The sequence below is a fragment of the Spinacia oleracea genome, chromosome 5 (genome assembly GCF_020520425.1).
Source record: "Spinacia oleracea cultivar Varoflay chromosome 5, BTI_SOV_V1, whole genome shotgun sequence".
Taxonomy (NCBI): domain Eukaryota; kingdom Viridiplantae; phylum Streptophyta; class Magnoliopsida; order Caryophyllales; family Amaranthaceae; genus Spinacia; species Spinacia oleracea.
Window position 1 is genome coordinate 96,123,490 of NC_079491.1, and position 144,179 is coordinate 96,267,668.

The window sequence follows — 144,179 nt, forward strand, 5'->3', positions numbered from 1 at the left end:
ATGGGCCTTTATTATGGAACGAGCACGAAAGAAAGCTAATATTACTAACCAATAAACGAATGCACACTAACCAATGTCCTAAGTAGAGTGAAGGATTCAAGTGTGAAGCAAAGAGAACTAAGGGTTTGCACTTATCAATTCCCCTTCAACCGGTCTTACCACGTCAAATCTCTAGATCCCATCCACCCTTAAGAATAGCTTCTCATGACACCGCGAAGGCGCCGGAAGACAAGAATTGCAAGGGGGAAGAGAAGGTTACTCGACATCTTAGCATGACAATCCCATTCCATAAATTTGACCAAATCCTCCCTCCACCGACAATGACTCAACTCAAAAGGGTCAAGAGGACTTTTTAGGGTGTATCGTATATGCTAGGGGTAGGGTGTGGAACAAATTTGGAAATTGGTGCTCAGTCCTAAAGTGAAGCGCGAAATGAACTTTACTCAAGCAAATAGAACCAAAACAAACTCATACCACTTATTTGGGGAACCCCAAGCTTATTGAACAACAAAACTAAACTAAAACTCTTTTTGAACTTTTCTTGATTTGATTTTCTCCTTTTTTTGTGTTTCAATTGAAACTTTTCTCATTGCCTTGTTTTTCTCTATTTTTTTGGCTTTTTCAAAACTTTCCTTTCTCTTTTTGCTTTTGCTTATTTATTCACTATATACAACATATTTCCCAAACTTTGCCATTGTAACCAATATCAATCATTCCTCATCATTTCATAATCATTCAAAACCATCAAGAATAATAACTCAAAGCTTCACTATCACTTCTAAGGGTGAAGATAAAACAAAGGGTAATAGGCTTGTAATGAGCTTATAAGAAATGAAGGTGCAAGGCTCAAATGGCTAGCAAAGTGGCAAGTGCAAACAAAAATATATGAGAAAAATACAAAATAAAGTCCTAAACTAAAAAGAAAAAATAGTCACCGAAAGAAATGCCTCTATCGTCCCCTAAAGTAGTCCGGTCGCGGTCTCGGGAAGGAACAAGTCAAATTCGGGACATAAGAAAGTCAATGCCAAGGATCTATGCCACTCAATATATGTATACATGTGTTTGGGCTAAAATGAACATGAACCTCACAAATGGGAGCAAATACTACCCTCTCCGGTTTCAAGTCACTAGAGAAATCGACACCGTCTTACCACAAACCAAGGGTTCAAGACTCATGCTACCCAAAGTTCTAACCGACTTTCTTAACACCTAAATCCTAGACTCGAACCAAGACATTGAAAACCGTGCACACATCTACCAATTAGGAATAAAAGCATTCTAACCTACAAGTTCCTGTTTTATTATGCCCAAATCAAGAATAATGCCTAAAAGCTAGAAAAAACTTGCCTTGATAAAAAGGAAAGGAAAGCAAAGAAAAAGGAAAGAAAAAGGAAGAAAAAGGAAAGAAAAGAAAAGGAATGAAAATAAGGAAAACAAAAGGAAACAAAAAGAAAACAAAACAAACTAAAATCAAAGAAACTAAGGAAAGAAAGCATTAAAGATATATACAAAGCACACAAAATGCATGATTTCAATGGCATGAACAATCACAAAGTAACCACAAAAATCAAACTCCCCCCAAGCTTGAATTAGGCCGTGTCCCAAGGCCTAAAACAAAACAAGGAGGAGCACAGCTACCGATCCAACCAAATGCCCCACAAGAAATATGCCCGTCCCAAAGCATGCATGTGAGATAGAAGGATATTACCGGAAATATCGTCGGAGCAAGTCCCGTAAAGAACCGGAAAATCAAACAAACTCACCAAAATATCAACGACCAAGGCAATGGTGGAAAATGTGAACCCACACCAATGAAACATACTAAGAAATACAACTCAAAAATAGCCAAGAAAATGTTAGTACACAAGGGCCAAATGGCCAAAACAAACCAAAAACCATCATAAGCTCACCATATATACACAACCACTCAAAGTGGCAAGAAGATCAACAAACACCAACAACAATCATGAACTCCTCAAAGCAAACCCCCACTCCACACTTCTCCCCCCAAGCTAAATACATGCATACCATCACAATAGAAGGTGGGGAAGAAGTGGAGTGAACCCTAAGAGGTGCTTGGGTCTTTTCCTTTACCCTTCGAATCATAAAGCCTCCAATATTCATGCCGATCAAGACGATGAGCACGAGCTTCTTCGTCGGTGAAAGGGGTGAAATTGTAGGTGGGGTCCACATCGGGACCCGAAGCATCGGTATAGGGAGGCCAAGAAAATTCGGGCCTAAGAGGGTAGTTGCCATGGGGAGGCTCTCCTCGGGGACCATCCCAACCTCCAACATATTCCTTGGGCCACCCGGTGAAGTCCGCGGGCTAATCACTAGGCCGATCAATCGGTGGGGGAGTGGGATACATCGGGTCACCACGATAGTCACTCCCACCCATTTTAGAGTAATCATAGGGCGGGTAAGAGGGGGGAGTGACACCGGGTTGGGAAGGGCTCGTCCAATACGGGTAAGTGGGAGTACGATCATCATTCCAACAAAGGACGGGCCCTTGTTGGGGTGGATGATATGGATAGTTGACATAGGGGGCAAAGTCCCCTATGTCAACGTGATAATCGTACACCCGCCTACCGTAGTAGTACGAGTCAAAGTTGGGATAAGAATCCACCACGCGGCTCTCTTGAGGAGCAAGAGAAGCCAAGGTCCGAGCTTGGTCCTCTTGCCCTCGCAAGATGGCCGCAAGGGTGGATTGCAAACTAGATAAATCAAAAGGAGGAGAAGAAGTGGACGTACAACCCTCATGAGGGGAAGGCTCCGTGGCCGGAGTAGGAGGCCGAGGAGGAGGACCACGAGCGGAAGGGTCGATGGTGGTGGTGGAGAAACAGGGATTTCGGGCAATCAAGTATCGGACACGAGGAGTCCAAGAAGTATGGGTTGGGTTGGAAAGAATACACCAATTAACCATCTTCACATTCCAAACAAACGATCCTCGTCGACCGTGTATTGAAGCCATTTGGCATTGTACATCGCCCGAATGTTCAAGAACTCCCCACCGGGAACGGGTTGCAAGGCGTCGAGATCATCGGCATAGGGGTTGTTCAGAAGAGCTCGAACAAGTAGAGTAAGCATGCCCCTAAAGATAATGTCTCCGCAGTTCAAGTGGCAATTCCGAACCTCAATGATCCGGGAAATGAGCAATTGACCAAAATCTAGGATTCCCTTATCCTCCTTTGTCGCCAACCACAAGCCCCCAAGCTCTGTGCCCGACAAGGCACCGGTAGCACCCTTGGAGAAAAGGGCGTAGATGAGGAGGCGACTCATGTAATGGATGGCCGGATGATGGAAAGAGGAAGACTTGACCGACGCGGAGAGGAATTTCCCACTCTCTTCGGTGAGAGATCGCCACCAACTATGTTCATCATATTCGTTCACACATTCGGTTATGGGGTTGGTGATGAGCCCAATTTCCGACTCGATGGAGAAGATCTCGTTTATCTCGTTGTTGGTCAAAGTGTGGCGATTGCCAAAGATTTGAAAGCTCAACTCAAGCACGTCATCCCCATCCTCATCTTGAATAATATTCTTTCTAGCCGAGGATAGGAACTCTAAGGTTACCCTTGTGTATGTTGGCGCATTGAGTTTCACAAACTCTTTCCAACCGAGCCCCTTTATCAACTTGTCAACCTCCGCTTCAACCCCCAAAGCACGAACACTCTCCCTATTGTAGAATTTTGTGGGCTTGATGGCCCTCTTGGACAAAGCTTCGAAGTATTCCCAAGATCGTTGATCTTGGAATTCAATACCATAGGTTTCTAGGTCCGGAGGAGCCAGAGCCTTCCTCTTAGATGAAGAGGTGGTAGGAGCCTTCTTTCAACGCTTTGAGACCATGATGAGCTTAGACAAAAGAAAATCTACACAAAACAAAAGAAAAACCAACCATGGTCCAAAAAGAATGAAAACTAACGTTAGTTCACAATCTTGCTCAATCAAACAACAAAACACTTAAGCAAAATCCTCAAGAAGTTAAAACTAACAACATTACTCCATACATTACTCCACAATCAATAACAACATTACTTCCACAACCAAGAACAATCAAACTAGCCAAAACCCCACTCGTTCATCCACTACTAGAAAAATCGGATACAGGGGCAAGTCATAATTGCCTCTAAAAATGGGGATTTAGCCTCTAATGGGTTTCTGAAGCAAAAAAGTGGATGCCTCTAATAAGTCCGTCGCTAATTATTGGTTGCCTCTAAAGGCCCCCTTTTGAGGCAACATAATTTGTTGCTTCTAAAAAGCCATACATTTAGAGGCGACCATATATCTTTGCCTCAAAATATAATTAGAGGCAACCTCATATTATTGCCTCAAAATATAATTAGAGGCATCCATTTATACTTGCCCCAAAAAATAATTAGAGGCAACCATATATCTTTGCCTCAAAATATAGTTAGAGGCAACCACATATTATTGCCTCGAAATATAATTAGAGGCATCCGTATATTATTGTCCCGGAATATAGTTAGAGGCTAACATATTGTTAGGTTATGATACATATGACAATTCATAAATCATGCGGAAAAACCATAAAACCCAGGAAAACATATTATTTACACATAATCATTTAGCATAGAATAGATGCATACTCTTTGTTGCGTGCCTTCCCTAGCTGCGCCCGAACCGAACAAGAACAAGTCTTTAGGACTCCAAGTGTCGTCCCTCCGTAGATAGTCCACAGTACGTCCGGATCCGCCTTAAGATTGACCAACTAGAATCGCCCTTAAGGTACTAGAATTTTCGGCACTTTTGAGCAAGATGTGTGTTTTAATTTTCTCTCAAAAAAAACTCACTTTTGAATACTTTGAAACTTCTGTTATAAATTGTGAGCCCTAGCCTCATATTTATAGCGGTATGGAAAGGGAATCGTAATCCTATTCAGATACAAATTAATCAAACCTAGAATCCTACAAGAACTCTAATTTAATTAATTTATCAAATAGAATTAGGAATTTAATCATTAACCGAACTCTGCATGTTTTAGGAAACGTGCACGAACACAAACACTTGCACACACACGCACGACAGCCACGATGGGCTTCATGCGTGCGCGCGAGCAGCAGCCCACTCAGCGCCCGCGCGCGCTGTGCGCTGCGCGCGCTGTGCGCGCTGTGCGCTGCGCGTGCTGTGCGCGCTGTGCGCGCTGCGCGCTGCGCGCAGCCTGCTGGGCCTGGCCTTGCTGTTTGTGCGGCGCGCTTGGCTTGCTGGGCGATGGCCTGGCTTCGTGCTGGGCCTCGTCCGGCAGGCCTCGTCCGATGCTTATTCGTACGATGCGCTTCCGATTAAATTTCTGATTCCGGAATTCATTTCCGATACGAACAATATTTAATATTTCCGATTCCGGAATTAATTTCCGTTTCGAACAAATATTTAATATTTCCGTTTCCGGAATTATTTTCCGATTCCGGTAATATTTCCGATTCTGACAATATTTCCGTTTCCGGCAATATTTCCGATTCTGGCAATATTTCCATTTCCGATAATATTTTCCGATACGTACCATGTTTCCGTTTCCGGCAACATCTACGACTTTGGATAATATTTATTTTTCCGATACGATCCATATTTCCGTTTCCGGTAATATCATCGTTTCCGGAGTATTCATTTCTTGCCTGTGACGATCTTAGCTCCCACTGAAACCAAGATCCGTCGGTTCCGAATATTCATAGATAGAGTATCTAATGCCATTAGATACTTGATCCGTTTACGTACTATTTGTGTGACCCTACGGGTTCAGTCAAGAGTAAGCTGTGGATTAATATCATTAATTCCACTTGAACTGAAGCGGCCTCTAGCTAGGCATTCAGCTCACTTGATCTCACTGAATTATTAACTTGTTAATTAATACTGAACCGCATTTATTAGACTTACCATAGAATGCATACTTGGACCAAGGGCATTATTTCCTTCAGTCTCCCACTTGTCCTTAGGGACAAGTGTGCGTTTCCTAATTCCTTTGTCGCTCGATGCTTGCTCTTGAACATAAGGTAAGAGTTGTCATCCTTATTATGTCCAGAGGTGTTCCTCGGTTTCAGAGTTCAACTGATCAAATAAACAGATAATCATAGCCTATGATTCATCCGAGCACGGCCATGCATTTCACAGTTTCTAGCTCTCCGAGTGGCCTTGTACAACTTTTAAGCATCTCATCCCGATTTATGGGAGGACAATCCCAATCTTGCGATCTTGAGATTAGACTTCGTTTGATAGGTGATTACCTGAGCGTTGCCTTTATAGCCTCCTTTTACGGTGCGACGGTTGGTCGACGTCAAAGCAACCAGTTCTCAAACAAGTAATCTCAAATCACTCAGGTATTGAGGATTTAGTGTCTAATAATTTAATGAAATTTACTTATGACAGATTTTCATCTCTTACAGTAAAGTTTCATAGGTCTTGTCCGATACTAGTCTTCCCAAAGTAAGTATCTATGCAAATGATTATGACATTGCCATGTCCACATAGTTCAAGAAACAGAACTACTAGTCATCTTGCATTCTAATCGTCTAACGTTTTCTATGCGTCCAATTTTATAGAAAACTCCGATTAGGGACCATTTTCAACTTTTGACATTCAAGTTCACTTGATAGACATTTCTTAGTCACAGGACTGGTCCTGACAGTCTATCTTGAATATATCGTCAAATTTGAAGGGACTCATCATTTAATAAACCACAAATTAAATGGAAAAATGAATTCCTTTCATTTATTGTGAATGATTAACCAATAATGTTTTACAAAGATTTAAACTCTAAAACTTTAAAACATTAAACAGAGACATCAAAGCCATTCTCCAATATGCTTGATTCCCATAGCTGCAGTGTGCGAGTTGTGCTTCGCTTGCGGCAGAGGTTTAGTTAATGGATCTGATATGTTGTCATCAGTTCCAATTTTGCTTATCTCGACTTCTTTTCTTTCAACGAACTCTCGTAGAAGGTGAAATCTACGAAGTACATGCTTGACTCTCTGGTGGTGTCTAGGCTCTTTTGCCTGTGCAATAGCTCCGTTATTATCACAATACAGGGCTATTGGTCCTTTAATGGAGGGGACTACACCAAGTTCTCCTATGAACTTCCTTAGCCATATAGCTTCCTTTGCTGCTTCATGTGCAGCAATGTACTCCGCTTCAGTTGTAGAATCCGCAATGGTGCTTTTCTTAGCACTTTTCCAGCTTACTGCTCCTCCGTTGAGGCAGAAGACAAACCCAGACTGTGATCTGAAATCATCTTTGTCGGTTTGGAAACTTGCGTCCGTATAGCCTTTAACAATTAATTCATCATCTCCACCATAGACCAGGAAGTCATCTTTGTGCCTTTTCAGGTACTTCAGAATATTCTTGGCAGCAGTCCAATGCGCCTCTCCTGGGTCTGACTGGTATCTGCTCGTAGCACTGAGTGCGTACGCAACATCCGGGCGTGTACATATCATAGCATACATTATTGAACCAATCAATGATGCATATGGAATCCCATTCATTCGTCTACGCTCATCAAGTGTTTTTGGGCACTGAGTCTTGCTTAGAGTCATTCCATGAGACATGGGTAGGTAGCCTCGCTTGGAGTCCGCCATCTTGAACCTATCAAGCACCTTATTGATATAAGTGCTTTGACTAAGTCCAATCATCTTTTTAGATCTATCTCTGTAAATCTTGATGCCCAATATGTACTGTGCTTCTCCTAGATCCTTCATCGAAAAACATTTCCCAAGCCAAATCTTGACAGAGTTCAACATAGGAATGTCATTTCCGATAAGCAATATGTCGTCGACATATAATACTAGGAAAGCAATTTTGCTCCCACTGACCTTCTTGTATACACAAGATTCGTCCGCGTTCTTGATGAAACCAAAGTCACTGACTGCTTCATCAAAACGTATATTCCAGCTCCTGGATGCCTGCTTCAATCCGTAGATTGACTTCTTTAGCTTGCATACCTTTTTAGCATTCTTTGGATCCTCAAAACCTTCAGGCTGTGTCATAAACACAGTTTCTGTTAAAACGCCGTTTAAGAAAGCAGTTTTGACATCCATCTGCCATATTTCGTAATCGTAATATGCAGCGATTGCTAACATTATTCGAATAGACTTTAGCATTGCAACTGGTGAAAAGGTTTCATCGTAATCCACACCGTGGACTTGCCTGTAACCTTTTGCAACCAATCTAGCTTTGAAAACTTCAAGTTTCCCATCCTTGTCCTTTTTCAGTTTGAAAACCCATTTGCTTCCAATGGCTTGGTAGCCATCTGGCAAATCGACCAAATCCCATACTTGGTTTTCAGACATGGAGTCTAATTCAGATTGCATGGCTTCTTGCCATTGCTTGGAGCTAGGGCTCGTCATAGCTTGCTTGTAAGTCGCAGGTTCATCACTTTCAAGTAATAGAACGTCATAGCTCTCGTTCGTCAAAATACCTAAGTACCTTTCCGGTTGAGATCTATATCTTTGCGATCTACGCAGGGTAACATTTCTAGATTGACCATGATTCTCACCAGATTCTTCTAAAGATCTCTGAGTTTCATCCTGAATGTCATCTTGAGCATTCTCTAGAGTTTGTTGTTCGACTCGAATTTCTTCGAGGTCTACTTTTCTCCCACTTGTCATTTTGGAAATGTGATCCTTCTCCAAAAAGACACCATCTCGAGCAACAAACACTTTGTTCTCAGATGTATTGTAGAAGTAATACCCCTTTGTTTCCTTTGGATAGCCCACAAGGATACATTTGTCAGATTTTGGATGAAGTTTGTCTGAAATTAATCGTTTGACGTATACTTCACATCCCCAAATCTTAAGAAAAGACACATTTGGAGGCTTTCCAAACCATAATTCGTATGGAGTCTTTTCGACAGCTTTAGACGGAGCTCTATTTATAGTGAGTGCAGCTGTATTTAGTGCATGTCCCCAAAATTCTAATGGAAGTTCGGCCTGACCCATCATTGACCTGACCATGTCTAGCAAGGTTCTGTTCCTCCGTTCTGACACACCGTTCCATTGTGGTGTTCCAGGAGGAGTCAATTCTGATATAATTCCACATTCTTTCAGATGGTCATCAAATTCATAGCTCAGATATTCACCGCCTCTATCAGACCGCAGTGCCTTGATCTTCTTGCCTAATTGATTCTCTACTTCACTCTGAAATTCCTTGAATTTGTCAAAGGATTCAGACTTATGCTTCATTAGGTAGACATAACCATACCTACTGAAGTCATCAGTGAAAGTGATAAAGTAGCTGAAACCACCTCTAGCATTTGTACTCATTGGTCCACATACATCTGTATGGATTAAACCCAATAGTTCATTTGCTCTTTCTCCAACTTTAGAGAAAGGTTGCTTTGTCATTTTGCCAAGTAAACATGATTCGCATTTACCATAATCCTCTAAGTCAAATGGTTCTAGAATTCCTTCCCTTTGAAGTCTTTCTAAGCATTTCAAGTTTATATGGCCTAATCGACAATGCCACAGATAGGTGAGATCTGAATCATCCTTTTTGGCCTTTTTGGTATTTATGTTATATACTTGTTTGTCGTGATCTAATAAATAAAGTCCATTGACTAATCTAGCAGATCCATAAAACATCTCTTTAAAATAAAACGAACAACTATTGTCTTTTATTATAAAGGAAAATCCCTTAGCATCTAAGCAAGAAACTGAAATGATGTTTTTAGTAAGACTTGGAACATGGAAACATTCTTCCAGTTCCAAAACTAGCCCGGAGGGCAACGACAAATAGTAAGTTCCTACAGCTAATGCAGCAATCCGTGCTCCATTTCCCACTCGTAGGTCGACTTCACCCTTGCTTAACTTTCTACTTCTTCTTAGTCCCTGTGGATTGGAACATAAGTGTGAGCCACAACCTGTATCTAATACCCAAGAAGTTGAATTAGCAAGTATACAGTCTATAACGAAAATACCTGAAGATGGAACGACTGTTCCGTTCTTCTGATCTTCCTTTAGCTTCAAGCAATCTCTCTTCCAATGCCCCTTCTTCTTGCAGTAGAAGCATTCGGATTCAGAAGTGGGTTGACTGACCTTCCTCTTTGCAGATTTGGCGCCAGTTTGCTTAGTTGGGCTGGCCTTGTTGCCACCTTTCTTAGCATTCCTCTTCTTTCCAGATTTCTTGAACTTGCCCCCACGCACCATAAGCACATCCTGCTTATCACTTTTGAGCGTCTTTTCAGCGGTCTTCAGCATACCGTGAAGCTCAGTGAGCGTTTTGTCCAGACTATTCATACTGTAGTTCAGTTTGAACTGATCATACCCGCTATGAAGAGAATGGAGGATGGTGTCTATAGCCATTTCCTGAGAAAATTGCTGATCCAGCCGACTCATATTCTCAATGAGTCCAATCATTTTGAGAACATGTGGACTTACAGGCTCGCCTTTCTTAAGCTTGGTCTCAAGAATTTGCCTATGAGTCTCGAATCTTTCGACTCGAGCCAGATCTTGGAACATGTTCTTCAACTCACTGATGATTGTGAAAGCATCTGAGTTGATGAACGTTTTCTGCAGATCCGCACTCATGGTGGCGAGCATTAGACATTTCACATCCTTGTTGGCATCAATCCAACGATTGAGGGCTGCCTGAGTGACCCCGTCGCCTGCAGCTTCGGGCATCGCCTCATCTAGGACATACTCCTTTTCTTCCTGCATAAGAACTATTTGCAAGTTCCTTTGCCAGTCAAGGAAGTTTTTCCCGTTCAACTTCTCCTTTTCGAGAATTGATCGAATGTTGAATGAATTGTTGTTTGCCATATTAAAAACTACAATTGAAAAGAATAAACAAATAAATAACCATTCACAGTTTCTCTTAATAAACTTAAATTCTAGCATACATGCATAATTCAATGTTTATTAAGCATTTTATTCAAATTATGTGTTCCGGCAGGTGTGAATAAAATGATTCCAAGATCCTAAAATCATTGAAGAACTAAGCACAGTTTGTCGACTTAATCCTAGAACATCTTAGGTAAGCAAAAGCCTTTTGCTAATAGTCTAGAAACTATTCTTGGTTGATAGGTACGTCTAAGAACTTATTAGGTAAACCTATCGAATTTGCCACGACATAAAAGGACTCCTTACTTATATCGTTGAGTTTCACCAAAACTAACATGTACTCACAATTATTTGTGTACCTTGCCCCTTTAGGACCAATAAGTAACACCTCGCTGAGCGAAAACTATTACTAGATTGATGTAAAGGATATCCAAGCAAGTGTATATTTTGGCATGGCACCTTTTAACTCAATTTTTAAGTTTGGAACTTAAGGCTCTTACTATGTTGGTTAGATTTTAAGTGAACTAAAATCCTTAATCATGCAACATAATCAAGCTTTTGATCTCATGCATTTTAAGACATATTTAAAACAATAAATAACTTAAAACATGCATAAGATATTTGTGATCTAGTATGGCCCGACTTCATCTTGAAGCTTTAACTTCAAAGTCCGTCTTGAAAATCTCCGTGGGAGGCACCATTTTCTTCAAATAGGATAAGCTATAACTAATTACAACTATTTGATGGTTCGCAGACCATATTTGAATTGAAAAATAACTTTGGTACTTTAGACCAATTACATTCAAATTAATGGTACGCAGACCATATTTTCTATCCTATTTGGGCCATACTAGTCACTTCATAACCTGCAAAACAGTACATATACAATATATACCATTCACCCATTCATTATCATGAATGGCCCACATAGCTGGTCAGTAAAACACATTATGCATCACGTAAACATTTGCAGCAATTAATCAAGGGCACCAATAATCTACCAATTATTCAGTCCTTATTAATTCTAATCAAGTTGTTTTAACCTTAAGGATTTGTAGACCTAATCAAGAGTTTATGACTAAAAAGCGCTCCCACTTAAACCAATAAATTCATATGCTTTACCAATTTTAAACATAAAAATGTATTTCTAGTCTAACCGGAAACATACAAATTTAATTAAAATTTAAAGCTCATATCAATTTATAATTGAATCCAAAAATTTAATTTAATTTCAGTCGTATTTAAATTAATTCATGATTTTAATTTTAGTAAAATAATTAGAATAAATAACATTTATTATAATTATAATATTCAAAATTAAAATCCAAGAAAATAATTCAAATTATTAATTTTAAAATTAATTAAAATTACGTGAACTGAAATTTTCAAATTAAACATTCAAAACGATCTAATCGTAACGCAAACACCCTACGCGTTGCACGCCCATGGGCCGTACGCACACAGCCATTGCTGGCCATGTGCGCGCAGCCCATGCGCTCGTCGCATAGCTGCTGCTTCCCTATCGCAAGCCTCCGCACGCATTGGTGCTCGCTGCGCGCGCTAGCGCTTATCGCATGCGAGCTATCGCTCGCAGTGCGCGCGCGCGACATCGCTCGCTGGGCGCGCGAGCCATCGCTCGCTGCGCGCGCGACATCGCTCGCTGGGCGCGCGAGCCATCGCTCGCTGGGCGCGCGACATCGCTCGCTGTGCGCGCGAACCATCGCTCGCTGGGGCGCGACATCGCTCGCTGGGCGGGCGACATCGCGCGCTGTGCGCGCGAGTAATGCTGGGCGCAGCGCTCGTGGCACGCGAGCTTGCGCTCGCTGCGCGCGAGGCTGCGCGCTCTTGTGCGAGGCAGTGCGCGTTGTGGCGCAGCTCGCTTGCTGCCCACACGCGACTGCCTTGGCTCGCCCTTCGCCCATGCCCATTCGTTCATTGCTCGTGGCACACGACACAAGGCAGGGCTGCTGCCTTGTGCTCGTGCACTACGCCCTTGCTCATTGCATTCGTGCCGCACGGGCGACGAGCTCCCTTGCTCGTCGTCGCATGCCCGCATTATACAACACCCCTTAAGGGTAACACGAAGCGTCCATTGCTTCGTGCGTGCAAGTTATATGAACGAATCGCATAAAAATTTAAAATTTATATTTAAAATTAATGACAAATTAATAAATAATATTAATTTCATAATTTTAGGGCGAAAAATCGAAAATTTATTATCCAATTGATTTCCGATTGGTATGGATTCAAGTCTAGGTCATAAAAATTTAAAATTTATCGTAAATTTACAATTTTTATGGTGGTTTTTAATCATAGGTTTCTAATTAAATTACAATTAATTATGAAAATCAAATTAATTCTAAATTATTCTAATTTTCAACAAATTAATCATAATTACAAATTAGATTGCATAATTAACAAGACTAGGCATTCAAACTTGTTAAACATATGCAGTAGGTCAATCAAAAATTCAAGATTTATCAACAAGAATCGCAAATATTTAATTTAACATCTTAAATTTACGAAATTTTGCATTCGAAAAACTAAAACCTTCGAAAAGTCATAGTTAGGCTTCGAATTTGAGAATTCTGGGTTCGGCAGAAAAAACCTATTTTTGTCAAAATTTTTAGAATGCCTTTTACATGCGGAATTGACACAAAAATCACTCAATTCGGATGAGTAACGAAGAAACTGCCGAAAAACTGCGTACGTATAATTAAATAAACGCAATTTGCAATTAATTAACAATTACGAAAATTAATCACCCCTTTTAATTCTTGCAAATTTGTAATATTTAACCATGTTCATGCAATTTAGATTATGAAAATAATAAGGGGCTCGTGATACCACTGTTAGGTTATGATACATATGACAATTCATAAATCATGCGGAAAAACCATAAAACCCAGGAAAACATATTATTTACACATAATCATTTAGCATAGAATAGATGCATACTCTTTGTTGCGTGCCTTCCCTAGCTGCGCCCGAACCGAACAAGAACAAGTCTTTAGGACTCCAAGTGTCGTCCCTCCGTAGATAGTCCACAGTACGTCCGGATCCGCCTTAAGATTGACCAACTAGAATCGCCCTTAAGGTACTAGAATTTTCGGCACTTTTGAGCAAGATGTGTGTTTTAATTTTCTCTCAAAAAAAACTCACTTTTGAATACTTTGAAACTTCTGTTATAAATTGTGAGCCCTAGCCTCATATTTATAGCGGTATGGAAAGGGAATCGTAATCCTATTCAGATACAAATTAATCAAACCTAGAATCCTACAAGAACTCTAATTTAATTAATTTATCAAATAGAATTAGGAATTTAATCATTAACCGAACTCTGCATGTTTTAGGAAACGTGCACGAACACAAACACTTGCACACACACGCACGACAGCCACGATGGGCTTCATGCGTGCGCGCGAGCAGCAACCCACTCAGCGCCCGCGCGCGCTGTGCGCTGCGCGCGCTGTGCGCGCTGTGCGCTGCGCGCGCTGTGCGCGCTGTGCGCGCTGCGCGCTGCGCGCAGCCTGCTGGGCCTGGCCTTGCTGTTTGTGCGGCGCGCTTGGCTTGCTGGGCGATGGCCTGGCTTCGTGCTGGGCCTCGTCCGGCAGGCCTCGTCTGATGCTTATTCGTACGATGCGCTTCCGATTAAATTTCTGATTCCGGAATTCATTTCCGATACGAACAATATTTAATATTTCCGATTCCGGAATTAATTTCCGTTTCGAACAAATATTTAATATTTCCGTTTCCGGAATTATTTTCCGATTCCGGTAATATTTCCGATTCTGACAATATTTCCGTTTCCGGCAATATTTCCGATTCTGGCAATATTTCCATTTCCGATAATATTTTCCGATACGTACCATGTTTCCGTTTCCGGCAACATCTACGACTTTGGATAATATTTATTTTTCCGATACGATCCATATTTCCGTTTCCGGTAATATCATCGTTTCCGGAGTATTCATTTCTTGCCTGTGACGATCTTAGCTCCCACTGAAACCAAGATCCGTCGGTTCCGAATATTCATAGATAGAGTATCTAATGCCATTAGATACTTGATCCGTTTACGTACTATTTGTGTGACCCTACGGGTTCAGTCAAGAGTAAGCTGTGGATTAATATCATTAATTCCACTTGAACTGAAGCGGCCTCTAGCTAGGCATTCAGCTCACTTGATCTCACTGAATTATTAACTTGTTAATTAATACTGAACCGCATTTATTAGACTTACCATAGAATGCATACTTGGACCAAGGGCATTATTTCCTTCACATATATCCTTGCATCAAAATATGTTTAGAGGCAATAGCAAAAGTTGATTCTAAAGACGGTATACATTTAGGGGCAGACATATGGTTTTGCCTCGAAATATAATTAGAGGCAGTATAAACGATTGTTTCTAAAACGACGTATATTTAGGGGCAATCATTTAATTATGCCTCTATATATAATTAGAGGCAATATCTTATTTTTAAAGTAATGATATTTAGATGCATTCTGATATTGTCATAAAAGGGATTTAGTGGCAGGGAAAATAAAACTATTGTATTGATAAAATAGCAAAAGTAACCACCAAATTTCATAAGAATCGAATATTTATCAACTCCAATAATATTATTAACAATAAGAGAACCAATTGTTGTCCAATCTCAAACAAAAAAACATCTTAGAGCTTGCAACAACGAGCAAGCCCAAAACAAACAAAAACCACAAAAATAACATGTCTTAGAAGATGTCTGATTGGTATATTCGGATATTTCTATCACTCCTGACGATTTAAATATTCCCTAGGTTGGTGCATAAAAAAAGTCACTGAAAAGTCAAACCAAGTCTAACAAAACGGAAAAACAGCAGCAAGACAGCAGCATACAGCAGCTACAGCAGCACCATACAGCAGTTACAGCAGCTTACAGCAGCTACAGCAGCAGCATACATCAGTTACAGCAGCAGTTTACAGCAACAGCAGCAGTTTACAGCAACAGCAGCAGCAGTTTACAGCAACAGCAGCAGCAGTTTACAGCAACAGCAGCAGCAACAGCAACAGCAGCAGCAGCAGTTTACAGCAACAGCAACAGCAGCAGCAGCAGCAACAGTTTACAGCAACAGCTAAAGTGTATCCGGCATCTTGGTAAGATCGATTTTCGGTATATCTTGTACTCTTACCCTATATTATGTAAATTTAATTGGAAAATGAGAAGTAGAAAGATCGGGGAGGGATATATGGAAAAAGATTAATATTATACGTAATTACCTTAAACTCGTCTGATCCAAAGTACTCAACAAGCCATTGCAAGTCATCTTTATCAACATTTGGTGGCTTGTTTTCTTCTTTAAGCCTCTCCTCGTCAGTGCTCTCAATATCATGATAATCAGCTTTTAGTCTTGCACGATAATTCCTGTATTTTTATTCAAAGACCCCATGATGTACTTTTTCCTTTTTTCACGTTCCCCTTCATCTTGATCATCCTCAAGTCCAATATCAAATTTTTCCTTGCAAACAAAAGTACAACTCTTAGTAAAAACAAATAGGACACGAAAAATATATGAAAATTATTTATAACTAAACAAGAAAAACTTATACCAGAACAAGATCCCACATCTTCTCCTTATTCTCTTCTGGAATTTCTGAAAATACTTTCAACTTTTGAAGTGGGGCATTAAGAGGATCTCTAACAAGGGAGCCACAATAACTTGCAAGACAAGCTCTATTCACACCACTAGGTTGGCCTTTTATGTTGAAATCCACTTTTTTCTTCTCACCGGGTCTCATTTTTGCCATTTGAAGATTTCTTGTAGGACCTCTATGAGTGACGGTCTTGTATGTTTTCTTCTTTTTCTTGTTCGATGTAATACATGTATATATAGCTTAAGCTTTACTCAATACCATCGCAAATGAAGAAAAAATATTAAACTAGAGAGTATAAAATAAGTCATACCAGAATTATTCTCTTCCCCCTCCTTGTCAGCAAGTGTCTCCTCATCATGGTTTCTCAACATGTTTGAATTGATATTATTTTCTTGAACTTCTAAATCATAGTTTCTTGTCTCGTCTATATTGTTACCGCCTTCTTGATCTTCTAAAGCATTATCATTGTTCTCAACAAGTTGCCTCTCCTCATGCTCTAAATCAAACGTATTTTCATGTTAAGTATCAGAATATGCAGATTTAATACATGTTTTGAAATAAAATATTAACAGAATGATAGGTAGGGGGTGGGGTAGGGGGAATGTGCTGCAATTATTAATATAATGCTTATTTACCAAATAAAAAGATTAACGTATACCTCCATGGAGACTATTGTTTTGCCTATCCTTTAACACCCTTTGTCGTTGACGGTCTAGCAAACGTGAATTAAAGATTCGTCAATTTCTAATAAATGTGTACTTTAATCATATATGATGTAGCATGCAAACTCTAATGAGCAAATAAATTAACCTTCTTGTAAAGTTGATAGGGTTGCTTTAATTGTTTCCACTTCTATTGTTCCATGTGTTGCTTGTTTTTCCTTGTTCGATCTTGATCTTAATAACTTGGCAACTGACATCGGTGGAATAAATTTGTTTTTTCCCCTCCTCCTTGATCTCATTATTTTTGACCTGAAAAAAGAAATCATATAAAAAGTAAGTGTTTTCTGACATTTGATAAGCATACAGTTCATGGATGGAAAAGTTGACCAAAATAATAAATTATATTTTAACAAAACCATGGATGGAGTTGTGTCCATCTGAATACATGATTCCCTTCATATGCGTTCTTTGTTCTAAGTGATGGTTCAGGTTTTCCCTAGAAGGATAACTTTAGCATAGATCCTATACAGTTTCTAATCAGGAATGTAACCTGAAACAAGACCATAAAAGTGGGAATTCTAGTTTGATCACCAGTGTGGTGTGGTATTAGATTCAGAGAGAAGAGTTGCTATGAATTCTCAGTCATCAAGTACAAGTGGGGATTCAACAAGAACCGTGACAACAGTAAGTATGCAACCAAATTTAGAGAGAATAGTTGCTCTTAATTCTCAGTCAGCAAGTACAAGTGGGGATGGTGTAGGCTTCGGTGCTGTCATTCGGTCTGATGGTGGACAGGTTCTGGCTGTTGGTGTTAGGAAGCTCAAGGCGAATTGGGACGCAAGGTTGGGAGAGGCCATGGAAGCTAGGTTTGGGTTATGTATGGCTGCAGACCTGAACTACAAAGATGTGGAACTAGAAGGGGATGCACTTGACGTGATCAAGGCAATTCAGACACAGCAGTTTGGAAGAATGCCCACTGGGCTGATCCTTGAGGACACTACTATTATCAGTATGCAATTCAGACACAGCAGTTTGGAAGAGCGCCCACTGGGCTGATCCTTGTACTGGATACGGTACAAAAGGTGAGGGATTTGCTGCAGTGCCAGAAACTGATCGTTGCAAGCAACTGAAAGTAGAGATGAACGTGAATAAAGGATCAAAAGGTCAAGGATTCTCAAATCCAAAGTTTGAAATATTGGACAACTTTGACATTGTAAATTGATCATTAATTTTTGGATTATGGTTTAGAAATGAATATACTTATTTGTTGCAGATCGATGAAGTCCCTAGCTGACATCTGGTTGCACTGAGTTCATTGAGTCAGCTGAACAGATTCTGGAGAAGAGGAAAATGAACCAAACATTGCTGGCAAATCACAGTTTTTTGTTGGACTTACTTGAAATTCCTCAGCTTATGGACACGTATGTGGCTATAAAGTGGTAACTGTAGTTATCCTTGAGGGTACCCAAAGAGCTTATTATAAACAGCTTTTTACTAGATATGTGAATTTAGTGCAAGAATAGAAAGTGGTTAATTTCCCCCGAAAACAGCATATGTTAAAAAACATCACTTCCAGTTTTAGTTTCTCTTAACTGTATGTTTTTGTGTTTTTTTTTGCCCCTTTCATCTTTTTCTTTTTCTTAGAAATATGAGTCTAGGAAAAGAAAATTCTCTGAACTAAAGGGTTCCTTTATTTGGATTGAACATTGAATACGAGGCATATTTGGTTAGTATTTCATAGTGGCTTCTAATCAGTCTAATGTATTATGACAATTGAACCAGAATACAAATTTAATAGTGCAGTAGCAGTAGGTTGAGGATCCTATGTTTTCGTATTTATTAGTTTTTCAAAATCTTCTGCTGAAATAAGTATTCTGGTGTTTTATATTTCGTGTGATTAATATTGTTTCATGCGTGCGAGTTACTTTAAGTTTTCACTGCTTTCTATTCTGAGCAATTTGTGTTTTTTGTTCAACTATTCGGTGTTTATCTTATACTGTAGGACTTTTAAACTATGAAACGTTAATTTTTAGTCATCAATAAAAAAATCTGGAAGCTATCCCTGCTTTAATTTTTAATTTTCGGGTGAGGTGTTGAGGCCATTGTTAATTGATGTGAATCACCTTTTATGTTCAGATGTGTGAGGGACGGAAATTATGCACCATGCACCCAAAGTGAGAATTACGCTCCTAGTTTTCGTTCTGCACCAGTATGTCTTTGCATTGTCACAGTTGAGCTATTTAAAGAATCTTACTGATATTTAACATGATGTTATTGTGTTCTTTATCTTTTATAAAGGATCCCTGTCATCCAGGCTTTGGCTGCTGAGGTTAAGGAAACAACTCAAGCTATGCTTTCACAGCTTCTCCAGAAGCTAGATCAAATATTCAGGTACAAATAAATGTGCCAAAATGGTTTTCAGGTCAGCAGGGCAATCAAATACGGCCTTTCTAACCAAACTAGGATGGAGAGTCTTGACTGAGCCAAACAAACTGTGGTCTAGAGTCTTAAGAGCAAAATATTGCAAGGGACGTTGTGACATAGATATGTTTGAACCAAAACAAAATATGTCCAACGTTTGGCAAGGAATCACAGAAAGTGCAAAGCTGGTTTGTGAAGGATCAAGAACGGCAGTAGGATCACAGGTGGGTAACCAAAAAACCACTCAGGGAGTATGCAATTCATGAGATCCCTTTATTTCTGTTTTTGTTTTTAAACTTTGTTGCTCATAGTCCTAAACTCCTAAATACTTTGTGATATCTGTAGGAGTGTGGTTTACAAAGAACAGGTGACATTAAATCAGGCTGCAAGCGCAGATGGCAATATGCAACTCGGCTACCAAAACCAAAGTTCAAGTACTACGGTTGTTTCTTCTAGAGGAGTTTAGGTGCTTGCGGAGGTCTGTTGCTTTTATTTTTTGTTTAAGCCTTTTGGTTATTAATAAAATCACTTATTAATTGCCAAAAAAAAATCAAAACAACAAATCAGATCCGAACTCAACACAATTAGTACACAACTGAACATTACTCAGTGAAGCAGAACAAAAGCAATCAGGATCAGACTAGTACGCACATCAGAATCCCAAGCAACTACACTCCATCAGTCCCTACTTGTATGACTCATCTTATTCATTTAAGATTTTTATAATCTCCTACAGAAGCAATGATCAACAGAAACAAGCAAAACAACCTACTTTATGCCAAGCAAAATAACCAAAACAATGCCAAGAAAAACAACCAACAAAGTTGCAGATCAGTAAGTATGCAGAGTAGTAAGCAGTAGCAGCAGAACGTGAGTAGAGAAAAACATGGAGGTAAAGATTAAACTATCAGATCTTATCCTAGGAGACCCATTTCACACGAGCCAATTAGCCACGAAATGAACCATGAGAAACAGAATGAAGAGACTCGAGCGACTAAAGCACAAAACCCTGAATTCACGAATAATAAACACAAAGAATACGACAAAATAATCGAAATTACTGCAAATACCTGAATTCGTGCAAGCAAGTCGATTTCGTCACTCAGTTCCGAAGTCCACAAAATCGAGATGGAAGCTTTTAATCGTCAACAATTATTCTCTGTAAGGAACCAGTCGAATTTTCTTTTGTAGTTTCTGTATCCCAAAGAAAAGAAAAGAAAACCCTAATTGAGATTTTTTTGGAGGGAATAATTGTTGAAAATTAAAAAATTCCAAGTCGATTTTAAGAAATCAAGCAGAATAGAGAATTTTCTTAAAAAAAAAAATTACAACAAGAACAACGAGAATCGCGGAGGAGCAAAAGAGGAAAGTTCAGTTACAGTCAAGAAGATGGACGAATTGGTTTCCCTCAAAATAAGAATATAGAAGAAGTTAAATAAAATATCGGTTACAAAAGAATCGCAATAGTTACTTTGTCCCATTGGTTACCTCAACCTATACAAAGTTGTGCAATCCGGGTTCGATCCTGTCCTACGGTGTTTATTTTTTTCATTTTTGGTATTCATTTTTGGTATTTATTTTTGTCAATCTAATTTTGTTATTTTTGTTGTCCTAGTCCTTTACTTTTGACCTTTAATGAAAATTCTCATGTAACAATTCTCTTTACATATGATGGTTCGGTTTTAGATTTTTTTTTTTTACAATTTAGAATTAGGTTGGGTCAAGTGTTTTTTTTTTCATTTTTGGTATTTATTTTTGTCAATCTAATTTTGTTATTTTTATTGTCCTAGTCCTTTACTTACGACCTTTAATGAAAATTCTCATGTACCAATTCGCTTTACATATGATGGTTCGGTTTTGGATTATTTTTTTACAATTTAGAATTAGGTTGGGTCATAATGGAGTTGTGTCATATTCAATTTTGTTTGTCATATTCAATTTTTTTCACAAGATTCTGTTATGTTCGAATTATTTTGACTTATTTCAAACAAAAAAAAAATGCTAGATTTTTTTTTTGAGGGAAAAGTTAGGCAGGGATTATTATTGCAAATCAAGATCCGCTAAAGTAGAGATACTTTGCGGAAAAGAGTTCATACAAATCAATTCAGAATTACCCCGAGTATCCCCTCTTGCCACGAGATGGACTACCGTATTCCCCGCCCTCTTAACATAAGAAATCACAAAAACATTTAAGAGCTTTGAGATCTCACATATATCATCGTAAATTTTAAAAAAAAGCTAGATAAGTTCTGATAAATTCATTTAAGTTCAAACAATATTAATTGTTCATAAAAAAATAAGTTTTTTAGACATTTTTACACATAAATATGTTTAGTTCAGGCAAAATAAGTTTTTTTGAGATAAAATAAATTCAGATATTGATTCTTAATACCACATGCTCGTCAAATCTATCACTTTCGTGGAACAATGTATAACTTAATGTAGAATTAATGTGATTCTTAATACCACGTGTTTTGTTCACCTATGGCAAACTAAATACCCCCATAAGTCCATAACGACTAACTTAGTAAGTATTTAAGAAAGTAATTAACATTAACTGGCTTATTCGATTGATTAAATAAATTGACTTCTTCGAATGCATAGGATATGTATCGATTTGGGTCATTGAGCTCAATCAGCTAAGATAGATTTCAACCAGTTCATATGATTAAGTTTTAATGATGTAGATCGATCAGGCCCAATCAGATAAATTATATTTAGAAGAAGTTCAAGTATAATAATGTGAACATAGCGCACGCACAACTTAGTTATAACGTGCACTAGATTAAATCCCGTGCACGCGCGGATATTTTAAAATTATTATTTAACCATATTTTTAATAAAATATTTGTCCTCCTAAAACAAATACATAATTAATAAATTTTGAGCATACTCAGCCCCTGTTCTTTTTGGCTTAATTTCAGTTCCAGGACTTATTTGGCAGTTCAGTTCAGTTCAGTTCAGGAGCATTCAGTTCAGTTCAGTTCAGGAGCATTAAGTTCAGTTCAATTCATTTCAGTTCAGTTCAGGAGCATTAAGTTCAGTTCAGTTTTATTCAGTTTAATTCAATTTAATTTAACTTAATAATAATAATAATAATAATAATAATAATAATATTATTATTATTATTATTAATATTAATATTACTTATATTATTATTTATATTATTGTGTTATTTATTACTTACTTCCTCCGTCTTTTAATACTCGCAACGTTTGTTAGTTTCACGCATGCCAATGCACAACTTTGATCATTTATATCTTAAATTCTCTTTATGCAAAAATTATAAAAAGTTAATATTTTGAAAATACACATTGAGACGAATCTAACAAGATCCCACATGACTATGTTTTATCTTATATAAAAAGCATTAAGAATAGTCAAAGTAGATTATATGAATAGTGGCAAAAGTCCAAACGTTGCGAGTATTAAAAGACGGAGGAAGTATTATTTATATTATTATATTATTATATTACTTATTACTTATTACTTATTATTAATATTTATATTTATATTTATATTATTATATTACTTATTATTATTATTTATAACTAATTATTTATTAATAATTAATATAATTTATTATTATTTTTATTAGTTACGGATTATTAGTTATTAATTATTTAGTTATTAGTTATTAACTACTCCGTATGAATTATTATTATTATTATTATTATTATTATTATTATTTATCATTTATTGTAATTATTTAGTAATCAATTACAAAGTATTATTATTATTTATTATATAGTTATTTAGTTATTAATTAATAATTATTCTTTAGTTATTAGTTAACATTTATTATTATTATTTTTTATTTTTTATTTTTTATTTTTTATTTTTTATTTTTTATTTTTTATTTATTTTTTTTTATTTTTTATTTATTATTTATTATTAATTATTAATTATTTACTATTAATTATTTATTTCGGTATATATTCTGTTAAGTTAAGTTAGCTTAAGTTTAGTTCAGTTCAGTTCAATTCAGTTCAGTTCAGGAGCATTAAGTTCAGTTCAGTTTAGTTTAGTTCAGTTCAGCTCAGTTCAGCTCAGTTCAGTTCAATTTAGTTCAGTTCAGTTCAGTTCAGTTCAGCTCTAAAGAACAGGGCCTCATTTAATAGTCTAATATGAAAATTTCGTCCCACTACGTATTACGTACTTCATATTTTATAAGTTCATTATGCTAATTTAATTAAAGTATTGAGTATATATATTTTACATTATTGATATACGGACTTGACTAATATAATTCCAAAATAATTTTAAGCAAAGTATAATTATTATGTGGTATCTATTATTATCTTATTCTATAATCCAATATTCGTTTCTGAAACTGAATACCCACTTATTTAGCTAACTCCTAATTAGAAGCACTTATCTTATAATTTTTTAATTTTTAAAAAAATCTTAAAAAGACGTTTAACCCTCAATTTGCTCAATAGCGGGAGCCAAAAGCATTAAAAAGCGGGATTAAGTTTCAGATTGCGCGCTTCCCAAAATCAAGCGGGATTAAGTTTCAGATTGCGCACCTCCCAAAATCTCTATCTCCTCCCCCTATCCAAAACAAAAAAACACAAAAAAATAACACTCTCAACCGACTGCTACAGAAAAGATGAGAGAATACCCCAACTTCATCTGTTCAATGGCTAAACTCCCTACTTCGCAAATCTTTGCCAGATTTGTCGCAAAAATCACTTCAAAGTAAGCAATTAGTTGTGCTAATCAACCGGATGCACAGACAATTAGCAAATCCATTCCAAATAATCAAATCCATGGACAAGCACACAGCAAGAGCAATACTGCAAATACATGGCTTCATTTGTCAATTTTGCTATCAATCCATAAATTTTCTGGTTCGTCTTCTCCAAATCGACTTCAAATATGGAAATTTCTAGAAATTTACTCACTGCATCTGCCAATGAACAGGTAACTACTACCCACTTTATTTCTTTGGTCCAATTTGGGTATTAATCAAATTATTTTGTTGCAATCAATCAATTTCAAGTGCAATTGAATTCAATGGTAACCTGCTTGTAAATTTTAATCGAATTGGGTAAATTTAGCATATGGTTATTGCCGATTTCGCTTTTTTTTATCACGGATTTGAGCTGATTATTTTGCAAGTTAGTGTTTTAGAATGTTGGTCTTAGGGTTTAGGGACAATTCCAGTTTAGGTTGGTTGTTGATAACATTCCGGGTTACTTGTACTTTTGGGATTTTCATCACTCTGGCCATTGGTAATAGCTATTAGCCTATTAGGTCCACTTCTTGTAAGTTATGTCATATGTGATGCTTAGATGCTTTGCTGCTTTTGATTAAGAAGAAAAATGTACACAGATTCTAACTTTTGTTGTATGTGGAGGACTAGGTTTATATTGCTGCCGGTTCATGGCACCACACTAGCTAGGAATGGTATGTAATTTTATCAAAACATAGATGAGCACATTCGTTGTTGAAAACTCTTAGGTGTATGTTTGGGCAGAAAACATGGTCGGCTTGGATTTGGATATATCAAGAGCAGAGTGTTGTATATTTTCCGGATTTGAAGAATGTTAGGGATTATTTGAAAATTATGGAAAACCATGGAAAATATGGATATATGGTATGAATTTTATGGATTAGTAGATCTGTCCATGGTTCGTTATCCGTCTATTAAAAGCAAATTGTGCTTAATTTAATAGGTTTTTCAGAGCCTCTTTTATATTTTCTTAACTTATTTCCATTATTTTGCAGTGTTGTGAGATGTAATGTTTACTTGAAGGATGGTAAATGCCATGACTTGCTTTGCTGAGTGTTAGTGTCTGCTGCAAATTTTTAATTGGTTCAGGTTCATATCAATTTTGACCTCTTTAGGCGAAGGTTCTCAGTTCATTTTAAAGTAGCATATCTTTCATTAGCTGCTACCTACTCCTGGTCAAAGGTGATACAGTTTAAGCCTTTATCTCATCTTGTTTCTTTTGCAAGATACTGTCAAGTGGATTCTTAGTTTTGGATAATGGGGTCTTTGGAGTTATGGATGTCATGTAAATGTCACTCCATAACTGTGATTAAATGGAGTTATATGGATTTGAGGTAATAATTTGTAAAGGTTGCTAGCTTGACTTCTGACTCAAACCTTCTTAGTGAATATAGTTTGTTGTTTTCTACTAATTTGCAGTTGCCATTTCATTTTGCAATATGTCTTACTTCTTTGCAAACATTGTTTGTTGCTTGATCTTTGAAACTTACTGGAAATACTTAGACGAATTTAAGGATCTGATTGCCCACAGTTTCTCTAGACACGGACTATTACTCGTCATTGTTCAGTTTCTCAAAGTCTATCAAAGCTTTAGGAGTATCAAATTCCAGAACTGTGAGATATAGTTAGAGCTAGGACTGCACATTATCTCTTAATTTGTATATTTAATTATTAGTTTCCACTGCCTTCATGTTAATAATTTCCAATATATTTCAATCGTTTTACATATTACCAGGGAACCTATACTTGTGAAAGTAACAACACCGTCTACATTGATGTTGCTTAGATAGTCTAATAGATCATCAAACTGACGTGCCATAAATTTTTGCACCTATTTGCTCTATTTCCTACTGTTATGGTCTATCTTGTTGTAATTGGTGATATGCAACATCATTAAACTGAGAATATTAATGGGTGTGAAGATTTGAACCCAAGATCTAAAATTTACCACAAGAGCACATACCTTGTAAATTTAAAACAAAAAAGAGTCCAGGGGATCACATATTTTTGTCTGTTTATTAGTTTGTTTTATCTGTCCATGAAGCTGTGAATATGCTATTTTATGTTACTATCTGGAAAACTTCCTAATCAATATGCATTCTCCATTTCCCTTATCTTTTCCTGTCTTTGTTCTAACTACCTGGGCAGCATTGTTCTCATCAGTTACCACAGAAATCTGGTTTCTAAATGAGGCACCGTATCTTCAAGAGTTTTCAGAGTTGTGGTAGAATTCGACAGTTTGCTGATGAAATAGTAATTTCAGATCTTGCTTTATCTAATTCATCCTCTGCAATAACTCTACTAGATTCGACCTTCTTCCTTCTCCTTACCAAGCCTGAAGATACTGGTTTCTGCCACTGTAAGACCATTTTAGCATTATTTTTAGCTGCATAACCTCCAGCAGAAATACATGCCAATCGAATGAGTTTAATTCTTGCTCAAGAGAAAGGATGGGGGCATATCATTATTTCTTCAGATTGTAAAGTAGTAGTGGGTTTGAACCAAATTGAACCTCATGTTACGGAGCTTGCTAATATTATTTATGATTGCAGGGAACTGAGGCAACACTTCTCAGAGATTCACTTTCAGTTGGAGGGTAGGAAAAAGAACAAGCTAGTTGATCAACTTGCTGGTATTACACGCCAGGAAAGCATGGAGATGAACCAGATCATGCAACTTCGGGAACCTACAACTGAATGTTTAAAATTTTATTATGAGAACATCCATGATTGTAGTAGTAGTAATCTAGAAATTATAGCGTAATTTTAATGCTTTCAGAACTTTGCTCAACTTTGCTCTCTCTAGAGACTTTATTGTAGCCCGTACCTTTTCTTAATTAAATTGCTGCCCACTTTCGACCAAAAAAAAGAACTGCATTATTAAAAACAAAGTTTATACATGTTACAAATCTTGGGTCTGTTTGCATAATCAACAGGTTGATGGGTGACCATTCTAGAAATTTAGTGTCATTTGATTATTCCTATAAAATATTTATATTACACCATTTTCATTTCAATATTAGAGCCTCTGGTTGTAGCTAGAAAATTGCGTTTTAGAAGTCTCAAACAACTTGACAACATGAAGTTAAAATAGAAAATTTGTTCGGCCAAGCAAATAATTTGCTTGAAATAATCCGATGATGGTTGATTGACAAGTGCGACACATTTGAATATCAAGCTACTAACTAAACATTGTGGTGTAAAGTTTTCAACTACGTGAAAATGTAGTAGATTAAAATTCTATGTGAACTGACAAGCTATACAAAATAAGCTTACCATTGTACCTCAAAGTGGAAATATAAATTTACGGATATAGATAAATCGATGTTTTGTCAATGGTTGGCTCAAGACATGCCGAGTACTTCGCATATATGTACTATTTGTATATTTACAATTAAGTTTATGGAACCCTTATTTTTTTGAGGGGGCATGGAGTATAATAGGTTGGTGAACAATATTGAAATAACACGAAATATCCGTGCATCGCACGGGGTAAAAACTAGTTTTTTATTACAGCTAAAAAAATAATAATTTAAGGACAATTATAATTTCACTGATGTTAAAATATTTTTTAAAAGCAACCATTACTTCATTTTGCTAAAGATACTTTTTAGGGGTAACTTAAATTTCACTGATGCTAAAAAAAAAGGTTTCTTAGGCAAACGTTATTTTAATAATGCTAAAAAGTACTTTTTAGGGGAAACTAAATTTTAACTGATGTTAAAAAGACGTAATAGAGGCAACTCATATTTTCTGATGTTAAAAAAAAATGTTTTAGAGGCAACCATTATTTCATTAATGGTAAAAAGTACTTTTTAGGGGCAATAAATTTTTAATTGATGCTAAAAAAGAAGTTTTAGAGGCAACCATTATTTTCTGATGTTTAAACAAATAATTCAGAGGCAACCAGTATTTTCTGATGTTAAAAAAGATGTTTTGGAGGCAACCATTATTTTGTTAATGCTAAAAAGTACCTTTTAGGGGCAACGTAAATTTCATTGATGCTAAAAAAAAAAGTTATAGAGGCAACCATTATTTTCCGATGCTAAAAAAATGTTTTAGAGGCAACCATTATTTCATTAATGCTAAAAAGTACTTTTAGGGGCAACGTAAATTTCATTGACGCTAAAAAACTGTTGTAGAGGCAAATATTATTTCATTAATGCTAAAAGGTACTTTTTAGGGGCAACTTAATTTATTTTGATGCTAAAGAAACTTTTTAGGGGCAACCATTATTTTATTAATGCTAAAAAGTACTTTTAGGGGCAGGCTAAATTTCACCGACCCTAAAAATAACTTTTAGAGGCTACCATAATTAACTAATGCTAAAAGGCACTTTTAGAGGCCATAAAAAATGAATTGCCTCAAGGTGTTGCCTCTGTATCTAAATTTTCTTGTAGTGATCACCAAAAGTGTAGAGTTCATGTAAATTGAGAAATGAAACATGCATAATTCATCTAGACAATTAAGGAATACTCAAATAATCAAACATGCATCATTAATCAACCAAAAACCACAAATTTCAGAAATTTCTAAAACAACATGAACATGGTATAAATTGGAATGAAATTGAAGAATTAAGGGAAAGAAATCGTCACCACAAGCAAAGGAAGTAGCAAGAAACAATCCCAAGTAGCCACAAGAGCTCCAATTGCACCAAAGTTCACAAATTGAAAATTTCTTCAAAAACCCTAACTTTTGGGAGGTTTTACAAAATCTGAAAAATTGGGGATTTAGGGATTTGAATGATGAAGAGTTTGTGAATGTGATGAGTTGAGAGTGAAATTGGTGAGAAGAAATGAGTAAGATTGATGGAATGATGGAGTATGAGAGTAGAAGAATGGAGGTTTTGAGCTTGAGAGAGAGAGAGAGTTCCGAAAAGAGAATAGAAAATGAGAGGAAGTGGCTGGCGATTTTCAAATAAACTGAATCAGGAACTGCCCCCGCAGGCTTGTGCGATCGAACAGAAACAGCTGTTCGATCGCACAAGTGCTGTGCGATCGAACAGAAATGGCTGTGCGATCGAACAAGAGTTGTGCGACCACACACAACTACACTCGACCGCACACAGAAATTTGAAACATTCTGCCTCTAAATTCAATTTTGTGCGATCGTGGTACAGAACTCGACCGCACAAAGGCACCCCTGTGCGATCGAACATAAAGCTGTGTGATCGCACAGGACCCAATTTTGCAGGATATTGCAAGCCTTCCACCTTAAAACAAAAACAAAGCTAAGAAATGAAGGTTAATACACAAAAAAAAACTAAAATTAAATCTAAGAGTCAGACAACCGGGTTGCCTCCTGGGTAGCGCTCGTTTAACGACATCATCTTGACGAATCCCCCCAAAACTCATGGGGGAACAAAAGATAGAATGCCTCCCGGTAGCGCTCTTTTAGCGTCACTAGCTTGACGAGACCCCCCAAAACTCAAGGGGGGTCAAACACAACCAACTCGGGATCATCACAAGTCAAAAAGCTCCTTTTTGCCCCTTTGGGCTCAAACCACTTACCTAAGCCACCACTCATAGAGGTGGGATCAAAGCAAATCCCCTTAAGCTTGTGTTTGCCTTTCTTGGGCTTCTTGACCGGAGAATCCTTACCATGAGGAGACGAAGTTTCTGCTCCAACATCATCTAGACCCATCCCGAAGATCTCGGGAATGGTTATCACATCATCAAATGAATCACCTAACACCAAGGAGTTCACAAATACCTTCTTCTCCTTGATGTTTTCCCTAGCAAGCTTATCATCAAACTTAGAAACACAAGAGTCGTTAGAAATGTTAGCATAATGATGTTCAATGCATGCAATAGTGTCTAACTTCATGCAACTTTTCTTCTTGGAACAACATTCATCATCAATAGGAAGCTTAAAACTAGCCTTGGCATCTCCCGCCTTCAAGGTGATAAGACCACCTTGAACATCAATGAGAGCACCCACCGTGGCCAAGAATGGCCTTCCTAAAATAATAGGGGTGTGGGCGTCTTCATCAATATCCAAGACAATGAAGTCAACAAGAAAAGTTAACTTCCCTATCACAAGGGGAACATCATCAACCCTACCCAAAGGGAACATAACCGAGCGATCGGCTAGTTGCAAGGACATAGGGGTAGGGATGAGATCACCAAGACTAAGCTTCTCATAGATTTTGTAAGGCAAAATGCTTGCGCTTGCCCCCAAATCGCAAAGAGCGTTATCAAACTTCAGCTTTTGGATGCTACAAGGAATCAAGAAACTCCCGGGATCCTTGAGCTTTGAGGGAAACGGGCTCAAAATCAAGGCACTACAATTCTCCATGAGATGCACGGTGTCCTTGGGTCCACAAGTTCTTTTGCAACACAAAATGTCTCTCATGAACCGAGAATAATATGGCATTTTCTTAAGTGCCTCGGTGAAAGACAATGACACATAAAGATTACTAGTAGTGTCTAGAAACTTGGAGAATTGGTCATCTAGTTTCTTTCCGATAATTCTTTGAGGATAGGGGAGAGGAGGTGTAGGGAGAGGTAGAAGAGTAGCCTCCGTTGGCTTTCACCATCAATCACGTCATCAACGTGAGACTTCTCTTCCACCACATCACAGTCCGTGGACTCATTTCCCTTATATCCTTCTCCCCTAGAGCTAGGAGATTCAACAAGCTTAGCACCATCATCTAAAATCTTCCCACTCCTAGTCATGACCGCATACATTTGCTTAGGAGCTTAACCTTGGGGTGGGAGACTAGTGTGCACTTGTTGTTCCTTGATGGTGCTAGCAAGTTGTGCTAATTGAGTTTCAATCATTTTCAAGTGAGTGTTGGATTGCTTGAATCCATCCTCAAACTCCACGAACGACTCCATAAAAGCCTCAAGGTTAGACTTTAGAGGCGGGAGTGGTGGAGGTGCATTGCCATAACCCATAAGATTTTGAGGGTATTGATTGCCATAGGTCCTTGGCCCATTGAATCCGAGAGGAGGAAATTGAGAAACACCATATTGTCCTCCCGGGTTCGACGGATAGCCCCCACTAGAAGCACCCCTAAATTGCCCATAAGGATAGTTGTAACCCCCTCCACCTTGATGGTTAGGGTTATAACTACTTTGATTGTATTGAGTTTGATTGCCAAGACCGTGAGATTGAACATAGGGTGCTTGGCCTTGATAGCCTTGCGCCCTATAGTTACCTCGGCCTTGACTATCATACCCACCTCCTTGGCCGAAGCCTTGGTAGGATCCATGCATTGGGGGGCCTCTAGGTGCTTGCCTATTAAAGTTTTGATTCGGGGGGCCATCATATATATCTAGGCCTCTCATTCATAGAATTTTCATATTCCACATCAAAATCAACTTCATAAGAAGGGCCATAATCCACATATGAAACATTATGCGCCAAAGGACACATATTAGGGAAATGCCCATACTCATGACAATTTTCGCAAAAGGATGTATCTAAAGGCATAGTGTTGTAGGAACTCACCTTGCCCTTCCCCTTAGTGAGAAGAGTAGCCGATGGTGGAGGAATTGTTGATGGTGATGGAGGTTGACTTGGAGTGCTCTCAAGCTTTTATAACCTTGAGCTAAGCTTCTCAATGATGCGCGCTTGCTCAATTGCATAGATTGACCCTTTACCATCCTCACCTTTTCTCTTGCAATCATAGCTCCTTGTTCCTACATGCCATGCTAGGTAGTTTTGCACGACATCCTCTATGATCTCCTCTATTTGGTCCTCCGTCTTGTTCATTATAGGACCACCCGCCCCCGCATCAAGACTTATTTCGGAGGTAGGGCTCAATCCCAAGTAAAAAGTTTAGAGGAGGAGCCATTTAGGAATCCCGTGATGAGGGCACTCCCTTTGATATTCCTTGAACCGATCCCAAGCCTCAAATAACGACTCATCCCGCTTTTGCTCAAATGATTGAATCTTGTGACGATACTCCGCCGTCTTCCCATGAGAGTAGAACTTGATTAAAAACGCGCTTGTCACTTCATTCCAAGTTCGAAGTGAGTTTGGCTTGACCTCCTTGTCAAGCCAATTGCTAGCACGTCCTAAGAGAGAAAAGTGGAATAGCGTCAACCTCACATAATCGAAAGTCACTCCATTGTGCTTAATGGTATCACAATAGTGCTCGAATTGCTTCAAGTGCTCATGCGGTGATTTGCTACTCTTACTGCAAAATGGATGACTTTGCACCAAATTAATCAATGCGGGCTTGATCTCAAATTTTTTTGCATTGGTAGTCGGGGCTTGAATACCACAAGTCGCCTCAAAGGCTCCCGAAATACCTAGGTTCTTAACCGTAAGAGCCCTTCCTTCCATGGTTGGACTTGTTGACTCTCGTTCCGTAGCTTCACTCAAAGTTCCGAATCAATTGTAGCTCAACGAACGGGTTCGGATACGCCCCAAGCTTCGCAAAGTCCTCTCTAACTCAAGGTCGAGAGGGTAGAGAGGCCTATGACGAGTTCGACCCCTATCTTGCATACAAAACTCAAACAAACCGTGAGCAATGCAAAGGAAATCTAAAGCAAAAAAAATGAAATGTTTATGTATTTTCTATGGTTAAACTAGACCCAACTTGACTAAAAAAAACAACTGTTCCCCGGCAACGGCGCCATTTTGATAGAGGTATTTTCCGTCGTTGAATTAATACACCTTTATCAAACAAAATTTGTAAACACCTAACTAACCGGCTATATTTACTATAGCGGCAAGCATAGGGATCATCCCAAGGAAACAGAGTGAAGTGAGTGCAATTGTTAAGCTAGTTTAGGACAGAGTTTTGAGATTGAATTATCGACTACAATTCTAAGCTATCAAACAAGTTCTTGCAAATAAAGGAAAGCGTTAGGGAATTGGGGATAGACTAGGGTAATCGGGGAAGGACAAAGGCTAATCACACAATTACGATGTAATGACTTGACATATAGGAGAAAAGCTACTATTGACGAGCTCGCCACCTCTCGGATAGAGCGCGCTAAATCCTCTAATCTAAGAAAAGCTCTCGCATGATCTTAAGACTAGACAACTTGCAATTGAGACCTACTTTTCACATGCATCATAGAGACCCACAATCTCTTGCCAAATCAAGATGACACACTCCAATCAAATCCTAATTAACTAGCATTTGCAACTACTAATTCATTAGTCATGGAAATCCTATCATCAAATCAAATTTAATCACATCAATAATCAACAATCATCCTTCAATTTCCCCCAATTTAGCCCTAGTTTCACCCCTATCCCTAACTAGAAACTACTCACTACTCATGATTTTGACTAGGGAAATCAAGGATTCAAAGCAAGTAGACATTGAATTGAAGGATTGAATGCAAGGAATCAAGAAACTAAGAATTCAATTGAGAATCAATGGAAAATTAGAATCAACAAAAACTAACATCAAAGCAATTGACCAATCAAGAAAATCAAGAAGAATAACAAAGCATAAAAGATTGAATTGAAATTGCAATGAGAATCAAAGAGTTGAAAGAGATTACAAGTTGAAGCTTCCTCCAATGGTAGTTTCTCTCTCCTAATCCAAAGCATGAAAATCTAAGAATTCTCTCTCTAATATTCTGAAAACTAATTTGGAAACTCTAAAATAAATTGTTATTGAAAATAAATCGAAAAAGCTATTTATATGTTTCCTCAAATAGAAGCTAAAATTCAAATTAACACAGCCCGCGTCGACGTTCGGTCGCACAGACCCTCAGTGCGATCGAACAGGAAAAACTCATGCGAACATACATAACTTATATGTGAGCAAACGGAGCGAAGACTGATTTCCTTCGTCATGTTCGACCGCACAGAAATTCTGTGCGATCGAACAGACCCGATTTAGCCAATTTACCAAAGATCTTCAATGTGGTCACACAGTAAAAATGTGTGGGCACACAAATCTTTTGTGCGGGCGAGTGAAATGATGTGCGATCGAACACCAAAATTGGGGACAATCTGCCTCAAAATTCCAATTTGTGCGATCGTGGTATAGAGCACGACCGCACAAGGGGTACTTGTGCGATCGAACACAAAGAGCCGTTCGGTCGCACAAATTTGCATCTTCCTTGAGTCCACCTCTTCTTCACTGTTCGGGCTCACAAAATATCTGTTCGGTCGCACAACGTACCCCTGTTTTTGCTCCAATCCACTTGGTTTTCCATTATATGCCACAAGATTCACCTATAATGCACAAGATGGAAAGAAAACATAAAAATGCTATAAAAAAACTATAAAAACTACGAAAAATCATAATAAACTAACATGAAATCCTAAGCTAGGAGCGATATAAAGAAACACACCACCATCCTTTGTACCTTAAATTTCCATCATCATGGATCTTAAAATCGTTTCCTTTCCTTGCAAAATATTTTCCTTAATTTTGCTCTAACTTTACATCTCCAGCTTGATTCTCCTTAATCTCATCAAATATTGATGGTTGGATAGTCAATGCATTCATCATTCCCTCCATACATTCACCATTCATGATCTCCATATTCAATCGTTGCATATTCTTGCACAGTTCGTTAACAACTACTAACGCACTCACACTATGACTTGATTTCCTACTCAAGGCATCTACAACTGCATTGGCTTTCCCTTCGTGATACTGGATGGCTAGATCATAGTCCTTAATTAACTCCAACCACCTTCTTTTACGCATATTCAAATCCTTTTAGGTGAAAATGTACTTCAAACTCTTATGATCCATGAATATCTTACATTTCACACCATGCAGGTAGTGTATCCATATCTTTAATGAAAACACTATGAATGCTAGCTCTAAGTCATGGGGTAGGGTAATTAGCTTCATACGGTTTCAACTGCCTTGATGCATACGCAATAACCTTCCCGCTCTGCATCAATACACACCCTAAACCATTCTTTGACATATCACTATACACATCATATCACTAGGAGAAAAAACCTCAAGTGCTTGGGGTAAAATGCCATCAAGTGCTGGTGATTATGACCCTATCACTTGAGGGTGAAGCACTTTGTAATATTTCAAGTGCTTGGGGTTGACCCAAGCACTTAATATGTTAAGTGCTTGGGGTTCCAGATACACCAAGCACTTGACATGTTAAGTGCTTGGGGATTACGAAAAACCCCAAGAACTTAACTTGTGATTTATGGAAAACCACAAGCACTTGACATGTTTACTGCTTGGGGTTTAAGGAAAGCCCCAAGCACTTGACTTGTGAAGTGCTTAGGGTTTTCCAAAACACCCAAGCACTTGATATTAACAATATTTTTTAAATAAAATCTGCTACTATCAAGTGTTTGGGGTATCAAAAAAGAAATTACCCCAAGCACATAATATTCATTTTTTTTTTGTAAATTTTGCTAGGCCCGTACTACTTTAGCACAATATGTTGTAGCTAAAAAACCTGTACCTACACCAAACAACCTCATTCAACCACAACATATATACTATATACACCAATAAACATGCCCTTAGCTCATCCATACACCATTCAATAACACAAGTGAAAAAAAATCAAAACAAATATCAAACAACGGGTTAAAACATATTGTATCTAAATTGATTAATGGAAAAAGGTAGCTAACTACAGTATTAGATTCTTTATAATGCTAAAACCGCGATCAATCAAAGACATTCATTAGTAATAAATCGTGCCAACTTGTCTCAAACACATTTGATTTCATCAGTCGTGAAGGAACGCTCCCTTGGTTTGTTCATGAATACCTATAATCAAAGCCAACAAAAAAATACATAATAATCTAGTGAGAGTTATGAATATTGTAAAATATAATGTAAAACATTATTTTAAAACAATAATTGAGTTATATGAACAATTTTGACTTAAATGGCCGTTTTCGGTTCCAACTCTTAACTAATGAACCTAAATAAGTATTCCAAACCCTTTACACGTTTGATATACTTAATATTAGGATGACAAGATTCATTCTCATCTACTTTGGTCAACTTATGCACATTTAAGGCTCATTTGAACGTTATACGACATATTTTGACTATAATTGTTGTTTTCGCTCCCAACTCTCAACTAATAAACCTAAATACGTATTATAACCCCTTTACATATTAAATATATTTAATATTAGGATGATTTGACTTATTCTCATATACTTTGGTCAAGTTATGCAATTTAAGACTCGTTTGATCGGAATATGTCATATTTTGACTATAATTGTTGTTTTCGCTCCCAACTCTCAACTAATGAAGCTAAATAGGTATTCTAAGCCCTTTAAATGTTCAATATACTATATATTAGAATTATAAGGCTCATTCTTAACTACTTTGGTCAACTTATGCAATTTGAGGCTCGATTGATCGTTATATGTCATATTTTGACTATAATTGTTGTTTTCGCTCCCAACTCTCAACTAATGAAGCTAAATAGGTATTCTAATCCCTTTACATGTTTAATATACTTATAATTAGGATTCTAAGACTCATTAGCAGCTACTTTGGTCAAGTTATGCACATTTAAGGCTCGTTTGATCGTTATATGACATATTTTGACTATAATGGTCGTTTTCGCTCCCAACTATTTAGTAATGAACCAAAAAACGTATTCTATATCCTTTACACATTTCACATTAGTATTAGGTTTCCGAGGCTCTTTTTCATCTACTTCGGTCAAGTTATGCACATTTAATGCTTGTTCGTTATATGACATATTTTGACTATAATGGTTGTTTTCGCTCCCAACTCTCAACTCATGAAGCTAAATAAGTACTCTAAGCCATTTAAATGTGTATTATACTTAATATTAGGATGATTAGACTCATTCTCATCTACTTTGGTCAATTTATGCAATTTAAGGCTCGTTTAATCGTTTTATGTCATATTTTGACTAAAATGGTCGTTTTTTATTCCAACTCGTAACTAATGAAGCTAAATAGGTATTATAAGCCCTTTAAAAGTTCAATATACTTAATATTAGGATGATAAGAATTATTCTCAGCTACTTAGGTCAACATATGCAATTTAAAGCTCGTTTTATCGTTATATGACATATTTTGACTATAATTTGCGTTTTCGCTCCCAATTCTTAACTACTGAACCCAAACAAGTATTCTAAACCCTTTACACGTTTAATATTATTAGTATTAGGTTTCTAATACTCCTTCTCATCTACTTTGGTCAAGTTATGCACATTTGAGGCTCGTTTGACCGTTATAAGACATATTTGACTATAATGGTTGTTTTCGCTCCCAAGTCTCAACTAATGAAGCTAAATAGGTATTCTAAGCCCTTTACATGTTCAATATACTTAATATTAGGATGCTAAGAGTCATTATCATCTACTTTGGTCAAGTTATGCAATTTAATGCTAGTTTGATCGTTATATGTCATATTTTGACTATAATTGTTGTTTTCGCTCCCAACTCTCAACTAATGAAGATAAATATGTATTCCAAGTCCTTTACATGTTCAATATACTTAATATTAGGATGATAAGACTTATTCTCAACTAATTTTTTACCTGTTAAAGACTTCTTCCTTTTGAGATGATGAGAGAAACTTCTATAATATCCCCTTCTAAAGTTTCGAGGAACTCCAAGAACAAATTTTTTTTTATCAACCAAATTCAAGCAATCACTATTTGTTTAAGCCTAAACAGAAGCCTAAAATCAACTGCGGAAAATACTCGAGAATCGAAAACGTGACAGCAGCAAAGATGAAAGTTCTATAATCTGCATCAGAAGCCACATATTCGACATATTATATTTCTGCAGTTTATTTTACTCCTTCCTAAAGATGACGAAGATACCTCCAAAGGTTCATGAAACAATGAAACTAAACTAATGTATAATCTATAGAGTTGCATAACTATGCTACAGTGAATAAACAAGAATCAAATGGGCATCTCTCATCTCACCAAATTCAACATTGATGGCTGGTAATATACGCCCAATATAACAAATGAGCTACTAATATAAGCAAAGAATAATTTTGCATGATAATCATAAGAAACAAGTAGATAAAAAAAGACAACATAAATTGTCGAGAACAAGAAAAAATGCAACCTGTGACGCTTTAACAGATTTAGGAAGAAACTTAAAGTACAGTTCCCATTCCTGCCCTCCCTAATCTGCAACTTCATCTTCCTTTGGCATTCGCCCATTTCTAAACTCATACACAAGGGAGACAATCTGAGTATAAAGCTTGGATTATGGTGCTAGAGCATCAGGCGGAATTCCCGTGCCCTCAGTCCACAACTCTAAATTGATCTCTTTCTCTATCCTAGGGATATTTTCTTTCAAGAAGACCAAGAAGGTCTCAGTATCAATTGACTGGAACTTAAAGTTAGAAATATACTTTTTAAGGAACTCATCAAGTGCAGGTCTTGCAATCTGCACATTTATATTGGAATAGTGCAGATATTCACCAATTAAACTGTGTACACATGAAAAGTGTTATAGCATAATCAACTAACACACTTGCCGTTCTGATATTCTAGTAAGAACACACACAAGAGGGGGGGGGGGAATTGTAATTGGAACTTTGTTAAAGTTTCTTGCGAAACTTAGAAATAATAAAGAAACTGAGAACCAGAGAAACAAAAGAAAAAATTTGAGAAAACTTCTTGACACGTATCAAGAAGAGAATTCTTTTATATTATAGTAATACCTCGATTACAATAACTCTCTAACACGAGTTCCTCTCAAACTCGTGTTCCTCACAGTAACCTACTCAGATTACAACTCTCTTTTCTTCTCTTTCTCTCAGACTTAAACTCTAAGTCTTTACAGGATAACTCTATCCTCTCTAATCTGAAAATACAATTCATGTTTTAGGACTCTAGATATTAATAAGCTTAAGTGTATATAAAGAACTTTAGGAACTTGGATTAAACTTGGACACAAACTTGTTTTAAGGAAAACTCTTTAAAACGTTTTAGGAATGCAAAGCTTTTAGAATGTTTGTGTGTTTTTCCAAAAAATGTTTTGGCCTTATATAGAGTTTTTTCCCTAGGGGTTGTTCCCTTCAAAAACTCAACTACCAACTAACAGCCACTTTGTTTGTCACGTCCCTTGACTTGAGGAACAAGGGAAGACCACTTCCCACTCAACTTTCTCAATCGCTGAACGTGTTTAAGACCAAGTCAATCACCCATGTTTTTCTTAAAATCCGTTTGTAAATTTATCAAAATATTTAGGAGAAGTTTTAGGAATATTTAAACTGTTGTTTATTTAGAAAATAAGATTTTAGGAAAAATCTGAGTTTTTATTAAACGCAAAGAAATATTTATTTTGACAAAATAATTTCCTTAAAACTTTATTGCTAGATATTTTGATAAATACAATAAGTATTCCAAGTTCCTCCAGTTTCTTATATATCACTTAGCATACTAACATGTTTACATAAGATGAGCAACATTTATGTCGCTCTTAGCTTAGGATTTTAGTTCATTTTATTAGCATTTTAATATTATTTTTGCTTAGTTTTATCGTTTTTAGTTCGTTTATCGCATTTTTGCATTAATCGTAATATTTTCTCGTCTTGCGTAGATTTTGGTCGTTTCTGCTTAAAACGTGCCTTTTGTGCGCATTCTCATTGCGTAAGGGTCGTTTTGAGCATTAACGTGTTTATTAATGTGCCATTATGCTTGACGATGTTTAATATGATTTTACGATTTGCAAACATGCGATACGAATTAATAAAATGCTATGCGATTTAATAAGTGTGCTAGGCGATTTGAATAACTTGGCTATTCGTTGTTTGATTGAGTGCATCGACGATATTCTTTTTGCAGCGACGGAGCAAGCCCTAGCTATACGTGCAGCTAGAAACACACGCAAGAGCCTCATAAGCATCACAGTACAAGCTGCCACTATAGCAGCCTTCTGCTCACCTTTAAGCCACTGCAGTAGCCTTCTGCTCTCCATTAAGCCCACTTGAGAACCTTGCAGCAAGCATGGCACAACAATACACACAGCAACAACCCAACAACCTTGCAGCAAGCATGGCACGTCAATACACGAAGCCACATCAACATGCTACACAACAGCAACAAGGCACGCCACCAGTAGCTGTGCACTCAGCTTCGTTGCAGCCAGGTTCAAGCTCCTTCACTACTACAAAAAAGGGCAAAGAAACCCTTCCAAAATGGCTTAAGAGATCTCCTTTCAAGGGGTCTCTATCTCACAGGTCTCTTTGATAAAGAGACTCCCTCATCGAGAGGGGGTCTGTTTGTTAAAAGTTAGACCTCCACGTAAGAAAGGGGGTCTCTTCTGTAAACGTTGGTGAAAATATTTTAGAAGGGAAAGAGACCTCTTATTAGAGATATGAGATCTGTTTGTTAAAATGTTCAGACCCCAAAAGTAAGATAGGAGGTCTCTTTGAATATTTTTATTTTTATTTATTAAAGCAGTTAAGACCTCATATATAAGATAGGGGGTCTCTTTGTTATTTTTATTATTATTATTTTTCACAAATTAAGACCTCGTATCTTAGATATGGGGTCTCTTTGAATTTGTTATTATTATAACTAGAGAGCCTTTATTACGCCTGACGGGTCTCTTTGCAACCCTTTTTTTTAAAAAAAATCGATAATAGCAGAATACAGGCCAGCAACGACAATTCAGAATTAACATACATATTACACCTGCATTTACACCTCTATAAATATCGGGCAGCAAGAATCAAACGCACAAAACCACACCTGCTATAATACATAATTTGTAATAATTCGAGAACAATTCCATAATCCATATATTACCCAAAAAAATATTTCAAATTCAAAATTACACAGCAACTATCAAAAGAAAATCAGCTAAAACTCAGGAATTACGGCAACACAAGTATACTTGAACAATACCCAAAGATCTTGCAGAAGCTCCACAAATTAGTTGTCATTTGGCTACAGGAATGACAGGGAATATGTTCGACTCGCTTGCCAAAAGACAAGATAGCAAGCAGTCTTGCAACTAAGTATGAAGAGATACGCAGAGAAACTAGCAGATTCTTCGAACCTACCTTTTAGAGTGAAAAAACGCAACCACAGTGTTGGTGCACAAGTCTGCCATAATATATGCCCAAGTGTGCATGGTCTAGGTGGGTATGGAGCAGTTTTAACATCCCCAAGCATTCAATTATTTCCTGGATTGCTGTTCAGGACAGTTGAGAACAAGGGACAAACTGCATAATCTAAGTGTTGTTTAAGTCTGGTATTACACTGATTAAGTTTGGTTTAAACTGGTATTACACTAATTAAGTGTTGTTTAAGCCTTAACTTCTCTGATTATCTGTGAGGTGCAAATAAATTGAATCACAAATCATGTATTTATTCAGAACTGTAATACTTAGTAAGAGGCAATAAGAGCAGATAAGTGATCACATCACTTATCAGTCATGTGTTTTGCAGTTTACACCCAAGCCAGTTGATAATAATAATTGAACATTTACACAATTACCCAACAAGTTTCGGCTTGTGTTTGCAAACTGCAAGGCCAGGATAAACAGGATGAAGGCAAATCGGCAAAAAAAAAGAAATATAACCAGTTACTAAACTATTCATCTTCCCTCTGCACATTTGATTCCCAATTCTATCTATCACTTAAAAGTTAAAACCCCAAATCCAAGAAAAACAAAAAAAACTGAAATATAAATAAGTTACTAAACTATGCATTTTCCCTCTAGACATCTGATTCCCAATTCTATCAATAAATTAAAACCCCAAATCCAAGAAAACCCAACAAAATACATATGTAGGAATAATCCCCTCACTCGTGCTACAGAACTAAAACAGTCGGCCGGCCATGGAGTCCAACAATAATGTTAATATATGCCCATCACACAACGTACGCCGCGATTAAAACCTCTCCTGTGGAACAATTCTCCTACTTTAATACGAATTAAAAAGTAATTTAAATATATCACAATATAGGCTAGTGTATTTCCGATAATAAAGAACACAGTGGCAAATCTTCATAGCAATTCATAATTCAGCTCACAAGATGTCAGACAAGATAAATGAAAGAAAACAATGTAGTCAAAGTACTAGAAAGAGAAGTGATCAAATACCAATAAGTCGCATACACACAAACGCAGACCACGCAACATACCATTCAGTAGCCAAACTCTGAGGCTCCGAGGCCCAATAGTAACGTTCTTAACGTTCTTAAAACATGACATTCTTAACTTTCTCTTTCAGGCCAGGAAGAGGTCGCACAATTTAATTAGAAGTAGGAGATCTTGTACTTCTCCCGCCTACTAAAGCGATACCTCCACGACCACCAGCAGCCCCAATTGTCATCGAACCACTATCTGAGGTCTCTGGCTCCATGTAGAAGTGAGCATGAAATGCAACAAGATGGGTATACTATGTTTGTGGGACTGTGTTAATCAGAGGAAAAAAAATTAGAACCAAGACATTGGAAAACTGTAAATAACCACACAATCCAGGACAAACAGATCGGCTACAAATAATCATAAATTGCAGTCACAAATGTTTGGATAAAAATCAAATACTCTGTTTCTTTTAGCATTAATGTGAAGGCTAAGTTACTCGAATTCTTCATTTCCACCTAAAGTACTGGTGTGTTGGATCCTTAACACTAGATATGGCATGGATTCTTGATACTTCATTTCAAACAAAAACAATGGACTTTTTCATAACATAGTCGAGTCTGATACTTGGACTTTTACCCATTTATGACTGAGTTACTTAAAGTGGAAGTAAAACACACAAGAGGATCTCCAGATTCAGACACCAACTTAAATTCTTCACAGGTAAGTTCAAGTATGAAAAATGTATTGTAACTATACAATAAAAGAAATCAGATGCTTATTTTACCATCGAAAGTGAGTTAGTGTCCTTTGTGGGGGTGGAGGAATGGATTAACAACCACAAAGGAAATAGTATGTATTTAAAGCAATATAGTTTGAAGTAATAAGTTTGGCTACATCACTAAGGATATGAAAATTTTAGTAATACCTTCTGCTATTAAGTGACCAAAACCAGTTCCAATATCATATTTGTCAACTCCATAGTATGTAACCATTGTTTTAATTGCAACACCTTGTTATTTAAGATTCACTACGCACAGAACAAAAATGAGCAAGTATATGGTAGCAAAGGGAAGTCAACAAAATGATAGGTCTATATGTTCATTGAAAAAAGATGGATTTAAAGCCAGAGAGCTTACTGTATGAAAGTTCAATCGTAAAATGTGACTCTTCGGGTCCAAAACCAAGAAAGGTATTTGAAAATCTCTCCTCTGGGATGTCTCTTTTCCGCAATACCTTCATGCCAAGGCACTCCGTATAGAATCTACATTTTTCCCACAATAATTAGTCATCTGCTTCATAATAAGCAATATGAAATTTGCAGATGTTAAAGTTGGAAATGTACTTTATAGTCTTATCTAAATCTCTAACGCTATAAACAGCATGAAGTAATCTTCTCTTATCATTTTTAGCCCACTGTACAGCACTTTCCTCTGTAACAGAAGGCCTTGCTTGAGCTATATTGCCAACTGTACCAGCCTCCAGTGTATTCCTGTCTGGGCTTGGCTGTGTAGATTCCTTTATACCAACTAAATGCGGCTGTGAGACAGCTGTAGAATATGAAATACGTATTAGTGCAAAGTTGATAATATTGACATTAACTTCATGAGATCAACATACATTTCTCCATATTCTTCATAAGATTCCCTCCAACACAAGAACATATACCAAAAGAATACTAAAACATAACACGTATTAAACTCCTGGCAGAACCACATTCTTCCGCAGAAAGTCAGAAACCAAAGTACAGTTATCCACCTAAGCCTTTCTCATACGCAGTTCTACGTCATTGATAATGGATATGAGCTTGCTTAAGAAGTTCTTGTTACCCTTGGGTTTCATCACACAATCATTTGAGAATTTCATCAAACACTTAGTTTGCAACTCAAATAATATAACTTCCACTACTTATTACCAATCAAAATAATCATCTACAATAATTAACCCAAGAAATTAACAAAATTCAGTAAATCCCGAATCAATAAACACACAATGACAACCAATTCGTCCTAATTAGAAAACAATACTCAATAACACATACTGAAACCCTAATTTTCAAAAAAAACTAAAGCAGAAAACGCATTAAACTTAAATCTATCAGCAACAAATATAACATTAGAGCTAAAAATATCCACAACAATCACAACTTAACTAGAAATTCTGAAAAAATGAACAGATTTTTGCCCTAATTGACAAACCTACACCTCCAACAAATAATACCGTCCAATTGTAACCATAAAGCCTTAAAATTATGACATAACCGGAAAAAGTCAGCAAAAATTGAGGAGAAAGAGAAATACCAGTGATATTTGAAATAAATTTGAGAATGGCAAGGAATTCCTTGGATTAAGAGCGTGGAAAGAAGGTGACCGATATAGAGTTTCTATTGGTACTTCAATTTCTCGATAAATTGCTTCTTTCAATCGCAAATCTGCACCAACATGTGCACAATAGTCTGCCGTTTTTAGGGTGTTTTTTGCTGAAGCTCCATATATTTTTTTCTTGTCGAAGATTATCGAAGATTGGGGAGGATAGAGAAATTAACCAGAGGTTTTCCTGAGAGATTGCTTGCTCGCGTGCAAGGGAGGGAGATTGAAGTAAGGAGATGTGTAAAAAGGAGACCCGTGTTTTGTGACAGAAGGTCTCCTTCTTTTTCTTTAAATGGGCCCACGTGATATAAGAGATCCGTGTTTCATGATAGTAGGTCTTTTCTTTTTTTATAAATGGGGTCACATGATATAAGAGACCCGTTTTTTGGGATAGGAGGTCTCCTCCATCAAAGAGACCCAATATTTAAATAAGGGGTCTTATTTGAGGGATCTCTTTGTCACTTTTTGTAGTAGTGCTTGCAGCATCTCTTAGTGCTCACTTGAGTTCCATGATTCATACCTTGTAGCAGCTACACAGCCCTGAGTATTGCACACAAGAGCCAAGGCACAGAAGCATAACAGCAAGAACGCAGCAATCGGAACATCAACATCGTGAGAAGAACAAGCAGACTGTTGTGCTTGTGCGATCGAATGGCTGTGCCTGTGCGATCGAATGGCCATGCCTGTGCGGTCGAACAAACTGCAATTTACAGACAGAATGTCCTGAATTTGGTAAACGACCGAATGTCATTTCAGATTCGACCGCACAGCTCTTGTGCGACCGAACACAGCTGCGGGGCTGATGCTACATATAAAGACTTAAATCTCAGCATTGTAAACATAATTAGAGATTACGTAATTCATTTTCTAGTTTTCATATTTTAGGCTTAGCTTATAATTCTAGAGAGAAAATTAGTTTAGGGCTTAGATTAGAGATTGGGATTAGGATTCTTAGCTTCAAATTCTTGATTCTTAGTTAATTCAATCATCAATTTTCAGGTTTCTTTCCTCTTTCTTTTGAGTTTTGTTCTTCAATTTTGCTCTTCAAGTTTGATGCAATTTCTACAAATCAAGGTATAATTCTACTTTTCTTTTTTATTTGTTCTTTAATTCTTTAATTGCTTCATTAATTTCGTTTATGCTTTGGTTCCATGCTTGAATTCTAAAATTAGTTTCATATTTTGAATTTTCTTGAATTTTCCCCAATTTTGATATTTGAATTTTCTAAATTTTGTTGTTTCAATTAGTTTCATGATTAGGATTAATGTTAGTTTAATGTTGATGTTAATCATGCTAATTGAGTAGTTTTAGTGTAGAGGTTAGGGTTGAAGCCTTGGGATTGAATTTGGGAAATTTAAGGGAAATTCATGATTGATGTTGTGATTAAATGTGATTTGGTGATAGGATATCCATGACTAATTGAGTGGTAGTTGCAAATGCTATTTGATTGGATTTGATTGGATTTCATTGGCTAGGTTTGGCAAGACATTGTGAGCCTAATTTGTGCAAGTGAATAGTGGTTCCTATTATATGCAAGTTGTCTAGTCTAGGATTAGGCGAAAGCTCTTCCATGGATTAGACGCTTCGCGTGCTCCATCCGAGAGGTGGCGAGCACGTCATTCGATTCTATTCCCCTATGTGCTAAGTCGTTGCATATTCTTGATTGTTTTGACCTTGTCCTTCCTTTGATTCGATTTCCATAGCCGATTCCCGAAATCTCTAGAATTTCTTTATTTGTTTGCATTTCGTGCTTTCATTAGATTAATTCAAAAACTCAATTTTGATTCGAACTAGCTTTTGAACACATTAGATTGAAAAGTCAAACATATTCATTCTCTGGGGACGATCCCTATACTTGCCGCTATAGCAATATAGCCGGTTAGTTAGTGGTTTATAAATTTTGTTTGATCGGGTTGTTTTCCTTTCAACGACGGAAAATAGCCCTATCCGTAGACTACCTAGACATATATGTCTTCCCTTTGGTGAGGCATTCAACTCTGAAGCTTCGCTTGTTCCTGCTCTGGAACATTGATGAGTTCCTCTTATGCTCTCAGAGGAACTCAGACCTATGAATCTGTAACTTTCCATGTGTATGTGAAAAACACTCGTTTTGTAAGAATTGTTGCTCTTGACTTTATTGACTTTGAAACTCTAGCTCTTACTGCTTCCAACTCAAGAACTCCAGTAGTTGTTCCGGTTCCAACTCAGGAACTCCTGTAGTTGTTCCAAGTTCCTATCCTAATAGGAACTCAGGCACTTACCTGTCTATATTCATTAGCAACAACAATCAAGAAGTTTGCAATGTGTGTGTCATCAACCAAAACCTAGGAACAACAATATTCCCCCTTTTTGGTGATGGCAACACATGCAAACTTTTTACAACTTGAGATTAATCAGCAACAGGAACAGATGCAGATTCCAATTATGTAACTTAAAAAATAATAAAAAAAACTTACAGAGAGGAGTACACAAGATGGTGAGTCAGGAACTAGGATTGATTCACCTTGGAAGTTTGCAACTGACTTCCCCCTGTTGACATTAACAAAAAGCATAGCATAAAATATAGATATTCCCAACGTAGTGCCCCACGATCAACGTTTGGCAAGTTAAGTTAGCCTCAAAGTTTTGGACCAACTCAAACAATAATAAGGAGGCAAGCAACAATGATTAAACCAGGAAATAAAGATACTACTTCAAGCAAGTCAATTTAAGATGGAACAAATACCCGAGTTTTAATTTATACAAACCAAAAGCAAAAGAAAAAAAATTGTTCCATGGCAAAAGAAATCATAGCATAGTAGGGTACTAGGCTTGGGATGCGGAACCAGAACCAGCTATTTCTTCTATCACGGTTTCCTCAAAGGTTTCCAGGTTGTTAATTTTGGAGTGAATGGTGGCTCGAGTGGAATTGGCTTGATCCGAGTAACGATGGAGATTGGCTTGTAGGGACTTGACAGTGTCAACCAAGGCACCCATGTGACCTTGCAGCAGACTGATCCTGTGGTCTGTTCCTTCCTGCAGTTCCACCAGTCGAGTAACTGTAGCCTTGAGTTCCAATATCTGGTTGTAACACCCCGACAATTCTCCTTTTTCTAAAATAACCCTTTTTATAAATATAAGTATAGACAATTATCAAGGTATTATCGCCCGTGTCAAAACGTAACGGCTTATTCAGAATTTTGCAGCGGAAAACATAATAACTAACTTTAATATTTTAAATAAGTCAACTACCCAAAACCAACAAACCGAAGTCGACATAATTAGTTCAAATCAAATTCAAGTCCATTAAAACAAGTTCAACAAAACCAAATCCAAATGAAATAAAATAACGACTACACAAATCTCTCCAGATCCCGAACCCCAGTGATACATCATCTTCAAACCTGCAATGGACAATACTTATGGATCCCTAGAGACTGCTCACCAAAGATTGGGTCATCACAGGATCAATAAGGCATAGCCATGATCAACATGCACAAGCAAAAGCACGAATCAACAAAGCTGAGTACTACATACTAAATCAATAATAATCCTACCATGATTCTATTAAACGAACAATCCTAACATGATACTAATAAAACATAAGCAAGGATAACCAAAACATATTGATTTGAAGATTATATTTGACTGAACTAGACCTTTGTATCATTAACATTATTTTAATTGAAATAGTCAATGGACTGAGTTGTCTACTAGAAACTTCTTCACTAAGGAAGACGAGGTACGGGCGTGACTCCGTAAACCCCAATGACCTGCGATATCGAGGGACTTTTGAATAAAATAGAACCGGTGATCAATCCGGCCCAGAGAAAGCCATAGGCGACCCATGACCCCAACTCCTGATTGTCCGTCACTTTAGACGTGCACAGTCTAAAGCTATTGCTACTCAGTTTCACTTTACATGATTTACAAATTAAAACTCTGTTATGACTCAACAATCACATAAGTCATACAATCAACAATTATTCTCAACTGTTTTTATCTTGGAATTAAGTAAGTGATCACAGAGATGTCAATCAAGACTTATTCCAATTAATTCAACCTTTCCTTTAATACTGATCAACCCCTTTATATGGGTATAAGGTTCCAACTTACTAAACAAGGTCCTCGGCCCTCATAAAGTAGTGAAAAGCTAAAAGGGAACAACGAACAATCGATCTGAATCAATATATATATATATATATATATATATATATATATATATATATATATATATATATATATATATATATATATATATATATATATATATATAATAATAATCTAATGTTCCCAACTAACATGTTCGCATCAATCATCTACTAACATGTTATAATTCTCATAACGAAATATATGTTCAACATGTTCATTCAACAATATTAAACATGTAAATTTCAACATAATCAAGTTCATCGACAAATTCAACTTGGTTTCAATAATAACACACAACTCCAAGCACACAGGTATGTTCATATCTTGTGTAAACAAACTAATAGGCCACTTTAACACTTTTAAAAGTCGCCTAAGCAGAATTCTCCGCCTAAAACAACCAACAAATATTCCCAATCAATTTCTAATCATTCGCAACCATAATAAAGCATTCTAAATTCATCCTAAACATATTTAGAACCTTCCCCAACATCAAAACTTGAGTAATTGCTTCCCTAGAATAATAATTATTGAATTCTATATTTTAAATTCGTTGAAAACTTTTCGCAAATATCATACTTAAATTTCCAGCAATATAACTAATTTCAAACTACTCCAACACATAATTAACATGTTTGAAATAATAAAAACAATAATTTTAATAACTTATAATGATCCTACCATGGTTTCAAAACTATAAAAACCTTAAAAACTCATACTTTAATAATTAAAACCATTATTTCAATCAAATCGTATATTCTGAAAATTAATAATATATTTACTGCAAAACATGAAATCCGAAATTCATAATAAATCATAAAAATCATAAACTTAATTCAAACATAAATTAAAATAATAACACATAATTAAAACCTTTAATTTATTAACTTAGGGTTCAAGAAACAACCAATAAAGACGAAAGAGGAGTTGCTAGCCGGCGGCAGTGGCGGCGCGGCAGCAGGCGGGAAGGTGGCGCAGCGCGGCTGGGTGAAGCTGCTGGTGGTTGCGTTGGCGGTAACACGGTGGCTGCGAGCAACAAAAGACACACGTAAGAGAAAAAGAAAGAACGAGAAGGAAGGAGAGTGATGGCCGGAAGGGAAGCGATGGCGGCCGGCTGCGGGTGGTGCAGGGTCGGCGCGGCGCAACGTGTTGGCCGTGGGTGATGGCGTGTGAAGAGAGCAAGCAAAAAAAGAGCATAAAAGAGAAAAGACGAACGAGAGGGAGAAGAATTACAGGAAAGCGGAGGAGGAAGGAGGTCGGCGGAGGCAGCGCTGCAAGCAGGGGAGTACACGGCAGGAACGACCAGATGGTGGTGGTGGTCTGCGTTCAGCGGAAGTAAGAAGAGAGGGAGGGGGAATTGGGTTCACGTGAAAGATGAGGAAGAGAAGAAAAGAAAAATCACGTGAATTTTGTGAGTGGGGGAGGAGAGAGAAAATAATTTTGTGGGTAGAATATTGGGGTTTAGATATTTTGTGGGGTTATGAATATAATTGGGCTAGGGTTAAGATTGCTTTTCAACTTTTAAAAGTATTTGGATCCAAAATCGATTAGAAGTATTTTTTAAATTCAAAAGTGTTTTCGTATTTCAAATTCTTTTCGAAGTATGATTCTAAAAATTCTAGATTTTATAAATTATTATAATATTTAAAATCAATTAAATAAAATAAATATACATTAAATATACATTTATTTCTAAGATTCACAAATTTCATTTAAATATAATTAATTATACGTTAAAAATATTAATAAAATTTACGGGGGATTACAATCTACCTCTCTTAAAAGAAGTTTCGTTCCGAAACTTGACACGAAAATCCACATATTTTTCAAAAGTTTTCAACTTATTCTTACTGGAGAAGTATCTGTGCCGCTCATGTGCACTCTTTTGCCAACTTAGACTTACTTGCAATATTCACGAACACATTTTCTTATGCGGATAATCTATTTACTTGCATCAACATGTATAAGTTGCTAAAAATAGCATAAAATGCATAAAAATACCATAAAAATAGGTAAAAAGCGCGAATTTCTATCGCATTCTACCCCCCTTAAAGAAAACGAGTTACGCCCTCGTAACTCACCTCAGTGAATAACTTTTGGTATTTCTACTTCAACAAATCATGTCCCCAATGCTATATTTCCACTAAAATCGTGGCAAGTGGGATTTCTACACCTCTTTCCACAAAATGCTTCAACATGTGCCATCTTAAAGCTCGCATAGTAACTATTATTGTAAGGACATTCAATCAAATCTAGGTGGTCTCCCCAACTACCTTTAAAGTCAATAACACAAGCTCTTAACATATATTCCATAGTTTGGTTAGTCCTCTCAGGCTGACCATCAATTGCAGGGTGGAAAGCAGTACTCCTTTTTTAATGTTGTCCCCAAGATTCAACTGGACCTTATTGCCAAAATGTCAGACTTTTGTGCTCGATAAGGATCTTACATGTTGCCCTATTAAGGTAGTGTCTCCAAATATTCGCAGATAGCACAATAGCAGCTAGCTTTAGGTCATGAGTAGGTTAATTTGTCTCATAAGGTTTCAACTAACGCGACAACAAGTGCAGAGGTCAAATGCTCTTTTCAAACTTGGAAAGTTTACTCCCATTTCTCACTCCACTTTAATTTCGATTCCTTTTTCAAACAGGTTGGTCATTGGTTTTGCTTTTTTCCAAAAGTCTTTCACAACCTCCTATAATGGTCATCTAGGCCTAGAAAACTTCAGATATCAGACACGTTCCTTTGGAGTAGGTCACTCACTCACAGCTTGATTCTTAGTAGGATCTACAGAAACTCCTTCTACTCAGCTTTCCCTTTCTACTGAACCTCATTACGCCTTTCATGGATGTATAACTCTTGGGCTTAACTCTTAGCACTTTCACCAATTCATACATTCCCATCTTTTCAAAACAACAAATGATTTCAAACGATCCTGGACCTCTCAAATCTTCTCTTACATTTATTCCCTTACGTAACGTAGTTTTCAATCAATTTAGTCCTTCACTTTTCCGTCGGTGTCACTTCAACGCACATGACTTCAAGATTCGTATACTTCATTCACATAAAAATAAATTCTTTCTAAGCGTCTCCAAAATAATCCGCATGTGTTTTCCATGCTCTTTCTCATTCCTTAAATAAATCAGGATAACATCAATAACATAATAAAGAACTTAATTCGGAATTCGTGGAAAATCTTATTCATCAAATCCATAATTATGGAAGGTGTATTGGTTATCCCAAAAGACATTACTCTAAACCCATAATGAAAATAACGAGTCCTAATGAGGTCTTAGGCCCTTATCAGCTATTCTCAAATGGTGGTACTTCAAACACAAATCAGTCTTCCAGAACACACTCGCCCAATTCAATTGATCCAATATGTCATCTATCCTAGGCAAAGGATACTTGTTCTTGATGGTGTTTTGTTCCCTAAAATCGAGGCAGAATTCCATACTGTGAGGGGGTCGAAAAAGCGCGAGGCTAATGCGTGACCTTGTCCCTCGTGGGTGTGACGATTCTTTTTATTCAATCAAGTGTAATTGGATTTCCTGTGAGTATAAACCCAATTGACTAGTAATATTGGAGTCGCCATTCAGTTTTTAACGACAATGAGAAAAACTGACAAAACCCGGTTATCGTGACATAAAGAGAGTGCAATTATGTTTGACCACGACGGCCGTAGGTTCCCTTGTGATCCCTAATGTGGGGATCTCTCAATATACACCCGCAAGGTAGAGATTGAGGGTTCGGGGGACTGTAACTACCGAGAGGAGTACTTCGCTCGTCGATAACTCCAGAGGCAGGATATCCTTACTAGCTCAGCATAAATAATTGAAGGGACATGCGTTAACTATTAAACTAATCTGAGTTGATTTTAGCAATATGCAACATGTAATACTAATTCGATTGTGATTATCTGATTTAAATAGCATTAAGGGACCTAGCATGATAATCCGATTTCCCAAAAATATTATATTTGTTAGGAGTGATAGAACAATTAGATGATGTTAGTTTAACAGTTCATAAAAAGGGCGAGGAAAGCAGTTAAATCATCGAAAAGGGACACATTACGACGCACCCTTGAGAGGTGTGTCACGGTTCTCAGAAAACTAACCACTTTGACTTTGCTATTTCTCCTTTTTATTTAACAAATCTCAATTATGGGACAGGATACGTTCTGTTCGATTTATGGATCGATTGCGACAGAACGCGTGAACAGTTTCGCAGCGAGAGGCTTAGGCTAAGGGTTGGAGTCAATACTCAGAATATAATTATGTGTTGTTGTTGTCCTTTCACGTCGAATTTAGGGGCCTATTTATAGGGAAGAGTTCGTGGAAAGATAGAATTGCAGAGTTCTAATCCACAAAGAATTAGGAAAAAACACGTACCCAGGTATTTCAGCGCCCAGGCCTGGGCGCCGAAGATTTCGGCGCCCAGAGCCAGGCGTTGAAAATAGGGTCTGGGCTGTTTTCTTTAGTCAGATTCGGATTCCTGAAATCCGTAGAGTTTGAGATTAATTCGAGTCTTTTAGCGCGTATCAATTTTGTGACGGAATGCATCCGGGCCCGTTATGAACTCTAGGCTCGTTAGGATTTCAATTAATACGTAACTCTTATTTCCGAATCATATTAGGAATAGGATTCTCGCAGTTTTCTATCTCATTTAGGATTTATGTTGGAATGCAACACCTAATTCTGACAGGTTTCTATCTTTTATGATTTGCCACTTTTAGAAGCTACCTTTTACGGCAGTTACTATTTTTAGCAGGTTTCCATAAATAGCAGGTTTTAGGTGAAATGAAATGGGGAATCGAGATTCGTTTATTTTATAGGAGATGCGTTGTCAAGTGGAGTTTTTTATGCTTTCATCATCGAACCTTTCCCTTTCGGGAACGGGGACAAAAGTAGGTGTCTACACTGTGAGGGGGTCGAAAAAGCGCGAGGCTAATGCGTGACCTTGTCCCTCGTGGGTGTGACGATTCTTTTTATTCAATCAAGTGTAATTGGATTTCCTGTGAGTATACACCCAATTGACTAGTAATATAGGAGTCGCCATTCAGTTTTTAACGACAATGAGAAAAACTGACAAAACCCGGTTATCGTGACATAAAGGGAGTGCAATTATGTTTGACCACGACGGCCGTAGGTTCCCTTGTGATCCCTGGTGTGGGGATCTCTCAATATACACCCGCAAGGTAGAGATTGAGGGTTCGGGGGACTGTAACTACCGAGAGGAGTACTTCGCTCGTCGATAACTCCAGAGGCAGGATATCCTTACTAGCTCAGCATAAATAATTGAAGGGACATGCGTTAACTATTAAACTAATCTGAGTTGATTTTAGCAATATGCAACATGTAATACTAATTCGATTGTGATTATCTGATTTAAATAGCATTAAGGGACCTAGCATGATAATCCGATTTCCCAAAAATATTATATTTGTTAGGCGTGATAGAACAATCAGATTAGGTTAGTTTAACAGTTCATGAAAAGGGCGAGGAAAGCAGTTAAATCATCGAAAAGGGACACATTACGACGCACCCTTGAGAGGTGTGTCACGGTTCTCAGAAAACTAACCACTTTGACTTTGCTATTTCTCCTTTTTATTTAACGAATCTCAATTATGGGACAGGATACGTTCTGTTCGATTTATGGATCGATTGCGACAGAACGCGTGAACAGTTTCGCAGCGAGAGGCTTAGGCTAAGGGTTGGAGTCAATACTCAGAATATAATTATGTGTTGTTGTTGTCCTTTCACGTCGAATTTAGGGGCCTATTTATAGGGAAGAGTTCGTGGAAAGATAGAATTGCAGAGTTCTAATCCACAAAGAATTAGGAAAAAACACGTACCTAGGTATTTTCAGCGCCCAGAGCCAGGCGTTGAAAATAGGGTCTGGGCTGTTTTCTTTAGTCAGATTCGGATTCCTGAAATCCGTAGAGTTTGAGATTAATTCGAGTCTTTTAGCGCGTATCAATTTTGTGACGGAATGCATCCGGGCCCGTTACGAACTCTAGGCTCGTTAGGATTTCAATTAATACGTAACTCTTATTTCCGAATCATATTAGGAATAGGATTCTCGCAGTTTTCTATCTCATTTAGGATTTATGTTGGAATGCAACACTTAATTCTGACAGGCTTCTATCTTTTATGATTTGCCACTTTTAGAAGCTACCTTTTACGACAGTTACTATTTTTAGCAGGTTTCCATAAATAGCAGGTTTTGGGTGAAATGAAATGGGGAATCGAGATTCGTTTATTTTATAGGTGATGCGTTGTCAAGTGGAGTTTTTTATGCTTTCATCATCGAACCTTTCCCTTGCGGGAACGGGGACAAAAGTAGGTGTCTACACTATGAGGGGGTCGAAAAAGCGCGAGGCTAATGCGTGACCTTGTCCCTCGTGGGTGTGACGATTCTTTTTATTCAATCAAGTGTAATTGGATTTCCTGTGAGTATACACCCAATTGACTAGTAATATAGGAGTCGCCATTCAGTTTTTAACGACAATGAGAAAAACTGACAAAACCCGGTTATCGTGACATAAAGGGAGTGCAATTATGTTTGACCACGACGGCCGTAGGTTCCCTTGTGATCCCTGGTGTGGGGATCTCTCAATATACACTCGCAAGGTAGAGATTGAGGGTTCGGGGGACTGTAACTACCGAGAGGAGTACTTCGCTCGTCGATAACTCCAGAGGCAGGATATCCTTACTAGCTCAGCATAAATAATTGAAGGGACATGCGTTAACTATTAAACTAATCTGAATTGATTTTAGCAATATGCAACATGTAATACTAATTCGATTGTGATTATCTGATTTAAATAGCATTAAGGGACCTAGCATGATAATCCGATTTCCCAAAAATATTATATTTGTTAGGCGTGATAGAACAATCATATTAGGTTAGTTTAACAGTTCATAAAAAGGGCGAGGAAAGCAGTTAAATCATCGAAAAGGGACACATTACAACGCACCCTTGAGAGGTGTGTCACGGTTCTCAGAAAACTAACCACTTTGACTTTGCTATTTCTCCTTTTTATTTAACGAATCTCAATTATGGGACAGGATACGTTATGTTCGATTTATGGATCGATTGCGACAGAACGCGTGAACAGTTTCGCAGCGAGAGGCTTAGGCTAAGGGTTGGAGTCAATACTCAGAATATAATTATGTGTTGTTGTTGTCCTTTCACGTCGAATTTAGGGGCCTATTTATAGGGAAGAGTTCGTGGAAAGATAGAATTGCAGAGTTCTAATCCACAAAGAATTAGGAAAAAACACGTACCCAGGTATTTTCAGCGCCCAGGCGCCCAGATCCAGGCGTTGAAAATAGGGTCTGGGCTGTTTTCTTTAGTCAGATTCGGATTCCTGAAATCCGTAGAGTTTGAGATTAATTCGAGTCTTTTAGCGCGTATCAATTTTGTGACGGAATGCATCCGGGCCCGTTACGAACTCTAGGCTCGTTAGGATTTCAATTAATACGTAACTCTTATTTCCGAATCATATTAGGAATAGGATTCTCGCAGTTTTCTATCTCATTTAGGATTTATGTTGGAATCACTACAAAAAAACGCGGCACATTGTGACGCTTTTTGGGACAAATTGCGACGCTCTAAAGTGTCGCTATTTCACATAGCGACGCTTTGGGAGAGGGTCGCTATTTTCATTGCCGCTATTTACCGACGCTTTAGAGCGTCACAATTTGCAAAACAACGATGTATTTCTCCGTCGCTAATTGGGATATAGTGACTCTATAGGGAGTCGCAATATTTAGACTATATAAAGCGTCACTATTTGCACGCGTATAGACACATTTTTCCGCCACTATAAACCATATAGAGACGCTTTAGACACCCGAAATATATAGACTCTTATTAGAGTCACTATATGTTTACTTTCGTGCGAGGTCTCCCCATTCCCTCCAAAATAATTTAGACATTATACCTTATTATGATAATACTAAATCTAAGCATCTACCTTCTAATCTCACCATCATCCATAAGTAATCGACAACTATAAAGCTTGTTTCAGCTATAAGTTTATCTATAAAGCATGAAATGCAGTTAATTAATTCCTTATGAAATTACCTTGCATTTGGCAATAGTGTCAAAGTCTCATTTCTCGGCCTGGTTGTCACCATTGCCACCAGAATCATCAGTAATCTACAAAAAGCATTTTAATATGTAAATTAGATATGCCACATTTCAGGTAATGATACATGATGCCCAATCAGAATAATTTCCAGAAATAACTAACCATATTTATTGCTGATTCCGCACCATCTAAAAGGTTCGATGAAACATTCCCTTTGCGTACTTCCTTCAAAACTTGTCCCAAAAAAGAAGCAATCATTTTAAATGATTGTGTTGTTTCTTCAAACTTGGTGTTCAGAACTTGATTTTGTTGCGCAAGGTCCTCATTTTGCTTCTTGACAACTGATATTTCACATTTCATGTTCTCCACTTCCATAGCATTGTTGTTAACATAGCTTGACCCTTCTTTCCTCAGCAAACCTTCCACTCCAAAGATGTCGCTTTGCTTCACTCCAAATCCATAATTCAGAGGACGTTTAGGTACTTCACCTTTATACATGAGCTTATTAAAGACTGCATTCTCAATTTCAGTTACGGGCTTTGAAGAAGAGGAACTCGCAAGATTTTCTTGGACCTTTTTGTTGGCATCCTCCTGTTATATAATATGAAAAGATCACTCAAAATCTATTAACCAAGAATACTATGTACAAGCAAAGAAAAAAAAAAATAGACTTCAAGAGACAAGATTGATTTATAGAATTAGCTCAATGCAATGATACCACAAATTGATGAGGAAGTGTGCCCTCTTTAAAGCTTCCATCTTCTTTGGCGTAAACTGATTTGAAAAATGCCAATTCGCTAAACACTCCTTTCTTCTCTTTCTGCAATTTCAGGAAAAAAATAAATTGAAAACTGAAATTTTGAAGTTCTTAAACCGACTATCACTATATTTGTTTAACACTTTGAGTTGTTATCCCCGTAGTAGGGTTGCTGGGTGCATTGCCACTTTGCAAGGGGTGACAGAGTCGGCAACAGAGGCAGTGACATCAGCAAGCTCTCTGCTAATTGTGTCGGGGTAAGGGGAATTCAGGAGTACGTTTCCTTGTAGATGCAGGGAAGATAATAAACAGAAGAAATATCAGCCAATAGTTGCTTTATACCTGTATTCAGTTTGTTTTGTTTCTGTAACAAGTGGCAAATATTAGTTCTAGTTATTAAGATATTAGGTAAATAAGTTTTTGCAAACTTGTTTGCAGGTACATTTTCTTTGCATTGTTTTTAGTTTATCTTACATGATCCAATAATTAAAATCAATATGGACATTGATGAATCCCATGATCCCAGCTGGCCTCTATGCTTTTGACAGAGGACTAACAGATAATCTATCAATTCTTATAATCTGATAATGTAAACATTGACAGATAATTTGACTACTAAGTGAGTAAATAAAATGAAAACCCAGACCAATTGGACGACTTCGACGCTGTCCCACGGGCACCATAGGGTTCCGATTTCCCCTCATAAGAAGGAGAAGGAGAAGGAAAAGCCTAACTCTTTGAAGGTTGTGAGGGCAGTGCCGAAGGCAGAGTCGAATACCGATGCTAAGAGTGGAGTTCAGAAGTTTAGGGTCAAGCTGTTGCCTGAAAGTGGTGGCCAAGAGTGTCATGGATGTTCTCTGTATGGTATGTTGTTCTTGCAGCCGTTTACATACGTTTTATTCTGTTATTGTTGTGTTTATTGATTTTGGCTTCTGTATATCCTTTAGCGAGCTTGGATTTCCTGTTGGTTTTCAGTTCTAGAACAATGTATTGTCATCATGAAGGGGATTAGAATTTCCTGGAACATATATGGTTTGCTGAATGAATACTTTATTGGTTTCGAGTCAGATGTTTGGGAAAGAACCGGATTAGTTGGTTGTTAACTTTTTATGTCAGCTAGAATTTAGCTAAATTAGTGAGTTTTAGTGCTGAATGGCTTGATCAATTATCAAAAGTTCTAGAACAATGTATGTCATCATGAAGGGGATTAGAATTTCCTGGAACATATATGGTTTGCTGAATGAATACTTAATTGGTTTTGAGTGAGATGTTTAGGAAAGAACCATATTAGTTAGTTGGTTGTTAACTTTTGATGTCAGCTAGAATTTAGCTAAATTAGTGAGTTTTAGTGCTGAATAGCTTGACCAATTATCAAAAACTCATTTTAAAGGATCAAAGACATTATTTCGGGAATAAATTATATGGTGGACTGGTGGTGGTGAGGTGAAGCTTTGTTATTTTGGTTGAAATGTTAATAGAGAAAGGAATGTTGTTGGTTGTTTGTTGATTGGATAGGTTTGAATTTGTGTAATTGATTTACTCTTGAATTAGTCATGTTTAGGCTGTTGTGCTTGATTAATCTCAAATTAGAAATAATAATGGTGTTGATTTGCAACATTTGCAGCTCACAAGGCCGCACTTCACATCATCTCTAATTTTATTTACATTATGCTATGCTCTTATTAATGCTGGTTTTGATGTCTCAGCCTTACTTCAATAGCTGGGAATATCATCAACTGAAACAAGTGAGAAAGTTGGTACATTTTCACTTGCATATGCAGCTCACAAGGCCGCATCTCCGATAAAGTTTCTGCCTACAGTTGCCCTAACTCTATTGTTGCTTCCTGGATTTCAAGAAAGTAGATAAAGATAACTAATCCCTGAATATATGACTACTCTGTATATGACTTTTCTTCCATTTGTGTAATACCAGAATATGTTATTGGATACGTAGCAGAATCAAATCTTTGTCATTTCATTGTGAATTTGCATTTTAGTGTGTTCAGAGCAAATGCAAGAACCATTAATTGCTGGCCTATCTCAAACATAGATCTCCATAACAATTTATCTGTTAACAGCTACTTACTTGATCTGTTCTCACTAAGACCAACAATATAATTTACAGGCTACACCTACAGACTAACAGCTAAACATGTTTCGTTCACAATTAATTGATTATCATTGCAGGGTTTTTGTTGTAAAAATGCAGATCGAATAATGATTAGTTATGCTTACTGATGCATAATTTTTATTCTTTGTTATTGACTTTTAGTTAGAACTTTGTGAACAATTTTTTATCGCCTGAAGTTTATGGGGATAATGTAATAGAATGAAATACTGCCTTTGTTGTTTAAATTGAATAGTTTTTGCAGCTTCATGCACTGCAGATGGACTTCATTGCCTCTGCTTTCTGATTTTTTCTACTTTAAACTTGGAGTAGCCACGCACACCCGCTCCCATCCCCAGACCACCCTCCAGAATCATACTTCTTAGTTCCTGTTAAAAGTTGACTCTATTTGACAGTAATAGTGTCAGGTAACCCCGTTTCGTGATCCTAAAAGCTCTAAGTTCATGAGAATCTAGGACAACTATCTCCAAAACGTTTGAAGAGTCACATAATGTATACTTCTGCAACATGGTTTATAACAGAAACGGAAAGTAGGAAGATTTTCCCAGCTGCTGCTTTCAATTCCATTTGCCCGCATAGCCAACTTTTCTACATTTCTCTACTTTAACATTAGAAAACTAAAGAATGTCCTTATGTGTGAGATTAGATATGCATATACGAGTAAATATTACTGTTATTTGTTTATGAATTTTAGACTTTTATATCACTCTTATTTGTTTATGAATTTTAGACTTAGCACCTATAGCAATTGAAATGCTACAAACCAAATAGCTAGGTTGAAAAGCATACCATATCAACTCTTCGATTAGCAAAGCTTGTAGCACCACTGTTGTGCTTATTGCCTTGTAAAGCTCGAGCATTTTTTCCCATTTCAGATTTTTCCTAGTTTCATGAAACCAATGTTGGCATATATAGGTGAAACAAATAAAACTTACTAAATTTAGGATATTTTGGGGTCACAAACCATGGCCTCTGGTAAAAGCCAATAATCTACAAATTCCGTCCAACTCTTAGTGGACACTCCATCAGGCACGTTAGCATAGTTCTCTTCTCGAGATTTATTCACTGGATCGAAAAAATCCCTCTTCAATTTGTATCGATGATTGTTCCATGGTTTGTCAATACGCATCACTAGTGCCTTGTTAACTAGAGGTCCATCAGGTAACACAAAATGTTTCTTCAAAAAAAAAAAGGAAAAATTAAGTTACGCCACATTAGTAAACAGTAAAGTAGAAAGAGAAATTCAATACTCAAGCATGGATGATTATGGTGAAAACCAATGTTAACAAAATAATTTGCCTAGCTAGTTCTGATCAGATCAGATCAGACTGATCTGTCTGATCTGATCAGCACTGATCTGATCAGAACTAGCTAGGTGAACTTAGTGATTCTGCAGAAACTTAACCCGGGGTCGGAACCCCCATGACCAAATAAAAACCTGAAAAACGGGCAACATATTGATGAACACAGATGGAAACAGAATAAATTTAAAGCTAATTACACAGTTAACCAAGCTAAAATAAAACTACAATTAACATAAGTGTTAAGAAAAATAAATCCACATACCCGAATCATTGTAACAACATTAGTTTTTAACTGATTGTTCACAGCACGCCAACTTGGGACTCCCACTGGACAAAGTGAATCATTTTTTGCAATATCTCCAAGGAAGCTCACAAGGATCTTCCCACCTTTTCAAATAGGTTGGTTGAATTCATTGAGCTTGACAATGTATCTGAACCCCTTTGCATCATGCCAAACGTCTCGAGGCAGAACTGGTCCCTTTACCAGATGTCGTATTCCATCAGCATCTGTCACAGGAGCTAAATCAGACTAAAAAATCACCAAGATCGATAATTTACAGTTTGCATATTTGATGTAGAGACATGTTTACCTATAGCTATAGCCTCCACCTTCTCATCAAACTCCCTCGATTCTGGCCAATTTGGAATAATGATTCGATGTCGAAGTGTTGCTTTCTTCACAGCAGTATCACTTCCTTCTCCTTGATCAAATTCATTTTCACTCTCAGAAGCCGATTCTTCAAATTCGTCCCAGTTGTAGTTTGGCATAACTTCACTCTCAACCTGATTGGATGGAGGAGATCGTAGAGGTTGAAATGCATTCTCACTCACATGCATGTATGTTGGAGGCAACTGACCTTCTTGCTTCCCGGATCTCTTTTTCATTGCCATGGTGTCTGGTGGTGTAGGAGATTGTGACATCACATGTTTTGTTGCTCCCAAAGGTGCAGCAAATGCTCTTTTCTCTAAATGTGGTTTGACACTTTTAAAAGAAGATACCGGCTGTTGTGTAGCTTTTTGAGGCTGTTGTGTAGCTTTGTGAAGCTGATGGGTAGCTTTTTGAGGCTGATTGGTAGCTGTTTGAGGCTGTTGGGAAGCTTTGAAAGGCTGCAAAGAAGGCTGCAAGGTAGCTTTGAAAGGCTGCAACACAGGCTGCATAGTAGGCTGGTGTGGATTCGGTGTTGACGCTTTTTGTGTTGCAATTTCAGTCAGATTGGGAAACGTAGGTCCTTTATACCATCTACTTTGTGTTGTTCCTGTAAGAGTGGGCGGAATTGGTTGTTGTAATGGGTTAGAGGATGGTTTTGGCTGGGTAAAGGATGGTTTTGATAATGCCTTCAGTTGTGGCTTTGAAACCATGGAAGTAGGCCGAGACAAGGATGATTGTGGTGCAACCATGGTTTTTTTAGCAGCTACTGGTTGCTTAATGGGTTATGATACCGTCCCAAATGTCTGTGACACTCCAAGTGTTGGAGGACTGAACGGTCCCCAGTTTTGGGTGGATGGATTAGAAGATTTTGGGGACTTGGATGCAGCAATGCTCGACCCTTCGTCAATAGCTACCAATGTTCTTTTAGTCCTGTAACTCATATTTTAGTTCCTGTTCAGAAAGTAAGAAACACAATCAGCCATGAATAAAAAGGTCATTAAACCAACTCAATTGCTACAAGAATGAATCACTAAATAGGATAATAGGTATTCACTCAAAGTGACAATCATACACGTTAAATCAGTTTAACATTTTCACATAAACAAGAATTACTATGAGCAGAAAACTCAGTAAATATAGAAGCAAAGTGCAAATCTGATTGAGAAAAAGAAATTCATCCTGGCTCTAATTGGTCGTTAGCTCACGAGTGATCTAGAGTCTAGAATATACAAGTCATAGACTCAAAAGTCTGAAACCTTCAAGGAACTTGAAAACTTTATATTGGAAGGCCTTTTGCTCCGTTCATCCCTTTATTAAGTTTCATTATAACATGTCACATTACAAGCATAAGCACGAAACAAGATAGAGAAGGCAAACTAGAAAGGAAACAACTAACGGAAATGCACTGAAGATATTATCAGAAAGTGAAGATATTAGCACTATGGAAACAACCAACCTCCAGGTGGCTACCAAATCTCCCTGGAGGTCGAATTAGCACTATGGCCCCTACGAATGTGGATGCGAATGAGTGTGTAGCAGCTTGGTGGAATGAGGAGGGTGATGGATGGCATTTGGAGGGATTGATCTCACATCTTTGGGTGCACGAACAGGAAGCTATCAAGATAATGAGGGTAGCAAGAATTTTGTTTATCTCCCTTGAACTCAAATTATCCCTTAATTGGTTTTATCATGTATTTTGTTTCTGCAGAGATACTTGAACTTTGAAGAATCTTCAGGTGACCCTGCGCGTGTTCAGATTCTATATGAACGTGCTATCACTGAGTTTCCTATATCTAGTGATTTGTGGACTGACTATGCACGCTATATAGAAAAGAAGCTCAAGGTACTTTCTCAATTTCTGATTTTAACTGTTTTGGTTGAGAAATCTGCTAGCTAGCTTATTGTCAGTTGCCAAAAAAAACAATTTTTTCAGTTCTGATGGATCAAAGAGATGATCTCATAGCTGGCACACTTCCTTTTTTTTGGGTGTAGTTTAGACTGAAGTTATAAGCAATATTTTAGTTGGCCTACACTCATTTACTACACTTTTGCTCTACAGTTATGAGGGAAAGGGCAAGATGAACCTGCTACACCCTCCTTTTCTGAGATTCAGACTACAGTGAAAACTCTCAATTTTTATATTATCATGGCACCAGGCAAAAGCTAAAGAACAATCTAAAACAAGTCATCAAACAAATCAGGAAGCTGTGAACCAGCAAAACAACATCAAGCAACAGCTGCATGTCTGACATGTATTAACAAAATGATTTGGCTACCTTATTAGTTATTCCCCATTCTGTTTTGAAAAGAAAGGAGGGGAACCATACCTAGAATAAAGATCTTTGCTGCTTGATTCAGAGAGCCTAAATCAGTAATATCCTGAGCCTGTAGTTTTAAGAAAATGATTATCAAGAGAGTTATACATTCCATAGGAGAGAAAACAGGCGATAAAAGGATCAATATTACAATACAAATGAGCTTAGAGAAGCTTGAAAAAAGCTAGCTATAATTATATAAAGTCGGTGGTCACATATGATTCTCAAAGTCAAAAGACATAGAAAGAGGATCCAATGGGTGATCCAGCAGCTTAGTATAGTAGTAAATGGCAGCTTTGAAGAGGTGGATGCACATTGTTAATTGTTAATATGAATGCAGAACACAAACATCTAAGGGAGAATCAAGCCTAAATTGCAGAACTCGAAACAGACAGAAACATAAATGAAGAAGTAAAGAGGTAACGTGTTGATACTTGTGTAATATTGGAAACTACTGGAGTGATGTTTACTGTTATAAACAATGAAATCTAGTGAATTGTTTTTAGCAATATTTTACATTGGAGTCATTTCATGATTAACTCACAGCATTTCTCTAATCTTACAGATTCAAACCGGTTTGTCTGTGTGGTTCTCCTTAGATAGCCAGGCATGATATTTTGGCAACTCTGACAGATACGCTTTGTCAAAGGGGGGTAAAACTTTCAGAACCAAGACAGATGCATACAAACAAGAATCAATCTTTTCCCAATAAACCTTATTGTTTAGTTATAATGGACCAACCCACCCCTGACACACATTTTCTTGTGTACCACAGGCGCAACAAAAAAGGGAAGAAAAGCAACAACAACACTGCAACAACAATGAACCAAATCAAATACAAAAGGGGGAAATCACAAAAAATAAAGATAAATTGCCCCCTTTTCACGGAATAACGGTATAAAAATATTTGTATCACCATCAAAGAAACTAGTAGTAGGGTACTTGGACATTAGTAGACAATAAAATAAGTGAGTATAGATTAAGTATATAACTCATTATTCAACCAGATTAAACAATATGACTCACAACGTCATGAACAAATACAAATCCAAAGCAAAACAATAAAAAATAAGCATGATCAATTGGTCCCACCCTCTTCCTCTACTGGTAAAGAATCCCCTAAATCAAACACATCTCTAGGCTTGTTCTTAACAACATGCAACCATCCCTTTTGTATCTCATCTTCTATGTAAAAAACTTGTTTTTCTTGAGATGAGAATACAAATGGATCATCTTGCAACAATCATCCAGAATGCATCAATTTAGAGAAATTGACACATACTCCGCCATTTGGATATACTTTTACACCCCTATGAATGTCTACCCAATCACAACGAAACAATACAACTTTGTAATCTCCGTAATAATCTAATTCATAGATATCTTTCAGTTTTCCATAGTAGGCATCTCCATCCGCTTCGACCATAATTCCAGAATTTTGTGTCAAAAGACGAGAATCGCGATCCGTGGAAAGGAATTTGTATCCATTGATTATGTATCCTTTTAATTTTCTACCATAAGAATGCAAACCACCTGCCAAAGCTTTTCTTAGTTTCCCATCTTCGGTGGTTGCATCTATGTAATGTACCTACGATGATACATCATTAAATCAAATAATTTTTTTTTAAAAGAAGTATGAATTCACATTAAAAGAACTTAAGTAACCTTATTTTGCAGCCACCCTCCAAACTCATTGATGATCCAGTTACTTTCATCACTCTCCGTGACAGGATTTTGTAAGTTCATTTGACGTTTCTCGGTTAAAAATTCACTTCATGGAAGAAGAACAAAATTAAAAATCATCTATTATAACAATTGATAATTCAAAAGAAAACCAACATAATACTTACTCCAGATCCCCTTTTATCTCATCAGAGTGAAGCAAAATGTAGCGATGAGATAAACTTATTTTAAGCTTTTGTTTTAAGCAAAATGTAGCTTGTTTTAATGCAGGAATAAGCAAAATGTAGCTTGTTTTAAGCTTTTGTCATCAAGGCGAATGCTGACCTCCTTCCCAATAACTCGACCACCAGAATTAAACAAGTAATCATTGGGATTTGGAATGTCATCATCCATCCTTTTAGGTATGTTGAAAATGGTCTTAACACCTTGAAGATATCTCGAACAAAACCTAATTGTCTCCTCTAAAAGGAAGCCTTCTGCAATAGATCCTTCAGGTTGGGCTTTATTGGTTACATGTGATTTCAAATGGGACAAGTACCTTTCAAATAAAACATTTGTACTTAATATATGATAAATGTGAAATATTAAATAAAAAGAATATAATTTAGACGTGTAAGATATTAACCTTTCAATGGGATACATCCATCTGTATTGCACTGGTCCACCAAGTTTAACCTCCTCCACTAAGTGAATCAACAAATGGACCATGATTGTGAAAAATGAAGGCAGAAACTCCTTTTTCAACTCACAAAGAGTTAAAATAATTTCATTTTGAAGACCATCTAAATCATCTGGATCAATAGTTGTAGAGCACAACTTCTTGAAAAAGGAAGACAATCTAGCCAACAAGTCAATTACTTTTGTAGCTTTAGAGGCCCTTAAGGCAACGGGAAGGATATCCTGCATTAGAACATGGTTGTCATGACTTTTGAGGTTAATCAACTTCCTTTGCTTCATATTCACACAACTAGAAAGGTTGGATCCATATCCATCAGGAACTTTAATTTTCTGCAAAACATTTAGGAACCTCTCCTTCTCCTCCGTAGACATAGAATAGGAAGCCGGAGGCATGCATTCACCTCTGTTAGGATTAGTACTCAGCCAAAGGTGAGACTTTATTCTCCATGCTTCAAGGGCTTCTCGATCATTCCTACTATCTCTACTCTTATCCATACTAAGAAGAGTTCCCAAAATATTCTCAGACACGTTTTTCTCAATGTGCATCACATCTAAATTATGCCTTAGAAGATTATGCTCCCAATACACCAAATCAAAGAATATGCTTCTCTTGGTACCAAAGTCACTTTCATCTTGGACATCATCGTCATCATCGTGTCCTCTTTGCCTCTTTTTCGGTGGTGCCTTCGACTTTCCGTAAACATGCTTCACCTTTTCTTGCTGCCTCAATATATCAGTGCCGCTAGGACGAGATGGGGCTTTACCCCACTCATTAGTTCCAAACTTCTCACAAACTTGTCACCTTGACATCGATATGGGTGATCTGCAGGTAACCATTTTCTATAGCTACAATAGCAAATCTTGCTCCCAAATCTATCAGAAGGCGTGGAATCTAAGCATATAGGACATGCATTGTAACCTTTTGTGCTCAAACCAGAGAGCATTGCATAGCCGGGAAAGTCATTAATAGTCCAAAGCAAAGCCGCACGCAAATTAAATTTCTCTCTGGCAAAAGCATCAAAAGCTTCAACCCCTGTCCACAGCAATTTCAATTCATGCACTAATGGCTGTAGATACACGTCAATATCATTTCCGGGACCTGATTTTCCAGGAATAAGCGTGGACAGAATGAAAGAAGACGGTTTCATACATAACCATGGTGGAAGATTATAAGGAATCAACATCACTGGCCACGTACTATAAGTGGTGTTCATTAAACGGTAAGGATTAAAACCATCACTCGCAAGACCTAATCGAACACTACGAGGGTCTAATGCAAAATCACTGTGACGCTCATCAAATGCCTTCCATGCTAAGCCATCTGAAGGATGCCTTAAAATCTTCTTATCATCTTCACCCAATCGCTCTGTATCATGCCATCTCATATCTTCTGCTGTTTCTGATGACATGTAGATTCTTTTTAGTCTCGGTATAAGAGGGAAATATCGCATTACCTTAGCTGGCACACCTTTCTTACAAGTATCCGTACCTTGATCACTTACAACGTTGCCCCTATCCTTAGTTTTCTTCCACCTCGATGTACCACAAACATGACACTTGTCTTTCTTTAAAAATTCACCCCAATACAACATGCAATTATTCGGACAAGCATCAATCTTTTCATACCCAAGGCCCAAGTCTTTTATCATTTTCTTACTGTAATAATAAGAAGAGCGAAAATCAAGTATTTGAGGAAATGCATCTAGAATTAGCTTCAACAACATATTGAAAGATTCTATGGACCAGTGATTCATACACTTCAAGTGAAACAAGTGTAACAGAAAGGATAACTTTGAAAAATTGATACACCCCTCGTACAATTTCTCCTCAGAAGCTTCAAGCAACTTCTTATATGTCACATCTTCTTCTATTGTAGAATAATCATATTCTACATCTGTGTCATAGGCCACGGGCTCCTCAATCCATTCATCATCCTCTCGTGCTTCTAAATTTGGGCAATTGGGAGGCATATTAACACTAAATGCTGATCTTAATAGCCCTCCCATATTATCTCGACCTACAAACCCACTTTGGTTATCAAGGGATCCTTCACTAGTAATCCCTCCATCACTCTCAAACATACGCTGAAACGTATCCCCTTTACCATGAAAAATCCAATCCTTATATGGCTTATAAAATCCCTTAAACAAAATATGCCTCTCCACTTCATTTACGGAGAACCATTTCTCTACCTTACAGTTCTTACATGGACATCTAATTTTTCCTTCGACTAGATCTTGCTTGGCAAACTCAATAAATTCCATACAACCGTCGATATATTCATGATGACCAGTGGGTAGATCGATCCAACTTTTATCCATATCTATACGAAATTAGTTGAGTAATTAGTAATATACGTCGGTCGCAGAATATGAAATTTTTATATGTACTTATTAAAATATTATAATCATTCTTAGAACCTTGATATATCACACGAGATTAATTTAAGTCACATGACACCTCCGTACACAACTCTTCTTAATTCATACCATAACTTATGGTTTTTTGTTTAATCATTCTTCCTTAGTGACTAATATTTGTGATCTATCTTCATCTTCTAAAAGTTATTACCCTCTATCACTTCCATATTATATTTTCTTTTTGCGTACAAGATCATACTTTCAACTTCACATGAATTTGCAAGGAAAATAAAGCATGTGATTTTAGCGCACAAGGTGATATTTTCAACTTCACACGAAGACAACAATATAAATCCATTTTTTAAAAAGAGTAAGAGTACCTTAAGTAACGTGGCATCACATAATCAGAATTTATGGTAAAATTTCTTGGATTAAATGTAATTAAGCTAAGCAAAATTATGTAGTGGGGATAATGTAATTAGACAAACAATACCAACACAAAATGCCAAAGCTAACAAAAATACGTACTTACAAATTTGAAGCTATTATATCAAAACATTTGAAATTAAATCAACAGGAATACAATAGAAAGATCCAACTTTTGCATGATTGACGTAAGTTATGATAGCACAATAAACGTCGGTATATGCTCATTGTATATATATTGGACATCGAGGAAATGTAAAGCCACGGAAATTATATTCTAACACTTAACAAACCTAACTTGCAGAGTTGTAGCCCACCCTTGTCCATACAAAATTAGGGAAATAACAATTGTCCAATAAAAAACCTAAAAGGGACTTTATAGTATACATACCTCTAGTATCAAAGAGCATATGCAACGCACGAACCGATGCACGAACCTACGAACAACGCTAAAGACTTGCAGGAAACCTTGAACCGGTGTAGCAACGCACGAACTGATGCACGAACCTACGTACAACGCTAAAGAATCACAGGAAACCTTGAACCGCTGTGGTCGGCGAAACCTGATAATGTTGATAAATTATGGTCAAAATATAAGGACAACAACATTATCAGGAATTTAAAATCTAAAAAATATAGTAGATGAAGTTATCAACTTAAACAGAAAACACTACAAACATATCAATTCATGACCATGAATGCTCCATGAAAATGAACAAATGTAGGGAAGCAATGTGCTAAGCGCAGGTCAAAGAAGGGTGTTTTTTCTACATGGAAAGTAAAAGCAAATATTATCTGCAATCTACTCCGCGATAAGGGGATCAAGCAATTGAGTTTACGAAAGTCGTTATTGTGGGGCGACAAAAATACCAGAGGAGAGAGAAAGGAGATAGTGGTGAACGTAGAGGGACAGGAGAAGAAGTGAACTGATCAGAAGTGAACTGATCAGAAGTGAACTGATCAGAAGTGAACTGATCAGAAGTGAACTGATCAGAAATGAACTGATCAAAAGTGAACTGATCAAAAGTGAACTGATCAGAAGTGAACTGATCAGGACTGATAAGGATTGATCAGTAAGGACTGTTCAGAACTGATCTAATCAAGACTGATCTGGACTGATCTGATCAGGACTGATCTATTTTCTATGTCGTATGAGAGTGCAAGTGTCACAGTCCATAGAAAGCTAGCTATTCCATTTAATACTCAAAAGTGATCACCATACTCCGTATTAAGCAGCCATATTATCTCATATTCAAGGAAGTTGACAGAACACAACACATAATTAAAAAGACTCCCAAAAGTTTTATAATAATATTAATCCTACCTTGTTATGTCTAATCTAAATATTAGTCATTATAGATTACTCTTCTATTATGACTCATCAATTCCACGATCAATTATTTATAACTTGTACACCGTAGCAATCAGTATGTATTACTCCACTTCTTAAGCTCTTAGCTAGTGTTTGTTTGAATAATGAAATAAGAATAGTAATCACAATTTTGGATTAGATTCTATTAATTTGTTAAGAATAGAGTTATTCAAATAGAACGATAATCTCATGATTGAGCTTGAACTGATTTAGTGAAACACTCCTATCCGGTGCAATTGCATAGCCTCTAAAACTTTTTCTGTTAATGTTTCCCATTTTTTCCCGGTTATGCGCAACACATGATGTATATGGTTAAGGTTCGATAGTTATATTAGCAACACCAACATAAATTGGGATGTTTTCCAATTCCAATTCCATTATTTATGTGTGGGATAAAGTAATTAAACCTAAACAACACCAACACAAATCAGGAGAAGAAGTGAACTGATCAGAACTGATCAGGATGGATCAGTAAGGATTGATCAGGACTGATTTGATCAGGAATGATTCGATCAGGACTGATCTGATCAGGATTGATCAGAGCAGGACTGATCTATTTTCTATGTCGTAAATAGCCTAGGACTGATCTATTGTCATGTAATGCATGATCTATTGTCATGTAATGCATGATCTATTTTCTAAAATCAATAGAGATAAAAAGTTCAGGTATGTAATAAAAAATACTCTAAACAGCTCTATAGAGAAGCACTAAAAAAGGCTAGGTAACGACTCTTTACCATAAACCCTTACTCGCAAGTTCAAAATAATTCAACAGAAGAATACACTGTCGTTCTTTCTAACAATAGAACCTAAAGTGTAGCCAAACCATCCATCTCAAAAATTTGCTACTGTTACTTTTAACTCGATACATGTTGAAACTAACTGATATGTTATTATCAAAGCTCGTAGTCATAAAAACCATCTATGCATGCTGCAGTTTATTGGGGCAAAGATGGGGGCCTCAGGACTACAAATACAAACAGAAAGTGGCCTAATTAGCATCCCTAGTAATATCTGATGTGTTGTTGTGGAATATCTTCCTAGAGGTGCCCTAAAGAAATACCTCATTGATAATCGAAGGAAGAAGCTAGCTTTTAAGGTTGTCCACCAGTTGGCGCTTGATCTTTCTAGAGTGACAAATAATTTTGCAAACTCAGATAAATAATACCGGATGATAAGCTATAGTTCAAAGCTACTCTCAACTTGGCATGATAAACTCACATAAATAATAAGCTAGTGCTGATAAGATAATATTTGGTTAGCTATGACAGTTTAAAACCGGAAGATAGAAACTCAGAAATGGTTATCTGAGTTTATCATCCCAGCTATGACAGTTCAAAAATCAAAACCGGATGTTCTATCCCTTAACTCAGTTAAGCTATAGTTCAAAGCTACTCTCACTTCTCTGTGTTTTGAACTGCATATATTCAGATTAGGGTGCTTACTGCATAGGTTTATTCCTTACTCCATACAACTGGTAGTCAAACCTATATTTAGTGCCAACTAAAGAAGGGAAAGGCAAAGAAATTTATAATAAAGACAAGCAAAGTGCTGATAAGATAAGATATTTAACACTGCGATACACTGCCACTACCTAATACTACAGTTATGACATATAGAAAGCATGCAGTAGCTTAACATAACGATGACAGACAGACAATGAGCTTATCAGTCACCTAATACTAAGTTCTGCTTTGTAAAGCTCAGTTCTGTTTTGTGCAAAGTTTGTTCAGTTCTTTTTTACTTACAGTCAGTCGATCGGTCACACATTTCACATAATCAGTCACAGAAAACAGTGTAGCCTCAAAAGAAGTTATAGATAACAGTAGAAAATGCTAAGTGAAAGGGTTCAAATAATTAGTATAAGTTCTATAGCGACAAATAATTTTGCAAACTCATCCAACATGCACATTTGATGCACCAAGTTTCTCACTAAAGACAACCTAAACTAACCAAGTACAGCTAGGTGTCTGAAAGATTGACAACAGATTTTTCATACTAAGTACCAGATATCTTGGTCAGAGATTATCACCTAAATCTCACTAAATGTCTGTGTGTCTTTATACAAAGCATTGCCATGTATCCAAATTTCAAAGATTCTAGGCCAACTAAAAGTTGCAAATTTAAAACTATGGAATCACAAAAGTACAAAGTAATTCAAGAAAGATACCGCAGAAAATTAGAAATAGATAGACAATACCTACAGTAGTAACAACACGGAAGAAGAAGTCGGACGTTCACCACTTTCCAACTATCGTCCAAATTACCAACTATCTGCAATTGAAAACTAAAATAAATGAAATAGCAAACACTCTGTAAGCGGTATATAGAAAATCACAGAAACTAAGAAGACCCATTCTAGTTTTTTTCTTGAATTAAGGATGCAATATAACATGGAAAACTTAAAGGCATATGATTGACATTAGAAATTGACATGAAAAAACGTGAATTAACAATACATGACGAAAATTAAAATAGTGAATCAAACCTAAACATTGTTATATGATAAAAATCAAATAGTGAAGGCGTGAAGCAGACCAAAAATACCTGGCGAATATATCCGGCAACACCGAGGATGAAGCAGCAATTAAGAAACCAGAGTATGCTTGAATTTCTCCAATTAAAAACCAGAGAGAGCAACGAATTTATCTTGAATTTGTTGGGCGAATTGTGAATTCAATAATTGGGATATTTCATGAATTTATAGGATGAGGAGTGAGATAGCTTATACTGGGAGATTTGACTTTGCTAACGTAAAGGTTGAAGACGGAATTCAAGGAATTCGTTAATGGCCGGTGCTGAAGGTGAGGAGGAGAGAGACGAATTCATCGGAAATCTGACGAGGGTGGTTAGTTTCGTAACGCAGCAAGGTATGTCGGTGGGAGGAGGTTGAGAGAAACGTGGGAGGTGGGTTGAGAGTTAGGCGGGATTCTGCGAAAAAAACAGAGAGTTAGGCGGGATTTTTTGCCCAAAAATTCAGTTGCATTGCTGCCTCACAAACACGTGCAACACACGTGTTTTTTTTTTGTAAATAGCGACGCTTTAGAACGTCGAAATATTTTGTGGCTCTCTAAAGCGTCGCAATTTACAAATTAATATTCGCGCCCCAATTTCCTTGCGACTCTTTGTTAGACCGTCACAATAATTCCGTCTCAATATGTACCTCTTTTTTGTAGTGAATGCAACACCTAATTCTGACAGGTTTCTATCTTTTATGATTTGCCACTTTTAGAAGCTACCTTTTACGGCAGTTACTATTTTTAGCAGGTTTCCATAAATAGCAGGTTTCGGGTGAAATGAAATGGAGAATCGAGATTCGTTTATTTTATAGGAGATGCGTTGTCAAGTGGAGTTTTTTATGCTTTCATCATCGAACCTTTCCCTTGCGGGAACGGGGACAAAAGTAGGTGTCTACAGTTAGCCCCCACTTTGACTGAGTCTTGGAGTAAGACGATGGTCAAAGTATTAGACGGAGTGCGTCACACAAGCCACGGTGTATTGTGACCTGTTTTGCGAGGGTCTCACGAGCCCCCGAGTGATAACATTTGACTTAAGGGTCATCACTTGAAGTGTCGACATATCCCTCACGTGTCATTGGAATTTGTCAACTGATAGTATAGAAACTTCCTCACTTTGTCATTGGAAGGATCTAAAGGTGCGTAGAAACTCCCTCACCTTGTCATTGGGAGTAGCTACAGATGTTTTTGAAATCAAAGCTATAAAGTGTAATTGGGCCTGGCCAAGCCCAACCACGAGGTAAAAATGTTTTTAAAGATTCTCATTTTCAGGGCTAGCTAAACGAGAAAACCCCCTTGTTTTTATAGGACGTAAAACGAAGGAAAATCCAGCACCCTTGTTTTTATAGGACGTAAAACGAAGAAAAATCCAGCAAAAGTTATCGCTGCAGCGACTAAGGACCTGCGCGGTTTAATGGCGCAGACCCCGCCAGCTGAAGATGGCGAGCCTGTCCGCTGAGGGTGGACGCCCCGTCCGATAGAAGTGGACGAATCTATTTTGAAATTTATTTTGCTTTTTTGAAAATAAGGACCTACGTGGTTTGCGCCGTAGACCCCGCCGGCTGAAGATGGCGTGCCTATTTTAAATTTGAAGATTTTATTTCTTTCGAAAACTGAGGACCTGCGCGGCTAGTGACGCAGACCCCGCCTGCTGAGGGTGGGCGAGCCCTGTCCGCTGAGGGTGGACATCCCTGAATTCGTTTTCTTTTCGATTTGGGAACTCGCGCGGTTTGTGACGCGATCTTTCCGATTGAAGATGGGCCAGTTCCTATTTCTTTGGTTCTTTGAGATTTCTTTTGAGAATTTCTTTTATTCATTCTTGCAAGAGCGAATTCTTTCGAGGGGTGCTAGGATTTAGTTGCAACCTGAATGTGGGTCGACAACGTGCTTAGACGGACCATTGTCTTGTGGTCATCTTCTTTCATGGTTTTGAGCTAGTCTTTATGGCTCATTTTTTCCATTACCTGGGTCCTTGATTAGGGGACTATGTATAAGTATCAACGGCAACCTTTGTCTTGAGGTCGTAATCCGGTTTTATCTTTTGAGGTTATCCAAACACGGGACTTCGTACAGTGTAGTATGGGAATACCGTTTTAACTTTGCACACTTTCTTTTGAAATATATATATTTTCTTTCGAGCCCCCAAGCACTCGTGCTTGACGGTCATTTTTTGTCAAAGAGGTTCCTACGCATTTTGTAATGTCTTTGATCGTGTTTGGGATCGTGTTCGTAAGTGCGAGCGATCTTTGTAGTGGTGTGCTACTTTGACAAAGTCGTGAGGTGCGACTTTCGGCAATTTTCAAGTCGAATGAGTATGGCAGGGCCCACTAGAAGTTAGGGCCTTTTTTGAGCCGGGGTTTATTTTCGGCGCCCAGGCCTGGGCGTTGAAATAATTCACGCCCAGGTGGGGCGTTGAAAGTGTTGTTTGGGCTGGTCTTTTGATGACACAGTTGGCCTCTTGTTCATTCGTTTATTTCACTTGGAAGTTTATGTATTCTCTTTTCTTTTGTTTTTTTTTTCTTTGTTTTTAGAACGTGACGACTTTCTTGAGAAGCCGTAGCCGATTGGTGGACTACGGTGCTTGTCGCTTTGGGGCGATTATTTTAAGGAACTGTTTCTCTTTAAGGCGTACAGTTATTGCGATAATTGGGAGAGTCTATGGCGTAAGACTTTGATCGCTCTTGTTGTTGTATATTTTTTTTCTTTTGAACGCGTTCGTGAATGTTCGATACTTAGGATGATGATATATATGTGCGAACGAGCGTTCATAGAATGGCCGTTGTGTGCGGTCCATTAATCAGTTTGCTTGAATCATTTTTTTTGAGCAATGACTGATTTTGAATAGTTTGCTTAGAAGCTTGATAGGGTTCAGGCCCATTCATGAAGTGGGGTCAAACATCGTGCCCTTTCGATTGTTCAAACATTTGCTTCGAGATTTTTTTATTTTGTTATGGTTGTTTCGTAGCTTGGAGCTCCCAAGTATGCATGTTGGGATGCTTCCTTTTGGCGTACGATTTTGTTATGGTTGTTTCGAGAATGATGCCTTGGGGTTCCGCTCGTGTAGGTGCGAGCTATCCCTTCCGTGGTAGGTAATATTTTGCTACCTTTAATCCTTAATGTAGAAGTCGTGTGGCTTGCATTTTGAATTTGGGCGATAAGTAGTTTTTTGCCTCTTTTACACATACTCTTTGGTAGTGCCTACATTAGTGCAATATGCCTTACTTTCCTTTTTTAGACTTGTGCCGTGGGAGGGTTGAACTTATGGTGCGACGTAGGCTTGTGTGGCCTAACCGCATGTATGAGAACATTCCTCCAGGTGTTGGGATATCATTATTTTTTGCATTGGAGTACTTCATCACGCCTCGTTCAGGTGCTCGAACAAGTGTAGCACCTTCTGCGTGGGTTTGCACGGCTTATTACTTCGTTCGATGCGCGGATTCATAGGTGTTTCTTTCTTATTTTTATATCTGGGCAAGATATGGCTAGCAGAAAGATTCAGCGCCCAGGCTGGGGCGTCAAAGATATCGGCGCCCAGCTCTGGGCGTTGAAAAAGGATTTCTGGGTATATTTTGACGGTTCTTATCCTTGATTTTTTTCTTTCGCTTTTGCTTTGGAACGAGGTAGGCTGTGTAACGGGCGCTTATAGGGCGAGCGTTAGGTGCAGTAGTTTGATCGGAGTTTTGGTGACTCGCGATTTTCAGTTACCCTTGTTAGTGGGGTGACTTTATATATTCTAAGTAGCGCTTAGAATTTGGGAGGGGTTGTAGCCATTCTAAGGTTCGTTTTACACGATTAAAGCTTAGGATTGTGCCCCCATGACATATGTATAGCATTAGCGTCGAGCATTTGCGATGAAATCGTCATTTCGAGCATTTTTAGAGTGTTTTTCTCAAGCCCCCAATTGTAGCTACGGGATTGGCTTGGTGCTATAATGCTTTGCATATGTTTTTATGCATTCATGGTGACATGGATCATGAATAGTTTGAACCAGACTCGTTTAGTGCGAGGTACGTTCGAGTAGTGATTTTGCTGCTTCTCTTGTAAATGTCGTATTGTGCGACATTGCCATGGTCAAGGTAGTCACATGTTGAAGTGTGCCTTGTCCAAAAGCTAGGTGCCTTTCTTTACCCATAATCATATTTGGGAATCTTTTGACTCACTTGCAAAATTGAGATAAACGCATACTTAGCTTAAACCAACGACACTTTATTATGTTCGAAAAAGTCTTTGAAAATTATTTGAAAATTATTTAAAATCCGAGTCCTACTGTGTACAATCCGAAGTGTCCTAAGCAAGTTGACTTATAGAAGGGTTCGTACAGGATCACATGAGTGAATCAAAATACTGTTACGATTTTTGGAATGCTGTCTAAGGATTTGCTGGAAGCCAGGGTGCAAGCGTCAAGATATACTTGTGCCCGTTCGGCATATTCTTTAGGCTTTTAGGGCCGTCTTTTCCAGAATTCCGGGAATATAAATCGTTTTCATATTGACTTAGATTTACTTGGTGTATGTCTGCACAAAAGGTCAAGGTATACTTAGTTCTTTCCCTAGCTCTTTCATTTCAATTTTTTAGCCCCCAGTTGCTATTATGTCTTCCCATTAACGATGTTTTTAGATTTCGATTTTAGATGCCCGTGTCATATGTCTGAGAAGGGTGAGCCTTGGTTAAATGCCAAGTCCTATTGACAATGTCTGTTTTTTTTCAAAGGGGATTAGCAAGCATTTGAATTACCATGAACGGGTGCCCTGAATTCGAAGGAACGATGGGGCAATGCCGTAGAACAATTCTCTTTATTGCAAGCTTACTGCCTTTACTACTTGTTGGCGATTATGACTGTGTCTAGTGGTGAAAGAAGGTCTTCAAGCGAACGAGTATGTCTAGTGGTGAAAGAAATTCTTTAAGTGAGTTAGTTCGCTTTAGGGAGGGTCAAGTCGAGTACTTTAGAGGTCATGGACGCTTGCTCTAGCCCCCATTCAATTGAGGCAGAGCGATCTTTTGAGTCTTGGCTATGTGCCTAGGAGTGTGAGTGCTCCTTCTGGCAAGGGTACGTGCCCTTATTATTTTTCGATGTGTGCTCATTAATTTGGCATCTTGGTGACTTGGATTCTTCCTTTGACTTAAATTTTTCTTTCGACTTGGGTTGCAAGTAATTAAATTTCAATAAGGGACTTCTATTTTTATTCTTGTTATTCTATAGGCTTTAATATTTTTGCAAATTGGTTGGACCGAATCATGGATTGCCTACGTATCCGCCTTAAATAGATTTAATTTGGACTCAGGTCTTGCGTAGTTCTTAGCCTAGAAAATGAGTTTTTAGAATGCCGATTTTAAACAAGTACGTTCTGAGGTGGAAACATACTATTTGAAACGGTAGAATAAGTGAAGTTTATCATTATTTTCATCTGCTGCCTTGCCGTAAGCCAAAAATTTTTTTTATATTTTTTTTGAGTACATGTATTTTTCGGTGGTACGTATATATGAATACGTGCTGTACCCCTCCAAGTGTTCGTTATTTTTCCGTGCATGTGCGGATAAAATGACGAGCACTTCTGGACAAAATTTGGCGAGCGGAGAGATTCAGCGCCCAGGCTGGGGCGCTAAAGATTTCGGCGCCCAGCTGTGGGGGCTGAAAATTATTTCTGGGCGGATCTTTTTGGTGCGCTAAATGCTTCTTTTCCCTTTTTTAGACGAACTTTTAAAGGCGCTTTGCAAAGTATTTTTTTTATTATTTTTGTTAAGCGTTAAGTGTAGAATATACTTTTCATTTGTCTTCTTTTTATTCGTGACTCAAGACGGCTTGAAAGATGGGTTGAATGAGTTGTATAGGTATTAGTCAAGCACGAGGATTACATCAACCAAGGCCAATGAATAGCATGGGGACGGCTCAAGGGTATATCACAGGATGTATTCAAACAAGTTATATGGTCATTATGCTAATGGTGATGTAAGAGCAGGTTTGGACTTTGGAAATGATGGGCATGACGCATGTGTCAATGGCCGTGCGTGGTTTGCGGTTGACAACGGGTTCAAGAACAAGAGTCGAGGTAATGGTTTCTTGGGTCATGGCAATGAGAACATGGATAGGTTAAAAAGAGCCGAACAGGGACCCCAGAGCGAAGGCGTCTAAGAGCATAAGGATTGGAAAGGGTAGACATCGTAGAATTTTATGATCTGGATTGGTTGACTCAATTCTTTTCCTTCGTTTACTTAGGTAAATGTTGCACTACGGGATAAGTATTCCCTGGCTTGCTCTTTTCGCTCTCCCTTTTCTCTTTCTATTTTTCTCTTTCTTTTTTCTTGGGATTCCTCCCAACATAAATCCTTCAAAATTTTATTTGGGCTAAAAGGTAGATGGTTGTGGTTTTTGAGTCACGAGGCGAGACTGAGTGAGCCTCGTTTGGTAGGCCTATAGTGGACCTTTAATTTTAGTAGGCCTAGGGTGGACCTTTAATTTTTGTTGGCCTAGGGTGGACCTTTAAATTGTCTTACTTTGCAAGCGTATTTAGTCGTTTCTTAAAATGTGCAAATAGCGTAGATTCAAAATGTTATTTTTACCTTATTGAAATTTAACGAAAGAATTACATCGAAAATAATTTTTTGCTGTTTCTTTTCAGACTCCAGTTTCTGGGATTTAATTGGAAGTTGTGATTTAGACTAAAACTTTCATTAATTTTTCTGATTATAACCCGTGCATGAATACAAGGAGATGGCCTAGACTCAAAATAATGACGTGGCGTAAGCCTATAACACTTGACCAAGCGACTCTCAGACTTAGGCTAATTGGACCATAACTTTCGTTGGTTGACACTTTAGATTTTAACCCTTGGGTGTTCATTTGTCATGCGCCATTTTGCTTAATGTTGGCAAGGTAGTTAGTTGGGGAGATCGAATTTTTATTTTTGCAAGACCAGAATCATTAGTGCGACTTCTCTCTTAGTGTGTATTGCTTTACCCCAATGGTAGCCTTATGGTATGCCGATTTGGGTATTTTCATGGTTGGTCATGTTGCATTCATGGAAAATCTTTTAGTCCCTACTTAGTAGTATTTCAAGGAGTGAGTGACTCGAGAGGACTATGACAGTCGTGACCCAATGTGATTATAAGCCTTGAGGCCATTAATTTTTGGCTAATGGTATTGACACCTTAGGTTCACTTTGGGGGTTGTGCGACCATGGGGGAATGATTTCCAGAATGTGACTGTTTCCATTTTGCAAATACTATAATATATTATTTTTATTGGTGAGAGAGAGTATTGAGGCCGTGGATTCTTAGCAAGGGATGACAATTACATATGGGTGCTTATTGATTTAAATGTTAGAAAGGGAGACTCAATATGGTTTAACCTTTTAACTTGCAGAACGACACCAAGCATTAGGATCGATTCTATGGATAAGACAACTAAGACTTAGGATTTAGATTGTACTTTGGCATAACCTAGTCTAGACTCGGATTTTTTATTTTCCATTTGAACATTATTTTTTTTCTTTGAAAACTTTATTCGAACATCATTTTTTTTTGGAATACTTTGCCCATGTGACATTCAAGGTTTAATTAGCATGCTCGGTTTTGGTGCCGAGCATTGTCGTCGTAGGAGGCCTAACAACGACACAAAGAGTTATTTATTTTTTTATTTTTTAGTCGCTTTTACAGTCGAGTGCCTTTTCATACGCCCCTGCAACAAGTTTTTACGAAAAGTTTTTTTTATTTTTGCTACGTATATTTTTTTCATGCGCGGGCACCGAGGCTGCTGTGCCTGACCAAAAGGCCAGGCAGCAACTTCAGCGCCCAGCAGTGGGCGTGAGAAATTTTGCCGCCCAGCCAGGGGCGTTGAAAATGCGTCCCTGGCTGGTTCTCGTTTTCTGTTTGCGTATACTTTTGTTTTTGCGACTTTAGTTTTGCGTGCTTGCCTTATAACGTCCTTTACGCGTTGTGCAGCGTTTGTGGGATTCGATACAGGCCATCCCGAGCGTCGCTTATTTTTGTCGCGATCGTTCGGGCTTGCGGAACACGTATGTTGGTATAACTCTTTGGCCAATTGGTTCATGAACGTTCGGGCAATTTTTAAGGTCGTTGGTTTTCTAGCATTATTTATCTAGCATCATTTGTACGCACAACCATAACATAGTCACATAGTTCGCTACATATAACTACATTACAAACATGGATTTGAAAATTAAATATGTCACGTAGTTTATGATAGGCTTCTACGGGTAGTATTTGCGCCTGGCTTGGTACCGCTTCTATCGTAGATCCAACACATGCCCCGGTCGAGGTAGTGTCTTCAACAGACGAATTTCGCTCAAGAGGGCAACCCGCAAGTGCAAGCCAAGGGGGCATGCAGGCGAGAGGGACCTAATGAGCGAGCGATTGGGTTCGGGATAGGTGTACTACCTGCACAAGTACCGAGTGGGAAACATGCGCGGCGTATGCACCCCCCTATTGGCGAAAAAAGGCATCCTTAGTCCCAACTCCCGAGGGAGCCGAGATTCGTTATGCGGTTCTGCCCGTTCACATTAATATGCTGATTTTCAGGTCATCCCAACTTGATGGGGAAATAAACGCGGGGTAGGATCGTTTCACCCTTCGGCTATTTTGATTACCTACAAGCACGAGTATTTCCTTCACTATCCCCAGTGGAGTCGCCACTGTGAGGGGGTCGAAAAAGCGCGAGGCTAATGCGTGACCTTGTCCCTCGTGGGTGTGACGATTCTTTTTATTCAATCAAGTGTAATTGGATTTCCTGTGAGTATACACCCAATTGACTAGTAATATAGGAGTCGCCATTCAGTTTTTAACGACAATGAGAAAAACTGACAAAACCCGGTTATCGTGACATAAAGGGAGTGCAATTATGTATGACCACGACGGCCGTAGGTTCCCTTGTGATCCCTGGTGTGGGGATCTCTCAATATGCACCCGCAAGGTAGAGATTGAGGGTTCGGGGGACTGTAACTACCGAGAGGAGTACTTCGCTCGTCGATAACTCCAGAGGCAGGATATCCTTACTAGCTCAGCATAAATAATTGAAGGGACATGCGTTAACTATTAAACTAATCTGAGTTGATTTTAGCAATATGCAACATGTAATACTAATTCGATTGTGATTATCTGATTTAAATAGCATTAAGGGACCTAGCATGATAATACGATTTCCCAAAAATATTATATTTGTTAGGCGTGATAGAACAATCAGATTAGGTTAGTTTAACAGTTCATAAAAAGGGCAAGGAAAGCAGTTAAATCATCGAAAAGGGACACATTATGATGCACCCTTGAGAGGTGTGTCACGGTTCTCAGAAAACTAACCACTTTGACTTTGCTATTTCTCCTTTTTATTTAACGAATCTCAATTATGGGACAAGATACGTTCTGTTCGATTTATGGATCGATTGCGACAGAACGCGTGAACAGTTTCGCAGCGAGAGGCTTAGGCTAAGGGTTGGAGTCAATACTCGGAATATAATTATGTGTTGTTGTTGTTGTCCTTTCACGTCGAATTTAGGGGCCTATTTATAGGGAAGAGTTCGTGGAAAGATAGAATTGCAGAGTTCTAATCCACAAAGAATTAGGAAAAAACACGTACCCAGGTATTTTCAGCGCCCAGGCCTGGGCGCCGAAGATTTCGGCGCCCAGAGCCAGGCGTTGAAAATAGGGTCTGGGCTGTTTTCTTTAGTCAGATCGGATTTCTGAAATCCGTAGAGTTTGAGATTAATTCGAGTCTTTTAGCGCGTATCAATTTTGTGACGGAATGCATCCGGGCCCGTTACGAATTCTAGGCTCGTTAGGATTCCAATTAATACGTAACTCTTATTTTCGAATCATATTAGGAATAGGATTCTCGCAGTTTTCTATCTCATTTAGGATTTATGTTGGAATGCAACACCTAATTCTGACAGGTGTCTACACATACTCTTATCTCTTTCTCCTTAACAAACAACACATGAGCTCCCCACGGTGATGCACTAGGCCTAATATACCCTTTAACGAAACAACTCTTGCAATTGTGTCTTAATTCGCTCATTTCAGGAGGTGTCATTCTATATACTTATTTAGATATAGGTGTCGTTCCAGGAACTATGTCTATAGTGAACTCAAAGGCTCTAATAGGTAACATACTTGCAATTTCACTCGGAAACACATCAATGAATCCACTCATTATGGCAACATCCTAGATTTTCACTCCAACTTCTTTACTCACCTCTAACACACTACAGAGAAATAGTTCACACTTCTTATTCATCAATTTCCTCACTTGCATTACAGAAATCACTAAAGGTTCTTGGACTTCACTAAACATCCACATGAGGTCAACCTTCCCATAGGGTTCCTTAAACTTACTTTCTGAATTTCACAATCTACCTTAGCCTTGTAATAACTTGGCCAATCCATTCCCAGAATTACATCTAGGTCCCTCCTATTAAACTTTTATCAAATCAGAAGGAAAAACGCAATCTTTTATCTTCAAAGACAAATTCCTAAACAACTTGGTACACCTTAAGGTTACACCAGTAGGTATACTAACAGGTAAATCAATTACTCAAAATCTACTAAATTCAGACTCTTAACAACAGATGACGAAACAAAAGAATGAGTTACCCCTTGAATCAAACAACGTTTTAACTAGTACGGAGTTAATAGAAAAAGTAGCATGAACTACGTATGCAGAATGTTCAGTTTCATTTCTACTCACCACGAACAGTTTGTCCGGAGCCTTATTCTGGTTGTTGTTCTCATTGGCAGACTTATTGTGGTTTCCCTGGGTATTTTGCGACCCTATAGGCTTCGAACTCTGATTTCCGGATTGGTTAAACCATGGTTTCCCTTGGTTACCACTCTCACTACCATTTTGCTCTCTCTTCTGCTTAGTGAAGCACTCAAACTCTCTATGCCCCTTTTTCTGGCAGTAGTAGCAATTCACCAATTCTTCCTTACAGTCCTTCCCAGGGTGTTTATTGTTGCACCTCTTGCAGTGGTACGCTCTCTTAGATTGGTTTCTATTGTTGTAGTTATTCCCCTGGTTGTTTCTCCTCTGAAAATTCCCATGCCCATTCCTATTCCTTTTTGAAGTTCCCTTGACTTCCCCCAGCATTAAACTCTTTTCTTTTGTCCCCAACAACATTTTTCTTGTCCCTTCTGGACAACAAACCATAAATATGAGCGGTTCTCTCATACACATTATCTAAAGTTGTAAAGGTTTCTCCACCTAATCCCAACTGGATCTCATCGGTCAACCCTTGCTCAAACCTCTGAGCCTTTATCTCCTCTGTGGCTACAACCTCGGGTGCAAACCTCAACAGGGCTATAGATTTGCTATAATATTCAACGATGGTCATTTTCCCATCCTAAGGTTTATAAATTCCTATGCTTTTTTTTCACATAAAATTAGGATAAAACTTTTTCCTCAAGGCAGTAACAAACGAATCCCAATTGAATCCCTCAATAGCGCTAAGTCAAGCCCCATTTTCTCTCAACCATAAATCAGCTTCATCTTTCAAGTACATTACAACTTGACCCACTATCATGTTCTCAAGACAGTTCACGGCCCCAAACAGGGTCTCAAACTCTCTAACCCAGTTCTCTAAAAAGGTAAGATTAACTTGCCCCTTAAGGTATGGTGACTTAACTTTGGCTAGTCTCTCAAACATGTCCCCAGCAGAATCGGGACGCTCAGTTCTCTCTTGGGTCAGCTTTTCCGCCAAGAGGCTAATAGCAACAACTAAGTCATTATTGTTGGCCATTCTATAACACGACATGAAATTAATATACTCTATCTTAGGTTCTAAACACCACTTACACGTCATTCTATATCAAGCAATATTTGATTTGACCATAAAGATCGCCTCAATAAACAATATTCACATAAAATCATTTACGAAGGTGCAACAATCATTTACGAAGGTGCAATAATCATTGCAAAATAATCCTCCTCGATCATTCGTGAAGGACATTCACATAAAGGACATCCGATCGAGGGAAAACAAATCAAATTCAATCATCACAAATAAGAATAATAAAAGAAATTATTTCTCTTCGCGTGCCCAAACTAAATCATTGACTACTTGGATAATTAAATATTTAACTTTAATTCCTCAAAAGAAACTTGTATTCCTCAAAAGAAACTTTTATTCCTTAAAAGAATATTAATAACAATTTCTAAACCATAATAACATACTTGTCCAAAAATAAATAAAAGCGCTATGCAATAAATTTAAACTACCGTTGGGCGACTTGTCCCACATTATTCCCAACATAAATAAATAATGAAACAATCTTAAAGGGAAACATTATCAATCTTATTCTTTGATTCCTTATAGCTTTCTGGAGTAAAGGGCTCGTATTTAAATTCATCCTCATCCTCGATATTAAAATATTAAGCTAGTTTTCTTTGCCTTGTGGATCTTCGTAGTCTTTGAGACTGAGGTCATCCTCCTCTGGCTCAGTATCACTACATTATAAATATCAACTCTAGTATGCCCTCTAGCACGGTCAAACTCACGAAGGGCTTCCTCATCCCTATCAGGCTCTCCTGTTCTTAATATATGACGCATAGTGCGTTCAAAGCTGGTGTAACTATTAATGTCAGACTCATAATCCATTTCATTCTCATGATCACTTAGTACAATTGGGTTGCTCTTCAATCCTAGCAAGATATTCACATCTAAACACCACTTTCTTCACAAAAATATCAGTGGTCTCTATATCGATCTTTCTCGAGAGATCCTACGTTGGTGTACTTGGAAAGAAATATTTTATTCCTGAAATAAACAATTCCAGGTCTCACTAATGACTTCCCAACCAAATCATAATCAAAATTCGATAACACAATAAGATTGGTAAACAATTTCTATTATGCACATATAATTGCAATATTTAAACAATAAACACATGCACGTACATAACAATTAATTTCTTATGCTAGCATTAACTAGCTACTAATGCACATGTAATTCTATCTTATATGCCCTTCTTAAACCACCCATCTCTCGTAAACTAAAACATTGAAGTAATTTAAATAATAAAATAAAAAGAGAATAATGATAGGAAAATAAGAAAACCAAATAATAAAAAAAATGTAAAATTAAAAAAATAAAATAAATTAAGAAAATTCGTAGCGATTAAAATCGTAAATGAAGTTATTAATTCGAAAAAAGAATTTATATTTCCTAAAACAAAGACTTATAACCTCTTAAAGCAACTAAAAATTTCGAACTTCTTTAAAAAAAATTGTACCAACTTTTGAATAATAAAAAATAAAAATTTCGAAACTATCACTTTAATTCAAATAAATAAGTTAATGTTATATACTTTCAAACAAGATAAAAGGAATTCGGCCCCCAAAAAAAAGTACCAATTTTTTTTAACACCATAATACGTAGGAGCTCGATTTTAAGAAATTTATTTTAAATACTAGATAGTTAGACGCCTAAAAATTTATTAAAGTAAAACCTTAGCTTCTAGATACCACTTTGTAACACCCCGACCATTCTCCTTTTTTCTAAAACAAGCCTTTTTATAAATATAACTATAGAGAATTATCAAGGTATTATCACCCGTGTGAAAACGTAACGGCTTATTTAGTATTTTGCAGCGGAAAACATAATAACTAACTTTAATAATTTAAATAAGTCAACTACCCAAAATCAACAAACCGAAGTCGACATAATTAGTTCAAATCAAATTCAAGTCCATTAAAACAAGTTCAACAAAACCAAATTCAAATGAAATAAAATAACGACTACACAAATCTCTCCAAATCTCGAACCCCAGTGATGCATCATCTTCAAACCTGCAATGGACAATGCTTATGGATCCCTAGAGACTGCTCACCAAAGATTGGGTCATCACAGTATCAATGAGGCATAGCCATGATCAACATGCACAAGCAAAAGCACGTAATCAGCAAAGCTGAGTACTACATACTAAATAAATAATAATCCTAACATGATTCTATGAAACGAACAATCCTAACATGATACTAATAAAACATAAGCAAGGATAACCAAAACATATTGATTTGAAGACTATATTTGACTTAACTAGACCTTTGTATCATTAACATTATTTTAATTGAAATAGTCAATGGACTGAGTTGTCTACTAGAAACTTCTTCACTAAGAAAGACGAGGTACGGGCGCGACTCCGTAAACCCCAATGACCTGCGATATCGGAGGACTTTTGAATAAAATAGAACCGGTGATCAATCCGGCCCAGAGAAAGCCATAGGCGACCCATGACCCCAACTCCTGATTGTCCGTCACTTTAGACGTGCACAATCCAAAGCTATTGCTACTCAGTTTCACTTTACATGATTTACAAATTAAAACTCTGTTATGACTCAACAATCACACAAGTCATACAATCAACAATTATTCTCAACTGTTTTTATCTTGGAATTAAGTAAGTGATCACAGAGATGTCAATCAAGACTTATTCCAATTAATTCAACCTTTCCTTTAATACTTATCAACCCCTCTATATGGGTATAAGGTTCCAACTTACTAAACAACACTAGTGGAAAAACATTCATTTGCATCACCACATTTGCCTCGCACATTTAAACATGTGACGCAATTGACAGTTCTAAGCATTAAAATTAGTCATTTGCGTCGCAGAATTACTAATCTGCGACGCTAATGACTCTAAGATGTTTTTAGAGTCATTTGCATCGCAGATTAGTAATAATACGACGCAAAATATTACCTCATTTGCGTCGCAGAATTACTAATCTGCGACGCAGATGACTCTAAGAGTCATCTGCGTCGCAGATTAGTAACTCTGCGACGCAAATGAGTTAAAAAAATTTCGGAAGTTTCTCAAATTTAATTATAACCTTTTCCTTTTATTTTTAATTTGGTGCGACGCAGTCTACCTGCTCCTATTCCCTTTCTCTCTCATACATTTCCTGCCTCCCCTGTACAACTCTTTCAGTCTTTCTCTCTCGTATTTTCCAAATCTCCTTGTTGAAAGTCCAAAGCTTCTCTGTCTCTCCTTCAGAATCAGATTCGAGCTTTCCCTTCAAAGACTTCTCTCACCAAATCATCCCAATCTCTCAAATTTGTTTTAAAATTCAAGCTTAGCGAATACGAAGGAGGCAAACCCAGATCTGAAAGCGATGACGTCTTCAGCCGGATTTCAAGCCGCATTCTCTGCAAACTCTGGCTCTGAGGTGGATGACTCGGCGGCGACTCATCTTGGGTGCGGTGGAAGTGGGGCTGAGTTTTGGGGGGATTCTGTTGAGTCGACTCATACCGAATTGGTCCCGGGTTACACCGCCATAACAACAACATCAACAATGGCGGGAGTTTGTCGCTTTCTGTAGTTCTACACCAGAGGACCTCTTTGACAACGCTCCTCAGGTTACCAGTAAACCCGTTTCTTAACGCCGGCTACTCATTAATTGATTTATTATGCCTTCTTGAATCTAGGGTTTAATTTTTTATCGGAGGGCTGTTTGTTTATTACGATTGCTAAATTATTAGGGTTTGATTGTATTTCTGAAGTTCGAATTCTCCAAATTTATAGGCTGGTTTATTGATTGTTGCTGCTTTTCTTGGCTTCTTTCCGATTGATTGGTGTAATATTTGCGCAATTTTTAAGATGGAGGATATTAATCAATTGCTGAGGAATTAAGGGTTTTAATCAATTTTGAATTAGGGGTTTGAAGTATTATCGCCGAATTTCATATTTATATTCTTCTACTGCTGTACAAGGTTTCTGATTGGTTGATAATTTCTAATTGGAAGGCTATTTGTTTAATTCGGTCGCTGAATGATTAAGGTTTGATTGAATTTCTGTTCGTGTTAGATTTTGGTTTTGTTTTGATGATTATGCAGTTGCTTCGCCAAAAGGTTTGTGTTAGAATTTGGTTTGATTTTTGATGAGTATGCAGTTGGTGTTATGATCGTTGATCAAGTAGGCTGTTTGTTGATATGCAATCCTCACAAAGGTTCGTGCTTTATGAGGATTTCACAGAGCTGATATGCAATTCTATTTGTCGGTTTGAATGTCGTTGTGTTGGTTGTAGTCCCATAAACTCTTACAGATTTTAAGGCGTTCCGTTTCTGTTCGCTATGATTTTGTCCAATTCACCTCGTGATTTTGTGATGATGAACAAGTTTGAGGATTTGGAGATAAAATTTGTTATGAAAAATTCAAATCTTATAGACGATGGTATTAATTACTTACGTTTAGAATCCCTTATTACCAAATAAGAGACTTGTGCAGTAGTTGTGCTGTTTATTTCAGACTTCATACTTCTATTTCTTAATAATATCTGCAGTATTTGGTTGGCAATGGAAGTTTCTTTCGATTCTCCCCTGCTTTGGTAAACTGTATTATGGCTTCTGTTTTTCCTTCAAGCCCATATGGCGTATATATTCTTGATATTTTATATTGTAAATATTGCTTAATAGGAAATCCCATAGCTTGTTATTCATTGGTTTTGTTTGGTTGCAGTTGTAGCCCAGAGTAGACCAAATGATGATGATGAGGACGATGATGAAGACGACGAAGACGATGAAGAGCAGCAAATGCAGATAAAAGATGAAACAGAAACCAACCTTATAAATCTCCGAAGAACTATATATTTAACAATTATGTCCAGTGTAGATTTTGAAGAAGCTGGCCACAAATTGCTGAAAATCAAACTTGAGCCTGGGCAAGAGGTAGAGCAATTCTTCTCTTTTGGATTTCTCTAACAGCTTTTCTTATTAACTTAAATTCTGTTCTTGAAGTGCATCAGACTGTGCAAAAGGGGCTTGATCTGAAAATTGTTTCTCTGATAGTTTGGGAGATTCTTTTCTTTGCACCCTTTCAATGTTTTACATGTTCTGTGTAAATTTAATCTGAATATTTTTGAACTCTTTCAGAAATACTAGGCAATCCTTCAGTTATTATCCTACCATGGCTCTGATGTATACCTTTTGCTGTTCATAACGTCAATGATGCATGTTAATTTGTTTATGCAGTTTTGTATTTTTCTGGAATCTCCCTTTAGTTGTAGTTCTTAAGATTGTCAGTAAAATTTAATTATTTCTTTGCCTTTATGCCGGTTTTATTTGTTTGTGTAGCACTGATATTTTCTTTATGCTGATTTTATTGTTTTTGCTGTTTGTAATTGGTTATTATGTGAAACTCATCTGAAATTGTCACGGCAGATGGAGTTGAATATAATATTATTGGAGTGCTGCAGCCAGGAGAGGACATATCTCAGATATTATGGTCTGTTAGGCCAAAGGTTTTGTATGCTCAACAGAGTGTATCAGGAGAATTTTGAAAAGTTTGATTTTCCCAAGTTGATTTTCGGATAATTGCATGTTTTTTGGGTTGATTGTTCATGGGAAGAAGAGAGAGAAATATCAGAAATTATGTTTTTTTGGGGTTTAGCAGCTTTCGTAGCTAAATAGACCTGATTTTAGCCTAATTGATGTTGTTTGCATCACAGTCAGTCTTTTGCTTTTCGTTCGATCTCATCACTTGCTATGCCTTGGCCTTGATTGTTGGGACGTTGCTCGATACTACACTGATTTTAGCCTAATTATTGTTCTATTTAATAATATGAGTTGTCCATTTTACTATATAATAGGTTTCATATTAATATATATATATATATATATATATGTATATATATATATATATATATATATATATGTGTATATATATATATATATATATATATATGTGTATATATATATATATGTGTATATATATATATATATATATATATATATATGTGTGTATATATATATATATATATATATATATATATATATGTATATATATATATATATATGTGTATATTAAAATGAAACCTATTTTTTTTACAAAATTCAAAGTCATTTGCGTCGCACATTAGCTTAATGTGCGACGCAAATGGCTAATTTTTTTTGGCGCCAAAAGGTCATTTGCCACGCACATTAGCTTAATGTGCGTGGCAAATGACTTTTCAGCACCATGCTGAAAAGTCATTTGCCACGCACATTAAGCTAATGTGCGTGGCAAATGAGAGTTATTTGCGTCGCACTTTTGTGCGACGCAAATGACTTTTAGTCATTTGCGTCGCGACCTTTTGCGTCGCACAATGTGCGACGCAAATGACCTTAAATGTGCGATGCAAATGAGTCATTTTCCACTAGTGCAAGGTTCTCGGCCCTCATAAAGTAGTGCTAAGCTAAAAGGGAACAACGAACAATCGATCTGAATCAATATACATACATATATATATATATATATATATATATATATATATATATATATATATATATATATATATATATATATATATATATATATATATATATATATATATATATATATATATATATAATAATCTAATGTTCCCAACTAATATGTTCGCATCAATCATCTACTAACATGTTATAATTCTCATAACGAAATATATGTTCAACATGTTCATTCAACAATATTAAACATGTAAATTTCAACATAATCAAGTTCATCGACAAATTCAACTTAGTTTTAATAATAACACACAAATCCAAGCACACAGGTATGTACGTACCTTGTGTAAACAAACTAATAGGCCACTTTAACACTTTTAAAAGTCGCCTAAGGAGAATTCTTCGCCTAAAACAACCAACAAATATTCCAAATCAATTTCTAATCATTCGCAACCATAATAAAGCATTCTAAATTCATCCTAAACTTATTTAGAACCTTCCCCAACATCAAAACTTGAGTAATTGCTTCCCTAGCATAATAATTATTGAATTCTATATTTGAAATTCGTTGAAAACTTTTCGCAAATATCATACTTAAATTTCCAGCAATATAACTAATTTCAAACTACTCCAAAACATAATTAACATGTTTGAAATCATAAAAACAATAATTTTAATAACTTATAATCATCCTACCATGGTTTCAAAACTATAAAAACCTTAAAAACTCATAGTTTAATAATTAAAACCATTATTTCAATCAAATCGTATAATCTGAAAATTAATAATATAATTTCTGCAAAACATGAAATCCGAAATTCATATAAATCATAAAAATCATAAACTTAATTCAATCATAAATTAAAATAATAACATATAATTAAAACCTTTAATTTATTAACTTAGGGTTCAAGAAATAACCAATAAAGAGGAGAGAGAAGTTGCTGGCCGGTGGCAGTGGCGGCGCGGCAGTAGGCGGGAAGGTGGCGCAGCGCGGCTGGGCGAAGCTGCTGTTGGTTGCGGTGGCGGTAACACGGTGGCTGCGAGCAACAAAAGACACACGTAAGAGAAAAAGAAAGAACGAGAAGGAAGGAGAGTGATGGCCGGAAGGGAAGCGACGGCGGCCGGCTGCAGGCGGTGCAGGGTCGGCGCGGCGCAACGTGGTGGCCGTGGGTGATGGCGTGTGAAGAGAGCAAGCAAGAAAAGAGCATAAAATAGAAAAGACGAACGAGAGGGAGAAGAATTACAGGACAGCGGAGGAGGAAGGAGGTCGACGGAGGCGGCGCTGCAAGCAGGGGAGTACACGGCAGGAACGACCAGATGGTGGTGGTGGTCGGCGTTCAGCGGAAGTAAGAAGTGAGGGAGGGGGAATTGGGTTCACGTGAAAGATGAGGAGGAGAGAGAAAATAATTGTGTGGGTAGAATATTGGGGTTTAGATATTTTGTGGGCTTAAGAATATAATTGGGATTAAGATTGCTTTTCAACTTTTAAAAGTATTTGGATCCAAAATCGATTAGAAGTATTTTTTAAATTCAAAAGTGTTTTCGTATTTCAAATTCTTTTCGAAGTATGACTCCAAAAATGCTAGATTTCATAAATCATTATAATATTTAAAATACAATAAAATAAAATAAATATGCATTAAATATACATTTATTTCTAAGATTCACAAATTTCATTTAAATATAATTAATTATACGTTAAAAATATTAATAAAATTTACGGGGGATTACACTGGTCATCCTTGGTGTTCCAGGCACCACCATGATTTGGAACAGGTTCCTGTGCAGATGGAACACGGCGAGCTTTAGACTTCCTGAAGGATCTAGGTGTCCCATTCCTTGGCACAACAACTTCAGGCAGTTCCTCCTCCTTGATAGGAATTGCATCCTCTTCTATGGGCATTTCCTTTACCTCGCCTTCCTCATTAATCTCCATGAACATTGGACCTCTCTTCTTGTTTTCCTACACAACCACCCTCATGCTTTTCCTTTTTCCTTGGGAACCCACACTCTTTCTTTTCCCTTTAGTAACTCGAGAGAAAGTCACCTTCAAGGGATTGAGTTTTGCATCCTCTTCCTCTTCTACTTCAACATCCTGTTTCTCTTCCTCATCCTTTTCTCTTCTTTGCCTGCTCTAATTACCTTACCCTGAACAACTTTAAGGTTTAGCAGAAGTAGCATTTCCAATTGGAGGATTTGGGTTGATTTTAGGGGCCGGGAGTACTTCGTAGGGGCATAGATCAACTGAGAAGCTCTTGAAGATTTCAGTGAGGAGGGAAGAGTATGGAATTTTGTATTTGGGAATGCAAGTGGAGAGATGTTTTATCATCATGGATGGAAAGTTTATTGAAAATTTTCTTTCAAGGAAATACATAAGACATGCATAAAAAAGGCTTGCAATGTTCCTCTTTTGAGGTCGGGGAACTACACCCCTCCACACAATGTTAAACAACAATTTTTGGAGGGGGGAGAAACAATTTTGTTGAGTGGAGGTGGAAATTTTGGAATCTCCTCCGATTGAACCAACAATATCATCTTCATTTATATTTTCAATTGACACCTTAATTTGGCCCTTTAACCACATATCAAATCCCCTATTGGGAGTACCAAACAAGTGTTCCAAATATGCAGCATCAAATTCTATACGAGTTCCATTCACCTTACTCGTACACACATTATCTTCACAAGAATTTTTTTTGCAAAATTCTTTCATAGCTTCAGGAATTAAGGGAGATTTAGCATAGTTTCTTAGTAAGCTTACCCATTTCTGATGCTCAAGGATTTCCATTAATTCACTGAATTTCGATGCCTCACATCAAGTGGAGTTGATTGCGAACCCTTCGACTAGGTTGTTCTCTTTGGCTGAGAGTTTCTTGGAACTCTTTCCTTCCACCTGAGATCGAGAACCCTCTTGCGGTTACTTTGTTTCTTCAAGCTGGTCACCAGAAGTTTCTACCCGACGCTTCTTGGTTTTTCGTGTGGAGGATCTAGGGATTGAAATTGGGGATTTCATTTCAATGTCGGTGTCGATTGGTTCCCCCTGGGTAAATGCGAGTATGGGGTTGTGAGATCGGAGGGGAATTGGTGATTGCATGGGTGAAGTATCCATAGGAACTGGTGAGGCTGGGTTTCTTTTTCGTTTTAGGGAAGTGAGATCGGTGTTGTTGCTTGTGAGAACCATGGTGGAGGAGTTTTATAGGAGGGTGGAGTGGTGGTGTCAGTGGGGAAGACGTGTGTGAGTGGAAGTAAAATGGAAGTATGGGTTGAATGAGGGATGTGAAGTGTTTCTGCTATTTAATGCCAATGGAATCGACCCAGATGTTCTTTGAATTGGGCATTTGGTTTTGAATTTTAAAAGTTTGTTATTTAAAAAATAAAAAAAAAAATATGAAAGAAAAGGATAAAAAAAAAATTAAAAATAGTTTGACTTGGTTTGGACTTGCTTAATTTTGTACCCTAAGTTAACCAGTTTAAAAAGAACTGCTTACCTAGCAAATTTTTAGAGTGATTCTATCTTCAACGATGGTAAACTTCAACTATGTTTGCACACATAAAGTTTGTGTTTGTAATAATCTATATGTACCATAATTTTTTCCTTTGCCTCAGAGGAACTTCAATTGTAATTACCTTAGCTTGATCATCCCGAGTTCCATCCTCATTTTCTCATGTTTCTCCCTGTTTAAAGGCTTAGTCAAAATGTCAGCAATTTGATGGTCAGTTTGGCAAAAATCTAATTTAATTAATCTTTTCTCAACATTATCTTTAAGGAAATGGTGTCTAATGTGGATATGTTTGACCCGGGAATGATGAACCAGATCCTTTGAAATACAAATGGCACTTGTGTTATCACAGTAGATGGGAACATAATCATAGATGATACCAAAATCTCTTAACTGTTGTTTTATCCACAGTATTTGTGAGCAACAAGCAGCAGCAGCTATGTACTCAGCTTCAGTTGTGGATAGAGCAAGAGTGTTTTGTTTCTTGGAACCCCAAGAAACCATGCATGGACCTAGGAACTGTACCATACCTGATGTGCTTTTTCTATTTACTAAATCACCTGCATAGTCAGCATCAGCATATCCTTTTAACTCAAATGATCCACTTCTTGGATAGAACAGGCATAAGTCATCTGTTCCTTTGAGATATCTAAGTATCCTTTTTACATCAGTTAAGTGAGATTCCTTTGGATTGGATTGAAATCTTGCACATAGTCCTATACTAAAAGAAATGTCAGGTCTACTAGCAGTTAGATATAGGAGTGATCCAATCATACCTCTATACTTTGTTTGATTTACACTTTTCCCATTTGGATCAGTGTCTAATCTGGTAGTTGTTCCCATGGGAGTGTGATTCACCTTTACAGATTCTAGCTCATATTTCTTTAGGAGTTCCTTTACATACTTCTGTTGATGGATCATGATTCCTTCCTCGGTTTATTTGATTTGCAAACTAAGGAAAAAGTTGAGTTCCCCCATCATGCTCATTTCAAATTCACTCCTCATCAAGTTTGCAAATTCCTTGCACAAGTTCTCATTAGTTGGTCCAAATAATATATCATCAACATAAATTTGAACTACTAACAAGTCAGTTCCTTTTGATTTTAGAAATAAGGTTTTGTCTATTCTTCCTCTTTTGAAATCATTTTGTAGGAGGAACTTTGATAGTCTCTCATACCAAGATCTAGGATCTTGTTTTAGTCCATAGAGAGCTTTATCTAGCTTGTAAATATGGTTTGGAAATTCGGGATTTTCAAAACCAGGAGGTTGTTCCACATAGACATCCTCTTCTAAGAAACCATTTAAGAAAGCACATTTAACATCCATTTGATAAAGCTTAAAACCCATAAAGGCAGCAAAAGCAATTAAAATTCTAATGGCTTCTAGTCTAGCAACAGGTGCAAAGTTTCTTTGAAGTCAATACCTTCCTGTTGGTTATAGCCTTTGACCATTAGCTTTGCCTTGTTCCTTATAATTGTTGCATGTTCATCTTCCTTGTTCAGGAACACCCATTTCAGTCCTATTACTTTCTGGTGCTTTGGTTTGGGTTCCAAGTTCCACACTTTGTTTCTTTTGAATTCATTCAACTATTCTTGCATGGCTATGATCCAGTCAGCATCTTCCAGAGCCTCGATGTGATTTCTTGCCTCAAATATGGAGAGGAACGCGTGAAATGCACAAAAGTTCCTGAATTGTGATCTTGTCTGAGTTCATTTTCTAATGTCACTCATAATGAATTCCATAGGATGAGAACTTTGATGTTTCCAAGGTCTGCGTTGAAACTGTGCTGCTGGAGTTGTAGCAGTTTCCTCAGTTCCTTCTGTGACCTGAGTTCCTTGTTGATCAGTGTGGAGTTCCCCAGGTTCAGGTGTTGCTTCTATTTCCTCTGGAGCCGGATCTTCTTGGATTTCTCCGTGTTCCTCTTTCTCTGGAACTTCTTGGTTCTGTTGAACAGTTCCTTTGGTTGTTTGTCTAGTTGGTTGGAACTCCTCATCATTGTCTGCAACACGAGACAAACCAATTTCGAATTTTTTTTGTTCCTGTACTACATCAATTTTGTTAGATTCATCAAATATTATATGTACACTTTCCTCTACGCACATTGACCTTTTGTTATAAACTCTGTAAGCTTTGCTATTTAGGGCATATCCTAGGAACACTGCCTCATCACTTCTTTCATCAAACTTCCCTAAGTTCCTTTTGCCATTGTTGTGGACAAAACATTTACAACCGAAAGCTCTAAAGTAAGAGATGTTGGGTTTAATACCTTTTAATAGTCCATAGGGGGTTTTATTTAAGATTGCTCGAATCATAACTCTGTTGATAATATAACAAGCTGTATTAACTGCTTCAGCCCAGAAGTTCCAAGGCAAGGAACTGGCGATTAACATGGTTCTTGCCATGTCTTCCAAGGTTCTGTTTTTTCTCTCAACTACTCCATTTTGTTGTGGAGTCCTAGGAGCTAAGAAATTGTGGTCCATACCTTGTTCCTTGCACTATTCATCGAATTTATAGTTCTCAAATTCTGTAACATGATCAGATCTTATGTGAATCAATTCATGACCTGTGGTTTTCTGGATTTTCTTTGAAAATGTAACAAACTCATCAAAAGTTTCATCTTTGCTTGTTAGAAATATGACCCAAGTAAAGCGAGAATAATCATCAACAATAACTAAAACGTATCTTTTCCCACTTCTACTTTGAATTCGCATTGGTCCACACAAGTCCATATGGATGAGTTCCAATGGCTTTGTTGTGCTAACCAATTTCTTAGGCTTAAAGGAACTTCTGACATGCTTGCCTTTGGCACATGCATCACAAACTTTATCATTTAGGAACTTGATTGAGGGAAGTTCTCGAACCAGTTCCTTTGATCTTAGTTTGTCAAGCAGTGAGAAACTAGCATGTCCAAATCTCCTGTGCCATAGTAGTGGGTCTTCTTCAATGGCACTGAGGCAGGTTAGATTGTTCCTTGGAATAGTATTGAGATCAACAGAATATGTGTTCCCTTTACGAGTTCCTTCCAGAATCACCTTCCCAGTGTCATTGTTAATGATTTGACAGATTTCAGAAGTAAAACTTACAGAGTTTCCCTTGTCAAAAAATTGAGAAATACTTAGTAGACCGTGCATTAAACCCTCGACTAAAAAGACGTTTTCAATGGCATGGAAACTTGACCTTCCAATTTTTTTGATTCTACCAATTTCTCCTTTCATATTGTCACCAAAGGTCACAGTTCCTCCATTGTAGGCTTCCAGTGAGAGGAATTTAGATTTGTCTCCTGTCATGTGTTTGGAACACCCGCTGTCGAGATACCACGAGCTGTTCCCTCTCACTGGAACCTGTAAAAGAATCAAAGGTTAGTTACAGGAACTTGGGTTTCCTCGAGTTCCTTTTTTACCACAATATTTGACTTCTTAATCCATTTTTGTTTTACATAGTTTGAGTTTCTTTGATCCTGTTCCTTCTTCTTGGAACACTCAGTAATGACATGATTACCACTTCCACGTGAGAAACAAACTTTCACACTTGGGAGTTCCACATACTTTTTCTTATGACTAATTTTATGGTTGAAGCCTAAACCTTCTGTTCTCTTAGATTAAGCATTCTCAATCCACTTGGGAGAAACCTTAGGTGGCTGTTTCTGGGCCCTGGCCATGGCTAGTTCCCTTTCTAGTTTCTCTTTCTGTTCCTTTGTGGTGACCAGGTCTTTGTTTAATCTTTCTAGGTCGACATTAAAAATTCCCATGTTAATCTCCAAGGATTTTGTAGGGTATAGACTTAGATTAAACATTTTATATTGACTGAGTTCCACTTGTAGAAGGATATTTTCATTCCTAATTTTCTCGAATGACTCAGTGATGGAGGTATTCCTATCTAGAAATTCAAAGAACCTACCTTGAACATCAGATCTAACATTGTTAAGATAGTTCATATGGTCTTTACTGAGTTCCAAGGCCCTATTACTTTGTGCTTTTAGTATACTTAGCTTTTTGTAATCATCTAGAGTTTCTAGCAACAGTTCAATTAGTTTTGACTTTGAAAGACACTGAAGAGTGGAGGAAATTACTTCATCTGATGGAACTTGTCCAGTTCCATCCGTTCTTGCCATGAGGCAAAGATTTGCAGTTTCTTCATTTGGTTGTTCCTCATCATCTTCTGAGTCTGTTGCTTCACCCCATGTAGCTATCATAGCCTTTTTGAAATTTGGCTTGTTAAAGGTGGACTTATTGTAGCGTTCCTTGGACTATTCCTTTCCTTTTCCTTTGGCTTTATTTTTTTCCCACAGAGGGCATTCACGAATTGATGTTCAGTTTCTCCACATTTGAAACAACCTTGTTCAGTTTTGGAACTGGCAGTTTTCCTTGCAAAGTTCCTTCCTTTCTGGTTTCCTGGTTTGAAGTTCCTATACAGCTTTCTCATCGTTCTGATCAGCATGGCAGCCTCTTCTTCATCTGGTTCAAATTCATCGAGTTCCTCAGCTTTTAGAGCAAGCCCTCGGTTTCTGGAGCTCTCAGGAACAGCAGCTCCAAGATGCAGTTCATGTGTCATCAAGGAACCAGCAAGTTGTTCAATGTTGAACTTTGTAAAGTCCTTGGTCTCAAACAGTGCAGTGACCTTTGTTCTCCAACAATCATCTTGTGGCATGCTCCTTAGTATCTTTCTCACCTGTTCATCAGTGGGAATGATTCTACCAAGAGAAACTAATTCATTTATTATGTTAGTAAATTGAGTGAACATCTCTTGAATAATTTCTTTTGGGAGCATCTCAAATCTCTCGTATTTAGACATTAAAAGATCGATTTTGGAACGCTTAACTTCATTAGTTCCTTCGTGGGTTACTTGTAGTAAATCCCAAATATGTTTTGCGTTCTTGTACCCCATGACCCTATTGTGTTCATGGGGTCCAAGCCCGCAATGCAATATTTTAACAGCCATAGCATTAATCTCATATTTTTCAAAGTCTTCTTTGGAAAATTCAGACATTGGTTTAGGAACTACCTCATTTTATGCGTTGGTGGTTGTTACCTCAAAATCTCCAACTTCTATCTCACGCCAAACTTGGTAGTTTTTAGCTTTGATGAATATCTCCATTCTTTTCTTCCAATATGAGTAAAACTTGCAATTGAACATAGGTGGCCTTTGCGTGGAGTAGCCTTCTTCAAGTTTCTCTTGTGAGTTCATACTTTCAGGAGCTTGACTCAAACAGGGTTTCCTGTTATTTTAGTGAGTACTGACTTTGATACCAATTGATATTCTAGTAGGAGCACACACAAGAGGGTGGAGGGGTGGGGGTGAATTGTAATTGGAACTTTGATAAAGTTTCTTGCGAAACTTAGAAATAATAAAGAAACTGAGAACTAGAGAAACAAAAGAAAAAATTTGAGAAAAATTCTTGACACTTATCAAGAAGAGAATTATTTTATATTATAGTAATACTTCGATTACAATAACTCTCTAACACGAGTTCCTCTCAAACTTCGTGTTCCTCACAGTAACCTACTCAGATTACAACTCTCTTTTCTTCTCTTTCTCTCATACTTAAACTCTAAGTCTTTACAGGATAACTCTATCCTCTCTAATATGAAAATAAATTCGTGTTTTAGGACTCTAGATATTAATAAGCTTAAGTATATATAAAGAACTTTAGGAACTTGGATTAAACTGGGACACAAACTTGTTTTTAGGAAAACTCTTTAAAACGTTTTAGGAATGCAAAGTTCTTAGAATGTTTGTGTGTTTTTCCAGAAAACGTTTTGGCCTTATATAGAGTTTTTTCCCTAGGATTTGTTCCCTTCAAAAACTCAACTACCAACTAAAAACCACTTTGTTTGTCACGTCTCATGACTTGAGGAACAAGGGAAGACCACTTCACACTTAACTTTCTCAATCGCTGAACGTGTTTAAGACCAAGTCAATCACCCATGTTTTTCTTAAAATCCGTTTGTAAATTTATCAAAATATTTAGGAGAAGTTTTAGGAATATTTAAACTGTTGTTTATTTAGAAAATAAGATTTTAGGAAAAATCTGAGTTTTTATTAAACGTAGAGAAATATTTATTTTGACTAAATAATTTCCTTAAAACTTTATTGCCAGATATTTTGATAAATACAATAAGTATTCCAAGTTCCTCCAGTTCCTTATATATCACTTAGCATACTAACATGTTTACATAAGATCTAAGTAAAGTAGACTACCTAGACATATATCTCTTCCCTTTGGTGAGGCATTCAACTCTCAAGCTTCGCTTGTTCCTGCTCTTGAACATTGATGAGTTCCTCGTATGCTCTCAGAGGAACTCAGAACTATGAATATGTAACTTTCCCTATGTATGTGAAAAACACTCATTTTGTAAGAATTGTTGCTCTTGACTTTGTTGACTTTGAAACTCCAGCTCTTACTGCTTCCAACTCAAGAACTCCAGTAGCTGTTCCAGTTGCAACTCAGGAACTCCAGTGGTTGTTCCAAGTTCCTATCCTAATAGGAACTCAGGCACTTACCTGTATATATTCATTAGCAACAACAATCAGGAAGTTTGCAATGCGTGTGTCATCAACAAAAACCTAGGAACAACACGTTCAATGCGCCAAAGAAACTGAAAGCCTTTCTCATATGTATCCTGTGAATACACATCTTCTGGATCCATCCCTTCTTGCTGTGAATTAAGCTTTGTGAATTCCATATTATCTTTAAATCTTTCCATTTCATAATTTAAACCCTTCCAACCTATACCAATATTTAAAAAACCTCCGTCCTCTCCTTGCACCACCTCAATGAATCTCCTCTCTACATAAGTTGTGAAACCCTGAATCTCACAAAACGAGAAGCTTAGTAGTTGTATACATGACATACAATCTTAGTAATTCGATAAATGAACATGTGATGTTCATTATTAAAGTTTTCAAAGGTCAAAAGTAAACAAGCTTACAAGGCTCATAGACATTCCATCCGTGGTCCAATGCTCAATCGATTTATATGTATTTTCAAGGTCAAATAGTTTATAGAAGTTGTATCAGTTCCCACCCATTATGACACGTATGTTCTTGGACAAACTGAACAAGATCACTGCCATTAAATGGCATCATATACATATATTTTGATGATATTAACCAAGATTATAGAATCCGGCCGTATCATATACTAGTGTTATTTAGGATTCTAACACATAACCAGTAGCCTAAATGCAGCACTGAACAAAGGCTTAACTATATACTAATGTGATTTTCCATACAAAAAAGAAAAAGTACATTTATGTGATGTACCTAGCTAGCACAAAACCAAGACTAATTACATCAAGAATCATGGGGTACATTTGTTACAACCCAATATCAAAGAGATAGAAAACCAAGACTAAGTAGGCAATGTACTGAGTCATTGGAAGTGGGGAAAAATAATTGACTTTAAAAAGCTAAATATACAACTAATTGACTGCCCAATACCACAACCTACTAGTTGGGATCTAGATCAACGATGACAAAATAATTAGATAGAAAGAAGCACCTACCACTACAACCACCTCATATAAAGGAGGCCTACCCAAAGGAACCTGGTACTCCTCCCTAGGAATGTTTCAAACACACTAATACCACAAATGAGGCAATATTGCCCCAAATACTAGCTAGCTTTAAGTTGACATTTTTAGATAGGGTTGCATCAAAAATTCGAAAAACGTGCAAAGCACTACAATATGACATTGAATATTAAATACTTCCTCCATTTTTTAATAATTGCACCATCTTGGTTTTAGCACTATTCACACATTCTTATATAGTTATTTTTTGTGATTTATATGCAAGGAAAAATATATTCATGTGGGATCTTGTTAGATTCGTTTTGAAATATACTTTCAAATTTTCAAATTTTTATAATTTTTCAAAATGTATAATGACAGATATTAGTGGTTAAAATAGTGCATTGGCAAGCGTGAAATCCCAGATGGTGCAATTAAAAAAAATGGAGGAAGTACAATTTAGGGCGAGGGACTATTAGACTAAGATTGAACACCACCATTACTGGTGTGTTTGGGGATTTCTCACCGGCATTTCAGCGACATCTCAATACGGCATAATTAGGAATTGCAAAGGATTGGAATCTCTGCCAAAATCATTGCATATATAGTCTGACCTCCCTTAGCCAAATTGAGATTCAAGGCTGTTCAATGAACTTGTGACCAGAAAGATTCAGAAATCTGAGAGGTAAGTTATGTCATATATAAGAAGTTATAGAAGAAAATTTGTTTGATGAATATGATATTATGTTAGCTTGAGTTGTGCAACAACGACAAATCTTAGTTCATTAAGTTTATTAATCTTTTTTTTGTTAAAAGGCTATGATATGTTTGTTCGTGATCATCTTGCTGTAAGATTGCCAAGGTGTTTATAAACTAGTTATCTCTTCATTTGAATTTTCTAGTTTGTACTCTCGGCCTAAAATCAGCTTAACGTACACTATTTGCTGTGAATTCTGTTGTTTTATGAATGTAGTACAAAGACATGATTTCCTTTTGTTTCAGTTTACGTAAGTCTGGGATTCCTATTGTACTATATGTACTGTCATATCAATAATATTAGGAAATTTTGGTATTTACTACCTTTAAAATACACCACTTTTGTATTTATTACCTTATGAAATTTTTATTTTAAATTAATACCTTAAACTTCCAATTTCTTTTTATTTACTACCACTTTACAGTTTTCTCATTTTAAAATTAAGATATCTCTTTCGTTTCTTAATCGTTTAAAGTGATTCAAAGTTCATTATTTTCCTTTTTCTATAGGGATTTCATTGAGAACGTCATTTCAAAAAAATTCGTTTGATAATTCATAAATATTTTAAAATTTTACAAATAATATTTAATTTGTTTAAACTTTTACGAAATGTTAAAAAGTCGGATCCCTATGGAATCCTTACACATAAATGAGAAGAATGAGCTTTGAATCACTTAAAATGATTAAGAAACGAAAGAGATATCTCAATTTTAAAATGAGAAAACTGTAAAATGGTAGTGAATACAAAAAAAATGGAACTTTAAGGTAGTAATTTAAAATAAATTTTTCATAAGGTAGTAAATACAAAAATGGTGTATTTTTAAGGTAGTAAATACCAAAATATCCATATTATGCTCAAGATTTCATCGCTAAATACGTTTTACAATGAATGTATTAGCAAATATTTGATTCCCTTTTGTTTCAGTTTACATCTTCACTTGGATTCCAAAGTTCATGTTTACCTGTAATCAACTAGGTTATATCATACCACTTCTTCAAACTTTCTTTCTTTGTTTATAAATTATCAAACACCCCCCCTCCCTATTAATCTGTTGGAAATTTTCTCTGTGTTGACACTAGCAATTTTATGCTACCATACTCCAGAATTTAACATGTCGCATCATAAGTTCAGTACTAGAATTTATGAGTATTCAATCGAATTTCTATAATTAATCAACTAAGTCAATAACTAATCAAGTAAATGACCCATTAATCCAATCGAATATCTATACATTAATTAATGCAAAAAATTCAGGTTCTCTTCTGCATTTATATGAACTTGCCAAATTTAAGTCGAGCATCATATTCAATTACAAAAAAATCTGTGCTGCTGGAGTTGTAGCAGTTTCCTCAGTTCCTTCTGTGACCTGAGTTCCTTGTTGATCAGTGTGGAGTTCCTCAGGTTCAGGTGTTGCTTCTGTTTCCTCTGGAGCCGGATCTTCTAGGATTTCTCCGTGTTCCTCTTTCTCTGGAACTTCTTGGTTCTGTTGAACAGTTCCTTTGGTTGTTTGTCTAGTTGGTTGGAACTCCTCATCATTGTCTGCAACACGAGACAAACCAATTTCGAATTTTTTTTGTTCCTATACTACATCAATTTTGTTAGATTCATCAAATATTATATGTACACTTTCCTCTACGCACATTGACCTTTTGTTATAAACTCTATAAGCTTTGCTATTTAGGGCATATCCTAGGAACACTGCCTCATCACTTCTTTCATCAAACTTCCCTAAGTTCCTTTTGCCATTGTTGTGGACAAAACATTTACAACCGAAAGCTCTAAAGTAAGAGATGTTGGGTTTAATACCTTTTAATAGTCCATAGGGGGTTTTATTTAAGATTGCTCGAATCATAACTCTGTTGACAATATAACAAGCTGTATTAACTGCTTCAGCCCAGAAGTTCCTAGGCAAGGAACTGGCGATTAACATGGTTCTTGCCATGTCTTCTAAGGTTCTGTTTTTTCTCTCAACTACTCCATTTTGTTGTGGAGTCCTGGGAGCTAAGAAATTGTGGTCCATACCTTGTTCCTTGCAGTATTCATCGAATTTATAGTTCTCAAATTCTGTTCCATGATTAGATCTTATGTGAATCAATTGATGACCTGTGGTTTTCTGGATTTTCTTTGAAAATGTAACAAACTCATCAAAAGTTTCATCTTTGCTTGTTAGAAATATTACCCAAGTAAAGCGAGAATAATCATCAACAATAACTAAAACGTATCTTTTTCCCACTTCTACTTTGAATTCGCATTGGTCCACACAAGTCCATATGGATGAGTTCCAATGGCTTTGTTGTGCTAACCAATTTCTTAGGCATAAAGGAACTTCTGACATGCTTGCCTTTGGCACATGCATCACAAACTTTATCATTTAGGAACTTGATTGAGGGAAGTTCTCGAACCAGTTCCTTTGATCTTAGTTTGTCAAGCAGTGAGAAACTAGCATGTCCAAATCTCCTGTGCCATAGTAGTGGGTCTTCTTCAATGGCACTGAGGCAGGTTAGATTGTTCCTTGGAATAGTATTGAGATCAACAGAATATGTGTTTCCTTTACGAGTTCCTTCTAGAATAACCTTCCCAGTGTCATTGTTAATGATTTGACAGATTTCAGAAGTAAAACTTACAGAGTTTCCCTTGTCACAAAATTGGGAAATACTAAGTAGACCGTGCATTAAACCCTCGACTAAAAAGACATTTTCAATGGCATGGAAACTTGACCTTCCATTTTTTCCGATTCTAACAATTTCTCCTTTCATATTGTCACCAAAGGTCACAGTTCCTACATTGTAGGCTTCCAGTGAGAGGAATTTAGATTTGTCTCCTGTCATGTGTTTGGAACACCCACTGTCGAGATACCACAAGTTGTTCCCTCTCACTGGAACCTGTAAAAGAATCAAAGGTTAGTTATAGTAACTCGGGTTTCCTCGAGTTCCTTTTTTACCACAATATTTGACTTCTTAATCCATTTTTGTTTTACATAGTTTGAGTTTCTTTGATCATGTTCCTTCTTCTTGGAACACTCAGTACTGACATGATTACCACTTCCACATGAGAAACAAACTTTCACAATTGGGAGTTCCACATACTCTTTCTTATGACTAATTTTATGGTTGAAGCCTAAACCTTCTGTTCTCTTAGATTAAGCATTCTCAATCCACTTGGGAGAAACCTTAGGTGGCTGTTTCTGGGCCCTGGCCATGGCTAGTTCCCTTTCTAGTTTCTCTTTCTGTTCCTTTGTGGTGATCAGGTCTTTGTTTAATCTTTCTAGGTCGACATTAAAAATTCCCATGTTAATCTCCAAGGATTTTGTAGGGTATAGACTTAGATTAAACATTTTATATTGACTGAGTTCCACTTGTAGAAGGATATTTTCATTCCTAATTTTCTCGAATGACTCAGTGATGGAGGTATTCCTATCTAGAAATTCAAAGAACCTACCTTGAACATCAGATCTAACATTGTTAAGATAGTTCATATGGTCTTTACTGAGTTCCAAGGCCCTATCACTTTGTGTATTTAGTATACTTAGCTTTTTGTAATCATCTAGAGTTTCTAGCAACAGTTCAATTAGTTTTGACTTTGAAAGACACTGAAGAGTGGAGGAAATTACTTCATCTGATGGAACTTGCCAGTTCCATCCGTTCTTGCCATGAGGCAAAGATTTGCAGTTTCTTCATGTGGTTGTTCCTCATCATCTTCTGAGTCTGTTGCTTCACCCCATGTAGCTATCATAGCCTTTTTGAAATTTGGCTTGTTAAAGGTGGACTTATTGTAGCGTTCCTTGGACTATTCCTTTCCTTTTCCTTTGGCTTTATTTTTTTCCCACACAGGGCATTCACGAATTGATGTTCAGTTTCTCCACATTTGAAACAACCTTGTTCAGTTTTTGAACTGGCAGTTTTCCTTGCAAAGTTCCTTCCTTTCTGGTTTCCTGGTTTGAAGTTCCTATACAGCTTTCTCATCGTCCTGACCAGCATGGTAGCCTCTTCTTCATCTGGTTCAGATTCATCGAGTTCCTCAGCTTTTAGAGCAAGCCCTCGGTTTCTGGAGCTCTCAGGAACAGCAGCTCCAAGATGCAGTTCATGTGTCATCAAGGAACCAACAAGTTGTTCAATGTTGAACTTTGTAAAGTCCTTGGCTCAAACAGTGCAGTGACCTTTGTTCTCCAACAATCATCTTGTGGCATGCTCCTTAGTATCTTTCTCACCTGTTCATCAGTGGGAATGATTCTACCAAGAGAAACTAATTCATTTATTATGTTAGTAAATCGAGTGAACATCTCTTGAATAGTTTCTTTTGGGAGCATCTCAAATCTCTCGTATTTAGACATTAAAAGATCGATTTTGGAACGCTTAACTTCATTAGTTCCTTCGTGGGTTACTTGTAGTAAATCCCAAATCTGTTTTGCGTTCTTGTACCCCATGACCCTATTGTGTTCATGGGGTCCAAGCCCGCAATGCAAGATTTTAACAGCCATAGCATTAATCTCATATTTTTCAAAGTCTTCTTTGGAAAATTCAGACATTGGTTTAGGAATTACCTCGTTTTATGCGTTGGTGGTTGTTACCTCAAAATCTCCAACTTCTATCACACGCCAAACTTGGTAGTTTTTAGCTTTGATGAATATCTCCATTCTTTTCTTCCAATATAAGTAAAACTTGCAATTGAACATAGGTGGCCTTTGCGTGGAGTAGCCTTCTTCAAGTTTCTCTTGTGAGTTCATACTTTCAGGAGCTTGACTTAAACAGGGTTTCCTGTTATTTTAGTGAGTACTGACTCTGATACCAATTGATATTCTAGTAGGAGCACACACAAGAGGGTGGGGGGGGGGGATTGTAATTGGAACTTTGTTAAAGTTTCTTGCGAAACTTAGAAATAATAAAGAAACTGAGAACTAGAGAAACAAAAGAAACAATTTGAGAAAAGTTCTTGACACTTATCAAGAAGAGAATTCTTTTATATTATAGTAATACTTCGATTACAATAACTCTCTAACACGAGTTCCTCTCAAACTCGTGTTCCTCACAGTAACCTACTCAGATTACAACTCTCTTTTCTTCTCTTTCTCTCATACTTAAACTCTAAGTCTTTACAGGATAACTCTATCCTCTCTAATATGAAAATACAATTCGTGTTTTAGGACTCTAGATATTAATAAGCTTAAGTATATATAAAGAACTTTAGGAACTTGGATTAAACTGGGACACAAACTTGTTTTTAGGAAAACTCTTTAAAACGTTTTAGGAATGCAAAGTTCTTAGAATGTTTGTGTGTTTTTCCAGAAAACGTTTTGGCCTTATATAGAGTTTTTTCCCTAGGATTTTTTTTCTTCAAAAACTCAACTACCAACTAACAACCACTTTGTTTGTCACGTCTCTTGACTTGAGGAACAAGGGAAGACCACTTCGCACTTAACTTTCTCAATCGCTGAACGTGTTTAAGACCAAGTCAATCACCCATGTTTTTCTTAAAATCCGTTTGTAAATTTATCAAAATATTTAGGAGAAGTTTTAGGAATATTTAAACTGTTGTTTATTTAGAAAATAAGATTTTAGGAAAAATCTGAGTTTTTATTAAACGTAGAGAAATATTTATTTTGACTAAATAATTTCCTTAAAACTTTATTGCCAGATATTTTGATAAATACAATAAGTATTCCAAGTTCCTCCAATCCTTATATATCACATAGCATACTAACATGTTTACATAAGATCTAAGTAAAGTAGACTACCTAGACATATATCTCTTCCCTTTGGTGAGGCATTCAACTCTCAAGCTTCGCTTGTTCCTGCTCTTGAACATTGATGAGTTCCTCGTATGCTCTCAGAGGAACTCAGAACTATGAATATGTAACTTTCCCTATGTATGTGAAAAACACTCATTTTGTAAGAATTGTTGCTCTTGACTTTGTTGACTTTGAAACTCCAGTTCTTACTGCTTCAACCTCAAGAACTCCAGTAGCTGTTCCAGTTCCAACTCTGGAACTCCAGTGGTTGTTCCAAGTTCCTATCCTAATAGGAACTCAGGCACTTACCTGTATATATTCATTAGCAACAACAATCAGGAAGTTTGCAATGCGTGTGTCATCAACAAAAACCTAGGAACAACACGTTCAATGCGCCAAAGAAACTGAAAGCCTTTCTCATATGTAACCTGTGAATACACATCATCTGGATCCATCCCTTCTTGCTGTGAATTAAGCTTTGTGAATTCCATATTATCTTTAAATCTTTCCATTTCATAATTTAAACCCTTCCAACCTATACCAATATTTAAAAAACCTCCGTCCTCTCCTTGCACCACCTCAATGAATCTCCTCTCTACATAAGTTGTGAAACCCTGAATCTCACAAAACGAGAAGCTTAGTAGTTGTATACATGACATACAATCTTAGTAATTCGATAAATGAACATGTGATGTTCATTATTAAAGTTTTCAAAGGTCAAAACTAAACAAGCTTACAAGGCTCATAGACATTCCATCCGTGGTCCAATGCTCAATCGATTTATATGTATTTTCAAGGTCAAATAGTTTATAGAAGTTGTATCAGTTCCCACCCATTATGACACGTATGTTCTTGGACAAACTGAACAAGATCACTGCCATTAAATGGCATCATATACATATATTTTGATGATATTAACCAAGATTATAGAATCCGGCCGTATCATATACTAGTGTTATTTAGGATTCTAACACATAACCAGTAGCCTAAATGCAGCACTGAACAAAGGCTTAACTATATACTAATGTGATTTTCCATACAAAAAAGAAAAAGTACATTTATGTGATGTACCTAGCTAGCACAAAACCAAGACTAATTACATCAAGAATCATGGGGTACATTTGTTACAACCCAATATCAAAGAGATAGAAAACCAAGACTAAGTAGGCAATGTACTGAGTCATTGGAAGTGGGGAAAAATAATTGACTTTAAAAAGCTAAATATACAACTAATTGACTGCCCAATACCACAACCTACTAGTTGGGATCTAGATCAACGATGACAAAATAATTAGATAGAAAGAAGCACCTACCACTACAACCACCTCATATAAAGGAGGCCTACCCAAAGGAATCTGGTACTCCTCCCTAGGAATGTTTCAAACACACTAATACCACAAATGAGGCAATATTTGAAGGAAATAATGCCCTTGATCCAAGTATGCATTCTATGTTAAGTCTAATAAATGCGGTTCAGTATTAATTAACAAGTTAATAATTCAGTGAGATCAAGTGAGTTGAATGCCTAGCTAGATGCCGCTTCAGTTCAAGTGGAATTAATGATATTAATCCACAGCTTACTCTTGACTGAACCCGTAGGGTCACACAAATAGTACGTAAACGGATCAAGTATTTAATGGCATTAAATACTCTATCTATGGATATTCGGAATCGACGGATCTTGGTTTCAGTGGGAGCTGAGATCGTCACAAGCAAGAAATGAATACTCCGGAAACGATGATATTGCCGGAAACGGAAATATGGATCGTATCGGAAATATAAATATTATCCAAGTCGTAGATGTTGCCGGAAACGGAAACATGGTACGTATCGGAAAATATTATCGGAAATGGAAATATTGCCGGAATCGGAAATATTGCCGGAAACGGAAATATTGTCAGAATCGAAAATATTATCGGAATCGGAAAATAATTCCAGAAACGGAAATATTAAATATTTGTTCGAAACGGAAATTAATTCCGGAATCGGAAATATTAAATATTGTTCGTATCGGAAATGAATTCCGGAACCGGGAATTTAATCGGAAGCGTATCGTACGAATAAACATCGGATGAGGCCTGCCGGACGAGGGCCCAGCACGAAGCCAGGCCATCGCCCAGCAAGCCAAGCGCGCCACACGAACAGCCAAGGCCACGCCAGGCCCAGCGCAAGGCCAGGCCCAGCAGGCCATGGCAGCGCGCGCAGCGCGCGCAGCGATGGGCTGCGAGCTGTGCTGCTGCTCGCGTGGGCTTGCGGCTCGCGTGGGCCGAGCGGCCGTGTGGGCTGTGCGCGGGCATGGCCTGCACGCTCGTGGGTCATGCTCGTGTAGAGTTTGTGTTCACATACGAAACCTAAATTGTATAGGATTTGTTTGATGATTAAATTCCTAATCCTAAAAGGATAAAATTAATTAATTAGAGTCCTACTAGGATTCTAGTTTAATTAATTAGTATCCTAATAGGATTCCAGTTCCTTTTCCATACCTCTATAAATTAGGGCCTAGGGTCATTATTTGCAGAAATGATAAAAGTATTCAAAGGGTAAGTTTTTGAAATAAAATTAACCATATACTTGCAAACACTAGCCGAAATTCCTAGTAACCTTAAGGGCGATTCTAGTTGGTCTAACTTGAGGCGGAGCCGGACGTACTGTGGACTATCTACGGAGGGACGACATTTGGAGTCCTAAAGACTTGTTCTTGTTCGGTTCGGGCGCAGCTAGGGAAGGCACGCTACAACATGTATGCATCAATACTATGCTAAATGATTATGTGAATATAATATGTTTTCCTGGCTTTATGGTTTTTCCGCATGATTTATGAATTGTCATATGTATCATTCAGCTCACTTGAACTGAAGCGGCCTCTAGCTAGGCATTCAGCTCACTTGATCTCACTGAATTATTAACTTGTTAATTAATACTGAACCGCATTTATTAGACTTAACATTGAATGCATACTTGGACCAAGGGCATTATTTCCTTTAGTCTCCCACTTGTCCTTAGGGACAAGTGTGCATTTCCTAATTCCTTTGTCGCTCGATGCTTGCTCTTGAACATAAGGTAAGAGTTGTCATCCTTATTATGTCCAGAGGTGTTCCTCGGTTTCAGAGTTCAACTGATCAAATAAACAGATAATCATAGCCTATGATTCATCCGAGCACGGCCATGCATTTGACAGTTTCTAGCTCTCCGAGTGGCCTTGTACAACTTTTAAGCATCTCATCCCGGTTTATCGGAGGACAATCCCAATCTTGCGATCTTGAGATTAGACTTCGTTTGATAGGTGATTACCTGAGCGTTGCCTTTATAGCCTCCTTTTACGGTGCGACGGTTGGTCAACGTCAAAGCAACCAGTTCTCAAAAAAGTAATCTCAAATCACTCAGGTATTGAGGATTTAGTGTCTAATAATTTTAATGAAATTTACTTATGACAGATTCTCATCTCTTACAGTAAAGTTTCATAGGTCTTGTCCGATACTAGTCTTCCCAAAGTAAGTATCTATGCAAATGATTATGACATTGCCATGTCCACATAGTTCAAGAAACAGAACTACTAGTCATCTTGCATTCTAACCGTCTAACGTTTTCTATGCGTCCAATTTTATAGAAAACTCCGACTAGGGACCATTTTCAACCTTTGACATTCAAGTTCACTTGATAGACATTTCTTAGTCACAGGACTGGTCCTGACAGTCTATCTTGAATATATTGTCAAATTGAAGGGACTCGTCATTTAATAAACCACAAATTAAATGGAAAAATGAATTCTTTTCATTTATTGTGAATGATTAACCAATAATGTTTTACAAAGATTTAAACTCTAAAGCTTTAAAACATTAAACAGGAATATCAAAGCCATTCTCCAATATGCTTGATTCCCATAGCTGCAGTGTGCGAGTTGTGCTTCGCCTGCGGCAGAGGTTTAGTCAATGGATCTGATATGTTGTCATCAGTTCCAATCTTGTTTATCTCGACTTCTTTTCTTTCAACGAACTCTCGTAGAAGGTGAAATCTATGAAGTACATGCTTGACTCTCTGGTGGTGTCTAGGCTCCTTTGCCTGTGCAATAGCTCCGTTATTATCACAATACAGGGCTATTGGTCCTTTAATGGAGGGGACTACACCAAGTTCACCTATGAACTTCCTTAGCCATATAGCTTCCTTTGCTGCTTCATGTGCAGCAATGTACTCCGCTTCAGTTGTAGAATCCGCAATGGTGCTTTGCTTAGCACTTTTCCAGCTTACTGCACCCCCGTTGAGGCAGAAGACAAACCCAGACTGTGATCTGAAATCATCTTTGTCGGTTTGGAAACTTGCGTCCGTATAGCCTTTAACAATTAATTCATCATCTCCACCATAGACCAGGAAGTCATCTTTGTGCCTTTTCAGGTACTTCAGAATATTCTTGGCAGCAGTCCAATGCGCCTCTCCTGGGTCTGACTGGTATCTGCTCGTAGCACTGAGTGCGTACGCAACATCCGGGCGTGTACATATCATAGCATACATTATTGAACCAATCAATGATGCATATGGAATCCCATTCATTCGTCTACGCTCATCAAGTGTTTTTGGGCACTGAGTCTTGCTTAGAGTTATTCCATGAGACATGGGTAGGTAGCCTCGCTTGGAGTCTGCCATCTTGAACCTACCAAGCACCTTATTGATATAAGTGCTTTGATTAAGTCCAATCATCCTTTTAGATCTATCTCTGTAAATCTTGATGCCCAATATGTACTGTGCTTCTCCTAAATCTTTCATCGAAAAACATTTCCCAAGCCAAATCTTGACAGAGTTCAGCATAGGAATGTCATTTCCGGTAAGTAATATGTCATCGACATATAATACTAGGAAAGCAATTTTGCTCCCACTGACCTTCTTGTATACACAAGATTCGTCTGCGTTTTTGATGAAACCAAAGTCACTGACTGCTTCATCAAAACGTATATTCCAGCTCCTGGATGCCTGCTTCAATCCGTAGATTGACTTCTTTAGCTTGCATACCTTTTTAGCATTCTTTGGATCCTCAAAACCTTCAGGCTGTGTCATAAACACAGTTTCTGTTAAAATGCCGTTTAAGAAAGCAGTTTTGACATCCATCTGCCATATTTCGTAATCGTAATATGCAGCGATTGCTAACATTATCCGAATAGACTTTAGCATTGCAACTGGTGAAAAGGTTTCATCGTAATCCACACCGTGGACTTGCCTGTAACCTTTTGCAACCAATCTAGCTTTGAAAACTTCAAGTTTCCCATCCTTGTCCTTTTTCAGTTTGAAAACCCATTTGCTTCCAATGGCTTGGTAGCCATCTGGCAAATCGACCAAATCCCATACTTGGTTTTCAAACATGGAGTCTAATTCAGATTGCATGGCTTCTTGCCATTGCTTGGAGCTAGGGCTCGTCATAGCTTGTTTGTAAGTCGCAGGTTCATCACTTTCAAGTAATAGAACGTCATAGCTCTCGTTCGTCAAAATACCTAAGTACCTTTCCGGTTGAGATCTATATCTTTGCGATCTACGCGGGGTAACATTTCTAGATTGACCATGATTCTCAGCAGATTCTTCTAAAGATCTCTGAGTTTCATCCTGAATGTCATCTTGAGCATTCTCTAGAGTTTGTTGTTCGACTCGAATTTCTTCGAGGTCTACTTTTCTCCCACTTGTCATTTTGGAAATGTGATCTTTCTCCAAAAAGACACCATCTCGAGCAACAAACACTTTGTTCTCAGATGTATTGTAGAAGTAATACCCCTTTGTTTCCTTTGGATAGCCCACAAGGATACATTTGTCAGATTTTGGATGAAGTTTGTCTGAAATTAATCGTTTGACGTATACTTCACATCCCCAAATCTTAAGAAAAGACACATTTGGAGGCTTTCCAAACCATAATTCGTATGGAGTCTTTTCGACAGCTTTAGACGGAGCTCTATTTATAGTGAGTGCAGCTGTATTTAGTGCATGTCCCCAAAATTCTAATGGAAGTTTGGCCAGACCCATCATTGACCTGACCATGTCTAGCAAGGTTCTGTTCCTCCGTTCCGACACACCGTTCCATTGTGGTGTTCCAGGAGGAGTCAATTCTGATAGAATTCCACATTCTTTCAGATGGTCATCAAATTCATAGCTCAGATATATTCACCGCCTCTATCAGATCGCAGTGCCTTAATCTTCTTGCCTAATTGATTCTCTACTTCACTCTGAAATTCCTTGAATTTGTCAAAGGATTCAGACTTATGCTTCATTAGGTAGACATAACCATATCTACTGAAGTCATCAGTGAAAGTGATAAAGTAGCTGAAACCACCTCTAGCATTTGTACTCATTGGTCCACATACATCTGTATGGATTAAACCCAATAGTTCATTTGCTCTTTCTCCAACTTTAGAGAAAGGTTGCTTTGTCATTTTGCCAAGTAAACATGATTCGCATTTACCATAATCCTCTAAGTCAAATGGTTCTAGAATTCCTTCCTTTTGAAGTCTTTCTAAGCGTTTCAAGTTTATATGGCCTAATCGACAATGCCACAGATAGGTGAGATCTGAATCATCCTTTTTGGCCCTTTTGGTATTTATGTTATATACTTGTTTGTCGTGATCTAATAAATAAAGTCCATTGACTAATCTAGCAGATCCATAAAACATCTCTTTAAAATAAAACGAACAACTATTGTCTTTTATTAAAAAGGAAAATCCCTTTGCATCTAAGCAAGAAACTGAAATGATGTTTTTAGTAAGACTTGGAACATGGAAACATTCTTCCAGTTCCAAAACTAGCCCGGAGGGCAACGACAAATAATAAGTTCCTACAGCTAATGCAGCAATCCGTGCTCCATTTCCCACTCGTAGGTCGACTTCACCCTTGCTTAACTTTCTACTTCTTCTTAGTCCCTATGGATTGGAACATAAGTGTGAGCCACAACCTGTATCTAATACCCAAGAAGTTGAATTAGCAAGTATACAGTCTATAACGAAAATACCTGAAGATGGAACGACTGTTCCGTTCTTCTGATCTTCCTTTAGCTTTGGACATTCTCTTTTGTAATGGCCTATTCCATCACAATAAAGACAGCTTGATGTGGACTTGTCCTGCTTTGATTTAGCATTGCCCTTGGACTTTCCACCTTTCTTGAACGGTCTCCTTCTAGCCTTGAGTAAAGCTTTGGCTTCACAGTCCAGTATTATTTCAGCCTTTCTGACAAGGTGAACAAATTCTGCAACTGTTTCTTCTCTTGGTTCACTTAGGTATAGTTGCTTGAAGCGACCAAACCCACTGTGTAGTGAATTGAGCAAGATAGAGACTGCCATCCTTTCGCTTATTGGTGTTCCTAGTAGACTTAGGCGATCAAAGTATGAACGCATAAGATCCACATGGAACCTCAGTGGGACGCCTACCCTCTGTTTAGTGCGAAGGAGCTGAACATGTGTTTCTTGGACCTCCATCCTATAACACCTGTTGGGAGAACTAACCTTTAGACCAGACATTGATTCAATCAACTCATGGACGTTCAGGTCCCTGTCCTCCGTGCTTCCACGACAGATATCCCTCAGATTCTTGATGAGCGTAAAAGGTTCATAGGCTACAAACCTTCTAGCCCAATCATCAGGGATATTGTTCAGCATGAGACTCATAACCTTTTTGAGATCCGCATCCCAGGCGTAAAATCTCTCAGGGGTCATGTCTCTGGCATAGTAGCTTGGCATGGGATGTCACAGTACATACTCAAGTCCATTGAGTTTGACTATTTCAACTAGCTTAGCTTCCCATTCAAGAAAATTTGCCAGGTTCAGCTTGACCATAAGCTCAGAACCTATGATGATGTTTTGATTGTTGTTTGCCATATTTAAAAAACTACAATCGAAAAGAATAAACAAATAAATAACCATTCACAGTTTCTCTTAATAAACTTAAATTCTAGCATACATGCATAATTCAATGTTTATTAAGCATTTTATTCAAGTTATGTGTTCCGACAGGTGTGAATAAAATGATTCCAAGATCCTAAAATCATTGAAGAACTAAGCACAGTTTGTCGACTTAATCCTAAAACATCTTAGGTAAGCAAAAGCCTTTTGCTAATAGTCTAGAAACTATTCTTGGTTGATAGGTACGTCTAAGAACTTATTAGGTAAACCTATCGATTTTGCCACGACATAAAAGGACTCCTTACTTATATCGTTGAGTTTCACCAAAACTAACATGTACTCACAATTATTTGTGTACCTTGCCCCTTTAGGACCAATAAGTAACATCTCGCTGAGCGAAAACTATTACTAGATTGATGTAAAGGATATCCAAGCAAGTGTATATTTTGGCATGGCACCTTTTAACTCAATTTTTTTTAAGTTTGGAACTTAAGGCTCTTACTATGTTGGTTAGATTTTAAGTGAACTAAAATACTTAATCATGCAACATAATCAAGTTTTTGATCTCATGCATTTTAAGACATATTTAAAGGCAATAAATAACTTAAAACATGCATAAGATAAATGTGATCTAGTATGGCCTGACTTCATCTTGAAGCTTTAACTTCAAAGTCCGTCTTGAAAATCTCCGTGGGAGGCACCATTTTCTTCAAATAGAATAAGCTATAATTAAAACTAATTACAACTATTTGATGGTACGCAGACCATATTTGAATTGAAAAACAACTTTGGTCCTTTAGACCAATTACATTCAAATTAATGGTACGCAGACCATATTTTCTATCCTATTTGGGCCATACTAGTCACTTCATAACCTGCAAAACAGTACATATATAATATATACCATTCACCCATTCATTATCATGAATGGCCCACATAGCTGGTTAGTAAAACACATTATGCATCACGTAAACATTTGCAGCAATTAATCAAGGGCACCAATAATCTACCAATTATTCAGTCCTTATTAATTCTAATCAAGTTGTTTTAACCTTAAGGATTTGTAGACCTAATCAAGAGTTTATGACTAAAAAGGGCTCCCACTTAAACCAATAAATTCATATGATTTACTAATTTTAAACATAAAAATGTATTTCTAGTCTAACCGGAAACATACAAATTTAATTAAAATTTAAAGCTCATATAAATTTATAATTGAATCCATAAAGTTTAATTTAATTTCAGTCGTATTTAAATTAATTCATGATTTTAATTTTAGTAAAATAATTAGAATAAATAAAATTTATTATAATTACAATATTCAAAATTAAAATCCAAGAAAATATTTTAAATTATTAATTTTAAAATTAATTAAAATTACGTAAACTGAAAATTTCAAATTAAAATTTCAAAACGATCTAATCGCAACGCAATAACCTCACGCATCGCACGACCATGGGCCACACGCACACAGCCATCGCTGGCCATGTGCACGCAGCCCATGCGCTGCCTTGCATTGCTGCTGCTCACCATCGCAAGGCTTCACGCATGGTGCTCGCTGCGCGCGCCAGCGCTTGACGCACGAGCATGCTGCCGCAGCCCATCGCTGGGCGCAGCGCTCGTCGCACGTCGCAACACGCACTCGCAGGCCATCGCTGGGCGCAGCGCTCGTCGCACGCACAATAAGCACTCGCACGCCATGGCTGGGCGCAGCGCTCGTCGTACGCACAACAGCGCTCGCTGCGCGCGAGCTATTGATGCTTGGCGCAGCACTCGTGGCACGCGAGCTTACGCTCGCTGCGCGCGAGGCTCCGCACGCGTGCGAGAGGCAGTGCGCGCTGTGGCGCAGCTCGCTTGCTGCCCACACGCGACTGCTCGTGCCTTGCCCTCGCCCTCGCCCATTCGCCCATCGCACACAGCCCACGACACAAGGCAGGGCTGCTGCCTTGTGCTCGTGCACCATGGCCTTGCTCATTGCTTTCGTGCCGCATGGGCGACGAGCTCCCTTGCTCGTCGTCACATGCCCGCACTATACAACACCCCTTAAAGGTAACACGTAGCGTCAATTGCTTTGTGCGTGCAAGTTATATGAGCGAATCGCATAAAAATTTAAAATTTATATTCAAAATTAATGACAAATTAATAAATAATATTAATTTCATAATTTTAGGGCGAAAAATCGAAAATTTATTATTCAATTTATTTCCGATTAACATGGATTCAAGTCTAGGTCATAAAAATTCAAAATTTAACATAAATTTACAATTTTTATGGTGGTTTTTAATCATAGGTATCTAATTAAATTATAATTAATTATGAAAATCAAATTAATTCTAAATTATTCCAATTTTCAACAAATTAATTATAATTACAAATTAAATTGTATAATTAACAAGGCTAGGCATTCAAACTTGTTAAACATATACAGTAGGTCAATCAAAAATTCAAGATTTATCAACAAGAATCGCAAATATTTAATTTAACATCTTAAATTTACGAAATTTTGCATTCGAAAAACTAAAACCTCCGAAAAGTCATAGTTAGGCTTCGAATTTGAGAATTCTGGGTTCGGCCGAAAAGTATTATTTTTGTCAAAATTTTAGAATGCCTTTTACATGCGGAATTGACACAAAAATCACTCGATTTGGATGAGTAACGAAGAAACTGCCGAAACACTGCGTACGTATAATTAAATAAACGCAATTTGCAATTAATTAACAATTACGAAAATTAATCACCCCTTTTAATTCTTGCAAATTTGTAATATTTAACCATGTTCATGCAATTTAGATTATGAAAATAATAAGAGGCTCGTGATACCACTGTTAGGTTATGATACATATGACAATTCATAAATCATGCGGAAAAACCATAAAGCCAGGAAAACATATTATTTACACATAATCATTTAGCATAGTTTAGATGCATACTCTTTGTTGCGTGCCCTCCCTAGCTGCGCCCGAACCGAACAAGAACAAGTCTTTAGGACTCCAAGTGTCGTCCCTCCGTAGATAGTCCACAGCACGTCCAGATCCGCCTTAAGATTGACCAACTAGAATCGCCCTTAAGGTTCTACTTATTTTCGGCTAAATGGGCAAGAGTTATGGCTGATTTTTGTGCTTAAAAATCCTAGCTTTGAATACTTGAAAACTTATGTATAAACAATGACCCTAGGCCCTTATTTATAGAGGTATGGAAAGAGAATTGGAATCCTATTAGGATACTAATTTATTTAATTAGAATCCTGCTAGGACTCTATTTAAATAAACTTTATCTAATAGGTTTAGGATTTAATCTTTTATTGAATCCCGATAGCTTTAGGATTCGCACACGAGCATCGCACGAGCACCTTACACCCGCGCAAGCCTTGCGGCCCACGCTGAGCGCACAGCGCTCGGCCCATGCTTTTGTCTGCGCGCGCCCATGGCTTCGGCTGGGCCTGGCTTGCGCTGGGCCTCGTCGAGGCTTTGGCGTGTGTTGGTGATGCGTGTGGCTTGCTGGGCGATGGCCTGGCTTCGTGCTGGGCCTTCGTCTAGCGAGCCTCGTCCGATGCGAATTCGTACGATACGCTTTCGATTAAATTCCCGATTCCGGAATTTATTTCCGATACGAACAATATTTAATATTTCCGATTCCGAAATTAATTTCCGTTTCGAACAAATATTTAATATTTCCGTTTCCGGAATTATTTTCCGATTCCGATAATATTTCCGTTTCTGACAATATTTCCGTTTCCGGCAATATTTCCGATTCCGGCAATATTTCCATTTCCGATAATATTTTCCGATACGTACCATGTTTCCGTTTCCGGCAACATCTACGACTTGGATAATATTTATATTTCCGATACGATCCATATTTCCGTTTCCGGCAATATCATCGTTTCCGGAGTATTCATTTCTTGCCTGTGACGATCTCAGCTCCCACTGAAACCAAGATCCGTCGATTCCGAATATCCATAGATGGAGAATTTAATGCCATTAAATACTTGATCCGTTTACGTACTATTTGTGTGACCCTACGGGTTCAGTCAAGAGTAAGCTGTGGATTAATATCATTAATTCCACTTGAACTGAAGCGGCCTCTAGCTAGGCATTCAGCTCACTTGATCTCACTGAATTATTAACTTGTTAATTAATACTGAACCGCATTTATTAGACTTAACATTGAATGCATACTTGGACCAAGGGCATTATTTCCTTCACGGACGAGGCCTGCCAGACGAGGGCCCAGCACGAAGCCAGGCCATCTCCCAGCAAGCCAAGCGCGCCACACGAACAGCCAAGGCCACGCCAGGCCTAGCAGGCCATGGCAGCGCGCGCAGCGATGGGCTGCGAGCTGTGCTGCTGCTCGCGTGGGCTTGCGGCTCGCGTGGGCCGAGCGGCCGTGTGGCCTGTGCGCGGGCATGGCCTGCACGCTCGTGGGTCATGCTCGTGTAGAGTTTGTGTTCACATAAGAAACCTAAATTGTATAGGATTGTTTGATGATTAAATTCCTAATCCTAAAAGGATAAAATTAATGAATTAGAGTCCTACTAGGATTCTAGTTTAATTAATTAGTATCCTAATAGGATTCCAGTTCCTTTTCCATACCTCTATAAATAAGGGCCTAGGGTCATTATTTGCAGAAATGATAAAAGTATTCAAAGGGTAAGTTTTTGAAATAAAATTAACCATATACTTGCAAACACTAGCCGAAATTCCTAGTAACCTTAAGGGCGATTCTAGTTGGTCTAACTTGAGGCGGATCCGGACGTACTGTGGACTATCTACGGAGGGACGACATTTGGAGTCCTAAAGACTTGTTCTTGTTCGGTTCGGGCGCAGCTAGGGAAGGCACGCTACAACATGTATGCATCAATACTATGCTAAATGATTATGTGAATATAATATGCTTTCCTGGCTTTATGGTTTTTCCGCATGATTTATGAATTGTCATATGTATCATAACCTTACAATATTGCCCCAAATACTAGCTAGCTTTAAGTTGACATTTTTAGATAGGGTTGCATCAAAAATTCGAAAAACGTGCAAAGCACTACAATATGACATTGAATATTAAATACAATTTAGGGCGAGGAACTATTAGACTGAGATTGAACACCACCATTACTGGTGTGTTTGGGGATTTCTCACCGGCATTTCAGCGACATCTCAATACGTCATAATTAGGAATTGCAAAGGATTGGAATCTTTGCCAGAATCATTGCATATATAGTCTGACCTCCCTTAGCCAAATTGAGATTCAAGGCTGTTCAATGAACTTGAGACCAGAAAGATTCAGAAATCTGAGAGGTAAGTTATGTCATATATAAGAAGTTATAGAAGAAAATTTGTTTGATTATGATGTTATGTTAGCTTGAGTTGTGCAACAACAACAGATCTTAGTTCATTAAGTTTATTAAGCTTTTTTTTGTTAAAAGGCTATGATATGTTTGTTCGTGATCATCTTGCTGTAAGATAGCTAAGGTGTTTATAAACTAGTTATCTCTTCATTTGAATTTTCTAGTTTGTACTCTCGGCCTAAAATCAGCTTAACGTACACTATTTGCTGTGAATTCTGTTGTTCTATGAATGTAGTACAAAGACATGATTTCCTTTTGTTTCAGTTTACGTAAGTCTGGGATTCCTATTGTACTATATGTACTGTCATATCAATAATATTATGCTCAAGACTTCATCGCTAAATACGTTTTACAATGAATGTATTAGCAAATATTTGATTCCCTTTTGTTTCAGTTTACATCTTCACTTGGATTCCAAAGTTCATGTTTACTTGTAATCAACTAGGTTATATCATACCACTTCTTCAAACTTTCTTTCTTTGTTTATAAATTATCAAACACCCCCCCTCCCTATTAATCTGTTGGAAATTTTCTCTGTGTTGACACTAGCAATTTAATGCTACCATACTCCAGAATTTAACATGTCGCATCATAAGTTCAGTACTAGAATTTATGAGTATTCAATCGAATTTCTATAATTAATCAACTAAGTCAATAACTAATCAAGTAAATGACCCATTAATCCAATCGAATTTCTATACATTAATTAATGCAAAAAATTCAGGTTCTCTTCTGCATTTATATGAACTTGCCAAATTTAAGTCGAGCATCATATTCAATTGCAGAAAAATAATGTCATTTCAATTGCGGAAAAATGACCTAATATGTAGAAAACCTAGAATATGGGAAGAGAACGTTTATGATATTACCTCTTAACGGTTTCCACCAGGAGGAAAGTCGGCGACAGTGGCGGCGCGCACGAACTTTTGCCCATGAGATGAGAGGAGGGGGTTGTGGTGTCTTCGGAAACCTGGCTTCTGGAGAGCAGAGAAGATGGTAGGAGGAGAGGATATATAAGCAACGACAGTGGTGAGTGGCGTGGATGATTGTGGGGGAAGCAGCAGTGGGGACGGTGGTGAGCGGTCTGGGTGGTAGTGGGGAAGAAGCAGATGGAGAAGTGCGGGGAGTTAATTGTGAGAAGCTGGCCTAAGTTGTAAAGGCCCATAAAAATTGCAAATTTCTTTTTACATGTGCTTGGGGGTGAATAGTAAAATCCAAGCACTTGTAAAATTTGCAATCAAGTGCTTGGGTGAATAGGAAAACCCAAGCACTTGTAACAAATTTCTACAAAAAAAATTCTAGGTGTCATCAAGTGCTTGGGTTTTTAGAAAAACCCAAGCATTTGGCTCAAAGCACTTGAGGATTTTTCTACTAGTGTATGTATCACTTCCATCTGGTAGAGTTAGCACTGGCGCGGTTGTCAAACATGTCTTCAGAGCTTGGAATATTTTCTCACACTGCTCATTCCACTCAAACCTAGCTTCCTTTTTCATCAAAGTAGTCATTGGTTTGGCTATCCTAGAGAAATCTTGCCCGAAGCGTCTATAATAACCATCTAAACCAAGAAAACTTCGAATATCAGTGACACTCCTTGGTGTATTCCATTCACTAACAGCTTTAATCTTAGCAGGGTCCACTGTAACTCCTTCTTTTGACACAAATGTCCTAGAAATGTAACCTTCCCCAACCAAAACTCACACTTTGAGAATTTGGCATATAATTGGTTGTCTCTAAGCGTATTCAACATAAACCTTAAGTGTTGAACGTGATCTTCTTCGCTATTTGAATACACTAAGATGTCATTTATAAAAACCACTACAAACTTGTCCAAAAATGCATGGAATACACGAATCATCAAGTCCATAAATATTGTTGGTGCATTGGTCAATTCAAATGGCATAATTGTGAACTCATAATGACCGTATCTTATCCTCAATGCAGTCTTTGGGATATCGTTATCTGTGATTTTCAATTGATGATAGCCCGAACGCAAATCAATCTTCAAGAAGATTCCTGCTCCTTTTAGTTGGCCAAACAGGTCGCCTATCCTAGGCAAAGGATATTTGTTCTTGATTGTGAGTTTATTGAGTTCTCTATAGTATATATAGAGTCTCATACTTCCATCCTTGTTTTTCACAAAGAGAATTGGTGCTCCCATGGCGATGCACTTGGTCTGATATAAACCTTCTCCAACAATTCCTCCAATTGACCCTTCAACTCACTCATTTCTGCTTGAGCAATTCGAAATGCAGCTTTCGAAAAAGGTGTGGTTCCAAGTACTAAGTCTATAGTAAAGTCAATAGGTCGATTGGGAGGCATTCCCAGGATCTCTTCTGGAAACACATCTAAAAAATCATTTTATATTGGAATGTCCTTAGGTTTCTCCTTAACTTCACTATTGGGATCTCTTACATTGCATTAGAATATCGGGTTTCCTTTACTGACTAGCTTCACGAGCTCTTTTTCCGTGATAATACCCACACTCCTAGATTTACCAAAACGACGATAGGATACTACTTTACCTAAGCTAGATCTCAAATTAACCTTCTGATTCTCGCAGTCAATCTTGGCTTTGAACATGGCAAACCAATCCATACCTAAAATTACATCCAACTCCCCTAATTTTAACTCAATCAGGTTAGATAAGAAAATGGTTTTAGCTATGGTCAAAGGCATAATCATATGAGACTTGGTACATTTCACTATACTACCAGTTGGTATAACTATTGGTACCTCAATTGTTTCAAGTTCACTCAAACCTAATTTCCCCAAAGTATCTACCGAGATAAACGAATAAGTTGCACCAGAATTAAATAGCACTTTAACTAAACGGAGTTAAGTGAAAAAGTATCGGCTATAACGTCCAAGGATGTTTCTGTTTCTTTCCCAGTGGTCACATTCAGCTTTCCTTGGGCAATTCCTTTGTTGTAGCCACCTCCATTGGCATTTCCATTATTGTTCCTATTACCATTCTAATGTTGGTTTCCTCCAAGTTTTCCATTACTCTAGTTGATGTCATTGTTACCTCCTTTGTAACCTCTCTGGGTTCCTCCATTATTACCAGCATTTTCCCCATTCCTATTCTTTGTATTCCGGTTATTGTTCTGGTTAGGCTTCCCATTTTTTATGTAACACTCAAATTCTCTATGGCCTAACTTATTTCAAAACCTACAAATCACCTGGTTTCCATATCAAAATCCTTTATAGGGTGATTTGTATTGCAACGTCTACATTCATAAGACCTCACCCCATTCCTTCTAGGCTAGTTCCCATAACCATTTTTATTTTTATGGTTGTTGTTGCGGTTTCCACCGTTGTTTCCCCTGAACTGGAAATTGTTATTACCCTTGTTTTTCTTAAAGTTTCCCTGATTTTGTTGGTTACCTCTATGACCTTGGTTCCCAACATCCTTCCCTTTTTCACCATTTCCACCTTCAACCTTGTTCTTCCTCAATTATAGTCCATACAGGTGAGCAGTCTTTCCATACAGGATATTTAGAGAAGTAAATGTCTCTCTAGGTAGCAACAATTGTAGGTCCATTGACAGTCCACCACTAGTAGAAAAAACCCTTGTTACAGCGGGCATTAGACCCTTGTTGCAGCGAACATCGGATGCTGCAACTGGGCGGGGGGGGGGGGGGGGGGGGGGCAACAACAAGTTTGTAGTTGTTGCAGCGAACAAAGGGGTCTGTTGCAGCGAACATATACGCATTCGCTGGAACAAGTAGGGGAAAATGTGCTAAAATAATGACCTGTTGCAGCAAACATATTGTTGTTCGTTAGGATGTGTATGTTGCAGCAAACAACAATATGTTCGCTGCAATAGACCCATCCATTTGGCGCGAACATTTTAATTTTTTCTTTATTAATTATCTATACCTAGAGTGTCTTGCACCAAATATAGCAACCTATCAACAACACTATATCACAACTTGTATAACAAATATAAAAACACTAATTGGTGTTTTATATACATATATATCCCAAAACCTAAGTGCACATACTACATTTTAATATATGTTCCAATTTCAACGTATACGAATACATTTTAATATAAAATATTGTTCTATAACATCTAAACCAACTCGATCATTCACGCTCAGGCCAATAATAAATACACTGGTAAAAAACTTAGCCCATTGCTCACGAACCACATTAATTTCCTTACTAGCATAAGGTGCATTCCTTGGATTATAGACCTTTACAAAAATAAGAAAAATAACAATTAAGCATTAGATTAAATGAAATTTAATATCACATTTTTGTAGGAGAATACAGTTAAACATAATAACATGTGCGGAAACAATCCCCAAAGCCAGGAAGCATGTATAAAGCGCAGATTAAGGATACTTACGTTTGAAGCGTGTTTTCCACAGTAATCTGTCAACGAACACGAACTTAGAACTCCACTTGTCGTTCCTCTACTTGGTTCACCGACACGATCAGATCCGTCTTGATAATCGTAGCTTAGACAATTGATCAAGATAGTTTGCTTTTGGGAAGAACTCACTTTGGAGGCACAGAGAGAATTAGGGTTCTCTGAGTCTCTAGGGTTTGAGTGTGGATTGAATTGTGTTGTTGGAAAACTGGGTTAGAAGGTTATTAGAATAACCTTGCTAACCGGCCAAGCCACAAGGGCCACGACCGGCCCGCAAGCCCATGCAACACACAGAGCACGCAGCGTGCTGGGCCGTGGGCCGCGCGCAGCTGCTGCTGTGTCGTTGCTTTGGCCATCTATATATCACATCATACATGATTGATTGTAATGCAAAAACCATTCGCATTTTAAAATCTATCCATGTAACTTTTAGCTTTATTCTGTTTCAAGAGATACTGAATCTTTGCTAAAATTTTGGCATTGCCATGTGATATAAGGTGAAGGCACCTCTTCAAGGTCCTTTCATGCTTAACTCTAGTGATAACAGCCTAGCTTTATACTTAATTAGTTAAAGCATTCATAACTTAGACTTACTCATATGGGTTGAGAGTCTCTTTTGAGTCTCTCCATTGTGTTTGATTTAATAATTACTTTTACAGAATCCAAACAACGCTTTAGATCCTATCCAATAGATCTTTAACCCAGTATGTTCTAAGTTTCGCCATGGTTCTAATATTGACAAATATTTTCAAATCTAACCATTTAAAATTTGAATGTCATTTTCAATACAGAGATATGTATCTCATATATAGAACCAATAAACTTGACTTAGCTCCCACGAAACTCCTCATCTATAGATGATCCATATTTTCATAAAGTTATGATTGCTCAATAGCCTTTTAGACAAATATGGTCCAATTCCCACTTGCATGCTAGCTTTAATCTAAGAATAGATTTCTTAAGCTTGCTCTTTTATCTAGCATCCAAAACTTTTACATTGTGTGATGTACACAATTCCTTTCTACAAGTCCAATTGAGTAAGGTGTTTCGTTTTCCAATTGCCATATTGCCATATGCAATGATTGCTAGATTTATCCAAAATAGTTCAAGCATTCCGACTTGGTGAAAAAGATTTCAACATTATCAACGCCGTGAAGTTGTTTACAATCTTTAACCACCAATCTAGCTTTTCTTTTGTATGTGTATACAATACCATCTTTGTATGTTTTGAAAACATGTTTGCAACCAATGGGAGTAAACCCTTTATGAAAATCAACGTTGTATGTTTAGAAAACATGTTTGCAACCAATTGGAGTGAACCCTTTATGCAAATCAACGTTCTATGTTTAGAAAACATGTTTGCAACTAATGGGAGTGAACCCTTTATGCAAATCAACCAAATCATAAATTTGATTCTTTAAGATGAAGGTACTTTGGATGAAATGGCCTCAAACCAATTAGTATGGCCTTGAACCATACTTATGTTTTTAATGGCCTCAAACCATACTTGGGAATTTTTAATTCGTCGTAGCTAACCTGTAAGTCGTATGTTTTTGAAGCACTTTCCAAAGTCTTCATAGTTTCCATTCCTCAAGATATCTATGTATCTATCTTGGTTGAATTCTATTCCTTATACGATTTACCTAGGTATTGAACATCAAACGTTAGGGTCTATAAAGACATTACTCAAGTCCTTTGAGTTTTAGGATTCTCTTGAAGCACTTCCAAAGTCTTCCTGAAGCTCTTCCAAAGGCTTCTAAGTAAGGAGCTTTTCCAAAGACTCCTAAGTATCCTACATTTGTTTGTTGCTTGACTCGAAGTCCATTCGAGGTCATTTTTCTCCCACTTGCCTTTTTGGAAATATGATGGTTTCCTAAAAGACATGAAATATGATGGTTGCAGCGAACATATACGCATTCGCTGGAACAAGTAGGGGAAAATATGCTAAATAATGACCTGTTGCAGCAAACATATTGTTGTTCGTTAGGATGTGTATGTTGCAGCAAACAACAATATGTTCGCTGCAATAGACCCATCCATTTGGTGCGAAAATTTTAATTTTTACTTTATTAATTTATCTATACCTAGAGTGTCTTGCACCAAATATAGCAACCTATCAACAACACTATATCACAACTTGTATAACAAATATAAAAACACCAATTGGTGTTTTATATACATATATATCCCAAAACCTAAGTGCACATACTACATTTTAATATATGTTCCAATTTCAACGTATACGAATACATTTTAATATAAAAGATTGTTCTATAACATCTAAACCAACTCGATCATTCACGCTCAGGCCAATAATAAATACACTGGTAAAAAACTTAGCCCATTGCTCACGAACCACATTAATTTCCTTACTAGCATAAGGTGCATTCCTTGGATTATAGACCTTTACAAAAATAAGAAAAATAACAATTAAGCATTAGATTAAATGAAATTTAATATCACATTTTTGTAGGAGAATACAGTTAAACATAATAACATGTGCGGAAACAATCCCCAAAGCCAGGAAGCATGTATAAAGCGCAGATTAAGCATACTTACGTTTGAAGCGTGTTTTCCACAGTAATCTGTCAACGAACACGAACTTAGAACTCCACTTGTCGTTCCTCTACTTGGTTCACCGACACGATCAGATCCGTCTTGATAATCGTAGCTTAGACAATTGATCAAGATAGTTTGCTTTTGGGAAGAACTCACTTTGGAGGCACAGAGAGAATTAGGGTTCTCTGAGTCTCTAGGGTTTGAGTGTGGATTGAATTGTGTTGTTGGAAAACTGGGTTAGAAGGTTATTAGAATAACCTTGCTAACCGGCCGAGCCACAAGGGCCACGACCGGCCCAGCAAGCCCACGCATTACACACGAGCACGCAGCGTGCTGGGCCTTGGGCCGCGCGCAGCTGCTGATGTGTCGTTGCTTTGGCCCGCGCGCACACACGCGCAACTTGCTCAGCCATGGCCCAGCGCTGCCGTGTTGTTGCCTTGCTTGCGTGTTGAGCGTCCATGGGCCTTGAGTGCATCGCGCACTCGGCTCATGGGCCGCTCTTCGTATTCACGACTTAATATCGTTCCGGATATTATTTATCGTTTCGTATACGACGAATCACCATCGTACGATACAATTTATTCGTTTCGCCTAGCTCACGAATATTCGCGATACGATATACGATTCCGATGCAAGGTCGTATCGTATAATATATACGTTTTCCAACTAATTGCCGAAAAGCTATTAAATAAATTTTCGATTCATTTAATCCGGTGATCTGTTACGTGCCATTGGTGTGACCTTGTAGGTTCAGTCAAGAGTAAGCTGTGAGTTTAATATTCATTAGAACTCACTGATCGGAAGCATTGCTCTAGCTAGCTGTTCCGATCACTTGATCTCACTGAATTAATTGTTCGCAATTAATCTGAACCTTGGTATTAGACTTAATGCACCTTGGGTGAAGGACATATTTCCTTCAATTTTAACATTCAAACAACTAATGGCAATGTCCTAATATTCTAGATACGAATCAAAAGTAAGGAAAAGTAATTACCTCATCTAGTCGGCCTTCATAGTCATGGTGTAACGTGACTATCTCTAACATGAACTTCATACATAATAGCCACACTCAAGATTCCCCATGCATCATCTATTCGATGTGAGAGTCGAAAATATATACACAACCTTTACGTAGGTCCATCACGTATAAAATCCAATGATTTCTGCATAAATTACAAATGATTGGTTGAGCGAGTTGTTTTCTCCTGCATTGTTTTTAAACTCTATATATTTTAATTAGTCTAGACTATAATGATTTCAATGTTATTTATTGTTTTTCAATTAAAGTATTTGGTTTTGGGCCGTTATGGTTCCAACTTGTATAGAAGCCATTAACGATTAATTATTGTTTGAAAGTTAGTTAATTAGGTTGCGTAATTCTGGTAATAGCCTTAGCCGTTATCACGGTGGTGGTAATACTTTAGTAATTCCTTATTTGAAGTTGGAAAATGGTTTTATAAAAGCAAGGAATTATTAGGGTGTTGCAAAATGGTATTTGCAGAGCTTTAGTTTAAGAGATGCTTTGAATGAAATAATAGTGAAAAGTGGTAATTCCTTAATCTACGATTTGAATGGCTACTTAATAGTAATTCATACTATTTGAGTGGTTTTGCGGAACTTTAGGATATTTTGAAAATTTATTTTTCTAAAGTCAAAAACGATATTTTGAGTACTCAATCTTTTGAAAAGTCAAATACCAATTATTAAAGTTTATTTGAAATTAAGTTGAATTTTAATTATTTAATTATTATTTACTTAAATGAATTTCAAATTTTAAAATTTTGGTTTAAATTCCAAAATTTAATTTGAAGTTATTTTCAAATTTTCTGAAAGAAAAAAGTAAAAAAATAAATAAAAATTTTCGGAAATTTTATTCATTTATTTATTTATTTATTTTTCTGAAAAATATTTATTGAATTATTTTATTTTATTTGATTATTTAATATTAATTTTTGATTTTAATTTTAATTATTTCTTAATTATTTTCGAAAATTTATTATTTATTCTAAGTGAGAAAATAGTATGCATTTAAATGTCATTTATGTGCTAAGTGTTTACTTAATTGAATTCATTTAAAGCTTTGATCATGTTTTGTTTTGCTTTATGTGATTTATTGAATCATGATTAATAATCATGTACTTGTGCTTTAAAAGTTTTTGGCTCCACGAACTTAATTGCTTACTTTTGGGGGTTGATTTATTGAATGGAAACACGTTAGTAAGACTTTTAAGTTGTGCATTTTCAAGATTTAAGAATGTTGCCTTCAAAGTTTTCCAATCTAGGCCAGTTAGACAAGCTCGATAGTGAGACTCCACACTTGTATGTGAAGAAGATCGAATTTGCATGCAATTATTTTGCTACACTCAAGAATATGCCACATCTAAGGAATAGGGATGTGATGGTTCAAATGATCATCTATTGTTTACCTCATACGACACCTTACATATCACTTAAGGAATATATGCACTATGAGGATGGTACGCCAAATTGGCATAAGTATGGTTGTAATACCTCGTATTTTTCTGTATTTATAAATATATTTTATTATATTTATAAAGTATTTTTATGATTTTAAGAATTTAAATCGCATTTAAATATTATTTAAATGTATTTTTAATTAATTAGAATATTTATTATTTTAATTAATTACGAAAAGAATTTATTATTTCAAGTTGGGAATTTAATTGGGTTTCAAAAGTAAAACGATTTTTAACTAATCTAGCCTAATCCAATTCCAAGTTCAAGTCCAAACAAATTAAGCAAGCCCATCTTATGTTTAATGAAGCCCGAAAGGGAATCCTAAACCCTAGCCCATCTTTGAGTTCCCTAAACCTATAAATATAGGTGCTCACTCTCAAAATCCCTCACAATTATTCATTAAACCTAAAAGTAAAACCCTAACCCTAAATTCCTCTTTCTTTTGTCGAACTTATGTTTGGCCGTTTTTCTTCCACTTCGGTTCGTTTTCAGAAAATGGTTTCTTCTTCAAAGATGTAGATCTCGAAAGGTTCTTTAACTTTGCCCCAATAATCCATTGATTTCGAGTTATAGATTAGAAGTTTTGAGCATTCTAAAGTCCTGCTGCAGTAATTTTTCTTCTCTCTCTTTTGCTCTTGTCCGTGCACAGCCCTACCCCGCGCCCCGCGCCCCTGGTTGTGCGGTGCTGGTGCTTGTGTGTTGTCGTTGTTGTTGATCAATTTCCGTACTCCGTATACTTTTAACTTTTCCAAATTCAGTATTTAAATTATTTAATTTCGATTATTTAATTGTTTTGGATTATTTAAATTGCTGTGAACGGTTATGAACACCGTGTTTTAATATTTCGTATTTGAATTGATGAGATTGTTTTTAATTCAAAAGAATTATGATTTTTCAGATTTAATGGTTAATTAAAGTGTCAATTTTTCAGGTCAAAACATGGTTTTATTAATGACCTATTAGTAGGATATGATTTTAATTCCAATTGTTCAAGCGATTGATTCACATAATTTAATGATGATTTAAATTATGGGAATCAACTTAAATTTTCAGATTTATTATAAAGAATAAAGTGTTGACTTTTAAAGAATTTTAAGGCCAAAAGTCCATGTTTTTATGCTAGGACTTGAGTTGACTATTTGAGACTATTAAATTGACGAATAGCGATTAATTTCTAAATAAACCAAGGGTTTTAGATTCTTAAATAGTTTCTGGAAATTTAGTAAACATGAATAATAATTAAGTTTCTACTTTGTGTTTATAGGAGTTGATTTCTAGCCTGAGTCGTGATTCGCACAGTGGCCCCGATACTTAGGTATTCCTGGTTCGTACAAGACTAGGGTGACCACCTATCCCATGAGGACTTTACGAAGTATATTGATTGTGAATCATGTGAACTTAAGTGTGGTGAATTCATGTTTGATGTGTGAACAAGCATGTTAAGAATTGTTATTGAATATATGTGAATGAGCATGGTATGGATTGGTTAATGCCTTATAGATTTTGTTGAACTATCATGTTATGGACTTTTATAATCATTGAATTATGTCAAGCATGTTGTTCAAGTTATTATGCATGTATGAGTGTTGCGCATGCAAGTTATTATGATTATGCTATTGTACGGAATGTCTAGCATACAATGAGCCTATTGAATATTTCCCCAGTGCATAGTTTATTCTGCCGCAAGTATAAAATACATTTAAGGAGTTTATGTGAATTGAACTAAGGACTATTCGTGCTAAGGGCACACTCCGCTTGTTAACAGGCAATGTCGGGTTATCTCAACAGTGTTTTGAGAAGGAACAATGGGAGTAATTTCACTTGAGTCCTATGTTTGATCACAAGTCCTAAAGGATTAAAATGAAGTGTGATTGTTTAATTATTTACTTGTGTAATTGTTGAATTACTTGTGAGTTATGTCTTTGGGTTGAGTCTCGAATATAACATACTAATTAACGTAAAGTGCAACCCGAATGAGCTTCAAAACTCTTGGAACGTATATACCATGAGTATGAACAATGGGGGAATCGCGTCAGAGAAACTCGTACTCCTTGAATGATACAAGGCGTTGTTTCATTCTTTTGGTTATTCGCTTATTAAATGCGCAGGAATTCCGTCGGTATGGTTCAACTGTCGGTAGAAAGCCCAACTCTATATTTTCCCTCAGTGGTCTAGTTTCCCTCAGTGGGTTTTGTTACCATATCTTGCCCGTTTGAAGCTAAATTCTTATTAATCAATGCGTTAAGAGTCGTGTCAAGTCTCGAGTATGTCTTCATGATTCATTGTTTACTTAAATGGCTTTTGCATGTGGATTATCATTATTGTTGAGTGAAGCATGTTAGACTAGGATTTCATATATTTCATGCGGAAAAACCATAAAGCCATGAATCCAAATAAATTGCCACATAGTCAATTAGCATAATTTAGGATACATACATGTGATGCGTGCCTTCCCTAGCTGCTCCCGAACCGAACAAGAACAAGTTTAGGACTCCAAATGTCGCCCCTCCGTATATAGTCCACAGCACGTACGGAACCACCTTAGATTCAATTAACTAGAATATTATCTAAGGTTATATGTTATTCGAAAGCTTAATTATATTTTAGGCAAATTATTAAGTTAGTTCTTAAACTTAAACTATATGAATACTTGTTGATTGTGATGTAAAAATTGTGATTATGAATTACCTATTTATAGGGAGGAAATATCGGACTTAGATTTCCACTAGGATTCAATTTACTAATTCAATTAGAATTCTAGTTAAATTAATCCATTAGAATTTAATGTTTAATCAAGCATATAATTTTTGTGGATTTAGGAAAACAATTAATCGAACAATCCTAAACGACTAAGGATTCGTAGCATTGCACAAACCACACACACGCAACCCATAGGGCCACGGCGCACGGCTCGGCCCAAGCATCCTGGCAGCACGCGACCCATCGTGGGCGCTGCTGCTGGCCTTGCTTGCTTGCTCGGTTGGGCCTGCCTTGCTTGATGCTCGGCTGGGCCAACCTTGCTCGGCTGAGACTGCTGCCCTTGCTGCTCGTTGTGCGGGCTTCGCTAGGCGCGACCATGGCATCGTGCTGGGCCTTGTGTCTAGCAAGCTCGTCCTACGATTATTTCGTACGTCGCGCTTCCGATTCGTTTTCCGATTCCGGAATTCATTTCCGATTCGAATAATATTTAATATTTCTGATTCCAGAATTTATTTCCGATTCGAACAAATTTTGAATATTTCCGATTCCATAATTTATTTCCGATTCCGACAATATTTCCGATTCCGGCAATATTTCCGTTTCCGGCAATATTTCCGATCCCGGCAATATTTCTATTTTCAATAATATTTTCCGATACGTACCATGTTTCAGTTTCCGGCAACATCTACGACTTGGATAATATTTATATTTCCGTTAAGATCCATATTTCCGTTTCCGGCAATACCATCGTTTCCGGAGTATTCATATTTTGCTTTTGATGATTTCAGCTCCCACTGGAACCGAGATCCGTCGATTCCGAAGATTCATAATTAGAGTATTTAATTCACTTAAATACTTGATCCGTTCACGTACTATTTGTGTGACCCTACAGGTTCAGTCAAGAGTAAGCTGTGGATTAATATTATTAATTCCACTCGAACTGAAGCGGCCTCTAGCTAGGCATTCAGCTCACTTGATCTTACTGAATTATTAACTTGTTTAATTAATTAATACTGAACCGCATTTATTAGACTTAGCATTGAATGCATACTTGGACAAAGGGATTATTTCCTTCAGTCTCCCACTTGTCCCTAGGGACAAATGTGCATTTCCTAATTCCCATGTCGCTTGATGCTTGCTCATGAACATAAGGTAAGAGTAGTCATCCTTATTATGTCCAGAAGTATTTCTGGGTTTCAGAGTTCAACTGATCAAATAAACAGATAATCATAGCCTATGATTCATCTGAGCACGGCTATGCATTTTTCAGTTTCTAGCTCTCCGAGTGGCCTTGTACAACTTTTAGCATCTCATCCCGATTTATGGGAGGACAATCCCAATATTGTGATCTTGAGGTTAGACTTCGTTTGATAGGTGATTACATGAGCGTTGCCGTTATAGCCTCCTTTTACGGTGCGGCGGTTGACAACGTCAAAGTAACCAGTTCTCAAACAAGTAATCTCAAATCACTCAGGTATTGAGGATTATTGTCTAATAATGTAAGGAATTTTACTTATGACAGATTTTCATCTCTTACAGTAAAGTTTCATAGGTCTTTCCGATAATAGTCTTCTCAAAGTAAGTATCTATGCAAATGATTGCGACATTGCCATGTCCATATAGTTCAAGAAACATAACTACTAGCCATCTTGCATTCTAGTCGTCTAGCGTTTTCTATGCGTCCATAGAAAACTCCGACCAGGGACCATTTTCAATTTTTGAAATTCACGTTCACTTGATAGACATTTCTTAGTCACAGGACTGATCCTGACAGCCTATCTTGAATATATCGTCAAATTGAAGGGACTCATCATTTAATAAACCACAAATTAAATGAAAAATGAATTCTATTAATTTATATGAATTGTTAACCAAAACGTTTTACAAAGTATTAAACTCTAAAACTTTAAAACATTTATTAAGGACATCAAAGCCATTCTCCAACATGCTTGATTCCCATAGCTGCAGTGTGCGAGTTGTGTTTCGCTTGCGGCAGAGGTTTAGTTAATGGATCTGAGATGTTGTCGTCAGTTCCAATCTTGCTTATCTCGATTTCTTTTCTTTCAACGAACTCTCGTAGAAGGTGAAATATACGAAGTACATGCTTGACTCTCTGGTGGTGTCTAGTCTCCTTTGCCTGTGCAATAGCTCCGTTATTGTCACAATAGAGCTATTGGTCCTTTAATGGAGGGGACTACACCAAGTTCTCTTATGAACTTCCTTAGCCAAATAGCCTCCTTTGTTGCTTCATGTGCAGCAATGTATTTCGCTTCAGTTGTAGAATCCGCAATGGTGCTCTGTTTAGCACTTTTCCATCTTACTGCACCTCCGTTGAGGCAGAAGACAAACCCAGTCGGTTTGGAAACTTACGTCCGTATAACCTTTAACAATTAATTCATCATATCCACCATAGACCAGGAAATCATCTTTGTGCCTTTTCAGGTACTTCAGAATATTCTTGGCAGCAGTCCAATGTGCCTCTCTTGGGTCTGACTGGTATCTGCTCGTAGCACTGAGTGCGTACGTAACATCCGGGCGTGTACCTTCATAGCATACATTATTGAACCACTCAATGATGCATATGGAATCCCATTCATTCGTCTACGCTCAACCAGTGTTTTTGGGCACTGAGTCTTGCTTAGAGTCATTCCATGAGACATTGGTAGGTAGCCTCGCTTGGAGTTTGCCATATTGAACCTTTCAAGCACCTTATTGATATAAGTTCTTTGACTAAGTCCAATCATCTTTTTAGATCTGGCTCTGTAAATCTTGATGCCCAGTATGTACTGTGCTTCTCCTAGATCCTTCATCGAAAAAAATTCCCAAGCCAAATCTTGACAGAGTTCAACATAGGAATGTCATTTCCGATAAGTAATATGTCGTCGACATATAATACTAGAAAAGCAATTTCGCACCAACTGACCTTCTTGTATACACAAGATTCGTCTGCGTTCTTGACGAAGCCAAAGTCACTGACTGCTTCATCAAATCGTATATTTCATCTCCTTTTTAGCATTCTTTGGATCCTCAAAACCCTCAGGATGTGTCATAAACACAGTTTCTGTTAAAACGCCGTTTAAGAAAGCGGTTTTGATATCCATCTGCCATATTTCGTAATCGTAATATGTAGCGATTGCTAACATTATCCGAATAGACTTTAGCATTGCAACTGGTGAAAAAGGTTTCATCGTAATCCACACCGTGGACTTGCCTGTAACCTTTCGTAACCAATCTAGCTTTGAAAACTTCTAGTTTCCCATCCTTGTCCTTTTTCAGTTTGAAAACCCATTTGCTTCCTATGGCTTGGTAGCCATCTGTCCAATCGACCAAATCCAAAACTTGGTTTTCAAACATGGAGTCTAATTCAGATTGCATGGCTTCTTGCCATTGTTTGGAGCTAGGGCTCTTCATAGCTTGTTTGTAAGTCGCAGGTTCATCGCTTTCTAGCAATAGAACTTCATGTCTCTCATTCGTCAAAATACCTAAGTACCTTTCCGGTTGAGACCTATATCTCTGCGATCTACGCGGGGTTACATTTCTAGATGATTCTTAATTCTCACCAGATACTTATAAAGATCTCTTAGTTTCAACCTGAATGTCATCTCTGAGTTTATTGTTCGACTCGAATTTCTTCGAGGTCTACTTTTCTCCCACTTGTCATTTGGAAATGTGATCTCTTTCCAAAAAGATATCATCTCGAGCAACAAACACCTTGTTCTCAGATGTATTGTAGAAGTAATACCCCTTTGTTTCCTTTGGATAGCCCACAAGAATACATTTGTCAGATTTTGGTTGAAGTTTGTCTGAAATTAATCGTTTGACGTATACTTCACAACCCCAAATCTTAAGAAAAGACACATTTGGAGGATTTCCAAACCATAAATCATATGGAGTCATTTCGACAACTTTAGACGAAGCTCTATTTAGTGTGAGTGCAGCTGTGTTTAGTGCATGTCCCCAAAATTCTATTGGAAGTTCGGCCTGACCCCTCATTGATCCAACCATGTCTAGCAAGGTTCTATTCATCCGTCCTGACACACCGTTCCATTGAGGTGTTCCGGGATGAGTCAATTCCAATAGAATTCCACATTCTTTCTGATGGTCATCAAATTTATAGCTCAGATATTCACCGCTTCTATTAGACCGCAGTGTCTTAATCTTCTTGCCTAACTGATTCTCTACTTCACTCTGAAATTCCTTGAATTTGTCAAAGGATTTAGACTTATGCTTCATTAGGTAGACATAACCATATCAACTGAAGTCATCAGTGAAAGTGATAAAGTAGCTGAAACCACCTCTAGCATTTGTACTCATTGGTCCACATACATCTGTATGGATTAAACCCAATAGTTCAGTTGCTCTTTCTCTAACTTTAGAGAATGGTTGCTTTGTCATTTTGCCAATTAAGCATGATTCGCACTTACCATAATCCTCTAAGTCAAATGGTTCTAGAATTCCTTCCTTTTGAAGTCTTTCTATGTGCTTCATATTAATATGGCCTAATCGACAATGCCACAGATAGGTGAGATCTGAAACATTCTTTTTGGCATTTTTGGTATTTATGTTATAAACTTGTTTGTCGTGATCTAGTAAATAAAGTCCATTGACTAATCTAGCAGATCCATAAAACATCTCTTTAAAATAAAATGAGCAACTATTGTCTTTTATTAAAAAGGAAAATCCCTTAGCATCTAAGAAAGAAACAAAAATGATGTTTTTAGTAAGACTTGGAACATGGAAACATTCTTCCAGTTCCAAAACTAGCCCAGAGGGCAACGACACATAATAAGTTCCTACAGCTAATGCAGCAATCCGTGCTCCATTTCCCACTCGTAGGTCGACTTCACCCTTGCTTAACCCTTTACTTCTTCTTAGTCCTTGTGAATTGGAACATAAGTGTGAGCCACAACCTGTATCAAATACCCAAGAAGTTGAATTAGCAAGTATACAGTCTATAACGAAAATACCTGAAGATGGAACGACCGTTCCGTTCCTCTGATCTTCCTTAAGCTTCAAGCAATCTCTCTTCCAATGCCCCTTCTTCTTGCAGTAGAAGATTTCAGATTCAGAAGTGGGTTGGCTCACCTTCTTCTTTTCAGACTTGGTGCCGCCAGCTTGCTTAGATGGGCTGGCCTTCTTGCCACCTTTCTTAGCATTCCTCTTCTTACCAGATTTCTTGAACTTTCCCCCACGCACCATAAGCACATCTTGCTTATCACTTTTGAGCGTCTTTTCAGCAGTCTTCAGCATACCGTGAAGCTCAGTGAGCGTTTTGTCCAGACTATTCATACTGTTGTTCAGCTTGAACTGATCATACCCGCTATGAAGAGAATGGAGGATGGTCTCTACAGCCATTTCCTGAGAGAACTGCTGATCCACCCGACTCATATTCTCAATGAGTCCAATCATTTTGAGAACATGTGGACTTACGGGCTCGCCTTTCTTAAGCTTGGTCTCAAGAATTTGCCTATGAGTCTCGAATCTTTCGACTCGAGCCAGATCTTGGAACATGTTCTTTAACTCACTGATGATCGTGAAAGCATCTAAGTTGATGAACGTTTTCTGTAGATCTGCACTCATGGTTGCAAGCATTAGAAATTTCACATCCTTGTTGGCATCAATCCAACGATTGAGGGCTGCCTGAGTGACCCCGTCGCCAGTGGCTTCGGGCATCGCCTCTTCCAGGACATACTCATTTTCTTCCTGCATAAGAACTATTTGCAAGTTCCTTTGCCAATCACGGAAGTTTTTCCCGCTCAACTTCTCCTTTTCGAGAATTGAACGGGTGTTGAATGAATTGTTGTTTGCCATAGTTAAACCTATAATTGAAAAAGAATAAACAAGTAAATAACCATTTACAGTTTCTTTTAATAAACTTAAGTTCTAGCATTCATGCATAATTCAAAATTTATTAAGCATTTTATTCAAGTTATGTGTTTCGGCAGGTGTGAATAAAATGATTCCAAGACCCTTAAATCATTGAAGAATTAAGTACATTATGTATTTAGACTTAATTCTAAAATATTTTAGGTAGTCAAATCCTTTGCTAATAGTCTAGAAACTACTCTTTGTTGATAGGTACGTCTAAGGACTCATAAGGTAAACCTATCTCATTTGCCACGACATAAAATGACTCCTTACTTATATCGTTGAGTTTCACCAAAACTAACATGTACTCACAATTATTTGTGTACCTTACCCCTTTAGGATCAATAAGTAACACCTCGCTATGGCGGAAAACTATTACTAAGATTGATGTAAAGGTTATCCAAGTAAGTGTTATTTTGGCATGGCACCTTTTAACTAAATTTTTAAAGTTTGGAACTTAAGGCTCTTACTATGTTGGCTAGATTTTAAGTGAACTAAAATCCTTAATCATGCAACATAATCAAGCCACAATCTCATTCATAATTAGGACATATTTAAAGCAATAAATAACTCAAATCATGCATAAAATATAAATGTGATCTAGTATGGCCCGACTTCATCTTGAAGCTTCAACTTCAAACTCCGTCTTGAAAATGGATTGGAAACTCCGTCTTGAATTTCACCATGGGAGGCGCCATTTTCTTCAAATAGGATATATTATAATTGAAACTAATTACAACTATTTGATGGTACGCAGACCATATTTAAAATAAAACTTTGGTGCATTAGACCTATTTTACATTCAAATTAATGGTACGCAGACCATATTTTCTATCCTATTTGGGCCATACTAGTCACTTTCCATAACCTGCAAAATAGTACATTTACAATATACCATTCACCCATTCATTTATCAATGAATGACCCACATAGCAAGTTAGTAGAACATATCATGCATCACATAAACATTTGCAGCAACTAATCAAGGGTTCCAATAATCTACAAATTATTCAATCCTTATTAGCTCTAATCGAGTTGTTTTAACCTTAAAGGAATGTAGACCTAATCAAGAGTTTAATGACTAAAAGCTCCCACTAAAACCAAGAAATTTACATGTTTTACAAATTTTAAACATAAAATTGTATTTCCTAGTCCAACCGAAAACTTACAAATTTAATTAAAATTTAAAGCTCATATAAAATATTATTTAAATCATTAATTTTATTTTCAGTTGATTAATATTAATTAATTTAAATTTTATCAAGGTTTTAATTTTAGTAAAATAATTAGTATAAAAAAATTTATAATAATTAAATTATTCAAAAATAAATTCCGAGAAAAAATTAAATTACGAATTTAAATTTAATTAAAAATCATTTTCAACCGAAAAAAATAAACAAAACGGCCCTTACGTACTAAGGCAAGGCCTTAGGTCGAAGCCCAAGCCCCGCCCAAGCACAACACAGCCGCAGCGTCGTGGGGCGCGTGCACGAAGCAGCGCCCAGGCCTGCGACGAGTGGCCGAGTGATGCCCATCGCTGCGGGCTGTGCTCGTTGCTCGCTGATGGCTGCCAGCGCTGGGCCCTGGGCATGCACAGCGCATGCGAGCTCCCTTGCTCGTATGTTGTTGCCTTGCCTTGTGCTTGGTGCTACGTTGCATCGATGCCCTTTATTGCTCGACCCCCACACGACACACACGACACAACACCCTTGCTGCCGCGCATGCGTCGTTGCTCGTTGCCTTGTACCGCATGGGCGACGAGCTCCCTTGCTCGTCGTCGCATGCCCACACAATGCAACATCCCTTAAGGGTAAGAATTAGCTTTCATTGCTTCATGCGTGCAACATTGGTGATAGGTTTTATAAAAATTAATAATTTTTATATATTAATTTAATTGACAAATTAATAAATCATATTAATTTCATTAAATTCGGGCAAAAATCGAAAATTTATTATTCAAATTTATTTCCGAATATATTTATTTTCATGGATTCAAATCTAGGTCATAAAATTTTAAAACTTTTCAACTTTAACAGATTTTATGGTGGTTTTAATCATAGGGTCCTAATTAAATTGCTAATTAATTAAGAAATTCAAAACAAATTCTAAATTATTCGAAATTCAACAAATTAATTACAATTACAAATTAGGTTGTATAATTAACAAGATTAGGCTTTAAAATTGTTAAACATATACAGTAGGTCAATCATAGATTCAAGATTTACATACAAGATTCGCAAATTTTAATTTAACATCATAAAAATTATAAATTTTGCGTTCGAAAAACTTAAACCTCCGAAAAGTCATAGTTAGGCTTCGAATTTGGGAATTCTGGATCCGGCATCAAATCTTAGATTTTAGTCAAAATTTTAAAACGTAGTTTACATGCGAAATTCACTATAAAATTATACGATTCCGACCATTATTGACTAAACTGCCGAAAATCCTCCGAACATATAATTAAATAATCGCACGAATTTGCAATTAATTAGATACAACGAAATTAATCACCCCTTTAATTTATTGCAAATTTATAAAAGTTAACCATGTGGAATTAATTAAAGACTCGTGATACCACTGTTAGGTTATGACAAATATAAAACATATATTTCATGCGGAAAACCATAAAGCTAGGAATCCAAATTTATTGCCACATAGTAAATTAGCATAATTTAGGATACATACATGTGACGCGTGCCTTCCCTAGCTGCTCCTGAACCGAACAAGAACAAGTTTAGGACTCCAAATGTCGCCCCTCCGTAGATAGTCCACAACACGTTCAGATCCGCCTTAGATTCAATTAACTAGAATATTATCTAAGGTTATATGTTATTCGACAGCTTAATTATATTTTAGGAAAATTATTAAGTTAGTTCTTAAACTTAAACTATATTAATACTTGTTGATTGTGATGTATAAATTGTGATTATGAATCACCTATTTATAGGGAGGAAATATCGGACTTAGATTTCCACTAGGATTCAATTAGAATTCTAGTTAAATTAATCCATTAGAATTTAATGTTTAATCAAACATATAATTCTTGTGGATTTAGGAAAATAATTAATCGAACAATCCTAAACGACTAAGGATTCGTAGCATTGCACAAACCTCACACACGCAGCCCATAGGGCCACGATGTGCGGATCGGCCCAAGCAGCCTGGCAGCACGCGGCCCATCGTGGGCGCTGCTGCTGGCCGGCCTTGCTTGCTTGCTCGGCTGGGCCTGCCTTGCTTGCTGCTCTGCTGGGCCTGCATTGCTCGGAAGGGCCTGCTCGCTGCGCGGGCTTCGCTAGGCGCGGGCCTGGCTTCGTTCTGGGCCTTGCGTCTAGCAAGCTCGTCCGACGATTATTTCATACGTCGCGCTTCCGATTCGTTTTCCGATTCCGGAATTCATTTCCGATTCGAACAATATTTAATATTTCAGATTCCGGAATTTATTTCCGATTCGAACAAATATTTAATATTTCCGATTCCGACAATATTTCCGATTCCGGCAATATTTCCGTTTCCGGCAATATTTCCGACTCTGGCAATATTTCTATTTCTAATAATATTTTTCGATACGTACCCTGATTCCGTTTCCGACAACATCTACGACTTGGATAATATTTATATTTCCTTTACAATCCACATTTCCGTTTCCGGCAATATCATCGTTTCCGAAGTATTCATATTTTGCCTTTTGACGATTTCAGCTCCCACTGGAACCGAGATCCTTCGATTCTGAATATTCATAATTAGAGTATTTAATTCACTTAAATACTTGATCCGTTCACGTACTATTTGTGTGACCCTACGGGTTCAATCAAGAGTAAGCTGTGGATTAATATTATTAATTCTACTCGAACTGAAGCGACCTCTAGCTAGGCATTCAGCTCACTTCATCTCACTTAATTATTAACTTGTTTAATTAATTAATACTAAACCGCATTTATTAGACTTAACATTGAATGCATACTTGGACCAAGGGCATTATTTCCTTCATCTTGTTCGTACTCAGCTTTCGCTGACTTCGTGCTTCATGTCTTCCGGTCATGGCCTTTGCCTTAATGACCCTGTGATGATCCATCATTGAACTTGCATGGTTGGGGAGTAGTTTTCAATAAGCAGCTTGGTAGAGATAACTTGCGGGAGAATTTATCATCGGAATAGTGTTGAGTGACTATTTCATCTCTCGTATTTATAAACTCTATTTCTGGTGTTAGTCATGACTCTAATTATTAAACTATAGTTAATGGATTTTTCTAAACTATTTAATATTGGTTTTGGGCCTTGATGGTTCCAAGTTGTTTTATGACCATTAACTATTTCATA

The 144,179-nt window shown here is 37.3% G+C and overlaps 1 protein-coding gene, 3 long non-coding RNA genes, 1 other non-coding gene and 1 pseudogene across 5 annotated transcripts; 2 read left to right on the forward strand and 4 right to left on the reverse strand.

Moving 5' to 3' along the window:
* Positions 1-15,347: 15,347 nt before the first annotated feature.
* LOC110779663 (uncharacterized) lies at positions 15,348-20,866 on the reverse strand. The gene is made up of 7 exons (XM_056828436.1): positions 20,570-20,866; positions 17,227-17,387; positions 17,075-17,128; positions 16,727-16,912; positions 16,372-16,655; positions 16,042-16,280; positions 15,348-15,954 (listed from the first exon to the last, which is right to left on the reverse strand). Exons 2-6 carry the CDS (start codon positions 17,375-17,377, stop codon positions 16,167-16,169), a joined length of 789 nt encoding a protein of 262 aa, XP_056684414.1. The 5' UTR covers positions 17,378-17,387; positions 20,570-20,866; the 3' UTR covers positions 15,348-15,954; positions 16,042-16,166.
* Positions 20,867-23,885: 3,019 nt separating this feature from the next.
* LOC130460839 (uncharacterized) lies at positions 23,886-26,975 on the forward strand. The gene is made up of 2 exons (XR_008920988.1): positions 23,886-24,425; positions 25,233-26,975. It is a non-coding gene; the product is annotated as an uncharacterized lncRNA (long non-coding RNA).
* A 5,071-nt stretch (positions 26,976-32,046) lies between these two features.
* Positions 32,047-32,152, forward strand: LOC130462166 (small nucleolar RNA R71). The gene has a single exon (XR_008922303.1). It is a non-coding gene; the product is annotated as a small nucleolar RNA R71 (small nucleolar RNA).
* Positions 32,153-34,584: 2,432 nt separating this feature from the next.
* Positions 34,585-101,606, reverse strand: LOC130461711 (leucine aminopeptidase-like; annotated as a pseudogene).
* Positions 43,356-44,707, reverse strand: LOC110783003 (uncharacterized). The gene is made up of 3 exons (XR_008922145.1): positions 44,514-44,707; positions 43,559-43,763; positions 43,356-43,477 (listed from the first exon to the last, which is right to left on the reverse strand). It is a non-coding gene; the product is annotated as an uncharacterized lncRNA (long non-coding RNA).
* LOC130462034 (uncharacterized) lies at positions 57,407-60,685 on the reverse strand. Its single transcript, XR_008922144.1, has 3 exons — positions 60,656-60,685; positions 60,481-60,573; positions 57,407-57,626 (listed from the first exon to the last, which is right to left on the reverse strand). It is a non-coding gene; the product is annotated as an uncharacterized lncRNA (long non-coding RNA).
* Positions 101,607-144,179: the final 42,573 nt, after the last annotated feature.

Excerpts from the sequence above, each read along its gene's own strand:
- LOC110779663 (XM_056828436.1), bottom strand. The coding sequence starts at position 17,377 with ATGAGATCAAGGAGGAGGGGAAAAAACAAATTTATTCCACCGATGTCA. Across the intron at positions 17,129-17,226 it reads CCTATCAACTTTACAAGAAG|ACCGTCAACGACAAAGGGTG; the intron begins GTTAATTTATTT and ends CACGTTTGCTAG. Across the intron at positions 16,913-17,074 it reads AAACAATAGTCTCCATGGAG|AGCATGAGGAGAGGCAACTT; the intron begins GTATACGTTAAT and ends CGTTTGATTTAG.